Genomic DNA, 144179 nt, shown 5'->3' with positions numbered 1-144179 from the left:
ACATTCCGGCCCCTAATTGACTAGGCACATGAAGCATATCAATTACTCAAACATTAAGAGTCATAAACTAATGAGTTCAACATATTTACAATATAAGTGTCCACTTTTTTCTTTTGTTCAGGAGCTTTTCACGCTGCTTCTTGTAGCAGGCAGAGCTTTGTGATCGGTCTCTCCAGGGTACTGGTCTTGGTTTGCAAACAGACGCGACGAACGACGCCTCTGGAGTCTGGCATGGTCTTAATTATTTTCCCATCAACCAAGAATTTCTAGGGGCTGAATCATCCACAATTAAGACAATGTCTCCGACGATGAAGTTCCTCTTTATTTTGGACCATTTTTGACGCTCCTGTAGCAGAGGTAAGTATTCTCTTGTCCATCTGGTCCAGAAGAGGTCTGACATATACTGAACTTGCCTCCACTTCCGACGGGCATACAGATCTTCCTTTTTGAAGACTCCCGGGGGCATGGCTGGCTGTGTTTTCAACAACAACAGGTGGTTCGGAGTCAGGGCTTCGAGGTCATTGGGATCATCTGATGTCTTAGTTATCGGTCGGTCATTAACGATGGCTTCGACCTCGCACAGAACGGTTTGGAGTCCCTCGTCGTCCAGCGCTTGCTGCTTCAGTACAGAACTGAGTAGTTTTCTTACGGTGCGTATCTGTCTTTCCCAGACACCTCCGTGGTGGGATGCAGCCGGAGGATTGAAGATCCACTTAATTCCTGTTTGCATCATGGCTTCCTGTATTTTAAGCTGATTCCAACCGTCAATAGCTTCCCGTAGTTCTCTCTCCGCTCCGACGAAATTAGTGCCATTATCAGAACGCATAATGGACACCTGTCCTCTTCTACAGACAAAGCGCCGCAAGGCGTTAATACAGGAATCAGTGTCAAGCGTGTGTGCCACCTCAATATGAACTGCTCTGATGGTCAAACAAGTGAAAAGCACGCCATATCTCTTGACAAGGCTCCGTCCTCGCTTTACCTCGAAAGGCCCGAAATAGTCCACCCCTACGTTTGTAAATGGGGGCTTGTCTGGTAACAAACGGTCTTCAGGCAGGTCTGCCATTTTCTGCTCCCCGGCTCTAGCGTGTAACCGTCTGCAAACAGTACATTCAGAGAGTATTTTTCTTATTACGGAATTAGCTCCTGGAATTCAGTATCTTTGTCTTAGCTTCACAAGCACGTGATTCCTCCCACTGTGTCCAATACTCTGGTGTATATGCTGAAGAATGAGAGTAGCAACCCGGAGGTCCTTAGAAAGGATAGCAGGATGCTTGGCCTCCTCTGGCATAGCAGATTTGTTTAGTCTCCCTCCCACCCTCAGTACTCCATCTTGCAGTGTAGGGTCCAGCTTGTAGATATGACTACCTTTCTTGATTGGAGTATTTTGCTGTAGAGCTTCGGTTTCTTCTGGGTATCTTTGTCTTTGACTGAAGCAAACTATCTCCTTCTCAGCCTTGGCCAAATCCTCCACGGTCAATGAATTCTTGCTCAATGTGGTCTTGTGCTGATGCATATACTGTAGAAGCATTCTCTGCTTATCAGGGTTACTTTCAGACTGACTGATAGTGGCGCGGTACTCTTTTCTCTTACCGCTCAGGTGTAGCAGCAACTCTTTCAACCTTAGAAACCATGCAACTGCTTTCCTCAACTGGTGCCATCCTGAGAAATGGTTAACAAGCTTGTTCACTGTGTCAAAGTTCTCTTTCGTAGTTATGAAATTTACTGTGACTGATCTCTTGACTTCGACGTCGTCTTCAGTAATCTGACTTGGCATATCTGGTCTTTCTGGCCATGATCTCTCTGTTTCCAGCAGATAACTTGGGCCTTGTATCCAAGTTTCACTCCTCATGAAGTTTTCAGCCTTCAATCCCCGTGAGGCTTGATCTGCTGGGTTTAATGAGGTGTTTACATACCTCCATTGAGATGGTTGTGTAGCTTCTCTAATGGATGAGATTCTGTTTGCTACGAAGGTCTTGAAGCGTATCTTCTCATTCTCTATATACTTCAGCACCGTCGTGCTATCCGTCCAGAAGACGGATTCTTCTAATGGGAGCTGTAACTCTTTACGCATCACCTGTTCAACTTTAACTGCAACAACCGCTGCCGTCAATTCCAGTCTCGGGATGGTGACCTGCTTCAGCGGAGCCACCCTGGATTTTCCCATGAGGAAGGCACAATGTTTCTGGCCCTGTTGATTTGTCAGCAAGAGGTAGGTAGCCGTGCCATAGCCGTCCTCACTGGCGTCCGAGAAATGATGTAGTTGAGCCGTCTTTGTAACTCCAAAACTCGCGGGCTTGATGCATCTACTGACGTTGAAGCTAGAAAGTTGTTGCAAATCTGTCAGCCATCTGTGCCATCTCTGAGCTTGACCTTCTGGGATATCTTCATCCCATCCTCTCTTGTCTCTACACAGCTCTCGTAGCATCAGCTTCACCGGCAGAATGAGTGGTGCCAGGAATCCGAGAGGGTCGTAGATGGAACTGACCACGGAGAGAATCCCTCGTCTTGTGGATGGTCTTTCGTTCACCATTATCCTGAAGTTGAACGTGTCTGACTCGATGCACCATTGTACACCAAGAGCTCTCTCGATAGGAAGGACATCGTGGCTCAGGTCCAGATCTTTGACTTCAGTGGCTCTTTCCTTTTCTGGGATAGAAGCTAGAACTGCTCTGCTGTTGCTTATCCACTTAGTCAGATGGAATCCTCCATTCGAACACAGAGTTCTAAGGTCTCTTGACAGTGCGATGGCATCGTCTTCTGTTGACACGGACTTCAGACAGTCATCGACAAAGGTTTCTGAAGATTGTCTCCACAGCCTCGGATGGTGCTTTGCCCTTGCCATCTTCTGCAGTTTTTCTGAGAGCGTAGCTTGCACAGCTGGGAGATGATGTGGCTCCAAACAGGTGTACGGCCATTCTACATTCCACCATCGCTTCACTAACGTCGCCATCTGGCCACCAAAGGAAACGCAGAAGATCAGCATCTTCGTCAGGGATTCTGACTTGGTAGAACATTGATTCTATGTCTGCCATCATGGCAACGAGCTCTTGTCTAAACCTAGTCAAGACGCCAATGAGGGTATTAGTAAGATCAGGACTTTGAAGCAGCTGGTCATTCAATGAAGTTCCTCTGAATGAGGCGGCGCAGTCAAACACTACACGGATCTTTTTCTTCTTTGGGTGATACACCCCATGATGAGGAATGTACCAGACCCTTCCATCGTCTCTGTTCAACTGTTCTTCGGGCACTTTTACAGCATAGCCTTTCGCTATGATGTTTCTCATGAAGTCTTTGTAGTCTTCGTGAAAGTCGGGGTTCTTGTTCAGCTTTCTCTTTAGACTGATGGCGCGTTGCTCTGCTATGCAGCGATTGTTCGGCATCTTCACGGTCTGTCTTCTCAGTGGCAAACCAATGTGATAGTGGCCATCAATGAACTGTGTAGACCTTGTCATCAAACCCATGAACTGATGGTCTTCTTGTGACATCTCTGTCTTTTCCTCACAGCTGCGTTGAGAAGTCTGCGTTGAACTGCTGTATCAACAGCTCTTCAATGCTTGTGATAGAGATGCGATTAACTGTGATGTTTTGTCGTTCCTCCTTGTTCGACTTGTTGCCATCGTCTCTCCTTACCGGTCCATTGATTACCCATCCAAGGGCTGTCCTGACGGCATAGGGTCCGTCATCCTTGCTGTTTATCACCTGCCATGGCTCCATAGTTTTGTAGGCATTGGTTCCAATTAATAGGCCAATTTCTGCTTCAATGTTTGGGAGACGCACCTTTTCTAGGTAGGGCCATCTATCCACATCCTTCTGCAGGGCTAGGTTCCCTATTCTAACAGGAATCTCCCTCTGTGTGAAAACATTAGGCAGGTCTATGAAGTCCTTCTCTTCAAGTCCACACACTTCTAGGTCTGACAGGATATAACTTTGCATTGACTTCTCATGACCCATGGTGCGTAATAGGATTTCTGTTCTTCTGCCTCTAACGTTCAGCTGTCGCATGAGTGATTCTGTGCAGAACGTTGCTGAACTACCTGGATCCATGAAGGCGTAAGTCTCCACAACCTTCTCACTCCTCTTAGACTTGATCCTTACTGGTACGATGGCAAGAATACAGTCACTGTCACCGGCCCCAGTGAGTCCACAAGTCTCTGGTTCTAGTGACACCAGAGCACTTGAAACAACCTTCTCGTCGGTATTGTTTTCTTCACTCTTCTTAGAGACTTGTTCTTCTTTATGGATATGCAGCAGACTGGGATGTTTCCGAGTGCACTCTCTGCATGTTGTTCTTTGCTTACAGTTTCTACTCAGGTGCCCCTGAGAGAGACATCCAAAACATAGGCCATTGTACTTCAGGAATTCGATTCTGTCCTTATGTGGCTGTGCTTTGATGTCGCTGCAGAAATCCAATGTATGATTCTTCTGGCAGAATAAGCATGGCTTCTGAAAGGCATTCGCAGGCGTCACTGTGCTGCTCTTTTTGGGAGATGAGTTCTGGGGCCTTTCTTCCTCGGCCTGAGTGACGATAGTTGTAAAGCTGCTTCCCCTGGAACCACCTTTCCTGAGGGTCTTTGATTCAGCAGGCTTGGCTTTCACTCTTCCATCGGTGGTCGGGCTGACATCCTGGATGTTTCCAAACAATGGGTCCCTAGCAATTTTAGCCTGTTTGTCTATGAAATTCACCAAGTCTGCAAACCTGGCTCTACTTTTCCATCTCTCCATTATCTCAAAGGCTGTTCTTCTCCATTGTTCTCTCATCCTGTAAGGAAGCTTAGAGATGACGATTCTCAGTCGTAGGATTGTCCATCTCTTCCATGAATTCAACATCCTCCATGGTGTTGCGACATCCTATGAGGAAGAGAACATATGCGTTCAATGCCTCTCCGTCTTCCGATCTGATCTGTGGCCACTTGGTAGCCTTTTCGATATATGCAGTGGCTATCTTCAGCTCGTTACCATAGTGCTCCTGCAGCAACTTCCTGGCTTCTATGTATCCCCGGTCCGGTCTCATGTGTTCACAGCTTCTGACCAGGTCTTGTGGTTTACCACTGGTGTACTGTCCCAGGTAGTACAACTTATCACTGCTGCTCTCTGTTTTGGAGTCAATGGCTTGTTCAAAGGATCTGATGAAGGGCTTATACTTGAGTGGGTCGCCTTGGAACACTGGTATGTCTCTTTGAGGGAGTCGAAACAGATTCTGTTGTTTTACAAGCATCTCTGTAATTTCGTTCTGACGTTGCATCACTCGGTATAGGCTTCTCCCTGTGTCTTCAGGCCTCTGGTGGTCATCAGCAGGGTCTAGTCTAGACCGTCTGACGTCGCATCACGTGCTCCTGTTAGTGGAGAGGCCACTCTTCCACGCTGTAATGCCGGGGAATTGCTTTCGGGCTCTGTTGTAACTCTTGAAGGTGCCCTGGATCCAACTCTATGTGGCAACGTTGACTGGCAGTGGCTCCCGCCGTCCCGTGAGCCTTCATAATCTTCGTACGCACTCAACCTGGCATCTGAGACCTCGATAGCTGTTTTCATCTCCAGCCGTTCTTTCTTTGCCTGCACTTGGGCCTGTTGGGCCTGCAGTTGGGCCTGCAGTTGGGCCTCTTGGACCTGCAGTTGGGCCTCTTCCCGTTCAAGAGCTTGCTTCTCATCTAAAGATGCTGCGCGCGCCATCAACGCCGCCCGTTCCGCCTCCGCTCTTATGTGTCGCGCCGAGCTTGTGGTAGAAGCGACTGACCTGCGTCCAGAAACAGAGCTACCTTCTTTTCGATTTTTGCTCGGTCCGGCGGAAGTCTCTGAAATGCTATCGTCTGGTCCGACTTCATCGTCAACCTTATCTTTCTCTGCTGTATCAGCATCTTGACGAATTTTTAACATCCACTGCTCCGTGGCCTTGATATAGTCCTTAATGCTGGTTGATTTAAGATCAAACCAGTCGTGCTGATCAGTGTTTCCCTCTTCTTCAGACAGAAGTGCTAATACATCTTCATTGAGTATATTAAATTCTTCATGCAGCTTGGAGAAATCGTAATACATCATGTCTTCAGCTTTCTTAATATTAGCATTATCTTCCATGAGACGATCAATTATCTTCATTTTTCCAGTTATCTGAACTAATTTAGCCTTCCTTGCACCTATGCTTCTATGTAACTTCTCTTCCCTTGCCTTTGGGGTGAGCTTTATTTCCCTCTTTTGGCCAGCAATCCTTCTGGCTGGGGGAAGCTCCTGGCTCCTTAAGGCCTCGGCCATTTTACCCGCAGCTCTATTTTAGCTTCTCAACAGAATGAACAAAGCAAGTAACAGTCACTGTACCTTCGCTTTCTTAAATTGTCGTCTGGCTCCATGACCATTCATGTATACGTTCGCCGACGATTCCGTCCCTTCCTTCTTAGGGAGCTAGTTTTTGACTAATGTAGTGGCGCTTCTTAGTTTCCAAACAGGCAGGCCACTGGGCTGTGGGGCTTTTAACATCGAGTAGACGCGTGTCGAAATAAAACATTCCCAAACGTAGCTTTGTCTTTTAAACTGTTTACTATAACACTTAACAAACAGAATTACAAAGCAAACACGTATAAACGAACACGGTCAAAAACTGTACTGCTCCAAACCTCACAGCTTCTGCCTCTTTCACCACGTGCAGTTTAAAACTGTAAGATGGCTGCACCCATGTGTGGCTTAGGGACTGTTCCATTGTGGCAAGAATGAAGGGGGTGTCGGACTATACTACTGGAGCAAGAAAATAGGGGGTTTCTTAATACAATAAGTCGTTCAGGTAAATTAACTGTATTATGCCATTTAGCCACTATTTTAAAGTATTTTCTTCAGCTTTTATGGCTCTTACAGGTACCTTACGCGATACGACCTGCTGTGGAGGCAGAACTGGAAGAACTTGAACGATCAGGGGTACTGTCAAAAGTGGACTGGAGTGAGTGGGCTACGCCCATTGTTCCCGTCATGAAGTCTTCACCAAGTAACAAGCCAGGGGGACCGGGGAAGGTCCGCATCTGCGGAGACTTCAAGATCACAGTGAATCCGATGCTTCACACGGTACAATACCCGCTTCCGCGGATTGAAGATATCTTTGCTTCGTTGGCTGGAGGGAAACACTTCACCAAGATAGACCTGGCACAGGCATACTTACAAATGGAAGTCGAGGAAGAGTCGCGTCAGTACCTCACCATCAACACGCACAGAGGCTTGTATCGTTATAATAGACTGGTTTTTGGGGTAGCTTCGGCTCCAGCAATTTGGCAGAGGGCCATGGAGCAGGTATTACAAGGAATTCCAAGCACGCAGTGTTACTTAGATGATATCCTGATTACGGGAGAAGACGAGGAAGAACACCTCACAAATTTGAAACTGGTGCTCACTAGGTTGAAGGAATATGGCCTTCGAGTTAATCGCAAGAAATGTGAGTTCTTCCAAAAACGGATCTCGTACTGCGGTCATGTCATTGACCGAGAGGGGCTGCACAAGTCACCTGACAAGATAGAAGCTGTCGTGAAGGCCCCCGCTCCGGAAAACGTATCACAGTTAAGATCATTCTTGGGGTTGATTAATTATTATCACAAGTTTCTGCTGAATCTATCCACGGTGCTGCATCCGCTGAATGCTCTGTTGCGGAAAGAAGTACCATGGAAGTGGAGTGAGGAATGTAAAAAGGCCTTTCGCAGAAGCAAGGCGTTGATTACCTCTGAAGAAGTGTTGGCTCATTTCAACCCAACGTTACCTCTTCGTCTAGCTTGTGATGCTTCCCCCTATGGAATTGGAGCAGTACTTTCACACAAGTTACCAAATGGCTCGGAAAGGCCAGTGGCATTCGCGTCCCGATCATTGACCTCCGCGGAGCGAAATTATGCTCAAATAGATAGGGAGGCCCTCAGCCTTGTGTGGGGCGTAAGGAAATTCAATCATTATCTGCAGGGCAAGAAGTTCACATTACTGACAGACCACCAGCCGTTGGTGTCCATATTCAACCCTAACAAGGCCGTTTCCACCATGACAGCGCAAAGGTTACAGAGGTGGTCCGTGTTACTTGGGGCACACCAATATGACATCGAATACAAAAGGTCCAAACAGCATGGAAATGCTGATGGGTTATCGCGCTTGCCATTGCCGATAGTAGAAGAAGCGACTACAGTGGACCCGGTAGAGATGTTCCACTCATCCATAGTGGAATGTCTACCAGTAACAAATTCGATGATCGAAAACGAAACAAGAAATGACCCGACTCTCTCACGAGTCTATGATTTAACGGTGGAGGGATGGCCAGCACAGGGCGAACCAACGCTGCCAGCATTTTCGCAGAGAAAAGAACAGCTGTCAGTGTGTCGAGGAACCCTGATGTGTGGATCTAGAGTGGTGATTCCACCCAAACTTCAACAGAAGGTGTTAAAGGAGCTGCACGAGGGACATCTGGGTGGAGTGAAAATGAAGAACCTAGCAAGAGCGTTTGTGTGGTGGCCAGGCATTGATGGGGACATCGAAGAAATCACTAAGAGCTGTCTAGGATGCCAGAAGGTCCAAAACGCGCCACCACAGGCTCCTCTGCATCCATGGGAGTGGCCCTCATCTCCTTGGCAAAGGGTACACATCGACTTTGCTGGTCCATTTATGGACTCAATGTTTCTAACAGCGGTGGATGCACACTCCAAGTGGCCGGAGGTAATAAAGATGACCACCACCACCACGGAAAAAACCATCACAGTGTTAAGGACTATGTTTGCTAGGAATGGCCTGCCGGAACAGATCTGTTCTGATAATGGACCGCAATTTGTGTCCGAAGAATTCAAGAAATTCTTAAAGAGCAATGGGGTTAAGCACTACACGTCAGCCCCATACCATCCCGCCTCCAATGGATTGGCTGAAAGGTTTGTCCAGACCTTCAAGAAGGCCATAAAGGCCATGGGTAATGAAGCCATTAACTTACAACATAAGGTGGATAGCTTCTTGTTGGCGTACAGGAATGCAACACATGCGGTCACAAATCAAACTCCCGCCATGATGTTTTTTAATAGACGACTAAGATGCCGGCTGGATTTGCTTAAGCCAAACGTCAGAAGGGACGTAGAGAACCGGCAATTCCAGGGCATGAATGAAAGGGCCACTAGATCTTTTCAGATAGGTCAACAAGTTTTGGCCCGGGACTACCGTACCGAGAAATGGCAGCCTGGAACTATCGGAAAAAGGCTAGGGCCGTTGATGTATACGGTGGACATTGGGGACAGTATAATAAGGCGCCATGTTGACCAGATCATAGGGTCAGCCACAAATGGCCAACCTACTCCACCACCTTACACGGTTAATGTTGAGACAGAGATACCCAGAACACCTACCTCCGATCTGGTAATACTGGAATCAGATGAACCTGACACTGTCCTTCAAGCCGAATCGACCTTGCCAGAAGCACCTACTACCCCGCCGGAAGTTACGACACCACCGAGGCGTTATCCGGACACCTCCAGAGAGACTGAATCTGTGAACTGTCTTGCATAAAGTTGTATATATGTTATAATGTATGTTTAATGGGGAATCAGTATGTTGTAAGCTAAAAAGGGAGGATTGTAGTGTATGTACCCGTCTACCTTTAAGAGAACTATTGTATGTAACCGTCCACCTTTAAGAGAACTACTTTAGGTGTTGCACTACTTTGTTGGCTTCTGTATACTGTAATACCGACGGTGACCACACCGGTATATAAGTGCTGTGTCAGGAAGTATTGAGCAGATTCGCCCTGACCTTCGAATAGTAAAGTCCTGTTTTAAGTTACTCTTGGAGTCTGTGTATTAATTAACTAAACAACCCACAGACTTTACATAGGGTACTTAAAGAAGTGGCCCTGGAAATAGTAGATGCATTGCTGGTTATCTTCCAAAATTCTATAGACTCTAACAGTGGATTGGAGGATAGCTAATGTAACCCCACTATTTAAAAAAGGTGGGAGAGAGAAAACGGGGAATTATAGACTGGTAAGTCTGACATCGGTAGTGGGGAAAATGCTAGAGTCCATTATAAAAGATGTAATAGAGCACTTGGAAAACAGCGACAGGATCGGACAAAGTTAACATGGATTTACAAAAGGTAAATCATGCTTGACTAATCTACTGGAATTTTTTGAGGATGTAACTGGTAGAATAGATAAGGGAGAACCAGTGGATGTGGTGTATTTGGACTTTCAGAAGGCTTTCGATAAGGTCCCACATAAGAGATTAGCATGCAAAGTTAAAGCACATGGGATTGGGGGTAAGGTACTGTCTTGGATAGAGAACTGGTTGTCAGACAGGAAGCAAAGAGTTGGAATAAACGGGCCTTTTTCCAAGTGGCAGGCAGTGACTAGTGGGGTACCGCAGGGATCGGTGCTCAGACCCCAGCTATTCACAATATATATATTATATATATAATATATATATATATAAATATAAATGATCTAGACGAGGGAACTAGATGTAATATCTCCAAGTTTGCAGATGACACAAAGCTGGGTGGGTTTGTGCGCTGTGAGGAGGATGCAGAGAATCTCCAGTATGATTTGGACAGGTTGGGTGATTGGGCAGATGCATGGCAAATGCAGTATAATGTGGATACATGCAAGCTTATCCACTTCGGTGGCAAAAAAAGGAAGACAGATTATCTGAACAGCAATAGATTGGGAAAAGGGAAAGTGCAACGAGACCTGGGTGTCCTTATGCACAGTCGCTGAAGGTAAGCATGCAGGTACAGCAGGCGGTTAATGGTATGTTGGCCTTCATAGCGAGAGGATTCGAGTACAGGAGCAAGGATGTCTTGCTGCAGTTGTACAGGGCCTTGGTGAGACCACACCTTGTGTGCAGTTTTGGTCACCTTATCTGAGGAAGGATGTTCTTGCCATGGAGAAAGTGCAGCGAAGATTCACCAGACTGATACCTGGGATGGCAGGAATGACATAAGAGAAGAGATTGGGTCGATTAGGCTTATATTCGCTAGAGTTTAGAAGAATGAGAGGGGATCTCATTGAAACTTATAAAATTCTAACAGGACTAGACAGACTAGATGCAGGAAGGATGTTCCCGATGATGGGGGAGTCCAGAACCAGGGATCACAGTCTAAGGATAAGGGGTAAGCCATATAGGACAGAGATGAGGAGGAATTTCTTCACCCAGAGAGTGGTAAACCTGTGGAATTCTCTACCATAGAAGGCAGTTGAGGCCAATTCATTAAATATATTCAAGAAGGAGTTAGATATATTTATTAAGGCTAAAGGGATCAAGGGATATGGGGAGAAAGCAGGTTCAGGGTACTGAATTTGGATGATCAGCCATGATCTCATTAAATGGCGGAACAGGCTTGAGGGGCCGAATGGCCTACTCCTGCCCCTACCTTCTATCAGCTGAGGGAGGGCAGTAGGTGGTAATCAGCAGATTTCCTTGCCCATGCTTGACCTGAAGCCATGAGACTTCATGGGGTCCGGAGTCAATGTTGAGGACTCCCAGGGCCACTCCTTCCCGACTATACACCACTGTGCCACCACCCCGGTGGGTCTGTCCTGCCGGTGGGACAGAACATACCCAGGGATGGTGATGGAGGAGTTCGGGACATTGGCTGAAAGGTATGATTCTGTGAGTATGACTGAGTATGCTCCAACCATGCCCTACAAGGTCTTGTACAAGTTTAAGTCTGCCTCTATGTTCTTGTTATACAATATACAGTAGCACTGTATATATTACAACTGAAATAAGCAAATTTCGTTACCTACCCAACTCAAATCAAATTACTCTTAATTACAATTATTCAATAATCAATCTAGAATAAGTTCATTTTTAGTATAAAATTCCCTTGATAAATCTTGATTGAAGTTCTGAATAACTCAGTCTTTCTGAACACTTAATAGCAAGAAAATGGTGCAATTACAGTACACGCGAGACTGCTTATTGTGCACATTCTCAACAAACACTTCTGGGCTTCAATTATCAGATGGCAAAGGGCAATGTAAGAATCAACAGTTGTACAGAATGCTAAACAGCAACTTGGATAATACAAAAAGGGTGCTAAAAATGAGCCTGGAATTTTATATACTAGCAGATCTCCCATGCCATTGCTCATGTCGAGTCTGAGAATTTGCTGAAGGGGAGTTATTAACAACAAAGTGAAATGGGAAGCAAGTGTGACATGTACAGGAAGTGCATGCTATATAGAAGACTTTTAACATTATAGTTATCAGATCTCCTATGGCATTTCTGATGTGGAATCCCCTGCTTACCTGATATTTGTGTCTTAATTATTGCTGTGAGCTCTGTGCCTGTGTCGCTTTCTTCCTCAAAGATGTATTTTCTCATAGAAATCTTGCTTCTTTGCAATATGTGTATCTGCCTTATTTTTTTTTTCTCTTCACCACCACGGGGTCAATTTTCACTTTGGGCACCGAATCGACAGGGCGACTATGTCATTCATCCATGAGAAATTCAGAGAGGCTCAAACCGTTTTGAAGGCCGGGCCTCATTATCCTATCACAGGCGAGCTGCCCATGAGTTTTCCCCGACATTAATGGGCTGCTCGCCAATGAAGGGGCAATATTTCATACAAACATACGAATTAGGAGCAGGAGTTGGCCACTCGGCCCCTTGAGCCTGCTCCGCCATTCAATAAGATCATAGCTGATCTGATTACTCCACATTCCCGCCTACCCTCGATAACCTTTCACCCCCTTGCTTATCAAGAATCTATCTACCTCTGCCTTAAAAATATTCAAAGACTCTGCTTTCATCACCCTCTGAGGAAGAGAGTTCCAAAGACTCACAACCCTCTGTGAAAAAATTTCTCCTCATCTCTGTCTTAAATGGGTGACCCCTTATTTTTAAACAGTGACCCCTAGTTCTAGATTCTCCCACAAGAGGAAACATCCTCTCCACATCCACCCTGTCAAGACCCCTCAGGATCTTATGTTTCAATCAAGTCACCTCTTACTCTTCTAAACTCCAGCAGATACAAGCCTAGCCTGTCCAACCTTTCCTCATAAGACAACCCGCCCATTCCAGGTATTAGTCTAGTAAACCTTCTCTGAACTGCTTCCAACACATTTACATCCTTCCTTAAATAAGGAGACCAGTACTGTACACAGTACTCCAGATGCGGTCTCACCAATGCCCTGTATAACTAAAGCATAACCTCCCTACTTTTGTATTCAATCCCCCTCGCAATAAACGATAACATTCTATTAGCTTTCCTAATTACTTGCTGTGCCTGCATACTAACCTTTTGCGATTCATGCACTAGGACACCCAGATCCCTCTGCATCTCAGAGCTCTGCAATCTCTCACCATTTGGATAATATGCTTCTTTTTTATTCTTCCTGCCAAAATAGACAGTTTCACATTTTCCCACATCATACTCCATTTGCTAGATTTTCCCCACTCACTTAACCTATCTATATCCCTTTGTAGCCTCCTTATGTCCTCCTCACAATTTACTTTCCTACCGATCTTTGTGTCATCAGCAAATTTAGCAACCATACCTTCGGTCCCTTCATCCAAGTAATTTATATAAATTGTAAAAAGTTGAGGCCTCAGCACTGATCCCTGTGGCACACCACTTGTTACATCTTGCCAACCAGAAAATGACCCATTTATGCCTACTCTCGGTTTCCTGTTAGCTAGCCAATCTTCTATCCATACCAATATGTTACCCCCTACACCATGAGCTTTAATTTTCTGCAATAACCTTTGATGTGGCACCTTATCAAATGCCTTCTGGAAATTTAAGTACAGTACATCCACCGGTTCCCCTTTATTCACAGCACACGTTACTTCCTCAAAGAACGCCAATAAATTGGTTAAACATGATTTCCCTTTCACAAAACCATGTTGAGTCTGCCTGATTACCTTGAACTTTTCTAACTGCCCTGCTATAGCGCCTTTAATAATAGCTTCTCACATCTTCCCTATGACAGATGTTAAGCTAACTGGCCTGTAGTTTCCGGCTTTCTGTCTCCCTCCCTTTTTGAATAAAGGAGTTACATTTGCTATTTTCCAATCTAATGAAACCTTCCCCAAATCTAGGGAATTTTGGAAAATTAAAACCAACGCATCAACTATCTCACTAGCCACTTCTTTTAAGACCCTAGGATGAAGTCCATCAGGACCCGGGGCTTGTCAGCCTGCAGCTCCAACAATTTGCTCAGTACCACTTCCCTGGTGATTGTAATTTTCCCGAGTTCCTCCCTCCCTTCCATTTCCTGATTTACAGCTATTTCTGGGGTGTTACTTGTATCCTCTATAGTGAAGACCGATGCAAAATACCTGTTCAATTCAACTGCCATCTCCTTATTTTCCATTTTTAATTCCCCAGACTCACTTTTTATAGGACCAACACTCACTTTGTTAACTCTTTTCATTTCCAATGTCTTCCATCAGAAGGTTGTGGGTTCAAGTCCCACTCCAGAGGCTTGAGCACAAAAATCTAAGCTGACACTCCAGTGCAGTACTGAGGGAGTGCTGCACTATCGGAGGTGCCGTCTTTCAGATGAGACGTTAAACCGAGGCCCTGTCTGCTCTCTCAGGTGGACGTAAAAGATCCCATGGCACTATTTCGAAGAAGAGCAGGGAAGATACCCCCAGTCCAGGCCAATATTTATCCCTCGACCAATATCACTAAAACAGATTATCTGGTCATCATCATGCTGCTGTTTGTGGGAGCTTGCTGTGCACAAATTGGCTGCCGCATTTCCTACATTACAACAGTGACTACACTTCAAAAAGTACTTCATTTGTTGTATAGCGCTTTGAGGAATCCTGAGGTTGTGAAAAATGCTATATAAATGCAAGTCTTTCTTTCTCTTTCAAGTGGACCCTGATGTGTTTTTCTCCCCATCTTCTGGATATTCATCCCTATCCCCCAAGTGCACTGCTGCCTGCAACCTTTCTGTCTGTGCCCTGATCTTTCTCTGACTGTCGATTGGTTTGTCTTTTGTCACAATCTCTTCTATCTATATCCTAAATGTTTATTTTTGTGTGTACAAGAATCTTTTCTGTTTGTGCCTCATCTTTCTGCTCCCCGATCGGTCCCTTCGTCACTCAACCTCATTTACTATCTCTGCAATCGGTCTTTGTTCTCAATGTATTTTAAAATGGAACGTTGCAACTCATTACCATTTTAATATACAACAGATATGGATTTTTCTACAATTCACTGTAAAAAGCAAACTTGCACTGTAAAATTCAGCGTGCATGGGTCACAGCATCACAAAAAGCGGGGAGGCGCAATTCATCTTTTAATGAAAAATGGGAGATTGCCTGTGTTTTTCTCCAATTAACAGAAAATGAAATTGCACTCGCAAATGGTATGCCTCAAAGTTGTACGCTGTTAGAATTTTATTAGCAGGTCATTAGTGGCAGAGAAAAACTGGCATTCTCCCCTTTTACAATCAAAGAGGTATTTTAATTCTCCCACCCAAGTGTTCTGACTGAATCAAAAGGATGGGGCTTGATTCATGGGGGGAAAAATTTGGTTGCTTTGCGCCTCCCATTAGCGCCCTAAGAGGGTGCTAACGGGGCGCAAAGCAACTAGCGCCAGGGCACGGCGCCGCCAATGCCTCCTGCGAAATTCAGTGGGAAGTTAGCGGCGGCGGTAACTGTTAGCGCCCCGCGGCACGTCATCGCCGTGCACAGTGCCCCGCTCACGATCTTCGGTAGCGCCCCGACTTACCACCGGACGCTATGTCCAACGGGGTCATGGGGGCCTACCTGTGACCGGGGCGGCGCTAATTAAAGGCGATGTGCTGGACGACCATGTTTGTTGCTGTCCACCTGCCAGCACGTGCCTCCGTTGCTGTCCCTGGCCGCCTGAGCACCCCCCCACCCCGCGGAGTGCCGGCTGCGCTCCATGAGCCCGGCACTTCTCGAGTGCCGGGCTCTTTTGCCGGCATTCCAATCATGGCGGCCCAGCTGGGCCCCGGGTCGCGCTGCGCAAGGCCCCTCCCCTTTAAGAAGGGAAGGCCTGCAGTACCGCGGGGCGTCCCTCGCAGCACCCCAAGAGGGAGGCGCCCCGCTTGGGGCGCTCCCGATGAATTTCGGCTGTGGGGGGTGCTCATTTTTTCAGGGCGCTAAAAGCAGCGTCCCGGCAAAGTTAGTACCCCAAAGGGGGTGCGACTCAATTTTTTCCCCTTTGTTTTTTCCTGTTCATGCAAAAATCATGATTGTGGCTATTACATTGATGAAACCACCAGTGTTTACTGCAATAAAAACAGAAAATGCTGGAAATACCTCAGCAGATCAAGCAGCATCTATAGTGAGAGAAAGTGTTAATGTTTCAGGTTGTCGACCTTTCTTCAGAACCTGTCATGCTGCCTGACTTGTTGAGTATTTCCGCCATTTTCTGTTTTCATTTCAGATTTCCAGCATCCGCAATATTTTGCTTTTGTTTTAGTGTTCATCGCAAATCATACTGCCGGTCCTGGATCATATATCCAATATACTTGCACATCCTGCACTCTAAATCCCAAATACAGTCAGTTCACAGTACATGGGTCCTGGTGAACTACTACCCTGTGCTTCCCAACAGCAATGCAGCTCCAATCAGGAATCCAATGACTTGAGGGGTCAGGGACACAAGCAGATATCTTATTACTGTGGCGCTGCATGCTGGCACTCCAACGTGCTGTGCTGCTATGCCACCTTCTAAATAATTTATTATGCAACTCAACATGGGGTTCTCTTGACACAACTGTATAAAAAGGTCACATTTGAAATATTGCAAACAAATATTATAGATCGGTGAGATTGGTGTATTCACAATCCAATTTACTATTCAGTAAATTTAAAAGGATACTGAATGAATACCAGGATGCTGACAATGTCAAGTATCCAACTTTTTAGAAAGTTCATAGAAGCTGTGCTTCTCAAACATAGGGTACACTTAAGTCAGTATGTCACAAAGCATATTAGAGAGGGAGAGAGGTATGCGTGTGTGTATACACACATACACGCACAAATTATTTATATACTAGCTCACTGTAATATAAAGATTCCTAACATCCAACATCTGTCATTCACAAAACTATCAAGCTGATAGGAGAAATTTTATAGACAATACAGTAACAGCCACAACCAAGATCCTGTTGCTTATGTCATACTGCTAAACATAATGAGTGATATGATGAGCAGAACCTTTTCTTTTGTGTGGTCTCATCAATTTGTTCTTCTCCTCTCTTCTCCAGATATTGGACTTCTTGCTGGGATATGATTGCAAAGATGCGACGCACATCCCGTATCTTGCAAGCTAAAGTATGTGATCAAGGGTCACACATGAATAATGGACAGCATCACAGACAAACTTTCATCTGTGCTTATCCAACATGACACACAACACAACACATGCGACACAGCCAGCAGGAGCAAGAACACGAGTAGACTTCCCTCTCCCTAACCCAGGGGTATTGTTGAGGGTGGTGATTTACACAATCATCTGGCAGAGCTTAAGACTTGTGCCACAGAACTGAAGAGTTTAGCACCATCAAAGTCTGGCAGGAATGTCACTTGATTTAGATTGTACCCATTACAATTTGAGGCATAGATGCAGAATTCTATAAGGCACTTAGCTACCCAAAAAACAGTGCACTCTGACACTGTTAAGGATTATGCTAGTGGAGCTCCACATCAAACCTAAGTTCATCCCTCATTCTAGTTAAAGCTTTGTTAAAGTCTGCAGTACTTCACCTCAAGCAGCCTTGGGTCAGTATTAATTCAACTGTTTTCCTTGTTATATAAAAATGACCTGGACTGGGGTATAGCGAGTACAATTTCTAAGTTTGCAGATGATACAAAACTTGGCCACGTAGTAAATAGTGAGCAGGATAGTAGCAGACTTCAGGACATAGACAGACTGATGAAATGGGCAGACACATGGCAGATGAGAAAGAGAGTGCTTGAAGACCAGGACCTCAAACCCAGCACCAAGCTCATGGTCTACAGAGCAGGAGTGATACCCGCCCTCCTGTATGCCTCAGAGACATGGACCATATACAGCAGGCATCTCAAAGCACTGGAGTGGTACTACCAACGCTGCCTCTGCAAGATCCTGCAAATCCATTGGCAGGATAGGCGCATCAACGTCAGTGTTCTCGCTCAGGCCAACATCCCCGGCATCGAAGCTTTGACCATGCTCGATCAGCTCCGATGGACGGGTCACATCGTCCGCATGCCTGATACGAGACTCCCAAAACAAGCGCTCTACTCGGAGCTCCGACACGGCAAAAGCGCTGCAGGTGGGCAGAGGAAACGCTTCAAGGACACCCTCAGAACCTCCTTGAAAAAGTGCAACATTCCCACTGATTCCTGGGAATCCCTGGCCCAAGACCGCACAAAGTGGAGGAGAAGCATCCGGGAAGGTGCTGAACACCGAGTCTCTTCCCGGGAGCAAGCGGAAGCCAAGCGCAAGGAGCGCATGTCAACCCAAGCACCCCACCCACCCACCCCCTCAACCACCGTCTGCCCCACCTGTGACAGACACTGTAGGTCCCGCATTGGGCTCATTAGTCACCTGAGAAGTATTTTTAATGTGGAAGCCAGTCATCCTCAGTTCTGAGGGACTGCCTAAGAAGCAGCAGCAGCAGCTGCTGCTAAGTGTGAAGTGATGCAATTTGGGAGGAACAATATGGTGAGGCGGTATAATCTAAATGATACTATTTTGAGGGGGGTGCATGAGCAGAGGAACCCTGGGTCAAGTTGATAAGGCAGTTAAGAAAGCATATGGGATACTTGGCTTTATAAATAAGGGCATTGAATACAAAAACATGAAAGTCATGCTAAGCCTTTACAAATCACTGGCTAGGTCTCAGCTGGAGTATTGTGTGCAATTCTGGGCACCGCAGAAGTACGTCAAGGCCTTGGAGAGGGTACAGAAGTAGTTTACCAGAGATGAGTTACTTCAGTTATGTGGAGAGATGGGAGAAGCTGGGATTGTTCTCCTTAGAGCAGAGAAGGTTAAGGGGAGACCTAATAGAGGTATTCAAAATTATGAGGGGTTTTGATAAAGTAGGGAGAAACTGTTTCCTCTGGCAAGTGGGTCAGTAACCAGAGATCATAGATTTAAAATAAATGGTAAAAGAACGAGAGGGGTAATGAGGGAAAAAAAATTCACAGAGGGTTAGGTCTGGAACGCACTACCTGAGAGAGTTCTGGAATCAGATTGCATGGGAACTGTCAAAAGGTAATTGGACATGTATCTGAAGAGAACTAATTTGCAGAGTTATGGGGGAAAAAGCTGGGTGTGGGACTAATTGGACAGCTCTTTCAAAGAGCAGGCACAGGCACGATGGGCCGAATGGCCCCCTTCTGTGCTTTAACTTTCTATGATTCTATGAAGACTATAACTGATGTGGACAAACCATGACGATTTCTAACATCCATATCTTTAATCTGTTTTTGTTGATTTATTTGAATATTGTTGCACACAGAACAAATTTAGTACTTTGGCATAAAATGTTTATAGACCGAGTGCATGACGTATTATGGGTGAATTCAGAATGTCTGCTTTCATAGCTGTTGTTCGTGTAAACCCAGTGATAATCTCAACATAGCATATAACAGATTTCAACACATTTCTATGAAGCAATAAGTGTGGAACCAGCAGCATATCATCAAACCCACAGTGAGCTAGGCTTCCAAGGTTTCAAATTTAGCAGCTTGACCCCTATGTTGGTAGCTTGGGGCTACTTGGCCACTGAGGTTCAGCCCCTATTTTCCATCAATGGCATAAAACTGGAGTTTCCTGTAACCGCTTGGTAAAGAAAATGTACAACAGCAGCACCTACATGTAAAGTGTGAGAGTTGTCTTCTCTTTTTTGATATTGGGGGAGGAGAAAAGAGCATGTTTTCTTTAGCTAATAAAGTAGAACAGGATCTTTAGCCTAAGAGCCTACTTAACCAAATGGTCCTCAGAAGTTTATTACAAAAACTTGCATAAAAATGCGAGGCTAGAATTACTGTTGTTGATATTAATGAACGAACACTTGACTCGTTTGTATAACATTCATCTGTCTGCTATTCTAGCAGAGGAGTTCACCAGTTTAATTTAAATGGGTTAACACCATTAAAATAGCAGGCAGAAGAATGTTATATAAATGTATTAAGTGGTTATCTGCAAATCCCAACAACAGTAACTTCCAGACTATCTTTATTTGCTGAATTAAGTTGGTGTAGGTGGAGAAAGTAAGTATTAATGGTACAATCCGGTAACAACTGCTGTATTATCAAGTTTACATCGGAGGTACAAAATGGCCCAGAATTTGCTGGGAAACACGCACATCATTCCTAGTGCGTCGAAAAGCCAGCAACTTGTGGCGAGGAAGAAATACCCAGTCAGTTGCAAATCGGTACAAATTGATGAGTGAATTGTGCTGCTCCACAGTTAGCCTCGCAAAAACGGGATCTCGCGGTTAGCCTCATGAGTTTCAAGAAATTGCTGAATTAACTCACCATAGAAAGTTAGGACTACTATTTCACGGCATAAGGATCCTGTTAATGGGGTGATTTATGATCCTGACATCCACTCAACCTCGGAGGCCCAGAAGGGGAACAATTTAAACTGTGGAGTCTCACTCTAGCAGGCAGTAAATTGTTCTTGGAGGTTTTCAAAATTTTACATTTTTCATACTTTTCCTTTGTCTTTCTCTCTCTCTTAATCCAATCTTTCTTTCCCTCTCTTTATTTCTCTTTCTGTCTCGAATTTGACTTTAATTCATCCAATTTCTTCTCCGTCATTTGCTCTTTCTTTCTCTATCCTTAAATTTCATTGGTTAAGGAGATAGAACATTAGTCCCGTCGTTCACCAAGGTCCCAGATGCCCTGTTGACCTCGCTGTGCCGTTATTAATTTGCACTTCCAGCTATTTGCGGAGCAAAAATAATTGGCGCTGAAGGGTGAGGGAAAAAAATCCAACTCACGGCGCACGCTGCGAGATGCCTCACTCCAGCAAATTCTGGGCCCATCTTTCTTGTTACAGCTGTGATTTTTCTTTTAAAATATTTTGGAAACCACATGATGTAAAAAGACTACTGAGCACTTGGTTTGAGTATAAAACAAGGCTTTAATCAACTGTTTCAAAACCATGAGATTTCTAGTTACATCACTAGTTCCTGGTTACAGAAACATCCTGAGCAAGCTGGGCCCATGCCCGAGTATTTATACTCTTTGGACGGCGCCACCAGCTGGCCGCCCAGTGTTACTTCATGAGTCATGATAAGATTCATGACACCAGACATATAACTTAGAATGGAGAAATGTTAATTCAGAACACTAGGTTCAGTAATCCAACTGCAATTTCAAGAAAAGAACTGGCAGCAATCTATTGTTAAATCTGTCACAAAGGGATTACAATAATTAAGTTCTTATAAATAACCGATGGATAAGCATTTCTGTTGGTTAGTTTTATTTTCAACTATGGTCATACGGATTTCAATCTGGATTTTAAGAGTCCTGGGGGTTCATGAGGAAGGTCCCAGGTCCTTTGTGTGTTCAGCAAATTTTTGTCAGCAGGCTGGTAAGTGTGGGGGGGGCGGTGGAGAGAAAGGGAAAAGAGAGGTGTCGATGAGGGGGGGGGGGGGGGGGAGGAGGTGGTCAATAATGTATCCTATGAGAACAATGTCTTGAGAATTCTTTACTCTAGATTTGTTTTTCTGTATTTGTTGACTAATGGCATTATTTCTGTTGCTGAATATGCTTTTATTAATATTTTCAATGAGTAATGTTTTCCTTTGAATAAGTGAGAGTGTCTTTCTGAACGTAGAACTGGGGAGTACCTCGGTGATTTAAATATTTACAGAAGGTACCCAAACAGCAAAATTTGAAAGCCATTGCTTTAGACTAACTTGATTTTCCCTTCCTTATTATTCAACATACAGTCGTCAATTTTGTTATAAATTTATCACATTATTTCCTTTGTTGTTCACTTTATGGAAAAATGCAATGCAAAATTTTACAAAACTTATGTAGCAATTATGAAACATTCAAATAGCGCAAGCTGAAGGGTAACAGTGAGTATTGGGAAAATGTTATTGGAATCACAAGTGAAAATATCAACATAGGAACAGGAATAGGCCATTCAGCCCCTCAAGCCTGCTCCGCCATTCAATGAGATCATGGCTGATCTGCGACCTAACTCCATATACCCACCTTTTGCCCATATCCCTTAATACCTTTGGTTAACAGAAAACTATCAATCGCAGATTTAAAATTAATAATTGATCTAGCATCAATTGCCGTTTGCGGAAGAGTTTTCCAAACTTCTACCACCGTGTGTGTGTAGAAGTGTTTCCTAATTTCATTCCTGAAAGGTCTGGCTCTAATTTTTAGACTATGCCCCCTAGTCCTAGACTCCCCAAAGAGTGGAAATCGTTTCTCTCTGTCTATCTACCCCATCAGTTCCCTTTAATATCTTGAAAACTTTGATCAGATCACCCCCTTAACCTTCTAAATTCTAGGGAATACAACCCTAATTTGTATAATCTCTCCTCGTAACTTAACCCATAAAGTCCGGCTATCATTCTGGTAAACCTACGTTGCAGTCCCTCCAAGACCAATATATCCTTCCTAAGGTGTGGTGCCCAGAACTGCTCACAGTACACCAGGTGTCATCTAACCAGGATTTTGTAAAGCTGCAGCAGAACTTCTACCCCCTTGGATTCTAGTCCTCTAGATATAAAGGCCAGCATTCCATTAGCCTTTTTTCTGTACCTGTTCATGACAGGGTTAAGGACATCGCCTCAGGGCTGGAGAGGAGCTTGGAGTGGGAGGGGAAGATCCAGTTGTCGTGGTCCACGCAAGTACCAACGACATAGGTAGGACTAAGAAAGAGGTTCTGCTGAGGGAGTATGAGCAACTAGGGGCCAAATTAAAAAGCAGAACCACAAAGGTAATAATCTCTGGATTATTACCTGAGCCACAAGCAAATTGGCATAGGGTCAATAAGATCAGAGAGTTGATTATGTAGCTCAAAGATTGGTGCGAGAGAAATGGGTTTCGATTCATGGGGCACTGGCACCAGCACTGGGGAAAGAGGGAGCTGCTCCATTGGGGTGAGCTTCACTTGAACCATGCTGGGACCAGTGTCCTGGCAAATCGAATAACTAGGGCGGTAGATAGGGCTTTAAACTAAATAGTGCGGGGGGGGGGGGGGGCGGGGAGGGTTCAGATGAAGGGGAATTTAGAAAGTCAAAGAGAAAAGGAGAAGGCAATAGTGCAGGGTAGCGATAGGGGTAATGATAACCACACAGAAATCACACAGAAACCCCACAGTGCAGATAGAGGCCATTTCGGCCCATCGAGCCTGCACCGACACATATCCCACCTGATCCCCGTAACCCCACGTATTTAATCCCCCTAGCCAGAGGGTGACAGGAAGAGACAGAGCATACAAACATAAGAGTGCACCAGCAAATAGAATCGGAGTAGGGAAAAATGGTGAAAAGACAAATTTAAAGGCTCTTCATCTGCATGCACGCAGCATTCGTAACAAGATAGATGAGTTGACGGCACAAATAGAAATAAATGAGTATGATCTGATAGCCACAGGGATGTGGTTGCAAGGTGACCAAAGCTGGGAACTGAATATTCAGGGGTATTTGACATTTTGGAAAGATAGGCAGAAGGGAAAAGGAGGTGGGGTAGCTCTGTTAATAAAGGATGAGATCAGTACAGTGGTGAGAAATGATATTGGCTCAGAAGATCAAGATGTAGAATCAGTTTGGGTGGAGATAAGAAATAGTAAGGGAAAGAAGTCACCGGTGGGAGTAGTCTATAAGCCCCCTACACAGTAGGATAGAGTATAAATCAAGAAATAATGGGGGCTTGTAAGAAAGGTACTGCAATAAATCATGGGTGATTTTAATCTTCATATAGATTGGACAAATCAAATTGGCAAAGGTAGCCTTGAGGATGAGTTCATAGAGTGTATTTGGGATGATTTCTTAGAACAATACATTGTGGAACCGACCAGGGAGCAGGCTATTTTAGATCTGGTAATGTGTAATGAGATAGGATTAATTAATGATCTCATAGTAAAGGATACTCTAGGGAAGAGTGATCATAGCATGATTGAATTTCAAATTCAGTTTGAGGGTGAGAAACTTGGGTCTGAAACTAGTGTCCTAAACTTAAATAAAGGCAATTACAAAAGGTATGAAGACAGAGTTGGCTCAAGTGGCTTGGGAAAATAGACTAAAGGGTAAGAAAGTAGATAAGCAGTAGCAGACATTTAAGATGATATTTCAAAACTCTCAATTTATTCCAGCGAGAAAGAAAGACTCTATGAGAAGGATGAACCTTCCGTGGCTAACTAAGGAAGTTAAGGATGGTATCAAATTGATAGAAAAGGCATACAATGTTGCGAAGATTAGTGGTAGGCCAGAGGATTGGGAATTTTTTTAGAAACCAGCAAGGATGACTAAAAAAATAGATTATGAGAGTAAACTAGCAAGAAATATTTAAAAAAAAGACAGTAAGAGCTTCTACAGGTATATAAAAAGGGAGAGAGTAGCTAAAGTAAACATTGGCCCCTTAGAGGATGAGACTGGGAATTAATAATGGGGAACAGGGAAATGGCAGAGACTTTGAACAAATATTTTGTATCGGTCTTCATGGTAGAAGACACTAAAAGCGTCCCAATAATAATTGATAATCAAGGGCCTATCTGGAGGGAGGAATTTAAAACAATCACTATCACTAGAGTAAAAGTACTAAGCAAACTAATGGGACTAAAGGCTGACAAGTCCACTGGACTGGACAGTCGGCATCCTAGGGTCTTAAAAGAAGTGGCTGCAGAGATAGTGGATGCGTCGGTTGTAATCTACCAAAATTCCATGGATTCTGGAGAGGTCCCAGCGGATTGGAAAACTGCAAATGGAATGCCCCTATTCAAGAAAGGAGGGAGAGAGAAAGCAGGAAACTATAGGCCAGTTAGCCTAACATCTGTCATTGGGAAAATGCTGGAATCCGTTATTAAGTAAGCAATAGCAGGACATTTAGAAAATCATAATACAATCAAACAGAGTCAGCATGGTTTTATGAAAGGGAAATCGTGTTTGACAAATTTACTAGAGTTCTTTGAGGATGTAACGAGCAGGGTGGATAAAGGGGAACCAGTAGATGTAGTGTATTTGAATTTTCAGAAGGCATAAGGTGCCACATAAAAGGTAACTGCACAAAATAAGAGCTCACAGGGTTGGGGTTAATATATTAGCATGGATGGATAGAGGATTGGCTAACTAACAGAAAACAGAGTTGGGATAAATGGGTCATTTTCACGTTGGCAAACTGTAACTAGTGGGGTGCCACAGGGATCAGTGCTGGGGCCTCAACGATTTACAATCTATATTAATGACTTGGATGAAGGGACCGATTATACTGTAGTCAAATTTGCTGATGATACAGAGATAGGTGGGAAAGCAAGTTGTGAGGAGGACACAGTCTGCAAAGGGATATAGATAGGTTAAGTTTTAAATTTTTTGATGAAGTAACAGGATCGATGAAGGGAATGCAATGGATGTTGTCTACATGGATTTTAGGAAGGCGCCTGACAAAGTACCATATAGAAGGCTGATTAACAAAATTGAGGCTCATGGAATAGGTGGGTCAGTGGCAGCTTGGTTAAGGAATTGGCTTAAGGCCAGAAAACAGCAAGTTGTGGTAAATGGCTGTTTTTCAGACTGGAGGACAGTAGACAGTAGTGTTCCCCAAGGGATATATAGATATATAGATATGACCTGGATATTGGAATACAAAGTAGAATTTCTAAATTTGCCGTGACACCAAACTTAGGGGTGTGGCAAACAGTGATGATGATACCAATCGACTGCAACAGGACATAGAAAGGCCAGCAGAATGGGCAGACAAGTGGCAGATGGAATTTAATACAGAGAAGTGTGAGGTGATGCATTTTGGCAGAAGGAACAGGGAGAGGCAATATACACTTAATGGCACAGTTTTAAAGAGTGTGCAGGGACAGAGGGACCTAGGAGTTAATGTGCATAGGTCCCTGAAGGTGGCAGGACATATTGAGAGTGGTTGGCAAAGCATATGGGATCTTGGGTTTCAGAAATAGAGGTATTGAGTACAAAAGTAGAGACGTTATGCTGGTTAGGCCACAACTGGAGTATTGCGTCCAGTTCTGGTCACCACACTTTAGGAAGGATGTGAAGGCCCTCGAGAGGGTGCAAAGGAGATTTACCAGAATGGTTCCGGGGATGGGGGATCTTAGCTACAAGGATAGGTTGGAGAAGCTGGATTTGTTTTCATTAAAGCAAAGGAGGTTGAGGGGTGATTTGATCGAGGTGTACAAGATTATGACAGGTTTGGATAGGCTAGACGGGGAAAGGCTGTTCCCACTAGTTGATGGTACAAGGGCTAGGGGACACAGATTTAAGGTTTTGGGCAAAGAGATACAGGGGGGAATATGAGGAAAAATGTTTTTACGCAGCGAGTGTTGATGACCTGGAATTCGCTACCGATGGAAGTGGTGGAGGAAACGGAGACACTCAATGTTTTCAAGGAAAGACTGGAAAGGCACTTGGAGAATAAATTTGCAGGGTTACAGGGATAGAGCGGGGGAATGGGACTGACTGGATTGCTCTACAGAGAGCCGGCACAGACTCGATGGGCCGAATGGTCTCCTTCTGTGCCGTTATGACTCTGTGACTCCATAAGTGAGTGGGCAAAAATTTAGCTGATGGAGTATAATGTGAGGTTATCCACTTTGGAAGGAAGAATAAAAAAGCAGATTATTTAAATGGAAAGAGACTACAAAATGCTGCGGTACAGAGGGATCTGGGGGTCCTCGTATATGAAACACAAAAAGTTAGCATGCAGGTTCAGCAAGTAATTAGGAAGACAAATGGAATGTTGGCCCTTATTGCAAGGGGGATGGAGTATAAAAGTAGAGAAGTCTTGCTACAACTGTACAGGGCGCTGGTGAGACCACATCTGGAGTACTGCGTGCAATTTTGGTCTCCTTATTTAAGGAGGGATATACTTGCATTGGAGGCAGATCAGAGAAGGTTCACTAGGTTGATTCCAGAGATGAAGGGGTTGTCTTATGAAGAAAGGTTGAACAGGTTAGGCCTATACTCATTGGCGTTTAGAAGAAGGAGGTGATCTTATTGAAACATAAGATTCTGAGGGGGCTTGACAGGGTAGATGCAGGGCGGATGTTTCCCCTCGTGGGGGAATCTCGAACTAGTGGTCATAGTTTCAGAATGAGGGGTCGCCCATTTAAAACGGAGACGAGGAGGAATTTCTTCTCTGAGGGTAGTGAATCTTTGGAATTCTCTACCCCAGAGAGCTGTGGAGGCGGAGTCATTGACTGTATTCAAGGCGGAGATAGACAGATATTTGAGCTACAGGGGAGTCGAGGGTTATGGGGAGCGGGTGGGGAAGTGGCGTTGAGGCCAAGATCAGATCAGCCATGATCTTATTGAATGGCAGAGCAGGCTCGAGGGGCCAAATGGCCTACTCCTGCTCCTAGTTCTTATATTCTTATGTACTGTGAATAGATGAGGCCCAACACAGATCTCTGCAGGGCACCACTAGTCCCACCTCCTGCCAATTTGAGTACCTACCCATTATCCCTACTGCCTGTCTCCTGCTGCTCAGCCAATTTCCTAACCAGGTCAATAATTTGCCCTCAATTCCGTGGGCTTCTTCTTTAGTTAACAGTCTCTTATGTGGGACTTTATCAAATGCCTTCTGGAAGTTCATATAAAAAACATCCATAGACATTCCCATATCCACTACTTTAGTCAACTCCTCAAAAAATTCAATAGGTTTGTCAGGCATGACCTACCTTTCACAAATCCATGCTGGCTCTCTCTGATCAACTGAAAATGAGAGAGATGTTCAGTCACCCTATCCTTAATTATAGACTCTAGCAATTTCCCCGAAAATAGATGTTAGACTAACTGGTCTATAATTCCCTGGTTTCCCTCTCACCATTTTTAATAGCGGAGTGATACACACAATTTTCCAATCTAAAGGAATGGTTCCTGAATCGAGAGAACTTTGGAAGATTATAGTTAGGGCATTTGCAATGTGCTCACCTACTTCCTTTAAAACCCTGGGATGGTGACCATCTGGTCCTGGGGATTTGTCACTTTTTAGTGGCACTATTTTCTTCATTACTGTTATTTTACTTGCATTAATTTTATTGAGTCCCTGTCCCTGATTCAGTATTTGTTTCCTTGAGATTTCCGGCATGCTAGCCTCCTCCTCTACTGTAAATACGGACGCAAAGTAATTATGCAGCATGTTCACCATTTCTTTATCATTGATAATATCACCGCTCTCAATTTGTAAGGGGCCAATATTGCTCTTGACCACCCTCTTTTTCCTAATGTAACTATAAAAATTCTTTGTATTGATTTTGATATCCCTTGCACGTTTCTTTTCATACTCCCTTTTTGTAGCCCTTACTATCTGTTTTGTGCCCCTTTGCTGTTCTTTGTATCTTTCCCATTCGTCAGGATCTGTGCTATTTTTTGCATTTTTGTATGTTTTTCTTTTAGTTTAATGCTGTCCCTTACCTCTTTAGTCGTCTATGGCTAGTTTTTTTTTGGCAAGTAGCGCTCTTGTCCCTCAGGGGTATAAACTGGTTCTGCATCACCTTAAATTCTTTTTCGAACATCTCCCACTGATCTTCTGTAGTTTTACTCATTAACAGATTTGCTCAGTTTACCGTACCCAAATCCAGAATCTTAGTGGCTGTTTTGCGTTTCCCCCTTAAAACGTTACGTTGAACGCGATCACGTTATGATTGCTATTGGATAAATGTTCACGCACAGTTAGGCTGTTAACTAAATCTGGCTCATTGCTCATTACTAAATCTAATATGGCATGCCCCCTTTCCATCTAGGACATATTGTTGTAGAAAACTATCCCGGACACACAAGAAATTCACTACCTTTGACAGATGCTAGTCTGCTTATCCCAATCTATATGAAAGTTAAAATCCCCCATTAAAACCACTCTGCCTTTGCTACACACTTGTCTAATCTCTGCATTTATACAATGTAGCACTTCACAGCTGCTACCAGGGGGCCTATACACAACTCCCACTGCAGTCTTAAATCCTTTCCTATTTCTTAATTCTACCCCTAAAGTCTCCACTGCCTGCTTACCTCGTTATATCCTCTCATCATTGAAGTGATTTCATCCTTAATCACTAAGGCTACTCCCCCCATTTTCCCTATCTTTCCTGTAGACCTTATAGCCTGGTATATTTAGTTCCCAGTCCTGACCGTCTTGCAGCCATGTCTCAGTAATGGCTACCATGTCATACACTCCAATTTGAATTTGCGCCTGCAGTTCATTCAATTTATTCCTTATACTCTGTACATTTGTATAAAGAACGCTTATTTGGGCCATTACTTGCAGTACAGGAATTTTTAGAGAGAGAGAATTGAGCTAAGATGACATAGAAAGTTTAAAGATAAACCCATTAGGATATAAAAAGAGTGCCATTATTGGTCAAGGATGGCATAGCAGCTAATGGCTGAATATAATAGCAGAACGGGAGATAACTAAGGCAATGTGCATAGAAATTAGTATTAATTGTGATCATCGTATGTCTTTGCATCATTAATTGTACCTGCTAGCTTAGGTAAACAGATAAGCCGCTTCAACGAGAGAGATTCTGCAGGGAATAATATCATGATAATCAGTATCACATTGGAACACAAGAATTGCTAGACAAAAAAAGACCATGGTCCATCGAGATCAGCTTCTACAATCCTGGTAATTGCTGGTTACAATGATAATGGAGTTGTTGACTAATCATAGCAATCAATCTCTATGAATTAATATCACCTGCAAATTTAGCCACTGCATTTGTGATTCCTAGCTCCAGATCATTTATAAAGATATTGGCCTGTAATTTGTGGCCAGCAGCGAAGCAAAGGTGCGTGCCGCTGGTCCCGAAGTAAGCTTCCCACAAACATCTCATGACCTCTGTGGCCAGAAGTTTGGATTTTCCAATGTTCAGTTGAGACCAGTGTAAGTTAATGGGGAATTCCTAACACGAGCTACTGTGACGTCAACAAGCTGTCTTAAGCAGCCAATCACAATGCAGAATTCTCACCGACCAGGAATCAGGAAGATAATAAGCTCCTTTTATTCTAACTTTTTAAGGATGTTAGGGAGCAAAACAAAGACTGGGGTTCTCGCATGGGAAAAGGTAAACCTGAAATAAAGATGATGAACAAACTTTTTTTTAATTAAAATTAAAATTCTTAAACTTAAAAAAGTTATTTCAAATTGATAAATTTGACACTCAACAAAATTCAAATGAGTCTTTCAGGGCCATAACATTTGTTTAGCATCAATACGCTGTTAAAACCCCTGTTACACCTAAATGGGATACTGAACAGCACTGTTACCGCGGAAAAGCCAAAATTTGTCAGTTTCACTGATTTCTTCAATCACACTGATTGCCGGCTATGGGGTGGGGTGGGGTAAGGGAGGGGCCCACAGGACAGCCAGTGTCTGAGCTATTCGTTTGCTGTTATTCCCCAGTGTTCGCCGTTATTACCCACTGCAAATTCCAGGCCGTTAAATAAAAGAGGTCCAACAACAGACCCCTGTGGGACCCCACTGGTAATATCCTCGCAGGCGGATGACAATCCCTGTACCACTACCCTCTGGGTTCCATCGGCCAACCAATTACAGTATGTAGCCATTGTAAAATATGTTCATTTTCCCAATGCACTGTGGCAAAATAAATAGAGCAGAGTCGACTGAAGGGGGTAAGCACATAATTAATACATTAAAAACATTAATAGATAGAAACTACAACTGGAAGCAAGTAAATACTCTGGTTCTCATAATATCTTGTTAAGAATGGTAATGTAATAAAGCTTAAAGCCAGAGACAATAATGTAGACTACCAGACTTTAGAAGATTCACAGAAGTTTACAGCAAAAGGAGCCCATCGTGTTCGTGCAAGCTCTTGCTAGAGCAATCCAAAACTAATCCCATTGCCCTGTGCTCTCCCCACAGCTTTCTGTATTCCACTGCTTCTAAAATGGATCCAGTTTTCCTTTAAAAGACACAACTGTAAAGTCTGTGGGTTGTGCAGTTAATAAATACACAGACTTCAGAAATAACAACAAACAGGTCTTTACTATTCGAAGGTCCGGGCGAATCTGCCCCAGCAATCCTGCTACAACACTTATATACTGGTGTGGTCACTATCGGTATTACAGTATACAACAAATAGTGCCACACCTAAAGTAGTTCCCTTAAAGGTGAACGGTTACATTCAATAGTTCCCTTAAAGATAGACGGGTACATACACTACAATCCTCCCTTTTTAGCTTATTACTTAGAGTCCCCGTTAAACATACATATCTTCAACTTCCTATAAAACAAATTACAGATATAATCTCGGTGGAGTCAATGTCATATAAAACAATTTACAAATATAATCTCGGTGGAAACAGTTCACAGGTTCAGTCTCTGCGGAAACAGTTCATGGATTCAGTCTCTGATCTTGACTCGTTCCGAACAACATTTCTTTGGTGTAGCCGGATTACCTGGCTAGCGTGACTCCTCCATAGCCTTTTTCTTGACGTAACAGCTTGAACCTTCGTCCTGTTGAACCAGCAGTGCGGACTTTTACAACCAACTGGCTGTCTTGACATTTTCCAGTTTTTCAACTAATTTAGCTCCTTTCGTAATGTCCCGCCTGGAATGGTAGAAGTGCTAATATTTTAGACAGTTATTATCTTCTGCTTCTTCTTTTTCTTTTCTGCCTTTTTGAAACTCTCGGAGCTCCTTTCTCGGCTGCCAGCTGTAGCGCCACCAACTCTCTATGTTCCTTAGACCTTAAGTGCTTCCTCCGGATTTCAGCACTTTGAGAGTTTTCATCACAAGCTGGGCAGACCACCTCCTCGTAATATTCAGTGTCACTCAACAGGTCATGGTAATATTCGGGTTCGTCCTGAGTTAGGCCAGCGAGAGAGACTACTTCTTCCTCCTCACCCGTCTGGACGTTAGCTGACGGTGGTTCCTTCCCTAAACATCTTTCTTGAAAAGCCTTCATGCATTCATATTCATCCCGCTCTTCCTGGGTTATCTGCCATTCCTTCACGATGGACCTCATTTGTGAGTTCAATACCTTCCCTTCCATCGGTAATTGCGTTATCAGGCTATTTAACCCTTCTACTGAAGTAACAGTTTCCACATTCTTCTGTTCACCTTGACGTGATTCAACGTACTTTTGGCATCCTTGTAAAATTTGTGTTGCCACCTCAGCTATCTCCGTGACCTTTGAGAGCTCCGAACTCGTTCCCCCTGAAGATTGAAGCTCGTGTTCAGATTGTTCCCCTTGCAGAGTCTTGTCCTTCAGCATATGAAGGAGTTGGCTGACCGTTAACTCTTCCCTGGGAACACGGTGGATCAGAGTCTTCTCCATTTCCTCCACCTCTTTCTCCAATACTTCCACCTTACGTTCCTCTTGAACTTTGGCTTTCAGCGCTCGGAAAAGTTGCGCCCTGATGCTCTCTAGTTCATGTTCAGGGACCATTCTTACAGTGTCCTGTTCTTCCACTGAAAGGATTCCCAGTTGAATCTGTTCTTCAAGTTGTTGAACCTCGGTCATTGCCGCCTCATATTTGTCTTGGGTGTCCTTCAATGTTTTTATAAGTTCTTGGACATCCTGTCTTTCATGCTCTGCCATGAATTTCACCTCTAATTTCTCATCTATGGATGGATCTCCTACCGATGAGTCTGTCTTGGCCTTGAACTCATCAAGAATTTCCTGCAGCCTTTGGACTTCTTGCTCATGTTCAACCTTTAGTTGTTCATATGCTTCTACTGAAACTAGCTTTTTGGAGGCTGTCGAGTTAACCCCCTCCAGAATTGTAGCCTGGGCCTGTTCATACTGTTCTTTCAACTTCTCACACTCTGCTTGTAAGGAGTCGTAGAGAAGAACTGGAATAAAATCCTGGCTCCCTGAAGATTCCTCTTCCTTTGGTTCATTCTGTAAATATTCTAGTTCCTGAACAGCATCAGGGGAATGTGATTGGTATTTGACCACGATGGCTCTATGGTCGCTCTCTGCTTGAGCTAGCTGTCTCTGTAGTCTTTCCAGGTTCTCCCATTCGGTGTCCCAGAACCTTTCCATATTTTTCATCTCTTGTACGAGACGGTCACTCAACTGTTCTAATTGTTGTCGTACTTTGACATAAGTTTGCGTCCGAGCTCGGTGTTCTTCCATCATGGATGAATCCTTTGCTTGAACAGGCTCAGAATTCTCTGTCAACCTGGAGTTCTGCTCTGCAGCTTTATTCTTCTTGGTACCATAAGTCCTTCTGCATGTCTTCGTTTTCTTTCCCATCGTCGGCAAGTCCCTTTTAGCCTTGTCTTCCATATTCGACTTGGTCTTATCATCATCCATTTCAGAATCTGAGCTAATAGCTTGCACCGAGTCCTCCCTCATTATGGCTTTTAGGTAATGCCATTCCATGTCTATTTTCTTAATCCACTCCCGTCCTAGAAGTGGTGGTCCTCCCTCAGGTAATACGTACAAGTTCATTCTTGGGTGTTCTTTACCCCTATCTCTCACCTTGACTCTTATTTTCCCCACGGGGTATACGTTATGCCCCGTGTATGTCTGTAATACGAACTTGGTATTTCTTAAAGGTATGTGAGAGAATAGCCGGTGGTAGTCCCTTCGGTTGATGACTGATAGAGCTGATCCAGTGTCCAGCTCCATTCTTACTTGGACTCCAGCTAGTTTTAGTATGACCCAGATGGCCTGTAGATCCGTTTCTTTACCCACATTGTGGATTCTCAGCCTACCCAGCTCCTGGTTGTTTGGGTCTGAGTCTGAATTCTGTTCGTCTGAACTCTTCTCAGCCACCTTGTGTACCTTGTTGTACTTTTCTTGTGGTGGCTCCCTTTGATTATTGGTCTTTTTCCCGGACCGGCATACCTTCGCGATGTGACCCAGTTTGCCACATTTCCTACACTCTTGGTTCTTAAACCAGCATTGATTCTGGTCATGCGTTGTCTTCCCACAACGGTAGCATTTTGTTGTGCTTGAAGTAATTTGGTCCACCCCGAGTGCCGCCGCCTTTAGTTGCATTTCCGCCGTTCCTTTCGCTGCGGCTTCGTGCGATGCAGCTATAAGGACAGCCCTGTCCAGTGTGAGGTCGTTCTCTTCCAGTAGTCGCTTCTGCATCCCTTCTTTGGACAATCCGCATACGAACTTGTCCCGCAGCGCTTCTGTCAGATTCCCTCCGAACTGGCAGTATTTCGCTAGCCTACGCAGTTCGACCAAGTATTCCGCATTGCTTTCGTCTTTCTTCTGCGTTCTTGCGTAGAATTTGAATCATTCAGCCAGCACCAGCGGTGTGGGGTTCAAGTAGTCCTTCAGCACAGCCACAATCTCTTCGAAGGTCTGGTCCGCTGGTTTATTTGGTGCTATTAGATGCTTCAAGAGCCCGTATGTTTTTGCCCCCATCGAGTTTAGCAATGTTATCGCCTTGTCGTCTTCCTCTATTTTGTTGGCTTCGCAATAGATCTCTATGCGTTCCACGTACGTGGCCCAGTCTTCTATTTCAGAATTAAAGTCGTTAATATTCCCTCGCTTAGGCATTTTTCTTCCCTTGGGAGCAGCACCAGCATTTCTTTAAGTATTCTTATTTATTTGTTTGTTTCTAAGATGGCAGTTTTCCCGCGAAATCGGCGGTTTCCCGCTCTTTCCTTCTCTCCCCGCCCACTTCAATGGCGGTATGTCAATCAAGATGGCGGTTTTCCCGCGAAAATGGCGGTTTCCCGCTCTTCCTTTCTCGCCCCGCCCACTTCAATGGCGGTTTCCCGCTTCTGGCGTCTTCTCCGCCTAATGGCGGCTTCCCGCGTTTCTTCCCGGTGGAAGGGGTACGCTTCCCCCACAGCGGACAGGTTCAGCCGCTGGCTGGCTTCCGCACAGCTCCCCTTACTCGGCTATGTCTTTTCCTCCCGCCCGCACGGCTCTACCGGCTCTGGGTACACCCCGTTAACGGAGGACAGTTCAGCCGCTGGACTGGCTCTCGCGCAGTCTCTCTCTCCGTACCCGGCTCTGTCGCTCTCTCACCCGCACGTTCGGTGCTACCGGCCCTGGGTACCCCGTTGGTGGAGAACAGTTCAGCCGCTGGACTGGCTCTCGCGCAGTCTCTCACCCCGTTTTCGGCTGTGTCTCTCACCCACTCCCGCACGTTCGGTTTTGCCGGCTCGGAGTACCCCGTTGGTGGAGAACAGCTCAGCCGCTGGACTGGCTCCTCGCAGTCTCTCTCTCCGCACCCGGCTCTCACCCGCACGGTTCCTGTTCGCCTCCCCAGCCCTCTCGCAGACCGGTGTTTCCCTCCCCGGCTGCGGCTGGGTTTCTCCTCCCGCGCCTATTCGCAGGCTCAGCGCTTCGTGGCTGCGGTCGCTGCCCAGATTTTTCCCGCCAATCACGGTCCGGCTGTCACCCGACGCCGTTGGACCCGACTTTTGACCGGCTCAGCTCCCCCTCGACCGAGGTCGAGTGCTCTGCCCTTATCCTCCGGATATTCTCTACACCTTCCCCTACTCACAGTCTCTTCAGCCGCCTTGTTCCCTGCTGATCGGCTCACTCTGTACCGTGGTAAAAGGGTAGTCAGTGCCTGTTGCAGACGGAAGCTTTTGTTGCTAAAGTCTTCCACCTTTCTCCTGCTGCAGCCTCGTGTTTTCTTCCAGCAGCACGACGAGGGCGGTTGCCTCTCTTCGACGCTCTTCTTGCTTTGGTAATCTTGCCGCAGGGTACGATCGGACTCGTCGCCACTGTAAAGTCTGTGGGTTGTGCCGTTAATAAATACACAGACTTCAGAAATAACAACAAACAGGTCTTTACTATTCGAAGGTCCGGACGAACCTGCCCCAGCAATCCTGCTACAACACTTATATACTGGTGTGGTCACTATCGGTATTACAGTATACAGAAGCCAAACAAATAGTGCCACACCTAAAGTAGTTCCCTTAAAGGTGAACGGTTACATTCAATAGTTCCCTTAAAGATAGACGGGTACATACACTACAACAACCACTGCCTTAACCACTTTCATGTTCCAGCAACCATCTGAATAAAGAAATATCTCCTAACCTCTCTGCTAACTCTGATCATTTTAAATTGATGACCCCTTGTCACTACCTTCAAAACATAATTTTTTTTTTAAAAACTTCTATTAAATAACCTCCTAGACATCTCTGCTCTAGAAAAATAGTCCCAATTTCTCAAGTGTCATCTCGTTTCCCATCCCCAACATTATCCTGGTGAATTTACTCTGTATAATCTGTACGCCTTTAATGTTCTTTCTATGTTGGCCTTCATAGCAAGAGGGTTTGAGTACAGGAACAAGGATGTCTTGCTGCAGTTATACAGGGTCTTGGTGAGACCACATCTTGAGTATTGTGTGCAGTTTTGGTCACTTTATCTGAGGAAGGATGTTCTTGCCATGGAAGGAGTTCAGCGAAGATTCACCAGGCTGATACCTGGGATGGCAGGAATGACGTATGAGGAGAGGTTGGGTCGATTGGGCTTATACTCATTGGAGTTTAGAAGAATGAGAGGGGATCTCATTGAAACTTATAAAATTCTGACAGGACTGGACAGACTAGATGCAGGAAGGATGTTCCCGATGGTCGGGGAGTCCAGAACCAGGGGTCACAGTCTAAGGATAAGGGGTAAGCCATTTAGGACAGAAATGAGGAGGAATTTCTTCACCCAGAGAGTGGTGAACCTGTGGAATTCTCTACCACAGAAGGCAGTAGAGGCCAATTCATTAAATATATTCAAGAAGGAGTTGGATATATTTCTTAAGGCTAAAGGAATCAAGAGATATGGGGAGAAAGCAGGGACAGGGTACTGAATTTGGATGATCAGCCATGGTCTCGTTGAATGGCGGAGCAGGCTCGAGGGGCCGAATGGCCTACTCCTGCTCCTATCTTCTATAATGGAAAGCCCAAAAAGTTATAATTCCTTCTTTATTCTTGTACTCTGTGCCCTTATTTGTTAATCTGAAAATTCTACTCGTCTCTAGCTACCAAAACTCATGCTTTTTATGAATTACTGATTTGTACCCCTAAGTGTTACTGTCTATACACTCTTCAGTATCTTTTTATTAACTAAATACTCCTATACTTTGTTTTTTCTTCATAAAATGTATTACCTCCCAATTATCCACATTAAATTGCATTCCCAACCCATTCCATTAACATGCCTTGATCTTCCTGAAGTCTTTACAGTCTTTTTCACTATTTGCCAAACCGCCTACTTTTGTGTCATCTGAAAATTTGGAGATTGTGTTCCCTATACCCAAGTCCAAATCATTTATATACAGGAGAACAAAAGTTGGCCCAACATTGGCCTCTGAGGTACACCCCTTCTGACTTTTTCCAGTCTGAACAACACCCATTTATCTATATCTTTATTTCTTGTCCATCAGCCAACTTTCTATCCATGCTGTTACATTTCTTATACCATCTGCCTGAATATTTCTAACAATCCTCTTGAGATATCTATTCGAACACCTTCTGAAAATCCATACACGCTAAATTTACTGCATTCCGTTTATCTATCCATTTGGTCACTTCTCGAAAAAAAAACTACTGAATTTGTCAAAGCTTAAGCCTTTGAGAAGGGTCACAGGATTAATGAAGTAGGCACCAGAAATAGAAAAATAAACACAGCACAAATGTGTATTTTGTTAAAGACTACATTAAAGGAAAAAACTGGGTAGAAGCTGATGAAAAGAAGAGAAAGATCACAGTAATTCTGGAATGGGATAGAAAAGCAAAAAAAATCAAGGCCAAACAGAATCGTCATAAAATGTATTAGAAAAGAATAATAGTGAGAGCCAGGAGTCTTACACTAGTCAATTGATGTTAACTGAAATAAAGGAACAGAAGGAAGAGGATACTAGAAGGGCAGTATGTGGATAGAAGCAAAAAGAATGGAGAGAAAGTTGAAACTATATGGGAAACAAATGGAGTGCTGAAGACCAGGACAGGTAATTTAAGAATTACAATTTGGATGAAAATACTGTGGTGGAGACAGGGAGTGAATTCTTCACATCAATTTTCATAATATTCAAAAAGGGATTTGTCTAAGTGAAGTAGATGGGTAAGGAATAACATATGAATCTCAACATGATGCACTTTGATAGAGAAAGCAGAAAAATATTTATAGATGGGTGTCCATAATCATAGGAATTGGAGTGTGAGCACTGGTCAGCAGATAATAAGGCTGGTAAAGCACTAACATGCATCTCATACCTGGAAGGGTCAAGCAGGTTATTTTAACTCAGTAGGACTCATTAGTAAGGCCACACTTGGAGCAATTAATGCAACTTTAGAAACACTAGCTTCAAACAACACAAGGGAAATTTTATTCCAACCTAACTGGCGGGAACAGGGTGAATGGGCCACTAAAGTAACGAAAATCGACTTACAGCCCCATTCCCACCAGAAACCCGCTGAACGCCATTTTTACTTGGGAGCTGACTCTGGTGGTAAATGTATATGATATAATTTGGACCCAGATACGATTTTAACTGGGTTAGTCATAAATCCTACCCAGTGAACAACCTGCTGAGCAAAATCTCATGGGATTGTTTTCAAAACTGATTAAATAGTGCTTCCAGTCATTTCAAAGGGGTACTCAGCTGCAGACACTTAGATCATAAGGATCTGTGTGCTGTTGTGCATAGTGGTTATCCAAGAGATTGCAGACATTGGAGATTGATTGCTTCTGATTTTTTTTGCTGATTAAGCACTCACTGCTGCTCATTTGTGCCATTTTTGTTTCTTTGCTTTAGATGAAGGAACAGTGAGGAAGAGAAGCAGCAACAGCTTCTGCCTCAAGAACTACGATGAGCAGCAGTTGGGCCTGTTAGAACACAGCATGCGAGGGGAGCGGATTGTAGGAAGACTTACCCAACACAGGATTGATAGGCCGTCAGTTTCCTGCACATCTCTGAGGAGCACTGCATGAGGAGGGTGCACCTCACCAAGCAGTCTGTTGCAACAGGACCTACTGTCTGCTGGATATGGGGCCATGCTTTGCCACTGGCTGCCAAAGTCACCACCGCCCTTAACTCTTTCACCTCCAGCTCATTCCAGACTGCTGCCGGGCACATCACTCACATCTACCAGTCTGCAGTACACAGCTTCACCCAGCAGGTCATCTCCAGGAGGGAACAGATCAGAGTGCTGGGGGAGGGGAAGTGAAGGACTGCTGTCATGTGTTGAGGGAGCTGGTGAAATGTAGAGCTCGACTCTCCCTTGCTATACTCGTGAGGTCATTGAAGCACTTCCTGCAGTGGATCCATCCAGGTTCAGGGGGCGGAGGAGAGTCACAACCTCTGCCACCTCTTCATGCCTGGTGCACACCATGTTTGGGAACCCTCCTTCCACTGCTGGGATAAAGAATTTCCTTACACGCTCTCGCCTCTTCCAACAGCACCTCCAGGGAGGTTTCTGAGAATCTGGGGGCTTGCCTGCAACTTATTCCTCCTACTCTTCCAGACAGTTTCCAGAAAGAACCTGGCAGAAGGGCATGCACTTCCCTTTAAGAGGTGCATTCCCGCTTTAAGTAGACCTGACAAAAAACGGCACTAAAAATCAGGCAAGTTTCCCAGTCAGCCACAAATCAGGTGGGGAACCAGTCTGTCAGATTTAACAGAGGCCCAGGAGTTAAAACATCACATGCGTAAACATTTTTGCAGCAAGTGCATTTCGCACTCCCCTCGAATTCTACTTCAACTGCAGAACCTGTACGAATATTATTTGTAACGAACTAATGCAAGGATTCAGTTTTATTACAATACTAGTTCTAGGGTATATTGAGGCAGCTGAAATAAATATCAGAGAAAGAAGTACAGAAACAGAGACTATTGTACCAATAGTATCCAGTTCCTTCAAATGAATAATCATTAATCGTTCCCTGCATATATAGAGATGCACCTGACTGATTATACTGAACCAATATTTAAGATCAATAATCAATCAAGTCTTGCTACTTTGAACATGCTCAATCCTTTTACTTTCCCCAGAGGATTTCAGAGCTGCAGTATCAGTTTCCTCTAAAGAACCAGAGTATATTTTATTGCAAATTTAAAGAAATACTTGGGCCTAGAAATTTGGGTACACAACAACCCCTAACTAAAAAGAGAGTATTGATAAAACCGGCAAGCTGTGGGTGCTGGTCGCAGCCCAAGAGGCAGATCGCTGGTGGGTGGAAGCCGCACGAGGACCTGAGCGTCTGCAGGTGGTGTGTTGGGGGTGGGGGGGGGGGGTGGGTGGAGGGCGCGCAGTGCTGAGCGGTGGCCCATAGATTTAATGTGGAGCTGGGTCCACAATTAGGCAAGTAAAATAAAAGTTAAACTTGCCATTCCAGTAGCAGCCCTTCTCCCCTCCACTCTTGAAGGTGGTACAGTTCCACATGCATTGGTTCCCTTCTGATACTTGGCCCAAGTGACCATTACTAATGTGTGAGCCTTGAAAATAAATCTCAACCGGTTATTCACAGAGTATCAAAAGCAAGTCCCAGTTTTACTGGAGATTGTTTGCTGACTCAGTAAGAGTACATTAGGTAAGGTGATCTCTGTGTTACTCAAGGTCAAAAAATTATATATTTCTTCATGAGAATGAAGAATAGAAACCGTTACATGAAGATAAGTGCAGGTGTAAGGACCAGCATTGAAGGCAGATGTAGATACAATTCAGGAAAGGGCCAGTGTCTGGCAGATATCTTTTAATACAAACAAATGCAATATGATTACCTTTGGCAGGGGCAACTCCAACCATGCATACACTATGTGGGAGAAGGACCTGGGATATAGTGCTCAAGTTATTGAAGGTGCAGTGTAATGGCACTATTGTGATAGTGAATAGTGCGTTAGGATGTATTGGCAGGACAACCAATATATAAAACAAGCAAAACACTGGCCTAAAAATTTGACCACGCCGTGCCCATTTTCCAGGCGTAAAACAGGCCTCTAAGGGTCCAAAATGGCAGGCGGCATGCACACATCTGTCCCGTGCCAGAAGTGCACTGCCCACCATATTGGATCCGGCTACTCCATAGGCATCCAGGGAATGCTTGAGGAAACTCAGAATATTGAAATCAAAGTCCTACGCTGGCTGTAGAACCCTTTTGTGAAATTGGTCTTCCAGCGACTGAATCACCCCATAATAAACTCACCCAGCAACTCATGTTGCCAACAGTCAGCAATCACCCTGCAGGAGCGCTATTTAAAAGCACTCATTCCCTCCAGACAGGTTAGTTGCTAGTTAACGTCTGGGCCTTTCCTTTGGCTATTTTCTGCATTCCATAATTGAATTATGACTTCTGGGCAAAACAGTGTGTTGGTGCTGGACTTCTTTTATCTGCTTTGGAAACAGTTTATTCCAGTCATGGGTGGTCTGCTAGGTCTGCCTTTGGGGCTGGAGGATGTGGGTGAGCAGCGAAGGAGATGAAGAAGAGCAGGAGCAGCAGCAGCTGGGAAACGAGGGAGGAGGAGGGCACTTTGCGGGAGGCCGTACCCACAGCAGGTCTTCAGGGAGCGCTTTTCACACCTCTACTTCACCGAGGAGCAATGTGTGAGGCACCGGTGCTTCACCCAGGAGGCGGTCACTGAGCTACACCACCTGCGCCAGCCACTATTCGAGCCCCAAACCAGGTCATGGACAGCACTGCCTGTGGTTATCAAGGTCATTGTGGCCCTGAACTTTTATCCCAAGCTTCGTGTACCTCCCACTGTTTTTAAAAAAAAACATTGCTGTTAATTGCAGTGAGTCTGCAATCACTGGAGCAATTTATCAAATCATTTTCACTGCTGCCAATGTCTGCTCATGGAAATGTCACCTAGTTCTCAAGTAATCAGGCTGTTAAGAGGTCATGTGCATTCCTAAATTTTATGACTTTGCCTTTCGAATTGCTCAGACAGTGGAGAATGAAAGAAGAAAATAATTCAGCTTATAGGGAAAGAAAGGATCTTAATTGTAGCAGTCAGCAACAATCTAATGTTTATTTTCACTATTCCAGGTCTAGTTGCCAGAAGAGAGATTCTCACCAATATCAAAATGCTATACCTCACTGCACATTAAGGACACAAGTTTCTCTTGGCATTGCAGCCAGAACATTATGTCCCCAAAGATAGATCGTACCTTCTTCACTTCCAATATTAGGCACTAATGAATGGCTACAGCCAGCAACACTTTAAAATACATTTTGCCTTTCCGGCTAAATCCATTACTCATCATTAGAGTGAAGCAAGAGAGAATGTTGCAAGCTGGATACTGCATTGACCAGGTAACAAGAATGAAAAGGCAGATGTGATCATAGTAGTGATGAAGGCATTCAAGGTTGAATGACCAGGTTTGCAGAAAATGCAAGGTTGTATCAAAAATGCAGAAGCCCCGAGAAGAAAGACATTTATAAAAAGGTAGTTGTAGCGGTACCACAGAGTGTCCCTTACTTACCGTACATAATTCCCTTTAACGTAACGATGTATATATGCGGTTTGCCTGTGCGGGGCGTTCCCCTTTTGGGAGCGCGGGCGAACGAACGAAATGACGTAGGTAAACGCGATGACATCATGTCGCACATCACGTGACTGCCCCAAGCGCGGGAAAACGTGATGACGTCATGATGCAATCCCCGGGACTGACTACTCAGTCCTTGTGGCGTCTCCATCTAGTTAAGACCTACTTAGTGGCTCTCCTGTACCGATCTCAGCCAGCTGTTGGAATTCGATTATTCTTGCATTAAAGAACTATTTGATTGTTCTCCTGGAGTCGACCTTGATTATTTGATAGGCATTCGTCCAACACCTACAATTGGTGAACCCAAATACAATAGCAGATGGCATCTAAATATGATTACAGGATGTAATACATATCAATAAGATAAACCATGCAAAAGATCTGGGATGATAACCAACAAAATTGGGCACTGTACCTCAGCAGCAGCAAATAACACATTAGGGTGTACAATAGATCTACAATATGGAAGTGCAAGAAAGTGACACTGACATACCGACAAATGATGAGCCCATACGAGGAGTATTTATTCCAGGTTTGATCACAAATTTTTTTTTTTTTTTTTTTTTTTAATTAAAAGAGAGAACAAATGGAAAGAATTTAAAAGGCAACAACAAATTTGGTCCCAGTGTTTAGTTCATTAAGCTTTGGTAGCATTATGTCCCTTTAAGGACTGCTGGTTTGGGAGAAACTGGCTGCAGCATACATGTTGTGCACACTGCCCATCATCTGATGCTCCAGCTGCAGTACAGTCCAAGAACCAAGTACTTTTTAACATTCATGGGGAGGGATGTTGATATTGGAGAATTTTCAATTTTTGTCACCCACTGTTTGTAGCAAAACACATTCAGATCAGGTACAGCACAAGTGAGCACAAAGCACCTTTATATGAACACAATGGGGGGAATTTTCCCAGCCCTGGGGAGGCGGGACTGCCGGGAAAATAGCAACCCGCCTCCATGCCATCTTCCCGGGAGGCGGGTCCCCAACTCGCACAGTGCCCCGTCTCCGAGAGGCGGGAAGGGGATTAGAGCCAATTAACTGCCTGTCAACAGGCAGTTTTGAGGCTTTTCCCCATTTTACCCCTGCAAATGCTGGCTTCGCAATGGCTGCGAACCTCGCCAGGGTCAGCGAGGCGAGCAGTGGGTGTGAGAGGGATCGAAAAGTCCGCTTTGGAGGCGAGTGATGGGTGCAAGTGTGGAGAGGTAAGTATGGGAGACGAGTGTAAAGCGTTAGAAAAAATTTACTTACCTTTGCTTCTTCCTGCAGGCTTCAACCCTTGGTGATCCGGAGATGCCTCATCTCAATGGCAGGGATGACAGAATGGCTGCTGCATTCTCAGATGCAGAAGCCATCTGATTTCTGCTGAGGAAAAAGGTTTTGGTGAGCCTTCAGTACAAGGGCTCACCTTAGACCAGAGATTGTCAGTGTTTGACAGCTTCTCAAAGCTGTCAAACGCTGACAATTCATCTGCCAAAAATTTTTCACCGGTGAAACATCATACGCTGACGTCCTCTATCACCGGCTTTCCTTTAATTGGCCAGCTAAGCCCGCAGGGCAGGCTTAACAAGGTCAAGGGAAAATAGCGTGGGTTGGCCGGCGTGGGTTAGCGTTGGGACTAAAACCCGACAACCAGCAGTCCCCATTGACAAAATCCAGCCCAATGTTTAATGTAATTTCTTTATCCAAATTCTTTAGCCATGTATCAACCAATGTTCCTCTGCAACTGGCTACTCGGAGGTCTGTAGGTGCAAATGTCAGCTACCTTTCCAGGTCGACTCCCTGTGGGAAAGCACCTTGCCTACACACAATAGCTCACCTGATACCTTGACAGAGCTGGAATCATCATGCACAAAGATGTGGTGAAGTTCTATTTCAGTCTGTGGTGCAGCACGTTATTTTACTATTACATGTTTCAGACCAGTAGAGTTTAAAAAAAAAAAAAATTAGCAATTACAGTGGTTCTTTTATTATCATCCTTATTTTATTAGCCCATGAATCCTAAGTACAGTAAGAGCACTTTATTCAATGGTTGATTCAAGTGATTCAAGTAATTCAGTGTATACAACCAATTCACAATACATGGTGCAGGATGACATAGGTGGAATTCATTTCCGAACAGAATGGAATAAAATGTGTTCCATCTTGATGTGTTAGCAAATAAATGCAGTTATTTTATATGAATGTTGGTTACAATGCACAAGGATGCATGTCTGGTTCATTGGCTATTGGACTCAATGATGGGAATCACTGCAAATTGTGACAGAATGATATATGTGGGATATTTATCTTGTACAAATATGGAATGTTACAAAGCATTTACTATTACAGATGATCCTATGTACAAGGATAAATTGACAAATCCTGAACTCCCGGCAGGGAAGCCATACACAAAGGGAGCACGAGTCAGAGACAAGTCTACAACTCTGTAGCGCTAATTCCCCAATCTATATTCCCTTGGAATGCAGCTCCCTGCCTGCAACACAGGACTGTCTTATGCCTGGGATCAGTCCCATAGGTCCCCCACAGCATCCAGCTCCCACCCCAATTCCGCTCCCAGACCAGGCGCCATTCCCGCCAACCAGGCAGGAGACAAATGAGCAGTATTAAAATGAGTCCTGTCTGTTCAAATCGTTTGGGCCTCATTCCGTTCTTTTCCTCTGGTGCGCTGCCCACTTCGGGGACCCCCCCCCAAACACTAATCCCACCAGAGTTAAAATCAACCAAATGAACACATATTATATACACACACATGGAACAGACTCCCAGCTAAAACAGCTCATGTGGTGTTGATCCACCCCTTCAACAGGAAGTGGGCATTTAGGTATGGGCAGGAAGTTAGTTATGATGTAATATTCCATGGGAGGCAATATTTGAAGAAGGTAGCAGGACAGGAGCAAAAAGTGGGAACAAAAAATTCTGGAGCTTTGCTAATTAACTTTCCAGATAAAGGGGCATTCATGCAGAACTTTTCTTCAGGAAATTAAATAAATGGAGTCAAGCACACAGCGGGGAAGAATGTAAAAGGAGCTGGTTTTGATGCACTAATTGGCCTTTACTCACTCCATGCTTTATATTATGTAAAAATATTCATACAGGCTGCAATCTCTTTCAACAATTTTTTTTAAAGAAATAGTTGTACAAAAATTTAAAATACTTCGCGCTTCCTTGCATTCATTTGCCATTTAATGACAAGTAAAATTAGTATTTTCCATATGTAGTTAAAGGTGAGATTTGGCACTGTACTGTACAAAATTAGGACTGAAATATATGTACATTATTAAATAGGTTAAGAATGATAGACACTAAGGCTATAACCAAGCTCCAACAAATGGAGATATATTACATATCCAATTTATACCTTCTTACACCACTTTTTGCAAAACATTACAAATGGATATTAACATTTTATTTATCCGAAAAAGTTCATTTACCGAAGGCAGGAGATTAAATGGACAGGCTCTTACTTCACCTATGTGCACAGTTTAAATTAAAATTAATATGGCTGCTCAGTAGCATCATTAGTAGAACATTCAGATTTTACTCCTTGATCAAATCACAGCTTTGAAAAACTGACATCTGCAGCTATCTTTACTGATTCTCGGCCAGATTTCTAGACAGTATCGGAGGCTTTTTTATTGGGGGGGGGGGGGCGGTGGTGGTTGTGTGAGCTGAGGAAAATGAAACACAAGGTAATCTACTTCATTTACAAACACAAGTCCTCTTGGTCATTAAAGCGTGGCATCAATTAGTAACGGACCACATTCCTTCAATATGGGTCGGGAGGAGCACTCCTGCTCCCTCCCAGCTCTATATTCAGGCAAATATATTTTAAACATTTACCGTGGTCAGTTGCAGCCTACAGCGATCTCTTTAAGGACCGCCTGTTGGGCTGCATGTGCACTTGGCGCCAATTGCCTCAGGGCAAACCAAATTTTGCAGTGTGGGCCTCAAACAGGGGTTAGGTCCTTTACATGTGCAAATAAGGGGCCTATGACCTGTTTCAGGTGTGCGCACTGCACGCCACTTTTTTTGCCTTTACCAATGTGGCGGAGAGTACACATCCAGCTCATAATGGGCATGCACTTCCTGCCCGCCATATTGGAGGCTTAGGAGGGCCTTTACTGTTTGAAAAATGAGCACTGCGCAGCCAAATTTCTGGGCCAGTGTGTTTTGTTCAGAACTTCATCCCGTCTCCACAACATGATATTGCCCGGTTTTCATAGTCTAAGATACGGTTGGTATGCTGTTCAGCATTCAACATAAAAAAGTGATCAAGCATTTCAAATGTCTAAAGTTTCAAAAAAAGCTTTGTTCTAAACAGTGAAGAATTGTCTGTGGAATCCTACATGTTTCAAACTCTTCTTTATTCAGCATTTCTGTAGTTTATCAAAAATCATGCTGTGCATGTTGGAATATAAATTGTGTGAATTTAGCATATTTTGAAAGCCGCAAAATCAGTCTGGTACTCAATGTTACTTCTATTGGATGAGCTAATCTGTCATTCTTCTCTAAATGCTGGCCAGACCATACTTGTGGGCATTACATAACCCATTTTGGTACCTCCAACCCCTTCACATTATTTGCAATTATATTAGTTTTGAACAAAACTCCCCTGATCTTGTGTGCCGTTTTGGTGACTCTCTAAGTGGGGCAATCCCTAGTTACTAAACCGGTTAGAACCACTCAAACTACCTGTCCATGAGATTTTGGCAAACCAATACAGACATATCGTAATCTATGTAATTAAGGCACTTCATTATTTAGCTTGAAGATAACTGAATATAATAGACCTGTCCTGATAGAATGGCAGGGACCGTCTTTCACATAGTGGAGCCATGATTGCAGTTGTCATGAAGCACTAACAGGGACAATAGTGCTCAAAAACCTCCACATAAATGAGCTAACTTTGCCACAAAATGCTAGGTCAGTTCCTTAGCTTATTTTGGGGCCACTCCCACTATGTAGCTCACCAGGAGTACACCAAGGTTTCCAGCTCCCATATAGCATTATAGTTCTATGTTTACACACTCATACAAGGTAGACGTTATCCTTCTTACAATCCTCTTTTCACCATATGCCTTTCATATCTATTTGTTGGAGAAGGCTACACATGACACAAGACAGCACTTGCAGCAAAGATGGCAATCACAATCTGAGGGTGAATTTCAAGGCCAAGTATCCTTTAGTCATATTTACTTATTCCTTCACAGCTCACTGCAGCATTTCAGTGCAACACACTGCAATTTTGTGTTATGTGCAACTATGTTTCAAGAAATGTATTACTGCAAGCATTGTAAATATGTTCCTCTTCTGCTCCATGTGGCCAAGAAGAGTCAACCCAGCCTTGACTTGGTGCCTCACAGCACTCACTCACTCCTTGGCGAGCATTAGCACAGATGTATCCAATTGAAGCAGAGGATGTTGCTCAGTGAGCTGCAGAAGGAAACACTTGGTGAAGCACTGAACACAATTGAGGGTAAGAAAGTGCAAGTTAAATTGCATCTCAACCTTCAAGGCCTACTTCAGCTGCTGTGCCCAAGAATTCAGACCTTAGGAGGGCTTGCCTACAAACATCAGTAGCACAATATGAACATTGCAAGGAGTCGTTTGAGACTGTGCCTCAAAGCCTGTTCAGTTTGAACATGTCTATGGAAGATTCCAGACTCACATTTGTGTAGTGCTGCATGACTGCCTGACCAAAGGACAATGTGGCTATTCCAGGACTACTGCAGTGGAGCATCCCTTGGACAAGGTTCCAAGTTCAGGCATCTTGAACTGATGCTATGGAGACCTTGAGCAGTAAGATCTTGTCTGATGGCTATAGCAGTCTGGTCAGCAAGGAACTCTGCTCACTCATGCATGGCTTTGTCTTCTGCAGCTTCTTGCTGAGTTTCTTCTCCTGACTGTTCCACTACCAGGTCCCTTTGCAGGGCAAAGTTGTGGAGAACACAGCAGACAACAATAACATTACAGGCTTTTACTGGGCTATACTGTAGAACTCCCCCTGATTATAGAGTCAATATCTGAGTATGCAAAGTTGTGTTCTACTATAACTACTGAATATGTGGGATGCCTTGTTGCTCTCCTGAGCTCTTGTCCTCAGATATTACACTGGTGTCACAAGCCATAGGTGCACAGCTTATCCTTAGTCCCCCAAAAGTCATCACTGGAATCAAATAAGACTGGCACTTTTTAAACTCTGGTAGGATAAAGTATTCATGGGAGCCATCAAGGAAGCATGCATTTAGGAGGAGGATTCCATTTCAGTGGTCACAGACCACATTGATGGAATGGTAGTCCTTTCTATTCATGAGTGGTGCTAGGGACACATATGGCCACAAGTGAAATCAATGTCACGCTGTATTTCTGGGAATCCAGAAACATGATCAAGGCTTTTTTCTTGCTGCTGGCTGCTTTCCAGAGGAAATGTCATAAAATCCTGGCATTGGCAAGCAATGCATCAGTTACCTGCTTTGATACAATTGTTGACTGAAGGTTGGTAGAAGTGACAGAAAACTCCAGTACTGCCTGGAAAGGGCCTGCCACAGAAGAGTTCAAAGTAGTTGTATCCTTGACAGCCACTGATGGAGCAATCCCTATGCTGGAACTGGTCTTCAAGTCTGGCTAAAGTATGCTGATAGCTTCCTTTGGGAATCAAATTCAACAACATAGAAACATAGAAGATAGGAGCAGGAGTAGGCCATTCGGCCCCTCGAGCCTGCTCCGCCATTCAATGCAATCATGGCTGATCATCCAAGTTCAGTACCCGGTACCTGCTTTCTCCCCATACCCCTTGATCCCTTTAGCCTTAAGAAATATATCCAACTCCTTCTTGAATATATTTAATGAATTGGCCTCTACTGCCTTCTGTGGTAGAGAATTCCACAGGTTCACCACTCTTTGGGTGAAGAAATTCCTCCTTATTTCTGTCCTAAAAGGTCTACCCCTTATCCTTAGACTGTGACCCCTGGTTCTGGAATCCCCGACCATCGGGAACATCCTCCCTGCATCTAGTCTGTCCAGTGCTGCCAGAATTTTTATAAGTTGCAATGAGATCTCCTCTCATTCTTCTAAACTCCAGCGAGTACAAGCCCAATCGACCCAATCTCTCCTCATACGTCATTCCTGCCATCCCAGGTATAAGTCTGGTGAATCTTCTCTGAACTCCTTCCATGGCAAGAATATCCTTCCTCCGATAAGGCGACCAAAACGGCACACAATACTCAAGATGTGGTCTCACCAAGGCCCTGTACAACTGTAGCAAGACATCCTTGTTCCTGTACTCAAACCCTCTCGCTATGAAGGCCAACATACCATTTGCCTTCTTAACCACATGCTGCACCTGCATGCTTACCTTCAGCGACTGGTGCACAAGGACACCCAGGTCTCGTTGCGCTTCCCCTTTTCCCAATCTATTGCCATTCAGATAATAATCTGCCTTCCTGTTTTTGACACCAAAGTGGATAACCTCACATTTATCCACGTTATATTGCATTTGCCATGCTTCTGCCCAATCACCCAACCTGTCCAAATCATCCTGTAGTTTCTTGGCATCCTCCTCACAGCACACACGCCCATCCAGCTTTGTGTCATCTGCAAATTTGGAGATATTACATCTAGTTCCCTTGTCTAGATCATTATATATTGTGAATAGCTGGGGTCCAAGGACCAATCCCTGCGATACCCCACTAGTCACTGCCTGCCACTCGGAAAAAGACCCGTTTATTCCAACTCTCTGCTTTCTGCCAACCAGTTCTCTATCCAAGTCAATACCTTGCCCCCAATCCCATGTGCCTTAACTTTACACACTAATCTCTTATGTGGGACCTTATCGAAAGCCTTCTGAAAGTCCAAATACACCACATCCACTGGTTCTCCCTTATCTATTTTACTAGTTACATCCTCAAAAAATTCCAGTAGATTAGTCAAGCACGATTTACCTTTTGCAAATCCATGTTGACTTTGTCCAATCCTGTCACTGTTTTCCAAGTGATCTGCTATTACATCTTTTATAATGAACTCTAGCATTTTCCCCACTACCGATGTCTGACTTACCGGTCTATAATTCCCCGTTTTCTCTCTACCACCTTTTTTGAATAGTGGGGTAACATTAGCTACCCTCCAATCCATGGGTACTGTTCCAGATTCCATCAAATGTTGGAAGATGATCAGAAATGCATCTACTATTTCTAGGGCCACTTCCTTAAGTACCCTAGGATGTAGATTATCAGGCCCTGGGGATTTATCGGCCTTCAATCCCATCAATTTCCCAAACACCATTTCCCTACAAATACTGATTTCTTTCAGTTCCTCCCTTTCATCAGACCCTATGTTCCCCGACATTTCTGGGAGGTTATTTGTGTCCTCCTTTGTGCAGACAGAACCAAAATATGTATTTAAATAAATGGTCAGCCATTTCTTTGTTCCCCATTATAAATTCCCCTGATTCTGACTGCAAGGGACCTACATTTTACTTCACCAATCTCTTTCTCTTCACATATCTATAAAAGCTTTTGCAGTCAGTTTTTATGTTCCCTGAAAGCTTACTCTCATTCTATTTTCCCTTTCTTAATTAATCCCTTTGTCCTCCTTTGTTGAATCCTAAACTGCTCCCAATCCTCTGGATTACTGCTTTTTCTGGCCAATTTATATGTCCTCTCCTTGGATCTTATGCTATCCCTAATTTCCCTCGTTAGCCATGGTTGAGTCACCTTTTTTGTTTTATTTTTATGCCAAACAAATTCTGTAGTTCATCCATGCGGTCTTTGAATGTTTGCCATTGCCTATCCACCGTCAACCCTTTGAGTGACATTCCCCAATCAATCCTACCTAATTCGCGCCTCAGACCATTGTAGTTTCCTTTATTTAAATTCAGGACCCTTGTCTGAGTCAACTACTTTATTCTCCATCTTAATGAAGAATTCGATCATCTTATGATCGCTCCGACCCAAGGGGTCTCGTACAACAAGATTGCTAATTAATCCTTTCTCATTACAAAGTACCCAGTCTAAGATGGCCTGATCTCTGGTTGGTTCCTCAACATCTTGGTCCAGGAAACCATCCCATAAACACTCCAGGAATTCCTCCTCCACAGTATTGTTACTAATTTGATTAGCCCAATCTATATGTAGATTAAAGTCACCCATGATGACAACAGCAGGTTTTTTCAGACAGATCTAAATAAGAGCCCTCGTCTGTATATATTTTGAGCGTCAGTGTAAGGATGTGTTTGAGTGGTGCATATAAAGGTATATCTAGTCTTTCATGCCTCCTTTGACACTTGCACTCCTCTTCTGGAGATTGCAAAGAGAGGTATGCCCACAGGAATACCTAAACCTGGGAGGTAAAATGTTCTCTAACAAGTACCAGTTGTACAAACTGTCAGTGACAAAAGGTGCAATACAACATTAAGTGGCTAAAAGGCATGCTCCAAGTTTCAATAATTTCCTTTGTCAAGACAAAGAGAAACCATCAGTTGCTCAGAATTACAACAATGGCCCTGCTGAAGGGATCAAGCCTGCCCAGTTTTATCCGATATCAAGAGGTGCTCAAATTATTATGTGCTGCTGCAGCCTCCCAATTACAGAATGGGATGACCCACTCATTTAGATACATTTGTAGGCTACAATGAGCCGTGCGCACAGTCTATTCACAGGCTTTAAGCAGGTATTGTGGGTTCCCACTGCACTAGGGCAATCTAGGCACATTAGGCATGGAATAGACCCCAGCAACCAATAATAAGTCAGCCATCACATTAATCACCTCCAATATGCTAGTGACATGACGAGAAGTTCTCTCATTTGTTGTGCCAGCAATGCTCAATTCCCAGATGCAGCAAAGATAAACTAGGGGCAGAGCCTGTAGTGATCTCCATCACCACAGTGGTGCCCCAGGGTTCCCTGGGCTTCCCCAAACTTCAATTCAATTCAATTTTTATTTGCCATATGTACTAGTACAATGGAATGCTTACTCCCCGTAGGGACACGTCAGCTATTTTTACAGCGCCGTGTTCAGAAAGTCAATTCTTTGGCATCCAGTGGCAGTGGGAGCACGATATCCCTCAGCCACTCCATCTTCCTCGTCACCGCAGCCTCCTCCTCACTGTTGCTGGCTCAGCGCCACGTGTGGTGGCCTGCTTCTCCCGCTCACCCTCTGGCCACCATTCCCGGCTCCCCTCCTCCCAGTCGGACTGAGAGTCGTCGTGGCTGCTGCTGCTCGATGCGCTGCCTCCGCCCGACTCGCCGAACACATCCTCCGGTCGCCGCGGCCTCCACCTCACCGTCGCCGGCTCCACGGTCCGACTTAGGTCACTGGGCCTGCATCTGGAGTTGGCACAGGTCCTGCATAACCATGATAATGATGCAGGAGGTGGTGATCATAGCCTCAATTTCCTCTGCATTGGTCCACTGGGCTCCAACTGGAAGGACATCCAAAATAAAGACTGACATTGGGCCTTGCACCAGGACACCTGTGGACTGCAAGGATCCCAGAGCAGCCTGAAGAAGAAAAGGTTGGTTACTGGTTCTAAAGGATTCACCCCATATGATGATCTTCAGGCCTCAGGTCTTCTGGCTGCATTTCTCCAATTTCTGCCCCGTTCCCAGTGGGCCTGTGCCAATAGTGTGCCTGAAAAATCGAGGCCAACTCTTCCTTTACTGGTGTGGTACACCTCAGGTATTCTGCACCTGTCAGGGCACCTAGTGGGGGGCTAAGTGAGGAAAATCAGCCCTCTGATGTTTTGTCACCAGTACAGAGATTCTGCTTCCTCATCCAGTTCCACTACAGTAAATAACAGATTATGGCCACAAGTGTTTGCAGCTGCAACTAAGAACTCTTGGCCTCTATTCAACGATAATGAAGTGAAATAATTTACAATCAACTGCAGTCGTTGCCTACTTTTATTACAGCAGTTCTTGAAGTTTTTCTAATTTAAACTAGAAGACTCGACGAGGGGCGATGAGGCTTTTCAGTGCATCCAACAATTTTATTTGCTAGACTGATTTCGGTAAATACTGTAGGAGTTAAGTAGTGTAATAAAAACTTTTTTTTAGTGGAATGTGCAGCATTTTAAAATCATAGACCAATCAAGACTTTGTATTACTACAAAGTGAAATAATAGCAGTGGCCTACAGCGGCCTTCAAAAGATAATGGCATCCCTCACTAAACTGAATTGGGAACTGGAGCCCAACAAGCTGCAGGATACTGCCCCCAACAAGCTGGCAAGTTTACTGCTAATGTGTTCCAGGCAATAAAATTTGCTGCCACGACACTTAAACAAGCTTACAGTATACAAAGCTGACTCAACATTAGAAAGTCTCACAGTCAGTGCACCTGGTAACAAAGGAATTGTATATAACAGATGAACTGATAGGTGGAGCAATGAGTTTATCCGGTAAGAACCTGAGCCACACAGACCAGGAAGGTTTAAGGTCAAGTCCCAGGTCTGTGCTGCCCTCAGGTGAGGCAGGAGTAAAAAGGAAAAAAAAAAGTTGCACTTTGTTCTTCAACATCTCAGAAATACCTCCATATACTATAAATTAAGTTTGTTACATGGGCCAGCACTGCAGTCATTTTACACACAGGAAGACACCACAAACTGCAATGAGATCAATGACCAGTTTTTCCATTTTTGGTGGAGGGAAGGTGGTTGGCCAAGACACCATGGAGAATTGCATGCCCTCCTTCCAATAGTCCCATCGTGTCTTTAACATCTATCCGAGCCACTGGAACAGAAAGACGGGGGTCTTGGGTTAATCTTTCATCACCGTTGACAATACAACACTTACTCAATATGCAGTTGCTTCGAACCGAACCAACCTAAAAGTGCTTGGGACAGAAGTAGGTCCAACTCTCTCCAATGTTTTGCTCTCCAGTTTCCCAGGCAAATGCCAATTCACCTGGAATGGACATATCAAGTCCCACCTGTCCCATCACTCCTGCCCTTGCTGAATTCCCATTTCCCCAGCACATTAAATTTAAAAATAATCCTTCTCCTTTACAAAGCCTTCATTGGCCTCACCTTCGCATCCTCCTCCAGCCCTATGTCTCAACCCACACCTACTTTTATTCAATAGAATCCATCACGTGGTATTAATTGGAAGGTCTCTAACCATATCTCCCCCACCCCATCCTCACCCGCACAACCCCCTGCCAAAACCCAGCCGCTGAAATGTTTCAGTGAACTAAAATATTGTAGGAATTCCTGACGAAATTACTAAGAGCGAGGCAATCAGCTAACCAAAACGATGTTTAATGCAAACTGGTGGAAGTAACATTCAAAAACACAGGAGAACTCAAACACAGGTCTTTGCTTAAAGCTGGCTCCACGAGGACTGAGAGGGGAGGCTCCTCAGTCTGACGTCATCACGTTTCCCGCCGTTGGGAACATCACGTGACGACGTCATCGCGCTTGGTCTTAACCCTTTAGAGACCGCGCTGTTAACATGCAGCAAACGAATACAGATACCGATTGACTTTGTTACAGGCAATTATGTACAACAATGTAAGAACCCCTTGGTGGCTCTGCCACAATATAATCCGCACACAAGTCTATACATAAATGTGAACTTCAAATTCTTCTGTCACTTTCCTCTTTTCCTAGTCAACACTGCATCATATCCATCTGTGAGAAGGAAGAATTAGGTGTTGGATCTTGTGACTCAGACAAGCTGTTGGAACATCAATCCTTCCTTCAGGAAGACAGTCTTCATCCAGAAGATAAGAAAATGGATGAAGAGTTAAGGGCTCTGCAGGGCCAGCAGCTGGGCAAGAATGAGGTGCAGCAACAATAACTCTTGCAACAGATGGCACAACAGGAGCAAAACCTGCTTGTAACAGTTCAAATATAATGCATGAGGCTGCTATTCCTCAGGCTATTAGCTTGATGCAGAATGAAGGTCATTATTACATTGTCCTGGATATACTTAAAATGGATGAAAACGATCATCTAGTATGTCATCTGATTTTTCATCCTTAAAATATACTCCATTCTTCCGGATTTGAAATCGGTTGATTTTATGAAACTATAGAACAAGCAAAATATTTTTACAAATTAGCTTTACAGCACCATGAACATTAATGTTTCAACTCTAAAGTTTAAAAGTTAAGAGGTATTGAACAGATCTTTTTGCTAGAATATTCTCCAGATATTCTAAACAGTAGGGGGGGGAAAAAAAATAGAAAATGGATGTCATTTCAGCACCATGAAGTAGTCTTGAAAGCCACTTAACAGCTTGCTTTAGTCAGTGTTTATCTCCCTTAGTGCTAGGTAACATACCATTCAGAGAAGAAGTTGTGCCCATTACTTCTTATTTCATTTCTGATACAGGTGCACTGAACAGTTGGAGAGTGAGGGCAGAAGTGGCAAATTACTTTTTTTTTTTTACAGCAAGTACTGCCAATGGTATTTTTTCATGGGGTTTCATTAACCTTAGCCCAAGGGGGGTCACATAAAAATCCTCATGGTAATACAATAATAATTGTTTCTCTATCTTTCCCACATTTGGCTATTAAAGCATTTTAAAAAAATCACAATAGTGGAAATACTCCATTAGTATCATTTGATTTTTCAGTTTCAGCTTCCCACAAGAGAATTATCCATGAGGGAGGCCATTCAGCCCATTTTAACGCATCCACCCAGAGAGAGCCAACCAACCCGTCTTTGTAGCATCCAATTGTTTCTTGAATAATTCCAAGAATACTGCCTCCACTACTCGATCTGTAAGTTTATTTCATGTGTTGATCATTGTGTGTGTCGGAAGCATTTCCTAATATCAATCATAAAAGTATCTTTTTATAGTTTGTACCTGTGTCCACTAGTTCTACTTCCACAATTTAAATTTAAAGTAATATTCCGGGTTAATTTTTTCCTATACCCTTAACAATCTTATAGAAGATCACCAGTCATCATAACTCAGACCCCGTCACTGGAAGTCAGCTTGTGGCTCTTCTCTGCACTGACTCGAATGCTTGAATGTTTCTATTTAAATTAGGATAACAATGATCAAAGCCTCAAGCCATGAGGTACCCAACCCAGTACTTCCCTCACTGACATCATTCCTCACTATTCATTTTCTATCCTTCAGCCAGCTTCTTATCCATTCCCAATGTTTACCATAAAATCCGCACATCTTTGAGTTTAACGGATAGCCCTTCATCATGTGGAATTTTATCAAAAGCCTTTTGGAAGTCAAGGCTAAAGAAAAGAAAGACTTGCATTTATATAGCGCCTTTCACGACCACCGGACGTCCCAAAGCGTTTTACAGCCAATGAAGTACTTTTGAAGTGTTGTCACTGTTGTAATGTAGGAAAAGCGGCAGCCAATGTGCGCACAGCAAACTCCCACAAACAGCAATGTGATAATGACCAGATAATCCGTTTGTGTTATGCTGATTGAGGGATAAATATTGGCCAGGACACCAGGGATAACTCCTCTGCTCTTCTTCGAAATAGTGCCATGGGATCTCTTACGTCCACCTGAGAGTGCAGACGGGGCCTCAGTTTAATGTCTCATCTGAAAGACGGCACCTCCGGCAGTGCACCATTCCCTCAGCACTGCACTGGAGTGTCAGCCTAGATTTTTGTGCTCACGTCTCTAGAGTGGGACTTGAACCCACAACCTTCTGACTCAGAGGCAAGAATGCTACCCACTGAGCCACAGCTAACACTGCCAGTACACCAAGTCATAGGGCTTACCCTAGTCCACTTGGGTTGTCACTTCCTCAAAAGAAGTCAAGGAAGTTAGTCAGACAGGATCTACCAACTGCTATTTGTTACATTGTTATTGGTCCTCAAGTGTACTCCTGATAATCAATTCCATTATTTTACATGGAATGCAAGAAAGATTAATGGGTCTGTAGTTGCCTGTAACTGTCTTGTCCCCCATTTTGAATTTGAGCACCAAGTTGACCTGTTTCAATCTACTGGTGCCTCCTCCATGTCTACTGATTGATTGAAATAATCACTTAGTACAAAGCCCTGATTTTGCAAGGCCCCATGTCGCTGGCAGAGCCTCCCTGGTGGGAGACGTAGGTTGCAAAATCATGTGCCTGACCTCCAGTGTCCAATTTGGGGGTGCCGTGATTGGGGTGAAATGCGAGCCTGTGCCAGTGGCATTCTTTGGCCTCATTAAAATATGATGAAAAGCCCGTTTTAAAATTTTGGACCCTGAACTTTACAGCGTTGGGCTGCCTACATGACCTCATCCATAACAAACTAGTGCTTAAAAGCAGGTCTCGGCGTTGGGAATTTATTTTATTTTCATGTGTTTATTTACCCTTGGTTGCATTTTTGTTCATGCGTTGCTTTTGCTGGGAAGCGTTCCAATTTTGCAATCCCCACCACCATTACATTTTTCTTCATTATTCCTAGTTTCTGCTGCTTAGGACATGACACCTTGCAAAAAAAGATGATTCCAAATGTGATGTGTAATTGAAATTAAGGAAGGGAGTTCAGGAGGAGCCAAGCTATGCAGGTTGTAATGCACCCTGAAGTATTCTGACCACACCGTCACTAATCCTAGGACCTACACCTGGACATTTCAGGAGTCTTGTCATTGCTACTTCGGCTTTAAAAGATAACCTAACACAAAATGAGGTCATCTGCTGCCCAGTTAGCTGCAAACATCTGGACCAGGGACAGCACTTCCTGTAGAAGTGAATGTTACCACAGCATGAATGTTTCATGTTACTGCATCATTTCAAGACATCTCAGGAGATATCTGCCACATTAAGCAGTCTTCAGTGTACACAACTCAGGGACATGACAATCACTATGTTTTCAATGGGTAATAGCATTAATTCCTTTACTTGTGTAAAGAAAGCATCAGGTGGACAGGACATACATGATGGAAAAGTTCCCCTGAATGCAAGGAGTTGTACAAAGTACCCAATTGAGCATCAGTGATCTTCATATGAACCCCCATGGCCTTCACAAAGAGAAGCCGTTTGGACTCAATTAATGCAAAAGCAAAATACTGCGGATGCTGGAAATCTGAAATAAAAACAGAAAATGCTGGTAATATGCAGGTCAGGCAGCATCTGTGGAGAGAGAAACAGAGTTAACGGGCTGGAATTTGTGGTCGGAAGCATACCTCTGGTGTATGCCTCCGACCCGAAAACAAATCGAACCTACCTACTGTCTCCCGAGCTTTGGAGACTTCAGGTTCTGGGCCTGCAGATGTACGCCTGTGTAAATGCCCATGGATCCCAGGGACGCAGGCGGTTCAGAAGCGTCCCTGGGATCACGTGGGCCAGGTCCTCCTATTAGAAAAGAGGGTTCCTCATATGTTTACTGGGAATCCATTTATGAACAGAATCCCCATAAGCATGAACTCAATCCCCAAATAATTAAATAATTTACACAACTGGAATAAAAATTAAATGTTCCCATTTTCAAATTTAATTAAAGTACCTTTAATGAAGCATTTTAGGAATCAACGGATTCCTATCTAAATCACTGAGGTCGAGGCAGTTCAGTAAATTAACCGAATTTAATTAAACTGGTGAACAAAACAAAAACATGCAGGAGCAACAGCAAACAGGTCTACACAGTAACTAGTTCCACAAGGTCTGAACTCAGAACCTCCCAACTCTGACGTCATCACGTTTCCCGCCACTCGGGGCACCACGTGACCAACGTGATGACGTCATCGCGTTGTTTCAGGGTTTTTACAGAAAGCTTGTTTGCACTCAGCAAACGGACATAGGTGCTGTAACATTGCTTTAAAGACAGTTATTCATTTGTACAGGAGTTCATTGGTGGTTTTACCACACATTTACAATAAAAAATTAATTTTTGGGAAAATAATTTTTAAATCTTAGTTTACATAAACTAATTTTAAATGTTTGTGGATGATTTTTTATTTAACATTTATATTAACCCTTACACTGGTGAAAGCAGGCCCCATGCCTGCTTTTATCAGGCGTGAGGGTTTCGCGGGCATTTGCTGGGCAGTAGTTGGTGAAATAGCCCAACTCTGCACCAGCGAGTGATTTTTCTTTCGGTTCAAAGGATCTGTCAATGCGAAACTTGACAGATCACAAGTTCCAAGTTTTCGCACATGTGGAAACCCGGAACTTGCGGGGCCTTTTTACAAGGCTTACGACGGCGTACACAGTCATCGGCCCCACAAAATCCAGGCCAATGTTTCAGGTCGATGATTTTATCATCAGAACTGGAAAAAGTTAGTCATGTAACGGGTTTTAAGCAAGTAGAGAAGAGGGGAGGAAAGAACAAAAGGGAAGGTCTGTGATAGGGTGGAAGACAGTCGTGATTAAATGACAAATGGGATGACGGTACAAGGCAAAAGGGGGTGGTAATGGGACAAGAAACAAAAGATGGGTCTGGAGGAGCCGAAAATGACAAAAGCAGAATCATTACCAGCAACTGCTGGTCAAAAAAATGGGAGCAGTGGTTATGATCTGAAATTGTTGAACTTAATGTTGAGTCAGAAAGCTTGTAAAGTGCATTCACCTTCCTCCTGATGCCTGCAAATTGTTCCTCAATTGTAGCCAGGTAAGATTTGGGGTAACTGCATTGATTCGGTCAGAAACCACTCTCCATGCATCTGGCTCCTGTGCTTTGACTGAAGGATAGCCTTTAGCCCCTAATACAACCATCCTCCTTTGGTGCACCTCCTGCAGCGGGACCTCGAACTTGTCAGCATCAAAGGGAACAGTGTCACGCACATGTATCTGCCATGCCACTGTAAACTTTTCTGTCATCACCACAGATTTCCCTTTCACGGAAAACTGCAGTCCTTTTAACACTTGCTTCCTTGCGAGATCTCACAATCCCCAGCCAAGTCAGCTATGGGCTACTTTCCAAGCTTTTATGAGGGCTGTATCCTAATCAAGGTTGGGGACAAGGCTTGCAGTACAAAATTCTGTGCAGCCCGTCCATGCTACAGGTGTGTACATTCTTTAAATTTTCAATATTGCAAAACATCAGGGCCTAGAAATTCAGTATAGCCACGTTTGGGGCGCTACAGTCAGGCGTTCGCTAAATTTTGCGCCTGGCGCAACTTAGCACCACCTTCACCGATATTCAGTTGCAATGCCCCAAGAGGTTGCTGCTGCGCTAAAGCAGGCGATGCACGACTCTCATTAGGCGCTAAGCCGGCGATCCGGGGCACTAACACCGAGGGCGGGCGCAGCGCAGGTGCAACGAGTTGCTCATTGAGGGCAGACAGTCAGGCGCCGGTCAGCTCTTAAAAGGGGGACGGTGGAATTGTTTGGCTGCCACGCCCTGCACACTGCAGCCCTAAAGCAAGGCCTGAACACTGCTGCTGGAACTGTTCCACACCCAGAAGAATGGAGAAGGCCAGGGAGAGAGCGCAGCGCTTCGGCAAGGGTGACCTGAGGGTGCTGGTTGGCGCAGTGGAGCGCAGGCGCCATGTCCTCTTCCCTGAGGGTGGCAAGAGGCCGCTGCCCGCCGAATATCAGAAAGCCTGGAGGGAGGTGGCAAACAGGGTCACGTCCAACAGCGTGGTTGGCAGGACTGCAACCCAATGCCGGAAAAAATTCAACGACCTTACTCGGGTTGTCAGGGTGAGTACCCTTTCCAGTATCCTCCTCATCCCTGCATGTGCACCTCACTTTATGGCCAAAGGGACCTGAAAGCCCTAATGCCCAGCCCTCATCCAGCAGCTATGGGACTGTCATGAAAAGCACTTGCACATTCAGGACTTTATACACTGTCAGGGCTATTCGACCATGGGAGGCAGTGCAGGCAAGATCAGGGCTTCACACTGTACTTAGAGGCCGTCCTTTCTCTTGCAGGGCAAGCTGGCGCATAACAGAAGACAGCAGCGACAGACCAGGGGAGGCCGTCCTGACCTGAAACAGCTCAGCGACCTAGAGCAGCGAGTGGAGCGGATCATGGCAGGCCGGCTGATTGGCCCCGTCACCACTGGAGATGCCGACCCTGTTCTGGGCACCAATGGCAAGGTCATCACCTTTTTGACCTCTCTCTTTCCACTTGCGCCTCACACCAGCATCCTTTGCCACTCTCGAACCAATGCAGTGAATAGCAGCACTCATGCCTCCCTCGCTGCTGCCCTGTCCTCACTCTAAAGCAACTCTTGTGCCTCCCTGCTTTCAGATGGTGAATCGCCAGGTGAGGAGGCGGCCCCTCAAGCTGACACTGTGTCCAAGTCAGACATAGAGGAGGAGGAAGAGGAAGCCGGCCCATCAGGGACACCCTCAGCCGAGGCAGCCCATGGCCATGATGGTGACACGTCTTCCCTGGAGGGGAGCAGGGAGGGGGGGGGGGGGGGGGGGGGGGAAAAGGGTCGGAGGAGAGTGAAGCTCCGGGGCCCAGCGGGCTGCAGCAACGCGGGAGGGGTGGGGAAACTCGGCGGCCTTCTCCCCGGAAGGGGAGTGCGGCCTCCAGTCCTGCTACGGTGAGCGCAGAGGAGGTGCGGCTCCTAGCGGAAATGGGCGCCCAGGCTGAGCGCAGGCACACACTGAGCTCATGGCTGCAGTAGCAAGGATGCCAGACTCCATAGAGTCACTGGCAAGGAATGTGCAGGAATTCGGGGCAGCACAGGCCAGGAGTCTGCAGGACTTCGCGGCAGCACAGGCTAGGAGTCAGCAGGACTTTGTTGCATCACAGGCGGCTTCTAGCCAAGTGCTCAGTCGTGCCGTGCATTCACTGGCTGGTGTCATGCAGACACAGACCAGGGCCATACGGGCACTAACTGCTGCCATCCTCGCTGGATCGGCCAGGCATCGCCGGGGCACTTGCCGTGCCGCAGCAGCCCAGCAGTCTGTGCTTCAGCAGATTGCTGCGCATGCTGCAGTGCTGGCCCGTGCGAGTGCCAGTGTATCAGCCAACCAGGGTGTGCCTGTGCTCTGTCAGATTGGCAGCATTCCTGCAGCCAACACGGTCACTCCTCCACTGCAGCTGCCACCAGCCGTAGGACAGACTGCTGCCGCCCAAGCAGAGTTGCAGCAGGCAGCAGTCAGCAGCCGGCCCCTCCAGGCCCAGGCCGACCCCCAGGGGCATCTGCAGTCTCACCATCTGACCCTCAGCAGCCTTCCCCCAGCCTTGCTGCAGCCACTGGGGTCACATTGAGGAGCTGCTGCAGGGCGGGTAGGGGCCAGTCACGGAAGCGAGACAGATCACCCTCGCAGGGGAAAAAGTAGAAGGTGTGGCCAAATGTGCTGTTTTATATATAGAGGCCGAGACTGGTATATTTGTTTTATATATAAAGGCCGAGACTGGTGTATGTGTGTTTTTTTTGGGGGGGGGGGGTTTCTCTCCATTAGTTTGTCATATGGGAAGGGCACAGAGGTCTCACAGTAAAAACATTTCTTAAATCGCACTGTCCATGTTTGCTTTTGGAAGTCTTGGTTGCCTTGATCGGCTGAGGGCTTGTGGAGCGGCCACATTCATCTTCTGTCATTGGCACAAGCCATTCCAAGAGGGGGCCTAGAACCGAGTTGCAATAAGCCGCCGACGGGCGGCCCTTGCACTTTCTGCCTCCCTCCCATGCTGGTGCTCCTCCTCCAGTGGTCCTCCAATGTCTGCTGGCAGTGGCTGAGTCCTGCAGATAGCCAGGTTGTGCAGCATGCACAACAACGAAATGGGAGACTCACTCAGGCGAGTACTGTAGGGCTTCCCCGGAACGATCCAGACAGCAGAACCATTGCTTCAGCATGCCGATTGTTTGCTCAATGATGTTCCTGGTTGCTTGATGGCTGTCATTGTATCCCTCTTCAGCAGGGGTGCTGGGCGCACGGAGCGGGGTCATCAGCCAGGTGCACAAAGGATAGCCTTTGTCCCAAAGAAGCCATCCTCGTGGGCGAGGCTGGGCCTCGAACATGTCTGCCACAGAAGTCTGGCGCAGGATGAAAGCATCGTGGCTGCTGCCTGGAAAGCGGGCATTGACAGCTAGGATGAGCTGCCTGTGGTCACACACACCAACTGCACGTTGAGCGAATGGTAGCCCTTCCGGTTGCGGTAATCCTCGGCATTCCCTAGAGGTGCCCGCAAAGCCACATGCGTGCAGTCAATGGCACCCTGCACCATGGGGAAGCCCGCTAATGCTGCAAAGCCCATTGCACGCTCTTGCTGCTTGTCCACGGTCATGGGGAAGGAGATGAACTAACGTCTCCTTCTGAAAAGGGCATTGGCAGATGCAGCAATGTACCGTGAACTGGGAGATGTTGGAAATGTCCCCAGTACCGGATTGGAAGGAGCCGGTGGCATAGATGTTGAGAGCCACCGTCACCTTCACTGTCACTGACAGAGACGTCCTGCTCCTGAGCTGTGGCTGCAGATCTCTGCTAAGCAGGTGGCAGATCTCAGTGACCACCTCCCTTCTGAATCGCAGCCTCCAAACACACTGCTCCTCAGACATGTTCAGATATGAGAACTGCTGGCGGTATACCCTGGGTGGGTAAGGCCTCCTTTGCCGACGCCTGTTGGCCCTTCACTGTCTGGCCATGACTGGCACTCTCTCACGGCGTCTGAGCCCTTTGAATGCAATGCAGCAAGCCAACGTTTCCACCCACTGCAGCCCCCATTATATGTTTCCAATCAATGCTATGACACTGAAAGTTAAATACAAGTGCAAAGCTCTGGCCTGAAGCCACAAGTACCTGTGCGAGTGTTGAGCCAAACCAGAAAGCTCTCTATCTTTGTCTCTCTCCAAATATCCGTCTCTCACAAAGAAGGAGTGGAGCAAAATGGCTGCCATTTATACTGCAGGAGGAGTCCCCTTTAATTAGCGCGCCCCGCAACGACTGAGAACCGTTCCCCTCTACCAGTCGCGGGGGGCGCCAGGCGCACAATAGGCCGGCGCCACTGAATTTCCGGTTTGGGGCACACAAAGGGTGTTGCACCATGAAATGACGTCCGGATCTGCGCGCGCAGCTGAGCGCGCGCAAAGGTTTTGCGCCGCTGCTAAATCTTAACTGAATTTCGCGAGAGGCGCAGATCGCACCGCGCCCGGGCGCTAGCCACTTAGCGCCCCACTTCTCCTCCTAAGGTGCTAGCGGCTGGCGCAAACAACTGAATTTCTAGGCCCAGGTCTCTGGTGTCATGAGCAGCAACAGCCCATTGAATTCTGCAAAATAATGGCACCAGCACAAAGGACAAGTGATGATCAACTAACTAGTTCAAAAGGTACAAAATGCCACCAAGGAAAATGTATTTCGTGCTCTAATTATTAGTATTGACATTAGCAACGATACCCAGAAGGAAAAAAAAATCTGCCCGATATTACAGGACATCAAATTGCTTTGGAAAAGTGTAAGACATGTTGTAGTATGCATCTTCTCACAGGGGGAGCAGGGGACACCAAGCAGGTGGAAGGGGAGGTAGCTGAACACATGGGTCAAAATTATGAGGTTTAAGGCAGCTGCTGATCAAAGGGAGCGAAGTAGTAAGCTGAAGAGATTCAGGCTAAGAGTTCCAGGCTGCAATGACAGTGACTGAAGGCACGGTCATGAATGGGAGGACGGGGTTTCATAGTACACCACAGCTAGATGAGTTGACAGTACATACAGGATAGTGGGGCTGGAGAGGATGCCAGAGGTTATGTGGAGCAAGGCCTTGCTGGGAATTGAAGATAGAGGACCAGCATTTTGAAATCGATAATCTGAGAGACAGGAAGCCAATAAAGGTTGGTGGACTTCAATTGGAATAGGATAGGAGTTTCAGAATTCTGGATGAATTAAAGTTTGTATCAGCTTCAGTTGAAGAGAAAATGAATGAAAATACTGGGCCTGGAAGTAACAAAGCATGGGTGAGGGTTTCAGCAACAGAATAGATAAAGTAGGATTTAAAATTCAGCCAGATGTCAACACCAAGGATGCACATTGTTAGATTTAGTGTGAGCAAGCAGCTGGGCAAGGAAATTAAATCAGCCCTCAAGATACAAAGGCTGTGGCATCAAACAAGATGATTTTACTTTTGCAGATGCGGAGATGAAATAAGTTCTGGCTAATCCAGGACTTGATGTCAGACAGACAGTCATACTGCACAGTAAGAGTCATGGAATCATGAGTAGTGGTGAAGTACAGATGGGTGCCATCATTTTACTAATGATGTTCTTGAGGGGCAGCATATAGATGAAGGATGGGGAGTCAATGATGAAACTGTGGAGCATAGTGGACATTCAAGCACACATAATAATGAAACCATGCATTGCTGTGGAGATGACCACTGAGAGAAGGTAGTGGAGGGGGACAGAAAGGTGGACTGTATGAAAAAAATCACAAAGATGATCAAGGAAGATGAGAAAGGATGCCACAATAAGGTCACAGTCACAAAGGATATATAATTAATAAATTTGATCAGGACAGTGTCAACGCTGGAAGAAAACCTAGAATGGAGGAAAAACATAGAAGATAGGAGTAGGCCATTCGGCCCCTCGAGCCTGTTCCGCCATTTAATGAGATCATGGCTGATCATCCAAATTCAGTACCCTGTCCCAGCTTTCTCCCCATACCCCTTGATCCCTTTAGCCTTAAGAAATATATCCAACTCCTTCTTGAATATATTTAATGAATTGGCCTCCACTGCCTTGTGTGGTAGAGAATTCCACAGGTTCACCACTCTCTGGGTGAAGAAATGCCTCCTCATCTCTGTCCTAAATGGCTTACCCCTTATCCTTAGACCATGACCCCTGGTTCTGGACTCCCCAGCCATCAGGAACATCCTTCCTGAATCTAGTCTGTCTAGTCCTGTTGGAATTTTATAAGTTTCACTGAGATCCCCTCTCATTCTTCTAAACTCCAGTGAGTATAAGCCCAATTGACCCAATCGCTCCTCATACGTCATTCCTGCCATCCCAGGTATCAGTCTGGTGAATCGTTGCTGCACACCCTCCATGGCAAGAACATCCTTCCTCAGATAAGGCGACCAAAACTGCACACAATACTCAAGGTGTGGTCTCACCAAGGCCCTGTACAACTGCAGCAAGACATCCTTGTTCCTGTACTCGAACCCTCTCGCTATGAAGGCCAACATACCATTTGCCTTCTTAACCGCCTGCTGCACCTGCATTGAACTTGAATGATGGGAGAGTTAGTGGCAATCGCACATTTGAAGTCTTTGGAGATGTAGACAAAGTTGGAGATAATTCAGGAGGTCAAGGATAGGCATCCATGTCAAAGTTTATGGATTACTTTTTAAGAAGGGGTTGTCTTGAAGGGGTGGTCAAATAATAAGTTAGACAAGCAATGCTTCAAGGGATGGTAATTGGATGGATTGACAGGGAATAGAAGATTGGTGGGTCTCAGAAAAAAATAATCTGCTGAGATATGGAGTAGAGATGTGGGGGAAAACTAAAGTTTCGCTGAATGGGTGTAGTGAGGCCAAAGAAGGTAGGAGCAGCCAAGCGAATTGGTTCAATTTTGAAAACAAAGTTCTTGAGTTCTTTGCATTGGGTGTTAGAGGTAAGGATAGAGGAGGCAGTGGAAGTGGTTTGTCATGGAGGAGAATAGGCGTTTAGGATTGTACTCGTCCTTGAAGATGATCCTGAAATAACGAGAGAAAGCCAACACAGCATCAGAAGGTGAAGCCAGAAAATCAGGTGGCAAAGCCCAATCTGACTGTGGACAATCAGGCTGGTCACAAGTCATGTGACCTCAAACTGTGGCCTGAAATTTTAAGTTGCAAAGGTGGATGTTGTATCATAAACAACAGCATGGATGAGAAACTATTCGGGATCTGGTGGGAGGAGGATGTCAAAAGCAAATCAGGTGTTAAGTGTATCTAAGGCAGAGAGTGAAGGTTGAAGGGCTGTAGGCAGCTAAGGGGATGTGGATGGTGAGGTAGCAGGAGGAAAGAGTCAGAAATGGTGGTCTTGTGATCATGAACTCAGGGAGGTAGAGAAACATCACAAGTTGACAGGGAGATAAGGAGCTTGAAGGAAAGGCAATGAGAGCGAGGTACTCAAAATGTGAGAAAAGTGCCAGAGGACTAAGCAAACAGGTTGGAGATGGCACCTGAAATCAACAGCCACACCACTGCCAGCTAGGACAAGAACATGGATTGGTAGTTCTTTATTCCCCAGAGGCCTTGTACCATAATGAATTGCTACAGCAGAATATGAAACTGAAATACAAGATGTCACTCATTTTATTTATATACCATATAAAATATTAAGACTGGGACACATACATCATACCTCATATATAATCCTATCCTGTATAATGGTTAAAACATGATGATATTGTCCATCATTTATTAGTGCACTCTAATAGGGGAGCTGTCATTTGCAGTTCTTCATTATTGAGCACAAATGCTACACGGATAGATCTATTTAGCAAATTAACCTCTTGCTTATACTGATATTTCAATGTAATTTTAGTAACATGCAACGGCCACGCAGTCGCACAGCAAGCAAACATCATTATTGTAGCAGTTTCCCTGGAAGCACAGTAACAGTTCTCAAAAGCATAAAGCTATCTAACATCAGTTAAGAATTGCAACTATAAACAACTACTTCAAAAAGTAGATCCTTATAAACAATTCTCTTTCATATTGCACATTCTTGATCTCTCAAATGTACATGCTATGCCAAAGCAGCTTAAGTTGTCTCTCAATGATAGGCCTGGATGGAACATTGTGATTATAAGCAGTGTTTAAGTGAAAATATGTCCTTTTCTCAAAAGAAAGTGCATTACTTAGCTGAAATCTTACTGTAGTTGATAATGAGGTAATTCAATGGATAATGTTAATTTCTAGGAAAACTTTGAAAGTTATTAATGCAAAGCTTTATTTTTTTTTTAGCACCATTACCAATCGGAAATGTTCAAATAAATGACTCCAAAAATCAACACAGACACACAGTAATTACACAATTATAGGCTATCTGAATACGACTACATTTTAACAACATTGACAATAATTGAATAAGCAATTACACGGTATTGTGAAAAATAAATCTCATTATAAATGGATCAACACGTTTCTGACCAATTAAAATACATAATGAGCAAAGACATTGTAATGTGAGCCTACTCTGGTCAGTAACGGAAACACTGACAAAATCCCAATGGTTCCACCAAATGTATTGTTCACCTGATTCATTAACGGGAGAGAAAAGGCACTTCTATACCATATAGTAAAGATGATAGAATGTTTATTACTACACAAGAAAAGCATCAGCCATTCCCCAGAGTCAGGAAGCAAGAACTTGTCTCTTTGCCCTGTAGATTGTTTCTCCCACAGGACTGGCTTCACAGAGCCATCAGCCCTTCAACTGAACTGCTGTACAAACTCTCACTGCATCTCAATCAAGCTTCCTTCACAACAGACTTCGAGCCCTCACTTCAAGTTTGATCTTCATAAAAGCCATTAAGATTGATTATTTCTGGCCCCTCCCTACAGCTACTATAACCACAAGAGCATGCAGGCTTTGAAAATCAAGGGCTTCTGAAATGACAAGATATGCTTGTTGACATGGTGAGCCCTAGGAATCTCTTCCCATCTGGACAGCAAGGGATAAAATGCATTTTTTTTTTTTTAAAACGCGAAGAAAAAAACATCAAGATCAACCTACAATCCCAACTTCTTAAAAGCACACAAGAAATTGTTTTTCGGTTGAAAAAATAATCTGACAAAGATTAGCAAAACCACTTATTTTGTGCAATTTTGAGAACCCTGCCTTCAAAAACACAAAAATTATAAATCGCTGCATCAGAGATTGTTCAGGGAGGGGGGATTTCAGGTCTTGAAATAAAATTATGGCTTTCAAAATGTAACCAAATTTATCATCAGAAGAAGAGATCAAGACACAAATGTTGAGAGACATCAAAAAAAACGTGGATGCAAGCAAATTATTTACATAAACTGTGATCTCAGAAGTAGATGACAAGTGAAGAATTTAGCAGCCTCAAGTGACACAGTTGAATAGAATTCTTTTACCCCTACTAGTATAAACAATCAAAAGACCTCCAGCAATAGCAGTATGCTAATCAACTCCAATAAAGCAAAATATTCTATTCTTTAAACACATTGCATAAACGATGATTGAATATGGTTATGAAACATGATGCTTTATGCATTGCTGGGCCATAAATTGAGCTACCCAAATTCTGCAACATGAAGTATCAGAATTGCTGGTGTAGTATCGTAGAGTTTTGCTCTGTTTATTCAGGGGATGGGGGAAATCTCAAAGTTTTATTGTCTTGGAGGTTTACTGGGGGTTAGTTGCCTTTCTCCCTTTGGAGATTAAGTGGTATGCGTACGAAAGCACATGGTTAAGTGGAGAAAATGGGATCCATTTGGATAAATTTTCCAATCCTGCGTTCCTGGCAGCCCCTTGCCTGCCAGGGGTGCACATCAGGAAATCCTACGAGGCCACTCATGATTTTCCATCCATTCGGACATCTGATCATGGGTTACATGTGTGATTTCCTGATATGCGGTAAGTATGCAAGGTCCATACTAAGAGCGTGCAAATCGGAAAATGTACCCATGTTCCATATTTTTGTTATAAGGTGATCATCCATTATAGATAATATATATCTATCTTTAAAACCACCAGAACCCTAATTTTGCATCCAAAGTCTTCTAATATTAAGCCCTTCGTGTCATACCGTACAACATCAGGACGGTCAAGTTTTGTCACATTATGGAGCTATTTAGCAGTGCTAAAAGAAACCAACAGCCGCAATGCAAGCCATAAAAACTTAACCCGAAGCGAACAGAAAAAAATATAGTTTTACACAATTTTTATATTAAGCCTATAATTGAACTCAAGGTTGTAACACACTATTAGATGATAGGCGACACAAACCTCACTTTGGCAGGGTTATCGGACACATCCAGCCATCTCCAATCTCTTATGTAACATCCAGCATAGGTGCCCACTCTAAATTAAAGTATGCAAAGTCCACAGGAAAAAAAAATCTAAATCCAGTCATGTGGGAGGGTAGAAAAAAGGACTATCACTCACGAGGGGGCCAGAATTTGGAGGGGAACCCAGATCCACTGGGTTTGCATCCTATGCATTATGCAGCCCAAATTCCAACATGGGGTTTTGGGGGGGGGGGGGGCGAGGGAAGGTGTGAGAGTCTTCAGCCACTCTCCCAATGCCTGCCGACAGTTTTGGGGGCATGTCTGGGGCAGTCCTCTAGCTACCACAGAACATTACGTTCTCCCTAAACCCAGCAGCACCCTTGCCTGTTGCGATCCCTTCCAAAGGGCCCCTCAAAAATTCCCCAGCAAAGGTAGTCGATTCTAGAAGGGATTGATTACCGTTACATGTCCAGCCATTTCTCCCTTAATGGATAATAAAACAAAAATTTGCGCCTTTGGTCCTGGGCAAGAGGGATGCTCTAATTTTCCACATGCCAGTCTGGCATCTCTTATGCCCGTAGAGGCATGGGCCACCTGCCCTATTTAAATGATCAGCTCCCTGCGATTTGGGATGGGGTCCACTATGCTGGATACCAGTTTTGGAGGGGGGGGGGGGGGGGCGGTGTGGAGGAAGAGAGAAGGTGTCTTGTACTTCCAACCTTTTCCTAGAAGGTTTTCTTATAATAATTATTCTAAACAATTATAGTGTTACACCATATGAATATTAGAGATAAGTGAAGGTTAAAGCATCCAACTGCTTCTTGAATGATTCCAGAACTATTGCTCCACTACCCTACCGAGAAGCCCATTTTGGTTTTTAATTAATTTTTGTGAAATAGTGCTTTCTGGCATTAGTCCGGAATTTCACCTTTTAACAGTTTGTACCCATGTCCCTGTGACCGGCAGCTGCAATTTAATTTGAAATAGCATTCCTCGTTTGCTAATTTTGCTTCATTATTCAGTTCTCTGACACTAGGGATCCGCTTCGTGGTCCTTCTCTGCAGCATGTCGAGTACTACAGTGACTTCAGTAGACCCATTACAGGTTGCACTTCAGGGTCGGCACCAGTTTTAACACTCAACTGCACATATCTAGACAGTGGATGCAAGTGTAGTGACTTCAGATTCCCACACGAGCGACCACAGCCTTATAGGGAGATGAAAGGCTTTCCTCCAACAATAAATATTTAATTCACACTGGTATCAGAGGAGTAAGTTCTCATAATGGTATAGGATAGAGACGGGGACAAGGTTACAATGCTATTTTTACTCTTGCATTAGCTTGCATGTAAAAATAAAAAGATGGTAGATTGACAGAAACAGAGTTTTAGAAGTCTTTTTACTCATGATCCTATTTTCATAAAAGGGATTAGTGCTATTTTGCAATCAATCTGCTACATAATACTTCTTTTAAACAATGATTGTACTGTTAAAAGATCATACTGGGGAAATCTTTAATCGTGAGACAATTAGTATCCTACAAAAAAAAACATAACTTAAGCAGAGAATATTCCTCCCAATCTATAAATATTGTCTGCCTTTAGAGTAGAGTAATGATAGAGTGGGAACCAAACAAGAACGTTGTTCTTTCTTTTCCAAAGCATTTGGAACTGTGCAAACTGGATGTCACAATGCTGGTTTTAGCAGGGAAACAATTTGTTGGGAAAATTTACTGGGATTTCTTGTTATTGTCAGAAGATGATAAAAATCAAGATTTTCAGTGCATAGTAAACATTTTAAAATCTTATGGTACACCTAAAGTCAGTGTCTTTTAAAAATAAAAGCAGCAATTTTTTTTTGCTCAGAGAGCGAGAAGTAATGTTTTATGACAATTTGATCACGTGTAAGTGATGTGATGATGCTTTTCAATATAATTTGCATCATATAGTCTGCATCTGTGAATCAAAAAAATGGCTCAAACATTTTCATGAAGATAGTGTTCTTCAATATTCATGGCAAGTTTGGTAGCAAAATTATCCAATCCAACCATTCCTAATGGATGACAAACAAGATCCACGCTAAAACTCACATTTCAAACATTTTACACTCTAGCCAAAAGAGAGAGATGATCCCAGAGATTAAATATTCATGCAAAGTAGTAGAATGGACAGGCTTTCCCCTTGGGTTGATTAGGCCATCTCCACTAATCTAGGCTAACTACACTAACAGGATGTTCTGAGATGGATACTGTACCTCTCATAATCACATGTGGAGGACTAAGAGCTAGGAGATTCCCTGGTGTCATTCATCCAAGGGACAAGAATCCAGTTTTATTCCGTGCTAGCAGATCAGAGCTTTACTTAGTAAGCTCCAGGGATAGTCTGAATTGAAAAATAGACCAGAGGTTACCAAGAACAGCTGCACCTGTATCCTCCACGTACTCCCTTCTTATGAAAAGCAGGTGAACAAGTCTATCTACATGACACTAGCATAGAACAGACTCAAACTGATTCAATTCAGAATGAAGCACAGATCGCATTTGACCTTGTAAAAGCTCAAAAGGGCTGGGCTCACAACGTCAAAAGCTAGTGATGAGCAGCTATGAGAGGAGTGTGTCCAGTCAGTTTAGATTTCTAAACAAAAGTGGATGAAAGTACAAACTGGTTGTGAAGGATACTGCGACTGAAGACTCCACAAATATAGATTCTGTGAATTAGCCTGCAAGAACAGCAACTGAATAAATGGAAACTGGGGAGTACTCTACTGGGTCTGTTGCTAGGGAAAAGGATGGCCTGTAGAGTAGGAAACCAGCAAGGCCTACTCCCCTGCAACACCAAAAAATCTCTTTGTACAGTAAAGCTGAAGGGACAGACATGCAGAGCCAAAGGGTGTCTGTCTACAGACAGGAGAAATCTTAGTGGCAGATTGTAAAATCTGAACAGTGATCAAACACATATATGCAACCAGGGCTCAAAGGGTTAAGTTATGAGGACAGGTTGCATAAACTTGGCTTGCATTTCCTTGAGTTTAGAAGGTTGAGGGGTGATTTAATTGCGGTGTTTAAAATAAAAAGGATTTGATAGGATAGTTACAGAGAAGCTATTTCCTTTGGTGGTGAATCCAGAACAAGAGGGTATAATAGAGTTAGGCCACTCAGAAATCAGTAAGCACGTTTTCAATACAAAAGTTAGTGGGAATCGAGAATTCTCCCCCTCAAAAGGCTGTGGATGCTGGGTCAATTGAAATTTTCAAGACTGAGATCGACAAGATTTTTTATTAGGCAAGTGTATCAAGGGGTATGGATCAAAGGCAAGTAAAAGGGTTTGGGATACAAAGCAGCCATGATCTAATGGAATGGTGAAAAAGGCTCGAGGGTCTGAATGGCCTACTCCTGTTCCTAGTTCCCAAGCAGTTGTACGAGATGAAAGATATTCGAGATGGTAAAAGCCAAATTCAAGTTTATAGTGTATGTACCTTGAAGAAGGAACTATATTCTGCAGCCCCTGTGTACTGCAGTACCAGTAGTGACCACCCCTGTATATAAGCCTGTGTAGTAACTTTGTATAGTAGTTCCAGTTTTGTCTCCATTCAGTAAACACCTGTTATAACCAACTTCTGCAGTCTGTGTCTCAATTACACATGGACGTTACACTGGCGACGAACAGATCCGAACTTACCTACAGTTCTGCACCACCTCACGGGGATCCATCCCTGAAGCGAAGTTGTTAGAGGTCGAGGCCAGAAGGAAGAAATCCAAAAAGAAAACAACACAGAAGAAACGGGCGTCGACTGTGGGCAACCGCCCTCTGATTCATCGAATTCGAAGATTTGCAGGAGAGGCTGTCGAGAGCGGGGCTTGGTTATCCAATCGATGGTGTTCCAGCTAATCGGGCTGGTGGCAGGTAGTACACTGATCCTTCCTGGGCAGCGGCGGGGCTGGAGCTCGATCGGGTGGCTATTCAACGGGGCCGAGCAGCGTTGTCGGGAAGAGAGAGGGGAGCACACAGGGCACGGCCGGTGCTACGAAGCCAGGCAGCGTACAGACCCGAGAAGAGGGAGGAAAGTGTCCCATAGGGTCTGCTCTGACGACGGGAACAGTAATTAAAATAAAAGAAATTAGAAGTGCAGAAAGCCGCGAGGAGCTGCAGTTTGCCACGGGGACCGCGGAGAGTGGCGTTGGCAGCAGCGCCGGGGGGGGGGGGGGGGGGGGGGGGGAGAGAAAGTGCGCGAAGACCATAGGGCGTCGCCATCAAGTCATAAAAACGCCAGCAACAGCGCTAGCAGCAGCGGAAGAGACAGAAAGCGCGGGAGGCGCCATCTTAATCCAGCGGGAAAGAAGGCAAAGCGCGGGAGGCGCCATCTTAGATCTCCAAGATGCCGAAGGCTGGCAATATCACTGCCTTCGATAATGCAATAGAAGACTGGACCACGTATGTGGAAAGAGTCGAAGTATATTGCAAGGCAAATGAAGTAGCCGATGAGAAAAAGGCATCGGTACTACTAAACTTAATGGGCGCAAGAACGTACGGCCTATTGCGGAACCTGATCACTCCAGTCAAACCGATGGCGAAGAGTTTTAACGAAATTGTTGATATCCTACAGGAACACCTAAATCCTACACCGCTGCTGATAGCAGAAAGATTTAAATTCCACAAGAGAAATCAGCATAAAGATGAGAGCAATGCTGATTACCTTACGGAACTACGCAAGCTATCAAAGCAATGCCAGTTCGGAGCAGGACTGGCAGATACCCTACGGGACAAATTTGTCTGTGGACTCCTGAGTGAAGGAACCCAGAAGAGGTTACTCTCAGAGAAAGAGCCGATGCTAGATAAGGCTTTCAGCGTGGCAGTATCGTACGAAGCAGCAGCAAGGGGAGCTGCGGAAATACAGCAAAAGCCACAGGAATACGGCACCCATGAAATGACACGGGGATTTGAAAAATGTTATCGCTGCGGCAGAACAACCCATGACCAGAAGGACTGCTGGTCCAAGGACAAAACATGCAGGCAATGCGGAAAGATGGGACACATTGCACGAGTTTGCAGGTCCGGGAAGAAGACTGAGTTTGCAGGTCCGGGAAGAAGACTAACGACAACAAAGACTACTAAGGAAAAGTACAGGAAAGTACAAAAGATGACGGACAGTAGTTCCGAAGACCAGAAGAGCGATAGTGAATCCGGGAACAAGAGACTAAGCGGTCTCAAACTACACAACGTAATCACAAAAGAGGATCACCGAACCATTTGGGTCACCCTCACGATAGCAGGGTCCCAAGTCAAAATGGAATTGGATACAGGATCAGCCCTGACCGTCATGAATCGACGAGACTACGAGCGGCTATTCTCACACATACCCTTGAAAGACACATCCATTGTCTTGAAGACATATATGGGGCAGAAAGTATACCCCAGGAGGGAAAATAAGGGTGCCTGTCGAATACAACGGCAAGGAAATACAGAAATTGTATCTGTACATACTGCAAGATGGTGGACCACCGTTATTGGGACGTGAATGGATCAGAAAGATAAGTTTAGACTGGCACTCCATTCAGGCACTGACGGTGGCTGGTAAAAAGGATGACGACGTCACCCCTGGACGATTGTCAAAAATCTTGGCTAACGCTAAAGAGGTATTTCAACAAGAACTGGGAACTCTTAAAGGCGTAACCGCCTCGATTAAAAAAAAGCGAATGCAATTCCCAAGTTTTTCAAAGCAAGACCGGTACCATATGCAATTCGCCCAGCCGTCGAGGCAGAGCTGGAGGATCTGGAGAAGGCAGGCGTGTTGTCTAAGGTAGACTGGAGCGAGTGGGCGACACCCATCGTTCCTGTCATGAAGAAAACGTTAAACAATAAGTCTGAGGAGCCAAGGAAGGTTCGCTTCTGTGGGGACTTCAAGGTGACTGTGAACCCAGTCCTTCACACAGTACAGTATCCTCTTCCAAGGATAGAAGATATTTTCGCCTCACTATCTGGAGGGAAACGTTTTACAAAAATTGACCTAGCGCAAGCATATTTGCAGATGGAGGTTGAAGAATCCTCTAGGAAATATCTCAAGATAAACTCTCAAAGGTCTTTACCAGTATAATCGACTGGTATTCGGAGTTGCATCAGCTCCGGCTATATGGCAAAGAGTGATGGAACAAGTCCTGCAAGGGATTCCGGGGACTCAGTGTTACTTGGACGGCATCCTAGTGACGGGTGAAAATGACAGTGAACACCTTGCCAACCTAGAGCAGGTGCTCACTGGACTAAGAGAACATGGGCTACGAGCCAATCGCCCCAAGTGCGAGTTTTTAAAGAAACAAATATCGTATTGTGGCCACGTGATTGATGAAGAGGGGTTACATAAGTCCCCTGACAAAATTGAAGCGGTAGTTAAGGCTCCAGCGCCTGAAAATGTGTCGCAACTGAGGTCATTCCTCAGATTGGTGAATTACTACCATAAGTTTTTGCCGAATTTGTCCACAATTCTGCACCCACTGAGCGCCCTGCTACAAACTGGAGTAGCATGGAAATGGAGCGATGAATGTAAGCGGGCCTTTCTGAAGTGTAAAGGCCTGATCACTTCAAGAGAAGTATTGGCTCACTACAACCCATCACTACCGATAAGACTGGCGTGTGATGCGTCTCCCTACGGCGTTGGAGCGGTACTGTCACATAAATCCCTTGATGGTTCAGAGAGGCCGATAGCTTTTGCGTCACGTTCGTTAACTGCAGCCGAGCGTAACTACGCCCAGATTGACAGAGAGGCCCTCAGCCTGGTGTGGGGGGTGAAGAAGTTCAATCACTACCTGCACGGACAGAAATTTACTCTACTAACTGATCATCAACCTCTTGTCTCCATTTTCAACCCTAAGAAGGGCGTCCCGATAATGACAGCACAACGGCTACAGAGGTGGTCCCTTTTCCTAGGAGCACACCAATATGACATCGAGTACAAAGGAACTAAGCAGCATGGAAATGCTGATGGATTGTCGCGCCTACCGTTGCCGACGGTGGAAGAAGCACCTGCAGTGGATCCTGTGGAGATACTCCACTCGACCATAGTCGAATGTCTACCTGCGACGAATGCAAACATAGAAAAGGAAACACGAAATGACCCGACACTCTCCTGGGTCTATGATTTAACGGTGAAGGGATGGCCAGCACATGGCGAACCACTGTTGCCAGCATTCTCGCCGAGAAGAGAACAGCAGTCAGTGTGCCGAGGAACCTTGATGTGTGGATCAAGAGTAGTAATTCCACCCAAATTGAAGGATAGAGTGCTCAATGAGCTTCATGAGGGTCATCTGGGAGGGGTAAAAATGAAGAACTTAGCCAGAGCGTTTGTGTGGTGGCCGGGAATCGATAGAGAAATCGGAGCGATGACCAAGAGCTGTACAGGATGCCAGAAGGTCCAAAACGCCCCACCACAAGCCCCTCTACATCCATGGGAGTGGCCCTCATCTCCATGGCAAAGGGTGCACATTGATTTTGCTGGTCCATTTATGGACTCGATGTTTTTAATTGCGGTGGATGCACATTCAAAGTGGCCAGAGGTAATAAAAATGTCCTCAACCACCACAGAAAAAACCATCACAGCCTTACGAACCATATTCGCCAGAAATGGGCTGCCTGAACAGATTTGCTCCGACAATGGACCACAGTTTGTGTCTGAAGAGTTCCGGAGTTTCTTAAAGAACAATGGTGTTAAGCACTACACATCCGCCCCATATCATCCAGCCACGAATGGATTGGCCGAGAGGTTCGTTCAAACATTCAAGAAGGCTATCAAGGCAATGTGTAATGAAGACATACCCCTACAACACAAGGTGGATAACTTCTTGTTTGCCTACCGGAATGCGACACATGCGGTTACCAACCAAACTCCAGCCATGATGTTCTTCAATCGAAGACTAAGATGCCGCTTGGATTTGGTTAAGCCAAACATCAGAAGAGATGTGGAGAACAGGCAGTTTCAGAATATGAATGAAAGGCCAACCAGGAGTTTCAAGATAGGTCAACCAGTTTTGGCCTGGAACTACCGCACAGAGAAATGGCAGCCAGGAACGATCTGCACACAGCATGGACCTCTAATGTATACCGTGGACGTTGGAGAGAGCATTGTAAGACGCCATGCTGACCAGATTCTAGAGTCACTGAAAAACGTCAAATCTACACCACGATCCTATACACCTGGTGATGAAACCGAAGTACCAATTGCATCTACCTCAGAATCGGTGATATTGGAAGCAGACGAACCAAACAACGACGTTGATCCCGAATCAACTTTGCCAGAAGAACCCGATACCCCAAAGAGGCGTTATCCGGACAGAATCAGGAAGCCTCCTCAAAGACTGAATTTATAATTGATTAACTTCAGCTAATGTATATAGCAACTGTAATTGTAAATGTTATTTAATTATTAATCGAATGTTATGTACTGTTTAGCTAAAAGGGGAGGAATTGTAGTGTATGTACCTTGAAGGAACTATATTCTGCAGCCCCTGTATACTGCAGTACCAGTAGTGACCACCCCTGTATATAAGCCTGTGTAGTAACTTTGTATAGTAGTTCCAGTTTTGTCTCCATTCAGTAAACACCTGTTATAACCAACTTCTGCAGTCCGTGTCTGAATTACACACGGACGTTACAAAGTTAACCATATTAGAATGTTGATAAGACAGTCGGGATAGTTTAGTCAGTTTAAGAAGGGGGTGGAGGGCTTTTGTTACAATGTCTTTATGCCACTTGAACTAGTCAGAATGCTGCTGATACACTACAAATTTTGAAAATGCAATTCAATAAACCTTAAATTATAAAAAAGCTATCCACAATGAATTATATACTTGTGTATCAAATGTAAAAATGAACATAAACAAATAAATATCTGGGCTATAGAAATAGTTTAAAATGTTTCACAGCACAATTAAGGCTGGAGCCATACTGTGCATATCTGCATTGGTGCAAAGTTTTTTTGGATGCGCGCCAAGACAAAACCAGCACTAAAGCTAAGGGACACGAGACACCCCTCCAAGACATAAGAACATAAGAAATAGGAGCAGGAGTAGGCCAATCGGCCCCTCGAGCCTGCTCCACCATTCAATAAGATCATGGCTGATCTGATCCTAACCTCAAATCTTCTATCACTCTGCATCCACCCGAACCCATGTGATCTCCCGGGAGAGGCAAAAAACCAGATAAAGACCCAATGGCCAATTTGGGAGAAAAGAATCTGGGAAATTCCTCTCTGACCCATCTAGGCGATTGAAATTCTTCCAGATCACTCTGTCCCTATATTTTCTACAGTACTTACCTTCTGTAAAGGCGATCTCCACCCCAGCCAGGAACAGGAATAAAACCATCTCCTGAAATCTAACACAGAATTAGAACACAGTAGGAGCAGAACAAGGCTACACGGCCCCTGGGCCCACTCCACTACCCACAGGGCCATGACCATTCCGAACCTAGACTCATGTCCAATTTCCTGCCCGCTCCCCGTAACCCTTAATTCCCTTTACTTCTAGGAAACTATCTATTTCTGTTTTAAATTTATTTAATGATGTAGCTTCCACAGCTTTCTGGGGCAGCAAATTCCACAAACCTACCACCCTCTGAGTGAAGAAGTTTCTCCTCATCTCAGTTTTGAATGAGCAGCCCCTTATTTTAAGATTATGCCCCCTAGTTCTAGTTTCACCCATCATTGGGAACATCCTCACCGCATCCACCCGATCAAGCCCCTTCACAATCTTATATGTTTCAATAAGATCGCCTCTCATTCTTCTGAACTCCAATGAGTAGAGTCCCAATCTACTCAACCTCTCCTCATATGACCACCCCCTCATCCCCGGGATTAACCGAGTGAACCTTCTTTGTACTGACTCGAGAGCAAGTATGTCTTTTCTTAAGTATGGACACCAAAACTGTATGCACATCTCCCATCACTTGGGCTTCACACCAGATGGAGTGTAACTCCAGTCCAGTGTGCAACCAGTTTAAAAGCTGCTGCCTACTGTATTGAGCTTTTTTAATGTTATGAGAAAGGACAACTGATCACCCACTCTCTCCCACCATTAAAAAAGACAGCCAACCCAGGAGCATAAGCACACACGTGGAAGAGCTCATCTGGCAGGCGCAGCGAGAGTCATAGCGCAGCATGACTCAGATCCTGGCAGCTGCACTTCACACTCCATGGTGATCGCTCCAGACCAGTAACAAGTGCAACGTCAGCACTACGCTGTCTCTCAGTCGATATGTATGGGTAAATGAAGCAATCTCATGCTCCCAGCAGGGAATGAGTGTTGAATTCTCCAACCAGTGCTCCCTAGGAGTGTACCTCCCTGCTGGCAACACCGGATCGATTAATTCACCCTATCATTTTGAAATAACCACAAAATACTGCTGTACTTTCAGAGCATCGACTCCTCACAGTGAAAGTTTCAACATCAAAAAAATGTTGCAGTACTGAGAAGTGTTTGACAAGATCAGAGTGTTCTGTTAATTCAAATCAAAAACAGTTATATCCAACACAGTAACTTATTACTCGTAATGGAATACTAGCTGGATTGGTACCAGTACAAACAAGCCCATCTCTGGATTCCAATTGCATGTTCCTTGTAATGAAATAAAATGTAGAAACTGTTCTCTTGCACTCGGAAGGAAGGACGTGCATTTATATAGCATCTTTCACAACCCCAGGTCTTCCCAAAGAATTAACAGCCACTGAAGTACTTTTAAAATAAAAAAAAATGTAGTCACTGTTGTAATGTTGCATGCCAATTTATGCACAGCAAGGTCCTACCAACAGCAATGGATTAAATAACCAGATTTAATTGTTTTAGTGATATTGGTTGAGGGATAAATGTTGGCAAGGCCACCAGAAGAAATTCCCTGCACTTCTTTGAATAGTTCCATGGGATCCTTTATATTTACCAGAGAGAGCAGAAAAGACTTAGGTTTACCATCTCACCCAAAAGATGGAACTTCCAACAACAGAACACTCCCAGAGCACTGAATGTCCACCTCAATTACGTGCTCAACTCTCCGGAGTGGGTCTTGAACCCACAACCATCTAACTCAGATCCAAGAGTGCTACCACTGAGTCAAGATACCGCTCACCCATAACCCCTGGCCTCACTAAACTACACTGGCAGTGTTGAATCTGTGTTTCCAAATGTAGTTATGCTGAATAACTGGACACAGACTACAGAAATAATTAAACAGGTCTTTAGTAATTGAGGGTCAGGGCTAAACTGGAATACACTTTGCTCCACAGGGTTTATATACCGGTGTGGTCACCACCAGTACTACAATGTACAGGAGCCATCAAAAAGTAGTCCATCACCTTAAGGTATCCTCTTAAGGTGGTACAGGTTACATACACTACAATTCCTCCCCTTTTAGCTTAACAGTGTACACCCCAATTTAAACATTACATGGATAACATATATACAACTTTCACACAAAACTGTTCAAAGATTCAGTCTCTGAGGAGGCCTCCTGATCCAGGCCGGATAACGCCTTTCAGGGGTCTCTGGTTCTCGTTGCTGGGGTGACTCATCCATTTGATCTCCTATGGATTGAACATCATCATGTACGTTCGAGTCTGAGGTAGATGCTACAGGCTCAATAACTTCTTCAACTGGTGTCTCTGCCGGAGACATGGGGCCGACCCTTGTTCTCGATTCCACAAGTTGGTCAGCATGACGTCGTATTACGTTCTCTCCAACGTCTACCGTGTACATCAAGGGTCCTTGTCGGGCACGAATTGTTCCGGATTGCCATTTATCATTCCTATAGTCACTGGCCAACACTGGTTGTCCTATTTCGAAACTCCGAGTGGCCTTGTTATTTACGTGCTGGAATTGCTTGTTTTTGACTTCCCTACGCACATTGGGTTTTAACAAATCCAACCGGGACCGCAACCTCCTGTTATAGAACATTATGGCAGGGCTTTGATTTGTCACTGCATGCGTGACGTTTCGATATGCCATCAGGAAATTGTCCACCTTGCGTTGTAGTGGAATATGGTCTTCGCTCATGGCCTTTATCGCCTTTTTGAACGTTTGTACAAATCTCTCGGCCAACCCCTTTGTAGCCGGAGGATATGGGGCAGATGTATAGTGTTTCACCCCATTCTTTTTCATGAATTTCTGGAATTCTTCTGACACAAACTGTGGTCCGTTGTCTGAACATGTGTGTTCCGGCAACCCATTCCTTGCAAATATGGTTCTTAGAACTGCGATCGTCTTTTCAGAGGTAGTGGTCGACATCTTAATCACTTCTGGCCATTTAGAATGTGCGTCTACTGCTATCAAAAACATGGAATCCATGAATGGACCTGCAAAGTCGATATGCACACGTTGCCATGGGGTTGAAGGCCATTCCCACGGATGCAGCGGTGCAATTGGAGGTGCGTTTTGAACTTTTTGGCACCCTGAGCAGCTTTTAGTCAGATCCTCTATTTGTTTGTCAATACCTGGCCACCACACAAGCCCTAGCAAGGCTTTTCATCTAGACTCCCCCCCCAGATGACCTTCATGCAATTCCTTCAGAACTCTCTCCCTTAATTTAGGAGGAATAATCACCCTTGTTCCATACATCAATGTTCCTTGACAGACGGACAGCTGTTCTCGTCTGGCTGAGAATGCTGGTAACAGTGAGTCGCCATGTGCTGGCCATCCCTTCACTGTCAAATCGTAGACCCGAGACAGTGTCGGGTCGTTTCGGGTCTCTCTCTCAATACCCGCATTGGTGACTGGTAAGCATTCGATGATGGTCGAGTGAAATATCTCGACAGGGTCAACTGCCGGTGCCTCTTCCGCTGTAGGTAGCGGCAGGCGCGACAGCCCATCAGCATTACCATGTTGCTTTGTACCTTTGAATTCGATATCATATTGATGTGCCCCTAGGAAAAGGGACCATCTCTGAAGCCTCTGCGCCGTCATAACCGGAACACCCTTCCTAGGGTTAAAAATGGAAACCAACGGCTGGTGATCTGTCAGCAGCGTAAACTTTTGGCCTTGCAGGTAATGGTTAAATTTCTTAACTCCCCACACGAGGCCGAGAGCCTCCCTATCTATCTGAGCATAGTTGCGCTCTGCGAAGGTCAATGATCTGGATGCGAACGCGACTGGCCTTTCCAAGCCATTTGGAAACTTGAGAGCACTGCCCCGATACCATATGGAGAAGCATCACAAGCTAAGCGAATAGGCAGCGTTGGGTTAAAGTGAGCCAACACTTCCTTAGAGGTGATCAGTGCCTTGCTTTTTTGAAAAGCCCGCTTACAATCATCGCTCCACTTCCATGGTATTCCCATTTGCAAGAGTGTTCAACGGGTGTAACACCGTGGATAAATTTGGAAGAAACTTGTGGCAATAGTTAACCAACCCAAGGAACGACCTCAACTGGGATACATTTTCCGGAGCAGGAGCTTTCACAACAGCTTCGATCTTGTCAGGTGACTTATGGAGCCCCTCCTGGTCAATGACGTGGCCGCAGTACGAGATTCGCTTTTGAAAGAACTCACATTTCTGGTGATTAACTCCGAGCCCATATTCTTTCAATCTGGTGAGCACCTGCTCCAAATTCGCGAGGTGATCCTTATCATCATCTCCTGTAATCAGAATGTCATCCAGGTAGCATAGTGTGCCTGGAATTCCCTGCAATACCTGCTCCATGGCCCTTTGCCAAATCGCTGGAGCCGATGCCACTCCAAAAACCAGTCTATTATACCGATATAAGCCCTTATGTGTGTTGATCGTGAGATACTGGCGTGACGCTTCATCAACTTCCATCTGTAGGTACGCCTGCGCCAGGTCTATCTTGGTGAAGTGTTTCCCGCCAGACAGCGAAGCGATCTTCAATCCGCGGAAGCGAATATTGCACCGTGTGAAGAACCGGATTAACAGTGATCTTGAAATCGCCACAGATCAGATGCGAACCTTCCCAGGTTCCCCCGGCTTGTTGCTCAACGAACGCTTCATGATAGGAACAATGGGTGTGGCCCATTCGCTCCAGTCCACCTTAGACAGTACTCCTGAACGTTCTAGCCCTTCCAGCTCTGCTTCCACAGCAGGTCGTATCGCTTAAGGTACTGGTCTGGCTTTGAAAAATTTTGGGTTTGCATGTTCTTCAACCTTGATGTTTGCCGTAATTCCTTTCAGTGTTCCCAGTCCCTGTTGGAACACCTCCTTAGCATCGTCCAATATTTTGGACAGTCGTTTAGGTTTGACGTCGTCCTCTTTACAGGAATCTACAGTCAGTGCTTGTATGGAATGCCAGTCCACATTTATTCTCCGGATCCATTCGTTGTACAGTAAACTTCGACGTGTTCCACATAAGTGGCCCAATCTTCCACATCGCTATCAAAAGCAGTGATGTTACCCGTTTTTGGCATCCTTGTTGAGTTTCCTTTCCTTCGGATATGATTATTATTTTTATTTTTTTTTCAAAATGGCGGCTTCCCGCGCTTGGCGGCTTTTCCCACGCTTGTCTTCTTCCCCCGCCGACTCAAAATGGCGATTACCGCGCTGTTGCCGTTCTCGCCTCCCAGCGGTCCTTTATTTTCCCCTACGCTGCTGCTCTTGTTCCCCACCGCTCCCGCGGTCCTTGTGGACATAAACGCTTTTCTGGCTGCTGCGCGTCTCTGCCCCGATTGCAGTCCGGCCCCTGACACCGGCTGCGGTCGTGTTCTCCGCCCTTTTCGTCGTTTCCCTCCCCTTCTCTTACTGACAACTCGGCCGACTTTCCCCCCCCCCCCCCCGTGCCGCTCGATCGGGCTTACCCGCCGCTGTCGTCGAAGGGATGTTCACTGATGTTTGACTTCGTGGCCAGAAACCAACCCGGGTTCCCGATTGCCTCCCGTGCTATGCAGTGCCCAGCAGGATGTTGAGGGTGGATGTCCTTGATCGACGCCCGTTTCAGAGGCGAAGCTTCCTTTGATGCAACTGCCGCTAGGTAAGATCAGACTCGTCGCCACTGTTGAGTCTGTGTTTCCAAATGTAGTTATGCTGAATAACTGGACACAGACTACAGAAATAATTAAACAGGTCTTTAGTAATTGAGGGTCAGGGCTGAACTGGAATACACTTTGCTCCACAGGGTTTATATACCGGTGTGGTCACCACCGGTACTACAATGTACAGGAGCCATCAAAAAGTAGTCCATCACCTTAAGGTATCCTCTTAAGGTGGTACAGGTTACATACACTACAGGCAGCTCTTCACCAATGATTCACCACAGCCAAAGTGCTCCTCCTCTTTGAAGAGATGCTGGCTGCCTTTAAATGACATCAATGTCACCCAAATTTTCACCCCTCAAATGAGCGAGCTGCCAACAAACTGCAATCGGAACTGGCAGCTCACCAATCATAATCAAATGAAGCATAAGCCATCAATTTGGCTCTTGCCAATGTCATCACAGTGGTCACTACTCCTGTTTTCAGCACAAGCTAATTTCCTTCCTCAATGTTTCATCGCCAACTTAACTGGGATAACTACAAATCCAATCACTCCTCAGTAATGAAGAGCTTATCTTTCAAATTGTAAGTAATTTTCTCAAAGGACACGCTTGAAGCTGAATCTTATCCACTAATTCTCAGGAAAAAAAACCCTCACTTTACATAGTTACCAACTACATTTTCACTATTAACTGTAGGAACCACGAGGACCAACTGCCAGCAAGATGTTCCTGTCAAATTATAACTTGGGGCAGAAACAATGGCCAACACTAAATAACACCACAATATACAAAAGTCCCATAACCGTATCAGAAATCAATTAAAACTTCAAGTAAACTACTTTTAACCAGTAATGTACAGGTTGGTAATAGCAATGCTAGGTGCTAATAATCTTCCATTTTTATTGCCAGCAGTAAACAAATCAGCCAGCAACTATAAGTGACAATTTATACATTGAAACAGGGAAATGTGATGGTTTTTATAGGATACCACATGTGCAATTTTAATACACGAGCTGGATATTTGGCATATATGAGCCTATACTCCAGAAAGCACTGCTTCAAGCAAAACAAAACATGCACACAATAAACCAGCAACAGCTGAAAAAGCAGCTGTTAATTATAAATGTACCTTTTTGCTGCAGGATAGATTTGTGCCAAGGCATCTCCCTTACTTTCCTTCTCCCTCCCTCTCCTCTCCCCCACCACCCACATTCACTGAAGTGGAGAGCACAGAATAATTAGGTTGCATTCTCAAAGTCAGTCAGTGTGCCATGCAGCAGAGATTGAACAGGACCAGCTCATCATAATCTGCCACAATTTGAAAGAGGAATTAAAATCAGATCAGATCCAAAGCTACTGTAGTTTAATCAGTGGCTGGTGAAGTGGCTGCAACATCCACAGTCTTCCAAGCTCCTTTTCTGCAGATTACACCAATAATCACCCAGCCATGTGTAGATACATCCAGCAGCTTCACATCCAGCAGCGTCACTGGTTAAAAGAGCAGAGCCAGAGACACATCTGTTTCCTTAAAATGAAGCCAGCAAAATTGAACTTAATAGCTCAGAAAGACTGGTGGTTTCTCCAGGGGGGTCTCAAAACCATCAACACCACTTATTTTGAAATTTCTAATTAAATAAACTTGTCTAAATAAAGCTGCTTATTGTAATTCAAAAGAGCAATATTTAAAGAAAATTCAGGCAATTTGTGATGCCAGTATTACTGCTCATGTCTTTGCTGCATACCCCAAATTTATCCTCTACTTTTTTCATTCTCTTCTACTCCATTCATTAGACTAATCAAACTCTAGTTATCCAGTTCATCTTCCTCTCCATTCTTGAACAAGGGAATTATATCAGCCATTCAGTTCCAGTCGCCCGTCACTTTAATTCTTCGCTTCACTCGAACTCTGATCTCTCCATCTTCGGCCTCTTACTCTGTTCCAATGAAGCTCAATGTAAGCTCGAGGAACAGCACCTCATCTTTCGATTAGGCACTTTACAGCCTTCTGCACTCAACATCGAGTTCAACAATTTCAGACCATAACCTCGGCCCCAATCTTTTTTTCTCTCACATGGCAGCTGTTGATGATTCTGCCATTGCCATTTACACTTCATCTAGAATCATCTTCTGTTTCTTAACTTGTCCCATTACCATCTCCTTTTGCCTTGCACCATCATCCCTTTTGTCTTTTAATCTCTCCTGCCTTCCATCCTATCACAGACCTTCCCTTTTGTTCTTTCCTCCCCTCCACTTGCTTAAAAACCTGTTCCATCTCCAACTTTTTCCAGTTCTGACGAAGGGTCATCGACCTGAAACGTTCACTCTGTTTCTCTCTCTACAGATGCTGCCTGACCTGCTGAGTATTTCTAGCATTTTCTGTTTTTATTTCAGATTTCCAGCATCTGCAGTATTTTGCTTTTGAATTATATCAGCCCCTCTCCAGTCCCACAGCACAATTTGCAGATTTAAGGAAGATTGAAAAATTGCATTCAGAACCTCTTCTATGTCCTCTCTGACTTCTTTCAACATCCTTGGGCACTTGCCATCAGGACTTATCCACATTTAATTCAGGTAATTTTTTTCAGAACCAATTCCTTTTCTACAGTTAGCTCTGTCATTTGTCCCATTTACTCCTTTAATACACCTATGTTCTCACTACCACCATTTGCAAAAAATGCAAAATATGCATATGGTATCTCCTCCTCCACAATTACACTCCCTCCTTCATCTGAGTGATCTTACTCTCAAACTGATCTTTTACTTTTTGTATGCTTATAAAAGTCAACATTATCTGCTACCCTTTTTTAATATTCCCTTTTCACCTCCCTGCCACACTTTCAATATTCATCAGGATTATCTTTAGCATTGTTAGCTCTAACTTAATTATATGCTGCCCTTTTGTGTTTCATTTCAGGTTGAATCTGCCAATTTATCCATGGAAGGCTATACTTTGATGAATCCGCTTCTCGCCTTATAGGAATATATTTATTTTGCACACTACGGCCGGGATCTTACCTGAGGAGGCGCGTTGGGGGTGGGACTGCTGGTTTCTGGGTTCTAGTCTCGCCCCCAGCGACGTCCGACGACCTGATGCTATTTTCCCGATTGGCCTCGTTAAGCCCGCTCTGCGGGTTTGCTAGCCAATTAAGGGAAAGCCATTGTCAGATGATGTCAGTGCATGACGCTTCATCTGCTGGTTTTGTTAAAGTGACAGGCCCCATAATTTTTTGACATGAATTGTCAGTGTTTGACAGCATTGAGGTGCTGTCAAACACTGACAATCACTGTCCAAAGGTGAGCCCTTGCACCCAGGCTCACCAATGACTCTCTCCTTAGGAGAAAACAGATGGCAGCTGCATGTGAGATTGCAGAAGCCATCTATCAATTCTCTCGATCAGATGAGGCTTCACAGAAACATCAAATCTTGTCACCTGCAGATACAGATAAACAGAATAAAAATATTTCTCACTACATTCTCTCACCTGTCATACTTACCTGTGCACCATTGCACCCATCACACTACTTCTGCAACTGTCATTTGCACACTTACAATGCAGCAGACCCACAGCTCGCCTCGTTGACCCTGGCGGGGTTTCCCGATGTCGAGAAGGCCTCACCAGCAGGCTGAAAATGGGGGAAAAGCCTCTTAACTGCCTGTTAACAGGCAGTTAATTAGCTCTAATCCCCTTCCTGCCGCCAGGAGTCACGCAAGGACCCGCCTCCCGTGAAGATGGTTCGGAGGCCGGTTGGGAGCCACTCCCAATTTTTCCCATTTTCCCAGCAGTTCTGCCCCCAAACCTGCCTCCTCAGGGCTGGGAAAATCCAGCCCTACGAATCTCACATTTGAACAGTTCCAATTGCTGATCTGTTCGCTAATTTTTCTGCCCAATTAATTAGAGCTAGGTCCCCTTTTATCTCACTGAGCTTCACCTTTTTTCAGTTCAGCACCCTTATTTGATTTTTCATCTTTTTTCTATTTTTGCATTGAATCTAATTGGGTTGTAGTCACAATTTCCCAATTGCTCTCCTACTGTTACATCAGTTATGTATTCCACTTCATGTCCTGGATTTCAATCAAGCAATGTGGTTCTTCCCTTGTACGATAGCAAAATACAGCAGATGCTGAATGTAAACTCGAGGAACAGCACCTCATCTTCCGATTAGGCACTTTACAGCTTTCCGGACTCAACATCGAGTTCAACAATTTCAGATCATAACCTCGGCCCCCATTACATTTTTGCTTATATTTTATCCACATCTTTGTTTTGGCCCTTTCCCCCTCCCCCCCCCCCTTTTTTCCCTCTCTCTCCCACATGGCAGCCGTCTCTCATTCTGCCAGAACATTTCACACCTAATCTAGAGCCGTCTTTTGTCTCCACTAGTCCTATCACCATCTCGTCTCATTTTGAATACCTCTTAATGTCTCTTCACTTCTTTTGTTCTCTCCCAGCCCTGCCTTTCGATCTATTTCATTTCCTTTCCAGTTTTGAAAAAGGGTTAGACCCAAAACGTCGACTCTATTTTCTCTCCACGGATGTTGCCTGGCCTGCTGAGTTTTTCCAGCATTTTCTGTTGTTAATGGTTCTTCCCTTGTTCGACTAGAAACATACTGATCTAGGAAGTAATCCTGGATGCAGTCTAAAAAGTATTCTCTACTTTGACCATGTGTATTACTTTGATTCCAGTCTGCATATATAGTTAAAAATCACCCAATATTATTGTCTTGTTCTTACTCATCACTCTGAACATTCTGCAGATCCCCAGCTCATCTCCACTGTTTTGTGGCTTGTAATTCACAATAACAATTGTACCATTTCTCTTCCTATCTCTTAACTCTATCCAAATGGATTCTTAGCGCAACCCACGTGGTAAACATTATAATGAGTTATATCTGTATTTTAGGAAGCTTTTGACAAAGCTCCTTATTAAAGGCTGCTGTATAAGCTCAAAGCAGTGCGAATGCAAGGTAAAACTTGGGAGGCAGATAAGAAACAAAGAGGAAAGGAAGTAACAGACAATTATGATGACTTGGGTGGAGTAGTCAGGGATCTACTGAATGAATAGAATTGAGTAACAGGGACCAACAAATGGAATTACATAAAATAGATTTTTAAAAATGTCAGATGGAATTTAATACAGATTAGTAAATTGCCTGTGGTATTGATCACAGTCAACTGGTGATATAATTTGTAGGGTAGGGTAAGGAAAAGCTGGTGATTTTTTAAAGAATGTGAACCAGTGGTTACCTTCCACTGCATTATACCCAAGAGCTAAAAACCCAATAATGAGTGGGATGGCAGGAGACCTTTTGCATTCTATGACCACCATATCAGGATCAAATAACATTTGTATCAAAAGGAATTGGAGCAAAATCTTCAAAGACTTGAACATTCTTATTGATAGAGTTTGATATTAATAGAGGTTTAAAATATATGTCTTGAAATATATTTTCCTCATCTGGCTTCATGGAACTGGAAGAAAACAAATAAGCAGGTCAACCTAGTATCTCCCTCCTGCACTGTTTTTACTTAATAACATTTTAAATAATTGATTTTGGCAGACTGAATTTTACCACTCAGAGGCAGCATCCACTGCCAGAACCTTTTTTAGTTATCAGCAGACCCCAAAATCTGAGCCAGGATGACGTATTCTTACAGAGGGCAACTTTTCCCACTGTCTGTACAGAGAAAAAAAATTCTAAAATTAGTTTTACTAAAAATGCTTTTTTAAAACAAATTAACCAAAACATATTTTCAATAAAAACAGAAAATGCCAGAAATGCTCAGGTCAGGCAGCATCTGTGGAGAGAGAAACAGAGTTAAGTTCCAGGTCAATGACCTTTCATCAGAACTGCAGACATTAAATTGATGAAAGGTCATCGACCTGAAACATTAACTCTGTTTCTCTCTCCACAGATGCTGCCTGACCTGCTGAGTATTTTCAGCATTTTCTGTTTTTATTTCAGATTTCCAGCATCTGCAGTATTTTGCTTTCGTACCATTTTTAATAATGGTCCCACATACTACAGATCTTGTTAAAAACTCCAATATTGCAATTATACACCTGTAGCTTGCACACAAACTGGTTAATTTACACACAAAAATTGGAAATAATAAACACTGCCAAGATTTTAGTCATCAAACATAGTAGATCTAGTGATTTTCATTCCTTAGGAAATCATAAAAACATTGTCAGTTTTGGAAGTCAAGTCCTGTTATCATAGATTAGAATCATAGAATGATACAACACAGAAGGGGGCCATTCAGCCCACTGCACCTGTGCTAGCTCTTTGAAAGAGCTTTCCAATTAGTCCCACTCCCGGCTCTGTTCCCATTCCCCCCCCCCCTTCAAGTATTTATTCAATTCCTGTTTGAAAGTTACTATTGAATCTGCTTCCACCACCCTTTCAGGCAGCGCATTCCAGATCATCATAACTCATGGTGTAAAAAGAAATTTCCTCATGTCGGCTCTAGTTCTTCATCTTAAATCTGGGTCCTCTGGTTACTGACCCTTCTGCCACTGGAAACAGTTTCTCTTTATTTACTCAAAGCCATTCAGGATTTTGAACACCTCTATCAAATCTCCTCTTAGCCATCTCTGCTCTAAGGAGAATAATGTCAGCTTCTCCATATAACTGAAGACCCTCATCCTTGGTACCATTCTAGTACATCTCTTCTGTGACCTTGCTAAGGTCTTGAAATCATTTCTAAAGTGTGGTGCCTAGAATTAGACAATACTCCAGCTGAGGCCTAACCAGTGTTTTACAAAGGTTTAGTATAACTTCCTTGCTTTTGTAGTGTACGCCTCTATTAATAAAGCAAAGCATCCCATATGCTTTTTTAACAGCCTTCAAAGATTTGTGTACATAAACCCCCAGGTCTCGGTTACTGTACCCACTTTAATATTATACCACTTAGTTCACCTCATTCTTCCTACCAAAATGCATCACTTCACACTTCTCTGCGTTAAATTTCATCTGTCTGCCCATTTCACCAGACTTTCTATGCCCTCCTGAAGTCATCCATCCTACATTACAGGAAACTTTCTGCTATCCGGAGCTCCGTGTGAAGCAACAAACCCTGTTGCTTAGCAACAGCTTCAAAACAGTCGGTGCAGCTTGCAAGCGTCTAGCTGAAGCTGTTGCTTAGCTACAGAGGCGCTTGCAGAGCCAGGACTGGAGAAAAAAAAAATTATCTGAACCGACTCCCTAATTTTGCCCGTACATAGAGCTTTCCGGACATTGAACCTCCGGATAAACAAAAGTTTCCTGTACCAAGTTTCATGTCATCTGCATACTGTCATGCACACGCACACTGTCATGCACACAATATACGGTCCTAATACCGACCCCTGGGGAACTCCACTGCATATTTCCCTCCAGTCTGAAAACAACCATTAAGCACTACACTCTGCTTTCTGTCCTTCAGCCAATTTCATATCCACGCTGCTATTGTCCCTTTAATTTTGCATACAAGTCTATTCTGTGGTACTTTATCAAACGGCTTTTGAAAGTCTATGTATACAACCTCAACCCTCTCCGTTACTTCATCATCAGTAGTAGAAGAATTACCTATGTTTGGAATGGCTGGTGAGTAGACAATTAAAGCCTAATAGAGTTCAAATTCTATGAATGCCATTTACATTGTGTAGAGCATAAACACCGGCATAGACCAGTTGGGCCGAATGGCCTCTTTCTGTGCCTTAGAATGTTTTTCTAAGTTAAAGGTGCTATGTAAATACAAGTTGTTGTTGTTGTTGCTGTGACACAGCACAATCCACTAATGGTCATAGTGACTTATACACTAATGAATGCACTACAGACTACAAACATTAAATCACGTATCGCAACAGAATAAAACTATGGGCTGGATTTTCTCAATGGAGACGTGCTGGAGGTGGAACTTCTGGTTCCTGGGTTTCAGTCCCGCCCCCAGCGACACCTGACCAACCCACACTATTTTCCCTTGATTGGCCTTAAGCCCGCCCGGCCAATTAAGGGAAAGCCGGTGACAGATGACGTCAGCGTATGACGCTTCATCTGTCGAAGATTTGACAGATGAATTGTCAGCATTTGACAGCTTTGAGAAGCCATCAAACTCTGACAATCTCTGTTCTAAGGTGAGCCCTTGAACACAGACTCAGCAAGACCTCTCTGCTCAGCAGAAAGCAGATGGCTGCTGCATCCTAGAATGCAGCCACCATTCTGTCATCTCTGCCATAGAGATGAGGCACCTCCGGATCCTCAAAGGTTGAAGCCTGCAGAAAGAAGCAAAGGTAAGGAAACTTTTTCCAACACTTTACACTCACCTCTCATACTTACCTCTCCACACTTGCACCCATCACTCACCTCTACAGCTGACATTTTGACCCCTCTCACTCCGCAGACCCACTGCTCGCCTCGCTGACCCTGGCGAGGTTCACAGCCGTCGGGAAGCCCGCAATTGCAGGCGTAAAATGGGGAAAAGCCTCAAAACTGCTTGTTAACTACCTGTTAACAGGCAGTTAATTTGCTCTAATCCCCTTCCCGCCTCGAGGAGACGGGTCCCTGCGTGACTCAGGACCTGCCTCTCGGGAAGATGGCACTGAGGCGGATTGGGAGCAGGGTCAGTACCCGCACCCAGTTTCTGCCATTTCCCTGGCAGTTCCGTCTCCATACCCACCTCCCCAGAGCTGGGAAAAGTCCTCCCATAATTTCAAAGAAATATACACCATTTGGCTGGTTCTGAAGTACAAGCTGAAAACAGAACTGAAAGTGGTTCATAAGCAGCTAGTGTCAAAGATTTAATTGAAGAAAGTTATGCACCTGTTTCATCAAGAACTTGAACTCAAACAATAAGCAGTATCATATAACCCTATCATTTAGATCATGCAAAATAAAATCGGAAAAGTATGCCAACTACAAATAGATTATGGCACCATCATTTTCATCATTTATAAAATATTTCTCTTAATTGATTTTACAAAGCTACACTGCACATTCAATTACATTCATTTAATGAATGTCAGAATTATCAAAAGGTGCTTCTTTCCTTATGGTGTACCCATCTATTCTCAAAGAATCAGCTCTCCACTATCAAATCATTCAGATAAAAGTCATTAACACAGCAACCAAAGTGAATTATGGAGGGGAAGCGGAGCATGATGTGCTTCATTGAAATAAAGGCCATTGCTACTTTAACCATAATCCCTGGGAACATGATTTAATCAGCAATCAATTCACCTTAAGCACTTGGTGTAAAAAGTGAATGAAAATCTGCTTTTTAAAGTTGCTAATTTGTAACAGCAAATGCAGATTGTAAACTTAACGTTAGTAGTAAATGTTTGAGGCAAGACACTGAACCTTGGTCAGCATTCTCTCTCAACAATGCTAAACTAAATTTGAGAAACAGCAATAAATGAAGCATTTTGATAACTCAGTTCACTGCCAGATTATTTTTTCTAAAAAAAAAACCAGGACGACTATTTATAGGGTTTTTAGGTACAATTAAGTTCTGTGAAAGATGGGAATGAATAAAAAAAGATGTGTAATGCAATGTGACAATATAGTTCTTTGAATGTGGGAAGAAGATACTTCTTTAACCTATTTTGCAATACACACCGTGCTTAGTAATATGTTGTAATCTTGTAAATGAATGAATGATAACTTTAAAAGCTTTAGATTCTTATGGACTTTGGGGCTTTATGCAACATTCAATATTTTGTTCTTAAACCAAGAAGCAATTAGTTGCTGTACATTATGTACCATTCAACCTTTGGTGTATCAGGAAAATCAAAAATAAACACTGAACAAATTATTGCACAGCTTTTAAAATTTGCTTCAATTATCATTGAGCAATGAAGTCAAAAGCTGCTTATAGCTAAGGCAAATGACGGTGAGGTATGGCATGAAGCGACAACATCCTGCAACAATTCCAGCTAATTTCTCTACAGCATTTTACATACAAAAATCTTGGAGGCAGTAAAAATGTTAGCTTCCGAGGGATCTGAGCAATAATCAAATCATTAAATTAAAAAAAAATCAAATCATTTTCCATACTGATGGTCAAACTATTAAGTACAGTTTCTTTAAATTAATAGGAGTAATGATTTTTCAAACAGAAATTTAATTCAACAAAAGAGCAACATTCGGTAAAAAGTGCAATTTTATTTTCCTTTAAGCTTTGTTCAAACTCCATTCATTCAACATACAAAACCAGGCTTTAGTTTTAAAAAGCTAATCCAATTTTCACCACATCTCGTCATAATTATACTTATGAAATTAAGTAAAAGTCAGCTATTTAAGCCATTACCTTATGATCATCAACCTGTTTCGCAATATCACTTGTTTACATTAAAACGTCGCGTTTATGAGAAGTGGATTAGCAGAAGGGAGAAATCTTCACACTATTTGGCAAGATGGAATGTCGGAAGTTCAATTCTAGGGAATACAGCCTGATATACAAGCTCTCAGTTTCCCAGCCAATTTCGCCTAAAATTTCACCACATCATTGGACTCATGTTGTACATTAAGCAAATGGCCTTCTAAGTACTGCTATGCTAGACTTGCTGCCTCCTCATTTACCTCAGAAATTATGAATGAAACAGAGGCAGCCGTTTCAGTTCACTCAGGAAGTCAATACCAAGGGATTTGAAGAACAATTCTTCAGCAGTATCTGGCAGACATTGGCCCTTGAGGATCACATGGTATGGAAGATACAAACCAAAAATGATATATGAAACTGCCTGGGGATTACACTCCTCAAAACAGCTGTTCCTTTTGTGATTCTAGTTTCAAGTTGCAGAGATAAACCATATCATCAAGAATTGTATTAAAAAAAGAAACAATTACTTCAGTAACCTTACTCTCTTTTGAAACTAAGGTTATATTTAATTCTGCCATTCTTTATAGCTCATATATACATATTTATTCAAAATCTTTTGAGTTAGTAGATTTAAGGGTAGAACATGTATCTCGTGAGACAGCACAGCCTCAAGTGTATGTTGGAGATAGAAATACATTATAGACCCAAGTCTGCATTTTTGCTGCTATTTTTTGACTTTTAACACTGATGTGCAACTTTCAAACTTTATACAATTTGTCAAAAGACTCACGCTCACACTCACTCCTGGCCAATTCACATTAGATACATCCAGATTTCTTTAAATCTGTTTCAAAAGAAATACTTCTGTAAATATATGTTCAAGTACAATGGGTGGGGCAGACAAGATTTTTAAAGGGAGAGAGGGTTAAATCATTGTAAATCCATTTCATGTGATCGACATATGCCATACACCAACATGTTAAGCTTGCTGGCCGAGTTGGACATGCTCGGATGTAATATGCAATTGGGGGAGGGGGTAGAAGACAAAAAGGAACAAAGGAACACAATTCCATCCAGGTTTTTTAAGCTGTGGGTTGGGTCACTGACCCTTGCTGAGCTCTTACTGTTCCCATTGCACTGGTTATAAAGTACTGACCCCTCAACTATGCTGTCAGGCATCAAGCTAGAACTTTCTCTAGCTAAACAAGCCATTCTGTTTGGTTCTTGCCAAAAATTCTACACGCCCAGAATCCATTTCCCACCCCAGCTGCTTACTAAAGTAAACCCAACAGTGCACAACCTTGGACTGAAAAAGGCAATTGAAGCTTAGCTCAGGATTACGCAGGACAGCATCATCAAGACCACTTAATCCCACTCAAAAACACTGCCCGCCTCCTTCCCTACCTCACCATTTTTGAAGGCATCATCCACAACTTTGTCACATCCAGGCTTAATTTAAATAAAAATGTTCATAGTGTTTTGTACAGGAGGGAAAATACCACAAGCATGTTTATACTGATAACACTAAAGCATTTTTCTCTTTTTAATCCCTTCATGTCAATATTCTTGAAACTTTCAAATCTGGTGAACAGTTTCCCTCACAGCTTTCTCTTTAAAGACCTGACTGACTGTCACCAGGTCCTTTGGTCTCCATTATTATCTGTGTTTCTAACCCAAGGGGAAGGCCTATGCCAGACAACCTCTGCGGAGTGTCCTGAACCCAAGAACTCCCAACAAAATGGGTGTGAGGTGTTTACCAATTACCGGGCTAACTAATTGCTTGCTTACAGTCTTTGGGGAAACAACTTGAAGTTCTTGTAAATTCACCTTGCATTAATGGAATTCTTTTCCAAATCTATTCTGTGGAACACAGTCAAAATCCCAAAATATTCCATGAATCACAATGGCCCGAATTTTGCAGTAGAAATAGTGGTGAACGCTAGCTATCAGTGCTTACCATTATTAAGAAGTAAATCAGACAGCAACTTCCAGCATCCACACATATGCAGTTAAATGTGGAAATCAGGCAGTTGCTGTCCAAGATGCCCTGCTCCGCCAGAAGCTTCACTACACTGGTACCTCACGAAGGGGTTCGAGTACAGGAACAAGGATGTCTTGCTGCAGTTGTACAGGGCCTTGGTGAGACCACACCTCGAGTATTGTGTGCAGTTTTGGTTGCCTTATCTGAGGAAGGATGTTCTTGCCATGGAGGGAGTGCAGCAAAGATTCACCAGGCTGATACCTGGGATGGCAGGAATGACGTATGAGGAAAGATTGGGTCGATTGGGCTTATACTCGCTGGAGTTTAGAAGAATGAGAGGGGATCTCATTGAAACTCAAAATTCAAACAGGACTAGACAGACTAGATGCAGGAAGGATGTTCCCGATGGCCGGGGAGTCCAGAACCAGGGGTCACAGTCTAATGATAAGGGGTAAGCCATTTAGGACAGAGATGAGGAGGAATTTCTTTACCCAGAGAGTGGTGAACCTGTGGAATTCTCTACCACAGAAGGCAGTAGAGGCCAATTCATTAAATATATTCAAGAAGGAGTTGGATATATTTCTTAAGGCTAAAGGGATCAAGGGATATGGAGAGAAGGCAGGGACAGGGTACTGAATTTGGATGATCAGCCATGATCTCATTGAATGGCGGAGCAGGCTCGAAGGGCCGAAAGGCCTACTCCTGCTCCCATCTTCTATGTTTCTATTAAAGCACACGGAAAGGCATGAATTTGGGGCACTTGCGTGATAGATACCCATTAACATGCCAGAAAAAGTTAGGGCTTGCCTATTCCAGTGCAAGTGAATTTTTAATGGCATGATAAGTTTAATTACTGCCAAGCAACACCTCTGGCAGCGAAAATTAACTTTTACAAGTGTGGAATCTCATTCCTTCAGATTTTAATTATCTTTGACGATTTCTCTCTCTCTTAACCCCACCTTTCTTTCCCTCTCTTTATTTTGCTTTCTATACATGATTTGGCATTGAATGAACTATTCTAACTTACACTTCCTGGTTTAGACTCTGTGGGGGCAAAATTAGCGCCCCGAAAAAGTTAGCACTCCCGCACCTGAAATTCACTGGTAGCGCCCCAAGAGGGAGGCGGGGTGCTACTGGAAGGGGGGGGGGCTGCACAGGAGGCCGGGGACAACAACGGGGGCAGGGGCTGGCAGGCGGCCAGCAACAAAAATGGTCACCCGGCACCTCCCCTTTAATTTGCACCACCCCGGCCGCAGTTAGGCTCCCTTGACACTGTTGGACACAGCGTCCGCCGGTAAGTCAGGGAGCACTACCGAAGATCGCGGCTGGGGTGTGAGCGAGGCGCTGTGCATGGTGATGACGTAATCACCGGAGGCACAGCGCCACAGGGAGCTAACGGTCACAGCCGCCGCTAACCTCCTGCTGAATTTCGCGGAAGGCGTTAGCGGCGCCGCGCTCAGGCGCTAGTTGCTTTCTGCCCCGTTAGCGCCCTCCTAGAGCGCTAATGGGAGGCGCAAATCAACCAAATTTCCCCCCCCCACCAAACCCCAGTGTGTCTCAGTGAGGATTCTTCAATCTGATTGGCTAAGGAGACACACCATTGCTTTCCCTGCTCACACAGGTCCCAGTTCCCCTGTAGGGGGCACAGCACTGTTTTTGATTTCTAATAACCACAACTTTCAGTGCAAAAGCCTGTAGAAAGTCTGTGGGCAATTTGTTCGCCACTGTCCACAAAATCCAGGCCAAAAGGTACCTGCATAAAAATGTTTTTTGTATTTTTAAATTGGTCAAATTGGACAAGTATCACTTCACAACAAATAGATTCTGACACTGTATTCAACTACAATAGTAATAACTAGAATTAAAAATCAGCATTTGAAATAACATGCTTATTTATTGGAATTACCTTGCAAGTTTTGCATTTGTTGGAGTAGAATGTCAACTATTTTACTTTTTCTTTAGTGATTGAGATAGACATGCAATGTCTGGAAAAAGGATGGTGGAAATGAAAAACTGTCATTGTAAATCTGGATATGAATCCAAGACTTGAACTACGCATTCTGAATTCCTAATAAGGAAGAGCTGTTCATTTTGGTTGAGTTACAAGTACAATTCTTACTGCACTCAAGGCCTGTAATTATGGGCTATAAAACTATAATATTTTAAACAAAATAAGAATTTGGGAGGCAACTCATTCATCTACAGCCAGAAGTCACAAGTGCAGTATTTGGAAAAGAATAGGATTTTGCTTCTTAGTCTGCTTAACATGATATTAAAACAAGAACTAATTTGTTTTACAAACCATGAGTTTAAAATAATACATATTCACTTGATATCCCCTTATTTCTGACCTTTGTTAAGCCACTAATTGGAAAACGATATTATCTAAAGCATACTATAAGCAACCAATTTTCCAGTATAAAAATACAGCTAACAAAATAGCTGACAATAACTTTCATCCCCAACTCCAATTTAGCAGAATATTTTTTCAATGATTAGATTTTAGTTTCTGCTTGTTTGTATTGTTAAAATGTCTTCTCTACTGTCTACCTGGCCTAACACTTGTAACACGATGCATTAACTATTGCCTTCCAGAAATAACTGGTCTCGAGGGGGTGTTAGAAATAGCTTCCTAGTGGGGAAATGACTGATGTCCACTGGTGGCTCTGCCAGTGGTGGAGTAGACATTGTGAATGGCTGGGTTAAGAGTGTGCTGGACAAAAAAAAACACACTACCTTCTCGGAGGAATGCAAATCAATTACCTGCCTACTGCAAAACTAAATAAGACATACTACAGAAACAAATATCCGTATCCTACAGCAATTTGAAACACATATTGATGCATCACTCTCACTGAAATGTGTCATCAATGAATAACAGTCATTGGCAAATATTGTTCTTTAAAATATTCAAACTTTATCTCCTTTAAATGCAAAAAGAATTAGAATCTTCATTCCCATTGCCCTCCCAGTATCCTATAAATTCTTGATTAATGCCAATTTTGTTTTTCTTTAAAACAATACAAATGCTTTTTAAGGTATTTCATTATTGTAAAGCTGGATAATAGTGCATTTTCCACTCCTATTCTTAACTCAATTAGTTTAGACTGCAAGAGCATTGCAAATTAATGTTTTCTTTTTTAGAAAAACAAGTAGTTGCTGTATTTGGTGAGTGCACAATAATTACAACCCAGGTATGGTAATGCAGGCTAATAATATCACACATCTAACAGAACTATTCCTGAGCAGTCCAAGTGCAAGACACCCACACATGTAGTAGGTGACAGTCAATTACTAAACCACCATCTCCCCATGCCCAATTCTCTGAAATTAGAATGATAGAAGTGTGGTATTAAAACTATAATTAACTTAAGTACACCAAAGTACTATTAAAACACCTACAAATTCACCAGCCAGCTCTTCTAGCAGCTCGGATCCTTTCTCAGTAGAAGCTTCTCTGCAGATGTTCCCTCATTACAGGTGGCATAGACCAACATTCATTATTCTCCTGGTTCTTCAACTCCACAAATCACACACCAAGACAAATGCACTTGATAATAATGTAGGCTAGACTGAAGCACAAGGATGTGCCTTAGTGAAGTGTTCCACCATCCATAAAACAGATTTAAAAGCTTCTATAAAAGCTGTCTACGATTTTAGCCCAATGTATATCTTTATACATCAGACAGAGAGCAGGATGATTGCAGAAGTGGTTAAACCATTTTTTTTAATTTTTTTTAAAGCAAGCTTAACATGAGTGTGAACCACTTCTACCATTTACCGTGGCCAATTTTGGTAGATAGATAACACTGGCCAAGAGATTTAAAACCTTCAAGTATTTCATTCTTTTTGATCATGTTTTTGGTTACCTCCCCAGAGTCTTTTCCTACTAATACTCAGCTTCCATTTTCACCTCTGTGAAGCACAGTGGGACATCTACTATGTTATATAAACGCAAGTTGTTGCCGTCATAAATTGAACACCCACGTGGAATCTTTAAACTCAGAAAAACTGTATCTGAATTAAGCCAAAATGGGCAACCATCTGTCCTATCTAGTGAATAAACTATAGGCAAGATGAATTTTAAAAAATGATCATAGGTCAGATCTTTAATCAGCCTGTTATAAAATTCCTATTCAAGCAGGTTCATCTATTATTTCACAAACAGATCGTTGTTTTCTGGACTTTAAAGCTTTCAAAAAGGATTACTTGCTAGGCAATTAATTCCCCCATTGCTGTTGGCAAACTGAAGCAGATATTGTCTCAAATTAGGGTTTCCTTACAAGATAAAAATGCTTTCAAATATAGTCAACATTCTGCCTTGTGAGGATGTCTCACAATTGAATTTCTTTTTAACTTTGAGGTTTGTTAATTAAACATTTTCATCTCAGATACAGCACGACTTGGTTCTAAGAAAAGCACATTTTTCTCTGCCTCAACAATCCCTCCTACATTAGTGTGAAATCCCCATTCCCCAAACCACCCATTACTAAAGCCTCTCTCAATGAGTGTGTCAGCCTACCACTATGGATCCATACTCACTAGGATCTGGGTGAGAATACCCAGCTAAACAAAAACTTTAATTGCATCAATCTATACTGGATTTGATCTCAATGGGGAAGGACAGCGTGATAACCCACTGCACCAGTCTTTAATCATGTTTGAGCATACAATGCAGAAGTCAAATGAGAACAGTGTGTTTTGAAATATTGATTAAATTCTAAATACAGCAGGGGCATGCAGATAGACTAAAGTTACCATAACACTTAAGTGGCTTGCATATTGAGACACAACAAAAGTGGGATTTCAGGATTCAGATACCATTGTCTTGTTCAGTACAGCATGTTCCTGAACAACCTATATTTTTACATTCATATCTCAGGTCACACGCTCAGCTAAAAAACTGACGATAAAAAAAATGCTATTCTGTTTTATTATAGCAAAGTCAATCTTCTCTGCAAAATAAGCTCAATAATAAAAATCTGAGGTGGTTTGTGGGTATACAAATGAGAGATGTTAATTACATTCTTGAATCAATCTGGCACAGCCTCAAATATCAAACTATGCAGAACCGTTCTAGCTACCATCATTCTAAGAAAATCAAGCCAATAGCCCAACGAAACATACTGTAATCCCTTAAGCATGATCAGTAACTTGTTCAGTAAAGCAGAGTTGGATTAACACCTGTGTAAGTAGCTAATTCAGTACTGTGATTATTACCACCTTACATATTCAGACATCATAACCAAATTCTATGACATGGTTAAAGTACATAGAAATTAGAAGTTGCTTTTGTTTGAGAGATTAAAATAAAAACATTCTGACTCTTTACAATGCTGTTAGTAAGGAATCCAATTCGGTTTTGAGCAAATACATTAAGTACAGTACAATGGTTGTGGATCATGAAAGTTCATTATTTACATATGAAAGAAATGCAAATGAAAAATGCACTTTTGCCCTGTGTATTATTTGGAATGGTGTTATTAATAGGCAGTCATAATGGGGGAGGGGGAGTTTTGTTGCTCCCATCTCTAGAACAAAAGAAATACCTGCCAGAAACGTATTTCTAATGAGGTACTCCATTTTCTATTCCATTATTTTAAGAGCCTACAAGAGTATGTTTGTAAAGGTATAACTGGTTTCCTATTCCATTATTTTAAGAGCCTACTATGAGTGTATGTTTGTAAAGGTATAACTGGTTTCCTATTAGGTTTTGCAACTTAGTTAACTCAGCTGTTAAACTGCTAACTGCAACCAGAAAAGTGTGCAATATGAAGGCATGACTGGAAATGGGGCTAATGAATTCCATCATGTTGTAATATTAGCTTGATTACTGAACATGTAAAAAATTATAGAATTCCCACATTAATACTTGAAGCAGAGTTATCCAAACTGGTTATGATGAGTAGGTATCTCAATAGTACAGTTTCCTATTTAAGTTTAGCCATGCAGGAGTAATTGTCCAAATAAAAAACGAATTTAGAATGCATCAGGCTTCTTCCCAGAGCACATAGCTTCCTGATTTACTCCAATGGTGCAAATCCTCTCAGTTCTTGGGACAATGGAGGTCAGGATTCTTAAAAACAATTATTAGTAATGCTATTTTCAAAGTCAGTAATAATTCCCAACAATGTGTTGACCCAGCAATCATATGGTTGTAAACTTCTACCTCTATTTCTTAAGTCTATCATTGTCTTTCTCTTGGCAACCTCAGTCACTTTTGATTAAAGTTAGCTTGCATTGTTACTAATATCCAGACACAAATTGGAAATTACCCTATGATTACACTGCTGTATGAATAGAGCTAAAAAGTTTCCAGAGAACAAACACTATCAATTTTGATGACATTTCCACATATGAACTCACAAGCAGGTAAAAACTTAGTCTTGAAATAACTTTTACTGTGTTCACCGATCATTGACTGGAACAAATACTTCCCTTTTATCATCACCTTTTTTGTTTACAAAATTTAATTGATCTTCCAAGATTCTCACTCTTCCTGCTCCTAAGTTGGAACACTGTATCCACAATGTCTTCATTATATGCATTACCCCATTTAATAACATATACTCTGTTCACAACAAGTTAACAATTTTTGATTCAAAACAGCAGAGCTGAAAGACAGCAATTCACACCACATAGATGGGGGTCCTATTTTAACTCTAAAAAGGGAAGTTACTATAGGCGGGGTTATGTCGCTATTCAATTGTTTCCTTGCTTACATAAAACGCCCATGATATTATTTGAAGAGATTCGCACACAGGTCAAAATTAACTCATTAAAATGGGGTTGGGTGTTAAAACGGTTTGCAATTGGAAGTAACGAGCACGCAGCTGAATCTTGCCGTTTTACCTCCAGACCTGTCCGAGCTGCAGGATGTGGATGAGAGACTGGATGAACCACATGCACAGTCGACAGCAGGTCGAGGTGCCGGCATTCCGGCGCTGCCTGCCTTCGCTGGTCTTGGTGCTGAAACGATCGGCGGCTGCCTCATCGGTGGCGGCTCCTGCTGCTGCTGCCGCCGCCCGGGCTCGGGCACTGCTGCCACCGCCGCTCGAATAGTCGTAGACAAACCACCTGAAACTCAGCACCTGCACCACCAGGGACGGCACCACCACGAAGATGAGCGTCAGCCCGAACCACCAGTAGTCGCCTCTGAAGTAATAGTCCACCGCCAGCCACACGTCGGTGGCCCCGTCCGAGAAGAAGACGAGCAGGGCGCCCAGAACCCAGCAGCAGTCCGCCAGCGAGTACTCTTCCCTCTGGCGAAGCACCGAGTTGACACACGAGCTGTGGCAGCAGCTGGAGCCCGGCTCGCAACAATGGGAGGAGGAGGAGGCGGCGGCCGGGGCCGCGGCGGAGGAGGAGGAGGAGAAGAATCCCCTCTCCTCGCACTCGCTCTCCGCCGGGCGTTGACCTAAATTCTGCAATGAGACGAACGCCGTCACTCCCATCCCGTCCGACTTTGCAGCCATGGTTCAGCAAGGGGGGGTGGAAAAAAAACAAAAAAAGAAAAACGGTACTCCCTCCTCCTCCTCCTCCTCTCTCACGGACTGACAACTCGCTTCCGGAGAAGCGACGCCTTTTTTAAACCGCCTGGGCAAGAGAAAAAAAACTTCCGGCGGCTTTGGGTTGGGCTGGGTGAGAGAGAGAGAGAGAGCAGCGAGGCGAGCTCCTCACTCCCCCTCCGCTCCTCCCCGCTCTGGCGGCACAGCCAGTCGATCTGCGGGATCTGCCTGCCTGCCTGCCTCCCTCCCACTGGAGCCCAGCTCCATTAACGTGGCTGCATCGCCGAGTCTGCAAAGGCGCTTCCCCCTTTTGTCTTACACAGAGACCCAGGCAAGAATTCAACAGGCACCCCCCCCTCCTCCCCGAACACATCATTACTGCCTATACACAATAGCGCAATAATTCGACCCCCTGTGCAGGCTACATCCAAACATTTGCACTTTCTTACATCTGATGCACCCATGATGGCAGTGTTTTACACCTTGCTTGCATTGGGATATTCGAACAAGGATTCTGAGAAACCTTAACTCCAGTATTTATTGTTGTAGCGTTAAAGATACCAATTCTCTCTCTTTAGCGCTCAACTAGAGCCCGGGAATGCAGTTTAGGCCTTTGCAGTGGAGAAAATCGTCTTTTGAAGTAGTGACCCCAGTGGTGCTGTCCATAATTCATCTGGTCAATATCAAGCCAGTTAGTCGAGGGAATTCATATATTGGGTGGAGCCACGATTTCAGTAAATATTCACTTGGGAATTGTTATTTAATATATGTGCGAGGTATGAAGTTTACATGAAGAGGACAGAACATCTTTTTCACTTTGGTTTTAGATTGATGGCACGGTTAGGGGAAATCACATTGTTGGGACGCTTGGGGAAGCTCTGTTACATTTAACTAGGGAGTACTTAATATTATTTCACTTTAAAGATGAAAAAAGAATAAAAGTCAAATATTTTCTTTCTTTTCTTCCCTTCTCCCATATAAAAGCCCCCTTTGAACCGTCACCCTAACATCCAGTGGGAGAGTAACCATCACCCACAGCCCTAGACCAAGTTAGGCACCAATACAAAATATAGATTTCCCATTAAATTACCGATGATCTGACCGCTATATATAAAATGTAACAGTCCGGAACTATGTCATTAAAGGACAGAATGGTACCAAAGCTAGGAGCAATTTTAGTATTTACTAATTGATTTTTAAAATATGGACGGGCATGGTAGCAGAGTGGTTATCTTACTGGGCTAGTAATCTCGAGGCCTGAATTTATAACGCAGGGAATTGTGTTCAGATTCCAACATGAGGATTTGAATTCAGTTTTTAAAAGATTCAAAAAACTATTGGAAAAAACATGAACCTGTCATTGTTGTGTAAACCCCAATGATTCATTAATATCATTTAGGCAAGAAAAACCTAGTTTGTTACCAGGTCTGGCCTCGATATGTCTCCAGTCAAACACCAATCTGGTTTACTCTAAACTGCCCTCTGAAATGGCCCAGCAAGTTACTCAGTTACCACCACCTTTTTAGGGCAACTCCTGACAGACATAGCTGGCAGACTGGGCCTGCGCCAGGTGCTGAGAGAACCAACATGAGGGAAAAAACCTATTTGACCTTGTCCTCACCAATCTACCTGTCGCAGATGCATCTGTCCATGACAGCATTATTACGAGTGACCACCGCACAGTCCCTGTGAAGACAAAGTCCCGTCTTCACACTGAGGACACCCTCCATTATGTTGTGTGGCACTACCATTGTGCTAAATGGGGTAGATTCAGAACAGATCTAGCAGCTCAAAACTGGGCATCCATGAGGCGCTGTGGGCCATCATCAGCAGCAGAATTGTATTCCACCACAATTTGTAACTTCATGGCCCAACATATCCCTCACTCTACCATTACCATCAAGCCAGGGGACCAACCATGGTTCGATGAGGAGTGTAGAAGAGCATGCCAGGAGCAGCACAAGACATACCTAAAAATGAGGTGCCAACCTGGTGAAGCTCCAACACAGAACTACATACATGCTACAGAGGAAACAGCATGCTATAGACAGAGCTAAGTGATCCCACAACCAACAGATCAGATCAAAGGTCTGCAGTCCTGCCACATCCAGTCGTGAATGATTGTGGACCATTAAATAACTAACGGGAGGAGGAGGCTCCATGAACATCCCCATCCTCAATGAAGGCGGAGCCCAGCACATGAGTGCAAAAGACAAGGCTGAAGCGTTTGCAATCATCTTCAGCCAAAAGTGTCGAGTGGTTGATCCATCTCGACCTCCTGAGGTCCCCACCATCACAGAAGCCATTCTTCAGCCAATTCGATTCACTCCATGTGATATCAAGAAACGGCTGAGTGCACTGGATACAGTAAAGGCTATGGGCCCCGACAACATCCCGGCTATCAGGCTGAAGACCTGTGCTCCAGAACTAGCTGTGCCTCAAGCCAAGCTGTTCCAGTATCGCTACAACACTGGCATCTAACGACAATGTGGAAAACTGCCCAGGTATGTCCTGTCCACAAAAAGCAGGACAAATCCAATCCAACCAATTAACAACCCGTCAGTCTACTCTCAATCATCAGCAAAGTGATGGAAGATGTAATTGACAGTGGTATTAAGCAGCACTTACTCACCAATAACCTGCTCAGCAGTGTGCAGTTTGGGTTCCGCCAGGACCACTCGGCTCCCGATCTCATTACAGCCTGGGTCCAAACATGGACAAAAGGGCTGAATTCCAGAGGTGAGATGAGAGTGACTGCCGTTGACCTCAAGGCAGCAGTTGACCGAGTGTGGCATCAAGGAGCCCTAGTAAAACTGAAGTCAATGGGAATCGGGGGGGAAACTCCTGACTGGCTGGAGTCATACCTAGCACAAAGGAAGATGGTTGTGGTTGTTGGTGGCTAATCATCTCAGCCCCAGGACATCACTGCAGGAGTTCCGCAGGGCAGTGTCCTTGGCCCAACTATCTTCACCTGCTTCATCAATGACCTTCCCTCCATCTTAAGGTCAGAAGTGAGGATGTTTGCTGATGATTGCACAGTGTTCAGTTCCATTCGCAACTCCTCAGATAATGAAACAGTCTGTGCCCCCATGCAACACGACCTGGATGACATTCAGGCTTGGGCTGATAAGTGGCAAATTTACGTCACACAAGTGCCAGGCAAATATTCTCTGCTTGCTTGGATGAGTGCAGCTCCAACAAGAAGCTCGACACCATCCAGGACAAAGCAGCCCATTTGATTGGCTCCCCATCCACCACCTTAAACAGTCACTCCCTCCACCACCGGTGCACCATGGTTGCAGTGTGTACCATCTACAAGATGCACTGCAGCAACTCGCCAAAGCTTCTTCGACAGCGCCTCCCAAACCCATGACCTCTACTACCTAGAACGACAAGGGCAGCAGATGTGTGGGAACACCAACACCTCCAAGTTTCCCTTGAAGTCACACACGATCCTGATTTGGAAATATATCACCATTCCTTCATCGTCGCTGGATCAAAGTCCTGAAACTCCCTCCCTAAGCACTATGGGAGTACGTTCACCACATGAACTGCAGCGGTTCAATAAGGCGGCTCACCACCACCTTCTCAAGGACAATTAGCGAAGGGCAATAAATGCTGGCCTTCCCAGCAAAGCCCACATCCCATGAATAAATAAAAAAAATTAGGGATGGTCAATGAGTGTTGGGCTTGTCAGAGGCACCCACAACTCAATAATTTTTTTTTTGTAAAAGTTATCAGTTCCAAATAAGCACCACTGACTAATTGAGGCACTTAACTCCACATGGGCATCCATTGCTTGTAGACAGCATCACTGGTTTCGAGTACTTCTGCGTTTCCCACTGTGTTGTTAATGTAACAATTGCTGACTAATGAGATAATTTTGGGGCATTCTAATTTTTCTGGAGAACTATCTATTAATGATAAGTAGGCACTGCTAACTTAAGTAAATATTGGGTTTCTCTTCTATGCTAAATTATTACATCTTGATTACAATTAGTTATCACATATTATACTTATGGATTGAGGGTTCAAATAGATTCACGTTAGCATGCCAACTAGAAAGAGTTAGCCAGAGAATAATTTTCAATGAAAGACATATAAAAATGAGAACAACGAGGGTGTAGATTTAAAGTAAATTCCACTTGCTCTTCCATAACTCTATAGGTGAAAAGAGAAGGTTCTAGCCCATCAAACCAACAGGACAAAGAACATTTGGACACTGGGTTTACATAGCAGAAACATGAAATCAGTAATTCAAAGTGAGTATATTTTATTTTTGTAGAAGAAGTTAGGATCTTTATTATATATCATTTAAGTAACAAGTGAGCTTTATCAAGAGATGTAAATTTCACAGAAGGATGGAGAACAAAGGTAATGGAGCATTACTACATTTAATTATTTTACAATAGATTTGGTTGCTGAAAGCAAGACTAAGGCAATAAACAGACTTCATTTTCTTTGGTTTTAATATTCCTCTCCCATTTGAAGAAAGATTAACGGGAAGCAAAAGGGAAATTACAGATGATAACCAATAGAACTGGAAAGATTTTATAAATAGTTAAATGCCACTCTGATTATTAATCTCACAGGTAGCTATGGTATTAAAATTAATACAATGTTGGCTTGATTTGTGGAACTGTTACTAAACCTTTATTTATGTGCTTCTTCAGTTCACACTGCATTCATTCTATAGATACAAATAATGACAGTCCACATAGGCTCTTCAGTATTATCCTAACACGCCACATTACAGCACCGTTTAAAAAAAAACATACTTTTTGGTATTTTTGGACATCATTTGCACAGTGAGTGGATGCCCTTCCTGTTTATGTATACTCCGAGGTCTTCATTTGGAGCCAGGCTTTGTGGAGGCAGACAATTAAGCCCTGCAGCTAGGGAGAGCCTGTGATCCTGGTGAAGCCCGGAGCTCTGTCTTCATGCTTTGCTGCCTTTATGGGAATGAAGATGAAGTTCTTTGATTTGGTGAAGAGCGCATCCATGACGTGCTTGCTAACCAAAAGCACCACAAATGTCACCTGTTGCAGGATTATTAGTCCAGACCTCTGGATTACTAGTCCAGTAACATAATCACTATGCTACCATTCCTGTTGACCCCAAAAATTAGGACCCCAAAAAGTAGCATGCCACAATTATTGTGGTCAATTAGAGCAACCAACACAGCAAGAAATAGGGATAAAAGCCCATCAGCAGTCTAAAATGACTAACCAGGTACTTACCTAACTGCAGCTGAGTTTAACAAATATATTACAGTTTTTAAAAATAATGCTGATGCAGCCTCCTTCCTGACCATTTGCGCCCAGCATTTGTGGGCGAGTATTAGAATGGGCAGAGCGGGCCTTAAACAGGTGCGGGGCCCTTATTTACATACATTTATTAGGCACCTATCATTTTCGGGCGGGCACCCTGGATAACTAAATGTGCCTGTCTCAAAATGGTATCTGGCATACTTCTGTTGGACATCGGACTCAAGAGAACCCCATGCAAAATTGGATGCCGAAAGTTAGGAGTGTATTTCTGTTATAATATATAGACAAAGGCTGCAGTGCAGTCCTGTCTATGAATCAATCATGAGTTCGAAACACAGAGTCAAAACACTTGGAGGTTTATTAAAGGTTAAATGAACCAACATACTTATAGCCGACACTGGGATTACAGAAGATGTCACCATAGAAGAATAGCACGTTACAGCCAGTTGAGCTCAACTTCCTCCTTTTGATTTTTTCTAACCTATGACTATGATTTCTCCTCACTTATATTGTTTCTAGCTGTATTAATCCATGGGCATCTGCATCAACAACCCTTCAGGGGAGAGTCAACGTGGTTTTATGAAAGGGAAATCACGTTTAACAAATATATTACCGTTTTTTGAGGATGTAACTAGCAGGGTAGATAAAAGGGAACCAGTGGATGTAGTATATATAGATTTCCAAAAGGCATTCGATAAGGTGCCATGTAAAAGGTTGTTACACAAGATAAGGGCTCAATGGGTTATGGGTAATATATTAGCATGGATGGAAGACTGGTTAACAGACAGAAAACAGAGAGTAAGGATAAACGGGTCATTTTCAGGTTGGTAGGCTGCAACTAGTGGGGTGCCACAAGGATCAATGCTTGGGCCTCAGCTATTTACAATTTATATTAATTAATGACTTAGATGAAGGGACCAAGTGTAATGTATTCAAGTTTGCTGACAATACAAAGCTAGGTGGAAAAGTAAGCTGTGCGCAGGACACAAACAGCCTGCAATGAGATATAGACAGGTTAAGGTGTGGAGATGCCGGAGTTGGACTGGGGTGGACAAATGTAAGAAATCACACAACACCAGGTTATAGTCCAACAGCTTTATTTGAAATCACAAGCTTTCAGAGCGCTGCTCCTTCTTCAGGTGAAGTGGAGAAATGCATAAAGACACAGCTTATATAGTCAGAGAATCATGTCAGATGTTTACAGGTAACCTTTCCAACTGCCATTTATCACACCTCGGCAGAGAGATAATCACAGCAGTCAAAGGTGTGAATGGTGTCCAAACAGGTCAGTCAGGGAAACATTACATCAAAGAACAATGAGGTGGGGTCACAAGGGGTCAAATATTGCAGATGCTGGGGTCTGTATGAAAAACAAAAAAACAGACAAAAAACATTTTTTTTTTGGCTGGAAATCACAGCAGGTCCGGCCGCATCTGTGTAGAGAGAACAAGCCAATGTCGACTCGAGTCTGGATGACCCTGCATCAGGTGGGGTTACATGTAGCGTGACATGAACCCAAGATCTCGGTTAAGGCCGTCCTCATGGGTGCGGAACTTGGCTATCAGTTTCTGCTCGACGATTTTGCGTTGTCGTGTGTCTCGAAGGCCACCTTGGAGAATGCTTACCCGAAGATCGGAGGCTGAATGTCCTTGACTGCTGAAGTGTTCCCCGACTGGGAGGGAACACTCCTGCCTGGTGATTGTTGCGCGGTGTCCGTTCATCCGTTGTCACAGTGTCTGCATGGTCTCGCCGATGTACCATGCTCCGACGACGAACACCTCGCTAAGGCCATCCCCACGCCTCCACTACTCGCTTTCAAACAGCCGCCTAACCTCAAACAGACCATCGTTTGCAGCAAATTACCCAGCTTCCAGGAGAACAGCGACCACGACACCACACAACCCTGCCACAGCAACCTCTGCAAGATATGCCAGATCATCAACACAGATACCATCATCACACGTGAGGACACCACCCACCAGGTACATGGTACATACTCATGTGACTCGGCCAACGTGGTCTACCTCATACGTTGCAGGAAAGGATGCCCCGGAGCATGGTACATCGGCGAGACCATGCAGACACTGCGACAACGGATGAACGGACACCGCGCAACAACCACCAGGCAGGAGTGTTCCCTCCCAGTCGGGGAACACTTCAGCAGTCAAGGACATTCAGCCTCCGATCTTCGGGTAAGCATTCTCCAAGGTGGCCTTCAAGACACACGACAACGCAAAATCGTCGAGCAGAAACTGATAGCCAAGTTCCGCACCCATGAGGACGGCCTTAACCGAGATCTTGGGTTCATGTCACGCTACATGTAACCCCACCTGATGCAGGGTCATCCAGACTCGAGTCGACATTGGCTTGTTCTCTCTACACAGATGCGGCCGGACCTGCTGTGATTTCCAGCCAAAAAAAAAATGTTTTTTGTCTGTTTTTTTGTTTTTCATACAGACCCCAGCATCTGCAATATTTGACCCCTTGTGACCCCACCTCATTGTTCTTTGATGTAATGTTTCCCTGACTGACCTGTTTGGACACCATTCACACCTTTGACTGCTGTGATTATCTCTCTGCCGAGGTGTGATAAATGGCAGTTGGAAAGGTTACCTGTAAACATCTGACATGATTCTCTGACTATATAAGCTGTGTCTTTATGCATTTCTCCACTTCACCTGAAGAAGGAGCAGCGCTCCGAAAGCTTGTGATTTCAAATAAAGCTGTTGGACTATAACCTGGTGTTGTGTGATTTCTTACATTAGACAGGTTAAGTGAGTGGGAAATAAGGAGGCAGGAGTATAATGTGGGGAAATGTGAGGTTATTCACTTTGGTAGGAAGAATAGAAAAACAGAATATTTTTTAAATGGTGAGAAACTATTAAATGTTGGTGTTCAGAGAGATTTAGGTGTCCTCGTACAGGAAACACAGTAAGTTAGCATGCAGGTACAGCAAGCAATTAGGAAGGCTAATGGCAGGTTGGCCTTTATTGCAAGGGGGTTGGAGTACAAGAGTAAGGAAGTCTTGCTACAATTGTACAGGGCCTTGGTGAGACCACACCTGGAGTACTGGGCACAGTTTTGGTCTCCTTATCTAAGGAAGGTTATACTTGCTTTAGAGGCAGTGCAATGAAAGTTCACTAGATTGATTCCTGGGATGTCCTATGAGGAGATATTGAGTAGAATGGGCCTATACTCTCTGGAATTTAGAAGAGTGAGAGGTAGTCTCATTGAAACATACAAGATTCTGAGGGGGATTGACAGGGTAGATGCTGAGAGGTTGTTTCCCCTGGCTGGAGAGTCTAGAACTAGGGGGTATAGTTTAAGGATAAAGACTATTTAAGACTGAGATGAGGAGGAATTACTTCACTCAGAGGGTTGTGAATCTTTGGAATTCCCTACCCCAAAGGGCTGTGGATGCTGAATCATTGAGTATATTCAAGGCTGAGATAGATAGATCTTTGGACTCTAGGGCCTAGAAATTCACTGGCGCCCCGTCAGCCTCGCCAGGGTGCCGGAAGCACCGCCCCGGAAGGAGTCGCAGCTGCCCGCCGCAAATTCAGTTTCAGCGCTCCAGATGGAAGCGCAGCGCTACTCGAGGCGCCCTGCATCCCTCTTGGGGCGCTGCAACTGAAAATCGCAGCGCAACGTGCCGCAGCGCCACACGCTGCGGCACAGCGTGCTGCAGTACTGCAGGCCTTCCTCCCCTTCTTAAAGGGGAGGGGCCTGCTGCAGCGCGCTCAAAGAGCGCGAGTGCCGGCAAAAGAGCCTGGTACCGAGGAGTAGTGCCGGGCTCTTGGGACACAGCTGGCACTTCACGGGGGGGTGCTCAGGAGGCCAGGGACGGCGGCGCGGAGAGGTGCTGGCAGGCGGCCAGCAAAAAAAATGGCCGCCCCGCACCTCAGCGCCTCTACCGCCGCAGGTAGGCCCCCCTGAACCGGTCGCAAATTGCGACCGGCGTTAAAGCAGGGGGCGCTACTAAATTTCGCGATCGGGGCGGTAGCGGGGCGCTGCGCACACCGATGACGTCATCGGTAGCGGTGCAGCGCTAACGGCTCGTGCCGCCATTAGCGTCCCGCTAAATTTAGCGGGAGGCGTGGCCAGTGGTGCAAAACCCACTAAGTTCCCTCTTAGAGCGCTAACGGGTGGCGCAGGCCACTGAATTTCTAGGCCTAGGAGCGGTATGGCCCACTCCTGCTCCTAATTCTTATGTTCCAAACCTGCTAAATACTTGTCTCTATTCTGACATCTTATGGTCCTGAGGTTGCATAGAAAACATCAGTGTTTTTGATTAGAAAAAGGCATTAAAGAAAAGCTGAGTCTCCAGTTTGGAGTGATAAGGTAAATCTTAATGTGAAAGCTGGCCTCGAAAATGGATATAGCTAACCTTTATACAGATATACTGTTAGCTGCTTTTGTAATCTATTAATTCTGTTTTTAACTATAGAACTAATATAAAATGGAATATAAGTAATTATTTTGTGTAAAATGGATTCCCTTACTATTCCTCAATCTTAATCTCGAACACTAGCACCCATTTTACCAGCGCTGAATGGGTGGCCCTAAGTAGCAGTACCTCCCCCCACCCCACTCCCTCAGCCTCTTCTGCTGTGTACAAGTACTGTAATAGTATTTTCCAATGTATACATATTGTAGTATAATATGATGTGTCCAGATTGCAGTATCATCTGATGTTTATTGATTGTAGTATCTTGTGATGTGTATTATCTGTAATATCTCCTGATGTAGAGGACAAAACATTCCTTTTTCAGACACCAGTATCACAATTTTATGGTTGAAAAAGCTTTTTAAGAGTTACTTACTCTCCTGATAATTCAGTGGATATTTGTATCCTCCAGCATGGTAGTGAGCCACACAATCCAGGAAAATCCCCATTTTGATCTGAGGCATGACAAAAGTAGGGGAACAATAATTCATTTCAGTACCCTTATGTTAGGATGTATCAAAAAAATCAGCCAGTTTCTGCTCTTAGTTGTTATGAAGTAAAACTACTAGGAACATCATGGTTGATTTTCATTGTCCTTGCCTGGCGTTAACAGGGCAGTAATGGCCTTAAAATGGGGTCGGTTACCTTATGGCCCTCCCCCAACTGTTAAACCAGCGATGTAGCCAGCTCCATTTTTAACTGGACCTACCACCGGATGTTCAAAACGTCCATCTCTTTCAGGTGATAAGCCCCTTTTGATATGGAAATCGGGGTCTTATGACACAAATAGGACCCTAATTGCCATGCAGGCTCCGATCGTTCCACGGGTGATGGAACCGAAGAGGCCCGGCAAAGGTAAGTATTGAATTGTTTTTCTGGGCCATGGAGGAGCAGGAATGCTCTTCCGGGACCCACAAAAATAAGCTGGGCTGCTGCTACCCTGGGATCCTCATCCTCAGCGATCGCGACCGCTCCCTCCCACAACATACCTTGCTGGTGACCACCCAAGCCTGATCTAGAGGCCTCAATCTGGTGAGCTGCATCGGGACGCCTGTTTGGCACTTGGCAGCTTGCCTGCAAAATTGCAGGGCCTCAAAATCGTGGAGACCTGTTCACCGCCAAAACAGGCAGCCAACCAGAGTGCTCCGCTGGTCAATAGCCTAAAAGTCAAAATTGACTCCTATCTGTGGATATTAGGTGAGAGCCGAATCAGTTTGGCTGTGAGGCCCACCAGCTGAACTGGCTGGTGTTTATGTTCACAAGTAAAGTATTGCCACTTTGCCCTCATCTGCGCAACTATACCATAGCATAAGTCAGTAGTGAGATCAGAAGGGGAAGGGAAGGATGGTTATTGTAAGTTTACAAAACAACGTAAGCTTTTTAAAGTGACTTCCCCATCTAATGGTTCACTGTTGACAACTGAAACAGATTTTGATACATTCACTTTTTTCTTCAATGATCATTCTGACTTGTGTAAGTCCCCAGGAGCCTCCACTGTGCACTGTATATAATAATAATGTGGAATGGGTAAGGTCTGAGGATTAGTGTTCTTTAGGAATAATTGGTCACTTGATTAAAATGTTTAAATGATTAAACTATGCACTGTTTGTGCCATTATTATAACTAGGTTTTCGCTGACAATTTTAAGTGTGTAGGCTAATGCTGGATGACAAATGCCATATGGAGCAAATACAGTCTATGTGCAGTTGCAGTATTGAACGTTTGATGTAGTTCCCTCCGATGCTTCAACTGTCTCGCAGGAAATTGCAATTGATTAATAACATAAATGGTTATTGAATAATATAAGCTCAGAATCTAATAGGCTTATTTAGAAGAGGTGGAAATGGGAATTTGTTTAATGTTAATAAAAAAGGAGTGCCAGGTAAATATTTCTTTCTATAGCAGTGTTTATGTAATTGTCTTCCTTATATAAAGTCTGGAATGATAGACAAGGCTTCTGGTAATGAAGGAGTAATACTTGAATTAACAAGTACAGCAGGAAAGGGAAAGTATGAATTTACCTTAATTGCAACATTTTTAAGTGCAAGGCCATCAATTTCTAAAAATGTAATTGAATATAAAGTATATGATCACCTATGATAGGTTTGAACTATGAATTAAAGATTGTTATATTACAATTGTTTTGTTAATAAATTATCTTTGTTGGTCTCATTAATTTGATTGCAGTAAATAGATTCAAAAATTCACGAGCACAAATGCATATATTTCTCTTTAAATTCATGTCTTTAATACTATTTAATATATTCATGTGAATATTTTTGCCAAAAGCCATTAACACAAGTCTTAGTTAAAAAAAGGCTATGGGGGGAATTTTTCAGTGGGGGTGGGGGGGGGGTGCGGGTTGCGGTCAGGAGGCGCGTTTGGTGGTGGGTTGAGTGGGGGAAAAAAATGTTGACAGCGGGTACGGAACCTGTTGTCAACCCGCCGCCATGCTAGTTTCCCAGATGTCGGGTCTGTCATCGCTGACATCGGGGGAGACAATTTAGATGATTAAGAGCTTGTTAACAGGCACTTGGAGTTTGTGGTAAACCACTGTTGTTAGTATTGTTGTTCACTCTTGCACATTGTTGTACTTGTCTGTGCATGCCTCAGCTGACTCCGCCCCTGGCTCCACCCTCAAGGCCGGGTATAAAGGTGACTGCTCGGCAGCCCCCTGCCCTTTTGGATACCAGGCAACCACGAGAGGCATGCTCTGTTCTTTGGTAATAAAAGCCTGTTTGTTACTCACTCAACTTCCAGTCTTTTGTAGTAATTGATAGCGCATCAATTTTATTACCAAAGTTAAATGTTGGCTCCGAATGCTGATCAACCGATGGCGCAAAACGCTGAGCAGCAGGCGCTGCTGCGAGCCCTCAGACCAACATGCCTGGACCTAGACCCCCAAGAAGCGGGTTCATCGACTAAATTCTCACAATGGCTGCGTTGCTTTGAGGCGTATCTGGAAGCCTCAACCGTGACTCTCGATGAAAATAAACTGAAAATCCTGGCCTCGAAGGTGAGCCACCAAGTCTATACTTTAATCCAAGATGCGACGACCTACGCGGCGGCTATCGACCTACTGAAAGGGCAGTATGCACGCCCGGTTAACACGGTCTATGCCAGGCACCTTTTAAGATCTCGCAGACAGCAGCCCGGGGAATCGGTGGAGGCCTTCCTACGGGCACTGCGGGTACTCGGACGCGGCTGCGACTGCAAGGAAGTATCGGCCGCGGCACATGCGGAGGGACTGATACGAGACGCTTTCGTTGCGGGTCTAAGGTCCGACTACTCCCGGCAGAGGCTGCTGGAGAAGGGTGAAATAGACCTGACAAAGGCAGTGTCCCTCGCGCTCTCGCTCGACGCGGCCCACAGAAATATGGACGCTTTCTCCCCTAATCGCCCCGCGCCGTGGACGCCACAATCTTGGGCCATGGGACCGCCACCTCCGACTGCTGCAGCGATGTCCAAGTTCTTTGAGGCTTTGAGGATGTAACTAGTGGAGTAGACAAAGGGGAACCGGTAGATGTGTGGTGTATTTGGATTTTCAGAAGGCCTTCGATAAGGTCCCAAACAAGAGGTTGTGAACAAAATGAGGGTACATGGAATTGGGGGTAATATACTAGCATGGATTGAGAATTGGTTAACAGACAGAAAACAAAGAGTAGGGATAAACGTGTCTTTTTCAGGATGGCAGGCTGTGACTAGTGGGGTACCGCAAGGATCGGTGCTTGGGCCCTAGCTATTCACAATCTATATCAATAATTTGGATGAGGGGACTAAATGTAACATTTCCAAATTTGCTGATGATACAAAGCTAGTTGGCAGTGTCAGTTGTGAAGAGGATGTGAAGAGGCTTCAAGGGGATCTCGACAGGCTCAGTGAGTGGGCGAGAACATGGCAGATGGAATATAATGTGGATAAATGTGAAGTTATCCACTTTGGTAGAAAAAACAGAAAGGCAGAGTATTTCCTAAATGGTGAAAGATTGGGGAATGCAGATGCTCAAAGGGACCTGGGTGTCCTTGTACATGAGTCACTGAAAGTGAATGTGCAGGTGCAGCAAGCCATTAGGAAGGCAAATGGTATGCTGGCCTTCATTACAAGAGGATTTGAGTACAGGAGTGAAGTCTTACTCCAATTATATAGGGCCTTGGTGAGGCCACATCTGGAGTAGTGTGTACAATTTTGGCCTCCTTACCTAAGGAAGGATATACTTGCCATAGAGGGAGTGCAATGAAGGTTCACGAGATTGATTCCTGGGATGGCGGGACAGTTGTATGAGAAGAGATTGAGTAAACTAGGCCTGTATTCTCTTTAATTCAGAAGAATGAGAGGGGATCTCATTGAAGCTTACAAAATTATTACAGGGCTTGATAGGGTGAATGCTGGGAGAATGTTTCCCTTGGCTGGGGAGTCTAGAACCAGGGGCCACAGCCTCAGGATAAAGGGTAGCCCATTCAGGACTGAGACGAGAAGACATTTCTTCACACAGAGGGTGGTGAATCTTTGGAATTCTCTACCCCAGAGAGCTGTGGAGGCTCAGTCACTGGGTATATTCAAAACAGAAGTTGATAGATTTCTGACTAGTAAGGGCATCAAGGGATATGGCGATAGGGCTGGTGAATGGAGTTGAGGCAGAAGATCAGCCATGATCTCATTGAAAGGCGGAGCAGGCTTGAAGGGCTGAATGGCCTACTCCTGCTCCTATTTCTTATGTTCTTATGTTCTTAAAAACTATTTTGAGCTCACCTTTAAATTTTACAAGGTCACCCACGGGTTCCTCGCTGCTCGAGGATCATGTCAGGTAAGCAGGTCAGGAGTTGTGTCACCATGATATCATTTCTTTACTTGACAGCTGCAAATGAGCTATAAAAGCTTCCATCTCATAGCTGTTCACTTTCCAAGCTCAGAAGTTGTTGCTTACTGCATTTGGAAGACAGATTAAGCTTTATGCAGGTTGCAAGTGTTTGGAGCAAACTCTCTATCTAGCGTCAACTCATTGGAACAACCTCTCTCACCATTGGCAGATCGCTTCTGTCATCTCTACTTCACCTGCCATCTATTACATCAGCATCGGTGCCCTTAAAACTATCTCACCTTGGTCACCAGAATCCCACCACAATCAGCCCCAACACCAGCAGCACCAGGCACACCAGCAGCACCAACAACAACACCAACCTTCTCCGCAATCAACTGATGCTGCACAGGACACAGGGCATCAGCACTCGACCACATTGCTGGCCGGGAGGCCAGGGATGGCCTCACCATGGCCAGATTTATTTCATTTGACACTGTACACTCTGGCTGCCACATGATGTGCCAGGTTGGCACCACCCCACACCAACATCATAAAGCATCCAATGCCCAAACCATTCCTTCCACACTCATGACCATTGCAGGAGGTACTGTTATGTCTCACCATTCACTGCAACTCACTAAGCCACTTTCAAAGGTGCACACTAATCTGTCCAAGAATGCAAAGTGCTGAAAATAAAGATTTAAATGTTTGACAGCACATTAATAGAAACTTCACATGAACATTGGCTAAAACACCCAGGTGCCTACCCATGTGTGTTGTTACTTGGTATGATTGGACTAGGATGAAGGTGAGCGTGAGGGGTAGCTAGTGAGATGTGGAACCGACAATGTAGATAGAGAGGAATGGGTGGAGGTGCAAGGTGGTGTGAGTAAAGATGTGCAGGAATAGGTTAGGGAAGGCAGAGTGATGGGGATGTGATGAGAGGCACAGCAGGATAAGGTTGAGTGTGGTTTTGCAGTAACGTTTCGTGATCTGCTGAGATCATTGAAAGGCGTGTGTTACTGCAGCCTGGTCCTCCTAACGACATCCCTGCTTGTGTCCTCCTGTGCAATGTGCAGCCAGGCTGTGTTGATCTCCTGGGGAGGTCTCTTCCTCCCATGGGAAGGGACGAGGACCTCCCTGCGTGCTGTGACTCCCTCCATAAGCATATGGAGGTAGTCATGGGAGAGCCTGGGTACAGGCGTGCACCTCTGTACAGTGATTGTCAGTGTTTGCTGCACCTCAATGCTGTAGAACACTGACAGCACAACTGTCAAAATAAATTTGGACATGGTCCCTTTAAGGAAACCGGCTGATGACGCGTCACCAAGTGACATCATCAGACCTGCTTTCTTCAATTGACCGGCATACGCGCTGGGTGAGCTTAACAAGCCCAATCAGTGTAAGATCTCTTTGGACAGTGGGCTGGAGCCAGCAGCGGGGTCGGGTCCCTCCACCGAACCCGGCTGCACCGGAGCTGCCGAGGTAGGGGAAATCGCGGCCTATGTTTTGTACTGAGGAAAAAGTGTTATTTTCCTCTTCCCCAGCATTACACAAAATTATTAAAATTACATGACCTTCGGCCTTGAATTTCTTTGATGAGATTTATACTGCTGTTGCACGTTTAAAAATGTTTAACAGTTAAGATAGGAACAGTGCTTGGATTTTTCATTTCTCTCCCAAATTACTTCATTGCCTACCTTACCAATATTTTTCCCTTGAACAGAATTATAAATACTCAAGTGGCATCACTGCCTAGAAGGCAGCAAGGTGTGGCATGAAGCCAAAGGAGAAAAACACACAATTTCACTCATTCAGACCTTCAAACCCACCTGGAGAGGATTGAAGGCAGGGTGAACAGATTCCTGGGTGTGGGTGCTACTAAGTCACCCAGAATTATGACTCGCACCTCCTGGAGGAGTTGATACTCACACTGACTGCCAACTCCCTTACCCCTAGAACTGCAGAACAGTGCTGCAAGAAGTTCAACATCCTCAACAGGGCAGGCAAGGCAACAAATCACACACCTCTCCCTTTCCTTCTTTGCCCACCCTGGGCAACAGCACACTCTTCACTTTCACAATACTTCCACAACTGAACTTTCACAATGCTCCTCGGTTAAGGGGGCTCCAACTCAGCATCTTGCACTATGGCTATCCAGCTCCCCTCGCAGCAATTGCTTCCATGAACAGCCCTAAAACCCCTTCCTCCACTTTAATGCCCTCATAGTCCACATCTCTTACTTCATCTCTCTCATGCCACTTGGCAAACACTCCTCAATTGCTAGCTTTACCCTCATTCACTTTATCTTCCTGCAGGACAATGTAGTACTCAATGTCGGACAAAGGCAGGCCACTAGAGGGGCATTACCCACCTTAAAACACTTCATCTCTTTCAAGGACAAGGCCATGGAGCTCGTGGGATGACTCTCAGTTCTTGTCGTGGGAGCTAGTGAGGTCAGCAGCATCCAGGTTACTGACACAGCAACTACACTGTCACCCAAGTATGTGTGTGAAGCATCAAACAGCCACAATCTTCCACCCCTTCTCTGTCTCCTTAATCCCAAAGGGGTGATGCTTACCCATTCTTAGCCTTTTCTGCAGATCTACCACAGCAGCAGGTAGCACAGGAGGAGGACGATAATGATGGTGAAGAGAGTGATGAGGAACAAGCCACTCAGGAATCACAGTTGCGTGATACTGCCATCTCTCAGGACAACAGACAATGCCAGGCCTCCAGCCATCTACCTCATAGTACCTTACCAGAGTAACGTGGGGGTGAGACTAGGCTGCTCAGGAGCACCCTCCAGAGATGCAGTCACCAGAGGTTCCAGGAGCCAGCTGCCATGAGACAAGAGCCATTTCAGCCATGACCCTCTGTACAACACAACAAGCCAACCATCTCCAGTAATCCTGGCCCTCAGGAATCACTTAGAAGGAACACTAGAAAAGGTGATAGAAAGTTAGAAAGGTATGTGTAGGTACCCAGGGGAAGCATTATGTAGGAAAAAGTAGGGTGACTTGTTTGTTTGCACTTGGCCAATATTGTATTAAAGTAGAATACACTTATGCTGTGCATTGTTATTCATGGGCAGTACAGTCATACAGGAAAGAAAATGCTCATTTGATGTTCACTGTGGTGATGATTATTTGCAAAGTCATGTTGGGACAAAGAGGGCTGATGTATTATCACGTGGTAGGATGGGTATTGGTTAGAGGGAGTATCTTTTTATTTACATAGATTTAAAGTAATTGGTAGAAGGATTAGGGGGGAGTTGAGGAGAACTTTTTTCACCCAGTGGGTGGTAGGGGTCTGGAACTCACTGCCTGAAAGGGTGGTAGAGGCAGAAACCCTCATCGCATTTAAAAAGTACGTGGATATGCACTTGAAGTGCCGTAACCTACAAGGCTATGGACCAAGAGCTGGAAAGTGGAATTAAGCTGGAGAGCTCTTTTTCGTCCAGCACAGACATGATGGGCTGAATGGCCTCCTTCTCTACCATAAATTTCTATGATTCTATGATTTGCAAATGGGAGAGAAGGAGTTATACTGAGTCACTCATCTTCAGGGAAGGTTCGAAGTATTCTGCCCTCTGATTCTCCTTGCAGCTAGAAGAAAGAATCAAATCAAATCAAATCAAATCAGCTTTATTGTCATTGTTAGTGCACAAGTGCAGTACAACGAAATGTAGGCTTGCGGCTCCCGAGAGTGTACATTTGGATTAAGACATTTAAACATTCAACATACATTTGGCTTGTAGTATATTAACATAAATATAACCATAATAAAGTGCATTGGCAGATGTGCAGGCTTTAGAGTTTATTTGTGGAGTTCAGTAGGATGACAGCCCTGGGAAAGAAGCTGTTCTTAAATCTGGTCGTACGGGTGCGAATGCATCTGTAGCGTCTCCCAGATGGCAGGAGGGCGAACAGACTGTGGCTGGGGTGGGTAGGGTCTTTGATGATGGACCGTGACCTCCGTAGACAGCGTTTATGGTATATGTGCTCTATGGTCGGTAGCCGGGTGCCGGTAATGCGTTGGGCAGTTTTGACTACCCGCTGCAGGGCTTTCCGGTCATAGTAGCTACAGCTGCCATACCATACTGTGATACAGTTTGTCAGGATGCTCTCTATAGTGCAGCGGTAAAAGTTAGAGAGGATCAGGGGTGACAGATTACATCCCTTCAGCCTCCTTAGGAAATATAGGCGCTGCTGGGCCTTCTTCACCAGAGAGGAGGTGTTGAGGGACCAGGAGAGGTCTTCCGTGATGTGGACTCCGAGGAACTTAAAGCTGTCCACCCTTTCCACCACAGCCCCATTGATGTGGATGGGGGTGTGACTTCCGCCTTTAGACTTCCTGAAGTCCACAATGATTTCTTCTGTTTTCTTGGTGTTAAGAAAGAAAGAACTTGCATTTATATAGTGTCTTGCAGGACCTCAGGACATCCCAAAGCATTTCACAGGCAATTCACAGTTTTCAGCTCTCAGGTAATGCCACTTGGATTAACAGACAGTCATTTATAACATTTTTGAAACGAACATTATAGACCCCAACACAAAAAGGTCTGTTCCTTCCACACATATTTGCCATCATTAACTTACTAGCTGACCTTCACTTTATCAAGCTTCGGCCCTGAACTCTGCTTTAAACCCCACATCCTATCCATTATCAAGACCGATTACTTCCACCTCTGTAATACTGTCTGCCCCGTCCCACCTCGACCCCTTCGCCACTGAAACATACGCATGCTTTTATCACCTTTAGAACTGGCTAATTTTCTCCTTCCTGGACTCTCATGCTCCTCCCTCCATAAACTCCAATTTGTTCAAAACTCTGCCACACATATCCTATCACACATGAAGTCCTGCTTATCCAGCACAGACCTAAACAGGCTCCCTGTCCTGCAATATATTAATTTCAAAATCTTTGGTCCTCATTTTTAAATCTATCAATTGCTTTGCCCCACCTTATTCCCACAAATTCCTGAAGTCTTAAATCCTCTTATGAATGGCCATGAATGTGTAGTTTTCTTCCCTTTGCCCCATCATTAGTAGCACAGCCTTAGTCCCAGTCTTTGGTTTATCTCCCCACACCCGGATCATTACCCCCAGAGTCTGCCAAGGATCCATCATTGACCCCCCTCCTCTTCCTCACATACATGCTGCCCTTTGGCAACAGTGCCAATATAGTGGAACTTGAACATAGTGAAACTGTTTCTCGTGAAAAAATTCTAATATACAATTCATTTAGCATGCAGTTAAAGGTGCACTTCAAGTTTGGGTTTCAGCCAGGCAGTAACCTGTTTATACTGACTGGCTGAAACTACAACTCTGCTGGTCAAGAGCGAGCTCTCTGCATGCATGCTTACAGCAGTTAAATGTTAAATGTTTGGACAATGCAACGACAGTGTCTGCATTGTCTAAAATATCTAACTGATTCTGGGTAGGTTAAAAATGTGTCCAATGGTCCAAGAGATCCCTTGGTCACCTTGTATACAGAGTGTCACATGCACTGCATTTACATTCCATGCAGTGTGACTACCCCCTCAACCCATCTTATTCTACAGGTCGAACGCTGACTCCAGATTTAAACTACAAGTTTAGTACCAGTGAAAATTGGAATCTGCTTTGCACCCAACACTAAGGTTGTAGTGTAAGCACACTCTTAATGGATCTGAAATTACTGCCCAGTTATATTGAAAGTTTAAGTGATAATCTTCAATTGTTCAGCCCATGTAGAGCAGTGCAATGTGTGCCACGATCAATGAAACTGACTAGGGCCTCCAGTCATCAAGCACTTTACTTCTATAAGAGCATTGATTGTTTCTCCTAATTAGACTTTTATTTAAACCATTCATTCCTATTCAACTGCAGAAAATCCTTTTTGTAAAACATGCTGTAAATTTAGAGGTTAAGCTCACACATGAAGAGTCAAAACATGTTTAAGAAAAGTGAATACAAACTAGCAACAGTGCATCTCTTGTCTTTAGCCTAATTTTATATTTCCTTTTACTTCCTCATTACAAGGCAATGGTATGAAAACTCTGCATAAAACATAATAAATCATTCAGTAATAATCTTAGAAACTATTCTAAGGGAGTTGTTACGCTGCAGTTGAGTTTGTGGCTTATAAAAAAGTTATTAACAGTGGGGGTATAGAATTTCCCAGCTCCCAAATTAAAAGTCTCATTGACAGCCTGCTGTCTCCGTCAGTGTTGGAGGAAGTAAGCAGCAGCAACAACATGCATTTATATAGTGCTTTTAATATAGAAAAATATACCAAGATACTTACAACTTGGGCAAGAAGGATGACAGCCGGACAGGTGGCAAGGCGGTGAGTGCTGCCTCTTCAATCCCCAGAACTCCTTCGCAGTACAAGGAAAAAATTAACAACCTCACCAGAACGACTAAGTGAAGTGAAGCTATCTGCTCTCCTTGACCCTTCCTTGCAGATTTTGTATGTGTGGCACTCTTTCATTCATCACACCCGAGGTGCACTAGGACAGTACTTTGAATCTCTGATCCCATTTCCCATCCTGTGTCACCTGCTACATACAAGTGCCACTTCCCTCATAGTGTGCCATACATGAGGAAACCAATCTAACTAATCACACCTGTACTTCCTTAATTTTTGTCCTTCAAATAATCTTATGGGGTAGATGGAGCCAGGCAGAGTGGTAATGAGGCTCAGGTCTCAAAATGAACCAAGCCTCTGCCGGTCAGCTGTTATAGTTAAAATCTATCCCTATGTGTCAAACTGTTCTAACAAAAGACTCTGACAACTGCAATGCCATCCTCATGTCTCCTTCTGTTCTCTCTCATGGGAGAAGATAGCACATTATCACAGAATCACAGAAACCCCACAGTGCAGATAGAGGCCATTTCGGCCCATCGAGCCTGCACCGACACATATCCCACCCGATCCCCGTAACCCCTACACCAACACATATCCCACCCTATCCCCGTAACCCCACGTATTTAATCCCCCTAACACTGAGGGTCAATTTATCATAGCCAATCAACCTAACCCGCACATCTTTGGACTGTGGGAGGAAACCGGAGCACCCGGAGGAAACCTATGCAAACACGGGGAGAATGTGCAAACGCCACACAGTCACCCGAGGCCGAATTCGAACCCGGGTCCCTGGCGCTGTGAGGCAACAGTGCTAACCACTATGCCACCGTGCTGCTACTTACTACTGGGAATTGCAGGCCAGAGGTTGTGGATTCCCTCACAATGACCCCCCCATGAGAAAGAAGCTTTGGATATCCTGAGAAACCATGCGACTGAACTTGTTGGGGATGGAGGTATAGTGCAGCCAGGTGGAGACTTGTGCGGACCATCTGCGGTTTGCATATGTAATGGTTTGGGAGGGCAAACGCACGAGGAAGTAGCACGATCGAGCACCTTCAAAAGCTACATAGGAAGTGCTTCAGCGACTGCATAACATTAAACTTCCTCTTCAATGTTCTTTTCACCTAGATAACCTAAAACAAATGAGGAAAAACAGTGGCAAATGGTCCTTCACTTCTGCCCAACTTGCCACACCCACATCTACGCTATCATTCACCCTTTTTCTCATTCAACAACCCCAAGAAATTCACCCAGGAGGGGATGTAGACAGCGTCAATGAGGGTTTTTCACTGAGTGAGACATAATACATAAGGGTGAAAGTGGATTCTGACAGTGGGAGTGGAGTCTCTGATAATATTAATCCATCGGCTAACACCATCCTTTGGTTGAGACGTTAAACCAAAGCCCCATCTGTCCTCTCAGGTGTACATAATAGATCACATGGCATTACTCCAAAAAGAGTAGAAGAGATCTTCCGGTGTCCTGGCCAACCAACATCACTAAAACAAATGATCTGGTCATTTATCTCATTGCTGTTTGTGGGACCTTACTGAGCATAAATTGGCTGCCACATTTCCCTACATTATAGCAGTGACTACACCAAAATAAGTACTTAATTGGCTGGGAAGCACTTTGGGCATTTCTACGGTCATGGAAGACATTATATTGGCCCAGAAATTTGGGTCGGGGGCTTCCTGCGGGTGCAAGCCCCCGACCTGCACTTACCTAACGCGCCGGCCGTTGTGCTGTGGGCCCGCGTGGGATTCCGATCCTGAGCCTCCTCTAACTGCCGGCGCACAGTGCTTGCGTATCCCAGGGGCGCAGTTAGTTCGATGCATCCCCTGGGATCACGTGGGCCATGGAGAGCCAATGGTAGCAGGGAATGCTTCATTCATAAGTTTGACAGGAAGACCTGTCAAAACTATAAATACTATAAGCCCCAACACATCACTAAAACCTCAAATAACTTTTTTTTTAAATCACATTTTTTAAATAAACTATAAATTACATGAAATAACTATTTTAAACAATAATTTAAATTTTTGAAAAAATTAATTACATTTTCTAACGGGGCTAAAAATAAACTTACCTTTCTTTAAAGTATTTAAAAATAATAAACCTATGGAAAAAATGTTTTAATTTTAATTAATTCACCACTTACCTTGTTAAAAGCAGGCCTTGCGACTGTTTTTTAAAAGTGTAACTGCTGGAGACTTACCCTCCCGGAAAAACCTGCAAAAAAAGTAAGTTCAATGCGCACGTGCTGCCTCTCCGGCGCACGTGTTCGACTTCTGAACCCCTTCTTTCAGGGGAACGGAAGTGCCGGTTTCCTGCGCATACGCAGTGCATGCACGAGACCAGCACTTTCGTTGGGCCTACGCGTGAGTACCCCATGCGTACTCACGCGTTGGGACCCAAATTTCTGGGCCATTATTTCTTTTTATTATTATGTTTTTGCATAGATGCACCACTTGGGGGCCTGCATAACTTCTGCCAACAGCCAATTCTTCTAGAATTTAGAATGGGTGTAACTCTACTATAACTGACTTGCATGTCAAATTCTGACCTCCTACACTGCAATGAGGAAGTGGGGGGGGGGGGGGGAGGGGCGGTGCGGGGAAATGGAGAGAGAGGAAGGTGGAAGAAAGGTGGTGCTTGGGAAAAGGAAGAGGTGGCGGGAGGAGAGTGTGGAGAGAGGAGGGTAGGGAGAGGATGCAAAGGGAGAGGGGAAGAGTAGGGGAGAGGAAAAGAAAAGTACGCACACAAACATATTGGCTTTATTAATAGAGGAATAGAGTACAAAACCAAAGAAGTTATGCTAAACCTTTATAAAACTCTGGTTAGGCCGCAGCTGGAGTACTGTGTTCAATTCTGAACGCCACACTTAAGGAAGAATGTCAAGGCCTGAGAGAGGGTGCAGGAGATTTTTACTAGAATGGCACCAGGGATGAGGGATTTCAGTTATGTGGAGAGACTGGAGAAGCTGGGGTTGTTCTCCTTAGAGCAGAGAAGGTTCAGAGGAGATGTGATAGAGGTGTTCAAAATCATGAACAGTTTTGATAGAATAAATAAGGAGAAATTATTTCCGGTGGCAGAAGAGTCAGTAACCAGAGAACACGGATTTAAGGTGATTGGTAACACAACAATTTGTTGTGATCTGGAATACACTGACTGAGAGGGTAGAGGAAGCAGATTCAATAGTAACTTTCAATAAGAGAATTGGATAAATGCTTGAAGGGAAAAAAATTACAGGGCTATGGAGAAAGAGCAGGGGAGTGGAACTAATTGGATAGCTCTACCAAAGCACCGGCACAGGCATGATGGCCGAATGGCCTCCTTCTGTGCTGTATCATTTTATGATTCTATGATAGGTGGCAAACTGTCTCAGCAAGGAGTGGAGTTGGGAGGAAGTTTACCCTGAGGGGAAATGCCAGGGGACAAAGTAGTTTAACTGAGGGATGCCAGGTGATGGGGTAAAAATGTCTCAGTTGGTGGGGGGTGCTGTTCAGAGATGAAGATTGACTGGGGGCGGGGGGGGCGCGGTGTGGTGCATTAAGAGTGAAAAGTGCTTTCTGGGGTATTGGTGAGAACTGTCTCAGTGGGAAGGGATTGAAAGTAACTGCAATGTGCCTTTCCTGAGCTGGCACAGATAAGAAGTGGAAATATCAGGCCCCAAATTGAGGTTATATTGGGAAGGAAAGGAAGCATCGAGTGAGCTACATTTGGGATATCAAAGGAGGCCAGAGCAAGTGCCAAGACTCAGCTGCGAACAGAGTGAAAGAATTAAGTAGCAGTCAAGCAGCCAAGGTGTTTTCATTTCACAGTTGGTTGGGAAGAGGTAATTCTTTATGGTGGGGTCATATTTAGAACATTTTCAGTGGATGTTATGCTCATGGGGGCAGTTGGAGAGAGGTTAAAATCGTTTTGCTTGACGGCGGTTTGCAATCCCGCCGTTAACCCACCTCCAAACAATTTTCCCAAGTGTCAGGTCCCCGATTTGCGAATGGACCCGACACCAAGGACTGGATTTTGCCAATGGGGAGCTTTTGGAGATGGGACTCCCACTTGTTGGTTTCAGTCCCGCCTCCATCAACTTCTGGCCAACCCACACTATTTTCCCTTGATTGACCTTGTTTGGCCAATTAAGGGAAAGCCGACTACAGAGAACGTCAGCGTATGACGTTTCATCTGTCAAAAATTTTTGACAGATGAATTGTCATCATTTGACAGCTCTGTGAAGCTATCAAACACTGACATTCTCTGCAGTTTGATGAGTTTTTGAATTCAAGAGCTCATCAAACCTCTTTCATTGCAGAAATTAGATGGTTGTTGCATTGGAGAATGCAACGGCCATCTGTCATCTCTGCTGCGGAGGTGCGAGGCTCTCCGCACACCCAACTCTTGAAGCCTGCAGGAAGAAACAAAGGTAAGCAAACTTTTTCTAACACTTTCCACTTACCTCACATACACACCTCTCCACACTTGTACCCATCACTTACCTTCACAGTGCACTTTTGCACCCCTCCGACCCCCGCAGACCCACTACTCACCTCGGTGACCCTGGCGGGGTTCGGAGCTTTCGGGAAGCCTGCACTTGTGTGGGCAAAATGGGGATAATCCTCTTATCTGCCTGTTAACTACCTGTTAACAGGCAGTTAAGTAACTGTAATCCCCTTCCCGCCTCCAAGGAGACAGGACTCGGCGCAGGTCGACTACCCACCTCCTGGCAAGATGGCACGGAGGCGGGTTGGGCACCCACCCCAAAATTTTGCCATTTTCCCAGCAGTCCCGCCTCCATACCCGCCTCCCCAGAGCTGGCAAGATCGCGCCCCTAGTGGCGGGAAGAGAATTAAAGCCAATTACCTGCCTGATAACAGGTAGTTAATACTAGCTGACAGGCTATTTTTTAATTTTGCTGCTTCTGCCTTGGGTTTCCTGACATCCAGGCACCATGCCTGGTAAGTGTGGTGTGTTGTGAGTCTGCTGTAATGTTTCTGGATTGATGACAGCTGCAGAAGTGATGTGATGGATCCAATGGTGCACTGGTGAGCCTCAGAGGTATGAAAATGTTGGGACATTTCTTTAGGTAACAAGTTTTGAAATCCATGTACAGTGCCACCTTATTGGGAGAACCTCTCTCACCAGTGACAGATCGCTTCTGTAACCTCACCTGCAGCTGCCATCTATTCCAGCCTATGGAGGGAGTCATTGGAGAGCCTGGGTGCAAGAGCTTGCCTTTGTACAGTGATTGTCTGTGTTTGCAGCACCTCAATGCTGTCAAACACTGAAAAATCAGCTGTCAAAAAAAAAAATTGTGCGTGGTCCCTTAAGAAAACCAGCAGTTGATGCGTTATCAAATGATGTCATCTGACCAGCTTTTTCTTAATTGGCTGGCAAGCCCGCAGGGCGGGCTTAACAAGGTCAATCAACATAAAATCACGTCTGTGGGCCAGATGCAGTTGGGGGGCGAGACTGGAAGCCAGGAACTACCTGACCTGCACCCAACCCGCCTCCAATGAAAAAATCGCGGCCTGAGTCTGTCAAATCTGGCAGAAACAAGCTCCTATAAGTGGGTTTCTCAATGGTGTGGTGTCAGTCATGGTGCCTGTGAGAGAATATTGTTCTGTATTGATTCCCTCACTGGTTTGGAGCTTCCCTGCAGATGGCCATGAAGAGGTCACATGTTCCATGGTGCCCTGCATTTCAGTAAGTCCCTCATGAATAACTCAGTGAGGTCAGAGGTATTCTGCTGCACAATTACCTCCAGCTGCTGCAGGCTGTTCATGGTGGACTCAAAGGATGTCCTAAAGGTCTTCTACTCTTGTCATTAACTGCCATCTGAAGACAGTACCAGTAGGGTGCCAATCCTTTGCTCAAGATATATGACTTGGACTCAGCCTGGACTGCTTTTTGCTGTCCTCTCCTGCCATCTCCACTTGTCGTGAATCGCTCAGTTTTCCTTTCTCAAATTCATTACCTAAATTCTCCAGGGTGCTAGGTACTGTGATTGGGGTAGGTGGAATGCTTGATGTAAACTGCTGTGATGTCTCAGGATCCATGGAGCCTCTCACTCCACCTATGTCACATTGAAAAAAACCTAAAGGAAGAGAAAAGGAAAAATTACAATACATCTTATTATAATACCTTCAAAAAGCAGTAAGATCATAAGACATTTTGTGCATTATGCATCTGCTGAGCAAAGTCAGCTGCTGCTGTGATGATTAATAAGCGAGTCAATGTGCGAAGGATAATAATTAATGGAGATACTTGCTGGGTGGTGGCATCACACCTCCAAAGTCACCCTCGCTAATACTCTCCACAGATTAATAGCCAAAAAGGGTCAGGCCCATCTCTTATTAACAGCTGCTTCAACATGGCTGGTCCTTTGTCTAAAGCAGCACACAAATTTAAAAAGTGCATGAGCAGCACAAACATTATCCGTGTTCCCAGTCCATTGCAAAGTAGCTTGTACACTGTTTGTGCTGCCAGGAGCCATTCTGAGTTGTTCAAAATGATGATGGGTTTTGATAAGATAAATCAGGAAACATTGGCCCGTAATTTCCGATAGGAGGCTTCCTGCGTGCGGATGCCTCCTATCGGAAAAAATCTACGCTCTTACCTGAAGGCTCCCGAGGTCCGGACACTTCTGCTTCTGGGCCTCTCCACAGTCGAAATGCTCAGGGCCCACATATCCCAGGGGCGCAGGCAGTTCGCAAGCATCCCTGGGATCACGTGGGCCAGACCAGCCAATAGGAGAAGGGAATCTCCCTTCATAATTTTGACAGATAGACCCGTCAAAAGTATGAATGGAGATCACCCCAAAAAGACACTAAAATATTAAATACATTTTTAAAAAAACCATCACGTTTTTAAAATGCGTTAAAATTACATTAAATTAAATATTTTAAACAAAAATTTAATTTTTTGAAAAAAATAATTAAAGTTTTTAACAGGGCTAAAAATAAACTTACCCTTTTTAAAAGTATTTTTAAATTATAAATGAGTGAAATTTTTTAAAAACTTTTTTCAACTCTTATGTTGGTAAAAGCAGGCATAAGGCGTAAGATTTCTAAGGGTTTTCAGCGGGCGGAGGTTGTGCAGAAAGCGGAACTCTCCACCTGCAGAGGCCCTTCTCCAGGGCAGGTGTCCGACCTGTCAAGAGTATTCTTGACAGATCGGAAATGCCGGTTTTCAGCACATGCACTTCGCATGCCTGAAACTGGCATTTCCAATGTCCCTACGGGTGTGTACACAGCTCGAACACACCCATAGGCATAGGAAAATACGATGTTGATAACTTTAAGATCATTACCGAAAGAGCGATGGGAGAGGTTAGGGGAATTTTATTTTAAATGCAGAGGGTTTTTGGGACATGGAATGCCCTACCAGAAACAGTGGGGGACGCAATGCCCATTATAGCTTTTTAAAAAGGAAATGGATAAATGCTTGAATAGAAAAAATTAAAAGATTATGAGCAAAGGGCAGGGGGATGAGACTAAGTGAATCAATCTTTAAAAGAGCTAGCACAAGCACAATCAACTGAACAGCTACCTTCTGTGCGGTAAAATTCTATGATTTCTCTTTCTTCTTCCCAGTCCAGGCTTTCTATGTGAAATATTTTGTGAGCCACACTAGAATTTCAAAAATGAAAGAGGAGAAAAATGACAAAAGTGTGCTTTTTTGCATGCTATTTCATAGAAGATGCAAGAGCTGAACATTTTGATTTGTTCCATATGTACTGTGGCAAAAAGAAGAATATTTACAAAAGTGGGTACAGTTACCTTGTCAATTCTGCTGTCACTGAATTTCTTCCTTCCAGATCTCAGGGACTTGATGGGACTGTTTTCACTCACTCTGCATCTTCTACCCGTACAGCTCGGACCTGTGATTTAAAAAGAGTGTTGCCTTCAGCTCCAGGAATGTTAACCCTCATTTTCTGTACTTCCTCCAACAGGACCTCCAATGAGTCATCTGAAAAGGTGATGGTCTTCCCCACTGTCCTCATTGAAACACATTTTCCAAACAAACTTAGCACACTTCGACACATGCATGACACTTCTTCAGGTTAATTAACAACCCTGCCCTCTCCTTTAATGGTAAGCAGCCTTTTAAAAGCTGCTGCTTTGCCTAATTTTTCACCTCTCAACCTATCATGCTGCAGACCCTGTGCATGTTAATTAATTTCCATATTCAGGGAGCATAGAAGGGCTTAACTCATAAAATTGACAATACATACCATCAAACCCTATACAAATCATAGAGATTTACTTATTCAGCCTCAACTATGATGTGCTCAAACCAGCACTATTTACTATATTAGGACCTCTCACAAACTCTCCACTTACCAGTATTCAGAAGGGTTTATTTTGAATTAAACCCTTCATTTGATCATTTATTTGATCTAAGTTACTAAAATATATCCCCAGGTATATGGAAGTTAATTTGTACTGGCACTTACTGAATCAATGCATGCAGGAAATTGTGATAGTATGGAATACTAAATATATTACACTATATTATACTGATGTACGTTGGTCTCTTTCAATGCTAATAAATGTTACAGATGTTGGAATGATGTTGGCACCACTTTTCTCTTTGTCAGAAATATGTCAAAGCTTTATCCCTTTCAGAAATTCTTCTCATCCCTCAGACGGATTCCATGCTATAATTGTTGCATCTATTTTCTTTTCAATTGATTTGATTTAAAATACCCTATTTGCTGAAGCAATTAATGTAGCAATATGGGCTTATGTATATATAAGAACATGTGCTGTAAATGGGCTTGTTATCTTTGCTGTCAAAAAGTAAAAAAACAAATTAATATAAAAATACAGTATTATCCTTTTGTTAGCAACATGAACCAGGGCATAAAAAGGGCACCATATCCTTGAATTTCTGTAATTGCTGGCTTACAAGAGTAAAATTTGGAATCTCACTTTATTATTCAAAATATAGGTTTCATATATCTTCTAAGATTTATTGAACTAATTTAGGTGTTTTCATGAATTAATTTTAGAAATTGCTATTGGTGATGTTAGCAAACAAATCCGAAGGGGAGATCCTTCACGGATATAAATTGGAAAATTACACATCCCCAGCCTGTGATTTTCCAACCATTAATGTCCAGGGATGTATAATTTTCCAATATCTGCTGCCAGCAGGTACAATTCCTTACCAAGCTAAGCTTCCGACCCCATATCCTCTCAATCACAGAAACTGCCAACTTCCACCTTGTAACATCGCCCATCTCCGCCCCTGCCTTATCTATACCTTTGTCACCCCCAAATTCGACTAGTCCATCGCTCTCCCGGCTGACCTACCATCCTCCACATTCCATATACTTCAACTCATCCAAAACTCTGCAGTCTGTATCCTATCCCACACCATCCTGCTCGCTGACCTAAATTGCATCCCGGTCCTACAAAGCCTCAACTTTAAAATTCTCATTCTCATGTTGAAGTCCTTTCATGGTGTCACCCCAACCTATCTCTGTAACCTCGAGTCCTACAACCCTATGAGAATCCTGCATTCCTCCAATTATGGAGTTGTAGGAATTGCTGGATTCCTAACCAAAGGACTGAGATCGAGTCAGTCTGTCAACCAAACGAAGTTTAATACTGTTTTGCAGAAGTGGCAATCAAAACGCAGGAGAACTAATTAACAGGTCTATGCTCAATGTTGGCTCCACGAGGACTGAGGGAAAACGCTCCTCAGTCTGACGTCATGATGTCATCACGTTTCCCGCCGTTGGGAACGTCACGTGACGTGACCCACGTGGTGACGTCATCGTGTTCGGTCTCAATCCTACAGAGACCGCGCTATTTACATGCAGTAAAATGAATACAGGTACAGATTCATTCTGTTGCAGATAATTATGTACATCAATATAAGAGTCCCTTGGTGGCTCTGCCACAGAGTAACACTTGCGAACATTTCTGTGCATCTCCCACTCCCTTTGCCCCATCTTTGGCGGCCGTGCCTTCAGCTGTCTCAACCCTATGTTCAGAATTCCCTCCATAAACCTCTCTGCCTCTCCACCTCCCTCTCCTCCTTTAAGACTCTCCTTAAAAACCACCTCTTTGACCTAAGGCAACCATCCATTCCACGCTATATTGACTGCTTTTCCTGCTAATATCTTTTGTAGCATTCCAGTACTGTGTGGGTGCTATTCCATGGCCTGAGAACTGTTGAGATAAGAGTTTAATTGAGAGTCAAGGGTGGGCTTGAGCTTTCGGTTTGAATATGAAACCAATGCTTTATTCCTGGAGCTATATGACAGCTTTGTTTATTATATTTTTCAACATGAAGAGCATCACCATATAGCACCATTACCTTTAATTAATTTAGACAGTACATTACTAACCATTGAGCACAAATCCATGAAAATAGATTGATGATGGCATTAATGCTGGAGATTTAAAGTGGTTTGTTGGCTGAAGCTAATTCACTTTAAAATCTGCAACTTTACTGAAGTTGACAGAGTTTGAATTTAAACCTCCTATTTGCACCAACCTATTTCAATTACTAATGTAATTATTTGCAGCTATACGAGTCAAAAGAATGTGGTTTTCCTGAATCCAAGTCATATTTAACGGTTCCATTCTCAATGGATGCTGTAATTCATTTGCTGCTTTAATAAACACAGCACAAGTCATTAAGAGTTAGCTCCGTTCTCAAAGTGATATAAATGAATCAGTTTGGGTAAGTTTAGTGTAAAATAGCATGATGCATTACCTGAATGTGTGATGCCTTCTCCATTTCCATAATGGCCAGAAAGACAATGACCTAGAAATTGGTTCATGTCAGCCTTCCAGTGCGAACTGGGCTCAGGGACCAATCCCTGTGCCAGAATGAGTAGGCCCGAGGCCTATCTGATATTGGGCCTCAGGGTTCATTTACATCAGACTGGCGAGTTGCAGACGCCTGCTGGGCATCTCCAGGCAGCTTGCCATGAAGACCATTTAAATTTGTGGCCACTGCGTCGCTGGCAGTGACCCTTAGGTAGGTCTGGCAAGAGGAACGGAGAAATTGGGAAAGAGAGGGAGGCAACTGGGTGAGGGATTGAGGCAACGATCGGGAGGGGAGGGTTCGAGGCAGCGATCGGGAGGGGAGGGTTCGGGGCAGCGATCGGGAGGGGAGGGGAGGGGCAGCGATCGGGAGGGGAGGGGAGGGGCAGCGATCGGGAGGGGAGGGTTCGGGGCAGCGATCGGGAGGGGAGGGTTCGAGGCAGCGATTTGGGGGGAGGGTTCGAGGCAGCGATCGGGAGGGGAGGGTTCGAGGCAGCGATCGGGAGGGGAGGGTTCGGGGCAGCGATTGGGAGGGGAGGGTTCGAGGCAGCGATCGGGAGATGGGTGGCAAGCGATATGTAGCCGAGAGAAGCACTCCTGTACCTCCTGCCTCCACAGTGAGGTAAGCACTTTTTTAAAACTTACCATTTTGGTAGCGGCCTGTGGCGGTCCTATGTAGCTGGTTAGGTCTCACATGGACCTGGTTTTCCTGAACACAGTTGACCCGGTGCCAGATATGTTCAGGGCAAACCAATTTGGTAAAGGGAGCAGCAAACAGGTGTAAGACCCCATATTTGCATATATAAAGGCTCTAATGCCTGTTTCAGGCGTGGGCCCTGGTTGCCTCTGTTGATGCCTATAGCAACATGGTGGGCGTTGCACTTGGGGCTCAGAATGCGCATGCACATGTCGTCCGCCATATTGAATGCATTGGTACCCATTTTACGCCTGTAAAATGGGCACCACAACATCAAATTTCTAAGCCAAAATGATTCTTTACATATGCATGATTAGTGCTCCACCAAAGGTTTCTCCACCATAGCAGTCACTGCCTATGGCTTGGTGCATAGTAATAAAAATTAGGGTGTTTATTTAATGTTCTAGTGAGGGCATTCTTTCATTGTGGTCTGGTGTCAATGGATGTACTTAACAACTTTTGATCTTTATTGTAAGTAGTCTAATGGGGAAGGGGAGGAATCTCAATTCTTGGCTGTCTAGTGGACAATATTAATTCATGCCCGGTTTGTCTTAGTGGTGTTAGCAGACTATATAGCTGGAGTGCAGAAGGTTTGTTTGGGTGGGGGGGGGGGGGTGCGGCGGGGAAGAGAATTTTCTTATATGCATACTTGTAATGGCAGAACTGTTAATAAAACAAATTATTACATACTGTTCCCATGCTGCAGTTTGGTATATTCTTAGAACAATTGTCACCCATTATGGCATACAGAATATGACTAGATATAAATTAATAACAATACTTGCATTTATATAGCATCTTCTTGGTCCAGATTTACCTGTGGACTCCCGCCATTATAACGGTGCGTCTATGGCTTTGGGTTCAACGTGAAAAGACAAAGGAAATTACGGTGAGAGTGAGTTATGTCATTAATCACACCGTGCCAAATTTTCCTGTGAATTTTGCACTGCTCTCCCAATGCCCCTGCAGAAAATAGGAAAGTTGGTTATCAAAGCTCCGCTCCCATTCAACTCAATCGCAATGGTGATTTTCCTGCATTTAGACTAGTTTTCGCATTGCAACCACTTAAGACTGATAAATAATGGTGTGGGTGGAAACTTTTGTCACCAGACATGGTGATGCGCTATCAATTACTCATAAAAGACTGAGAGTTAAGAGAGTAACTAAAGGCTTTTATTAGCAAAGAACAGAGCATGCCTCTCGTGGTTGACTGGGTTCCAAGAAGGCAGGGGGCTGCAGGTCAATCACCTTTATACCTGGGCCTGTGTGGGTGGAGCCAGCCGAGACATGTTGAGGCATGCATAGGTACAACAGTGTGTAACAACAACAACAACAACAACAACAGTGGTTTACCACATTCACCCCTTGTTTAAAATTGAGTCCGGCGGGGTGAAGTGTACTAAAGGTTCGTGTAAGTAAGTCTATCAGGTGGCCTTGTATGCCGTCCTGATCGTCGTGGTGGCGGCGGTGATGGTGCAGCATCCAACGTTGAGTCTGGCATCTCATTGAGTGGTTGGGTGGTCAATGACGGGTCCTGGGGCTGCGGCATGCCGTCTAGCGGGGTTGGGTTGTGGGTAGTGGTGGATGGCAATGGTAGTGTTTCAGGGGCGCCCAAAGGTGCGAGATCTCGTGTGGGGGCTGTGTCCTCCCGCCCGTCCGGGTACGCTACGTAAGCGTACTGGGGGTAGGCGTGGGTAGTGGTGGGTGGTGAGGGGGGTGTTTCGGGAGCACCCGAAGGTGCGAGGTCTCGTATGGAGACTGTGTCCTCCCGCCCGTCCGGGTACACCACGTAAGCATACTGAGGGTTGGCATGGAGGAGGCTCACCCTCTTGACCAGGGGGTCCGTCTTATGGGACCTCACGTGCTTCCGCAGTAGGACGGGTCCTGGAGAAGTCAGCCATGTCGGTAACGAGATCCCCGATGTGGACTTCCTGGGGAAGGAGAACATTCTCTCGTGAGGGGTAGCATTGGTGGCTGTACAGAGCAGTGACCGAATGGAATGGAGCGCCGCAGGGAGGACTTCCTGCCAGCGAGAGGTCGGAAGGCCCTTAGATTTCAAGTTTAAAAGGACTGCCTTCCAGACCGTCGCATTCTCCCTTTCCACCTGGCCATTCCCCCGGGGGTTGTAGCTGGTGGTACTGCTTGTAGCGATACCTCTCGAGAGCAGGTACTGCCGGAGTTCGTCGCTCATAAAGGATGAGCCCCTGTCGCTATGAATATAGCTAGGGAAACCGAACAAGGCGAAGAGGTCATTCAGACATTTAATGACCGTGGTACTGGTCATGTCTGAGCAAGGGATGGCAAACGGGAAACGGGAGTACTCGTCAATTATGTTGAGGAAGTACACATTGCGGTCGGAGGACCATGTTTACCACACATGGATGTGATTTATGGCTCTGATGATTCTCAGCCTGGAGGACCATGAAATGACCATTAAAAATGTGGAGCTGCATCAATGCAGTCTGGAATTGATCTCTCAGAATACTTTCTCTGCTTTTCTGGTACTGTGATGATCACTTTTGCCAGTTTTGCCTGTTTTGTCATCCAGAGTCCTGCGAGTGTCTGACGGCAATACTTTTAGGACCCCACCCTTCTCAACATTTTTAGAAGATCAAAGGATTGCAATCATGTTTCCACTGGGCACTCCCCTATGCTGCATCACCATGGATAAGGAGGAGGAGAGGCAGGAGGCACAGTATGTGAGGCACCATCGTTGGTGACTGCACCAAACTCACTGCTACCCCCTACCCAAGAGTGTACAAAGAAGGCATGTCATAGGAGCAGCTGTTGGAGGATCTGTGCGAGTGCAAACTGTGCTTCACCAGAGCAGGAATTAGCCACCTCTCTGAAATGCTGCAGGAAGCTCTTAAGCCACTCTCTACTCCAGTGAAGACTTCATCAGTTGAAATGAAGGTGACCATGGCCCTCAATGTCTATGGCTTTGGTTACTTCCAGTCATCCACTGGAGATCTCTATAACATCAGCAAGTGAGCTACATTTGCCTGTATTCGACAAGTGACAGATGCCCTCTTCTGCAGAGCATCCGATTCCAACAACTATGGCATGACCATTGCAGAGCAGAAAAACAGGGCCATCATCTTCCACAACCTTGCTGGCTTCCCCAGGGTGCAGGGGGGACAATCGTTGGTACCCACGTGGTGCTCCACCTGAGGAACAGGTCACATTTATCAACAGAACGGGCTTCCACTCACTAAATGTTCAAATTGTCTACCTGGCAAAGGCTCCTGCATGTAAACTCTGAGCATCAGGGAAGCTGTCATGACACCTTTGTCTTTTGTCACTCCGCCATCTATGAATTATTCAACAATGAAGGACAAGGAGGCGGATGGAACCTAAGGGACAAGGCCTACGCCCCGAAGACATGGCTGATGATACCATTCCGCGTCACTAAAAATGAAGCACAGGAAAGTACAACCATGCACGTGCGGCAACCTGATAGGTGGTAGAGAGGAGCATAGGGGTGCTGAAATCTCTCTTCAGGTACTTGGAAAAGTCAACGGGGGTGCCTACAGTATATCCCCAAAAAGGTGACAAAATTTCACCCGCAGGAGCAGTCTCCACATGGACTTAGCCGAGGAGATGCCCGTGGAACCGAAGGATCCCGACCTGAATGTCGCCGAGCCCAGGGATGGTGGCCCCTCGGACTAATGCACACTCAGAGCCACCAGGGCAGCCAGAAAGCAGCTGGTAGCATGGGTGTTTGGCCAGTGTTAACCCCCAAATCTCTACACCCCACACCCCTTCAAGGGGTCAAGCATTTGTACAGTAACATCTGACAGTAATTTCCAGACTTACTTCAAGATCAGTCTTGGTAATATTGCTGCATTGGGTAATGGAATTGACAAGAGTAGAGCTGATATTTTTGCCATTTATTTTATCTACAAAATAAAGTTATTGAAGTTCACAGAATGTTGATTGATGGTCAACTAATGAAGTGCTTGAAATTTCTGCAAATGCATTTTTGCCTGTAACAGAATTGATGGAATAAAAACATTTAAAATTTTTTTTATTGATTTTCCATTTCCTTTGACAAGGAACTGCAAATCGTGTTGAAAAAAGCCAGAAATTCGATACTCCCACCAATTGTTTGTAACTATTGAAATCAGGCAAATAACACAACACACAAAACAAAGGCTTATTTGAACTGTGAATGGAGTGTGTTTAAAAGCAAGTGTTGTCTGCATTCCCTGGCATTGTTTTGACAAGCGTGCACCACTAATTACTATTCTATGTTGTAGAAATTATATAAGGCTTGAAAAAAATGCGTAATTAGTTCTTCAATGGATAATCTGATAAATTGAAACTAGGATTTAAGCTATGGGATTTCCAGGCGTTTGCTGACTTTTTATATGTTTTAGAATACTCTTATCTCGATGAACGATTTGTAATGGTCAAGTAACTACAGTTAAATTACAACTGATGAGGATCTGTTGGCATAATGTGTTCATCTTCCAATGTCTTTTGTCGTGGTATAGCAGAATGTTGGATCACACACACTATTTCTTTTAGCATTTTGGCTAATTGGAAAGGTTATTTGGAGAAGACAGAACAAAGCTTAGATGGTTCCTCATAGACATGAAGAGAAGAAGAGAAAAAATGGAAACTGAACCAATCTAGAATGCTTTTGTGCAATTTCTAGCAGCTAATTACTCAGTTGCGTTTGTAGAGATAGGAAAGCATATTGTCGATCCTCCTTCACTACTGATGAATAGGTAACTAAAGGAGGACCACAAAAAAAAACATGTCATGAGACATCAATGGCCCATATTTTCCGATCGCAGGCCTCCCGCGGGTGGAGGCCTGCGATCTGGAAAAATCTGCGCCCTTACCTGAGAGCTCCCGGGACACACATGCTTCCGCTCCTGGGCCTCTCCAAACTCCAAGTGCACAGGGCCCACGTATCCCAGGGGCGCATGTAGTTCGCAGCGTCCCTGGGATCACGTGGGCCATGGGGAGCCAATCACAGAAGGAAATCTCCCTTCATACATTTGACAGGAAGACCTTTTAAATATATGAATAGAGATCAATGAAAAAACATAGTAAAACTTTAAATAAATTTTAAAAACATCACATTTTTAAAATGACTTGAAATTACAATAAATTAAGTATTTTAAAAAAAGAATAATTTTCTGAAAAAAACAATTAAAGTATTTTACAGGGCTAAAAATAAACTTACCTTTTTGTAAAAAAGTATTTTTAAATGATAAATCAGTGAAATTTTTTTTAAAACTTTTTTTCAACTCCTATCCCCAGGCGTAAGAATTGTAAGGGTTTTCTGCGGGCGGAGGGTCTCCAAAAAGGGGAACTATCCGCCCGCAGAGGCCCTTCTCCAGGGCAGCCGGAGGATCTGTCAAGACCATTTTTGACAGATTGGAAATGCCAGTTTTCAGCACATGCGCTGTGCATGCCTGAAACCGGCATTTCCGATGTCCCTACGGGTGGGTAGACAACGCGTACCCACCCGTAGGGATCAGAATATCCGGGCCAATGTTATTGGGTTAGAAAGGGGGAAAACACATTGTGCAGGGTTCCTGATCTTGATCACTAACCCTAACCCCAGCTAAAAGTGTGCATGTGTAGATATTGGGTGAGAGCAGGACTAAGCTTAACTGTAACATGCCAACACTCACTGTCTAGGGTGACACATGAATAATAGCCACTGGTAAGGTACACTGGGCCACTACCAGCGGCAACCCCCTCCCCCCACCCAACCTCCCATGGAATCATACACCAGGAAGAAGTCAACACCTCCAGGAAAGGAGGAAAGAAATTTTGAGACTTTTAAACCAAAGCTTCATGTATCTACCAAGAGCTATTAATAGATCGCAAGAATCTATATAGGTCAAATCAATCTGAATGAGATACCAGTGGTAAAGATTTACATGAAGTTTCTCATGCCTCTAGAACTCAATTGCTGTTGTCAACTGGAACTCTGTCTCTTGTAGTTGAAATTGAAATTTATAGTTAGCCATCGTTTGCTAAACCAGACTTGATGTACTATGCGCCTTAGATAACAGAAAAGCTCTGGACTTGGTCCTTGGCACCACAGTGCAAATTCTCCAGGCGTTTATGAGCTCTAAGCAACCACCAGAATGAACTGGGTGAAATACCTGCCCTTATTATAGTTGGCTCCATGTGCATGCTCTTACATCAGCTTTACGCAAAAAGAAGCCATATCGTGCAGCATTATAAGGTGAAGTCCACCATCTCACACTCCCAGTGGGCAGCAGCACTGCCAGGGACCGTGGGTTGGAGAATCAGGGCCAAAATGTCATCGCCTTGTCTCTGACCTGTGTTCCCTTCAAGCGCTGCTCACCACTCAGCACAGGATTGTGGAATTAGCCCGTATGTAAACATTCAGTTGTGACTGTTTTCAAAGCATTTGCCTTTCTAGTTTTCAATATTTATGACACTGATTGGGTAAAAACAGGTTGGAGGGCAATAAAGTGTACGATGTCATACAGCCTGCTGAGGTGTCACCTCGGCTTACATCAATGGTTTCCCATCTGTGGTCAGTGTGCATACCATCTGTGGGTTTTAATACAGGTCATTGCTTGATTATTAAGTGTGTCAGCTTGATGAAATATCTGAAGTGTATTACTGTAAAGCCACAGTTTATACATATCCTTCATTTCCTCCAAATCATCACCTACGACTGAACTGTCAAAAAAATCCTCTATTTCCACTGAGTTAAAATTTTACTCTGCTTTTAAATGGTAATTTTATGATTGGATTTTGAAGAAAAACTATAAGTAG

At 44.3% G+C, this 144179-nt stretch overlaps 1 protein-coding gene and 1 long non-coding RNA gene across 3 annotated transcripts; both read right to left on the bottom strand.

The window, feature by feature from the left end:
* Window positions 1–54789: 54789 nt before the first annotated feature.
* On the bottom strand, window positions 54790–105377 carry LOC147108742 (XK-related protein 7-like). 2 transcript variants are annotated; one of them, XR_015080641.1, is made up of 3 exons: window positions 104394–105377; window positions 58688–58815; window positions 54790–55577 (listed from the first exon to the last, which is right to left on the bottom strand). XR_015080641.1 is itself a non-coding variant. In XM_086005505.1 (2 exons), exons 1-2 carry the CDS (start codon window positions 105014–105016, stop codon window positions 55502–55504), a joined length of 699 nt encoding a protein of 232 aa, XP_085861631.1. In that variant the 5' UTR covers window positions 105017–105371; the 3' UTR covers window positions 54790–55501. The 2 variants fall into 2 exon arrangements, 1 of the variants encoding a protein (XP_085861631.1); XM_086005505.1 differs by lacking the exon at window positions 58688–58815 and having other exon boundaries at window positions 104394–105371.
* Window positions 105378–123201: 17824 nt separating this feature from the next.
* Window positions 123202–136802, bottom strand: LOC147108741 (uncharacterized). The gene is made up of 4 exons (XR_015080640.1): window positions 133700–136802; window positions 133470–133549; window positions 125856–132015; window positions 123202–123949 (listed from the first exon to the last, which is right to left on the bottom strand). It is a non-coding gene; the product is annotated as an uncharacterized LOC147108741 (long non-coding RNA).
* Window positions 136803–144179: the final 7377 nt, after the last annotated feature.

This window comes from Somniosus microcephalus, chromosome 13, assembly GCF_052327205.1.
Source record: "Somniosus microcephalus isolate GS21.2 chromosome 13, FLI_Smic_1.0, whole genome shotgun sequence".
NCBI lineage: Eukaryota > Metazoa > Chordata > Chondrichthyes > Squaliformes > Somniosidae > Somniosus > Somniosus microcephalus.
Note: the sequence above shows the minus strand (reverse complement) of the source record. Positions and strands in the feature narration are given on the sequence as shown.

Bases quoted from the DNA above. Each gene is read 5' to 3' on its own strand.
- LOC147108742 (XM_086005505.1), bottom strand. From the start codon at position 105,016: ATGGCTGCAAAGTCGGACGGGATGGGAGTGACGGCGTTCGTCTCATTG. The intron at 55,578-104,393 runs GTAAAACGGCAA...CTTGTTCTATAG, and splicing joins CAGCTCGGACAGGTCTGGAG to TTTCATAAAATCAACCGATT.